The sequence below is a fragment of the Xyrauchen texanus genome, chromosome 39 (genome assembly GCF_025860055.1).
Source record: "Xyrauchen texanus isolate HMW12.3.18 chromosome 39, RBS_HiC_50CHRs, whole genome shotgun sequence".
Classification (NCBI taxonomy): Eukaryota; Metazoa; Chordata; class Actinopteri; order Cypriniformes; family Catostomidae; genus Xyrauchen; species Xyrauchen texanus.
The window spans coordinates 29527647-29651852 of NC_068314.1; the positions used below are offsets into that span (position 1 = coordinate 29527647).

At 38.2% G+C, this 124206-nt stretch overlaps 2 protein-coding genes across 2 annotated transcripts; both read right to left on the bottom strand.

The window, feature by feature from the left end:
• Nucleotides 1-2828: 2828 nt before the first annotated feature.
• On the bottom strand, nucleotides 2829-5747 carry kiss1 (KiSS-1 metastasis suppressor). Its single transcript, XM_052111858.1, has 3 exons — nucleotides 5614-5747; nucleotides 4358-4462; nucleotides 2829-3323 (listed from the first exon to the last, which is right to left on the bottom strand). The coding sequence occupies exons 1-3, from the start codon at nucleotides 5675-5677 to the stop codon at nucleotides 3055-3057; spliced, it is 438 nt and encodes a 145-aa protein (XP_051967818.1). The 5' UTR covers nucleotides 5678-5747; the 3' UTR covers nucleotides 2829-3054.
• Nucleotides 5748-15284: 9537 nt separating this feature from the next.
• LOC127633000 (pleckstrin homology domain-containing family A member 6-like) lies at nucleotides 15285-65293 on the bottom strand. The gene is given in 27 exon segments (XM_052111854.1): nucleotides 15285-15362; nucleotides 15364-15380; nucleotides 16448-16590; nucleotides 17600-17733; nucleotides 18108-18257; nucleotides 18730-18906; nucleotides 19148-19251; nucleotides 19519-19594; nucleotides 21727-21909; nucleotides 24259-24392; nucleotides 25064-25175; nucleotides 25714-25809; nucleotides 26216-26365; nucleotides 27155-27235; nucleotides 27325-27393; nucleotides 28861-28941; nucleotides 31124-31177; nucleotides 31507-31593; nucleotides 32441-32945; nucleotides 33805-34260; nucleotides 34822-35018; nucleotides 48277-48377; nucleotides 58185-58257; nucleotides 58618-58722; nucleotides 59517-59649; nucleotides 62301-62387; nucleotides 65172-65293. Coding segments are annotated over 27 exon segments (3615 nt in total). The 5' UTR covers nucleotides 65204-65293.
• Nucleotides 65294-124206: the final 58913 nt, after the last annotated feature.

Genomic DNA, 124206 nt, shown 5'->3' on the forward strand with positions numbered 1-124206 from the left:
AGGAAAAAAATAAAAAGCGGTAGATTAGCACAATCAGATGGCAAATTTACTCTCAATCTCTCAGCAGCTGCAATAAACAACCCCTCACAGCATTTTTGAATACTAATTCCAGGGTAATATAACACAAAGCATTATGTTATAAACTTACACTCAATATTTAAAAAACTGATCATATAAAAAAGTTTGCTAGATTTACGCTGCTAAATAAGGCGGAAATGCGTCATCACAGTCTGCGAATAAGGTCTATTGTTGCAGTTTAATGAATGACAATGAACAAACACCATCTAGCCAGGTAGATGTCTTACATTCATGTTCACCTCCTCTTCTTTAAAAACATTTCCACCCCCGACTTGTAGGTGCACTTCATGATGACAAAAAACCATTTGAACATGCATGTTCCTGTCACATCTAACTAAAAAGCTCTCCTTGCAGTTACATTCTCCCTTCCCTCTCGGGCCACAAGGGGGCCCCCTATTACTGTCTACTTGAGCTATAACAGCTGCTTGTGTTGTACAGCTTTTAGTGTATTCAAAAAATACTTACTGTATATATATTTAAAAAATTATATAAACAAAAACAACCTTGGTTTGCCGGGCCATCTGGTGGCTCTGGGGTCCTAAGCGGCTGCTTACGCCGCTTATTGCGAGAAACAGCCCTGCATTTACACACAACACCTCATCGAATAGTACAATAAATAGATAATTATATTTTATAATAAAAGTTTTGCCACCGTCTCACCATACCAATCCTGATCATCTCCAGTCTCTGTGAGAGAGGGGGAGGGGATATTGCTTGTGCATGTGTCTATGGTCGTGTTAGAAGGAATAGCTGACAGAACTATGATAAGTCTCTCATCATTTAAGCACCCTTATGTTGCATCAAAATTGTATTACTTTCTTCCGCAGAACACTAACAAAGAAATTTAAAATGAGATATAATATCTGTTTTTACATAAAATACAAGTGAATAGTGACCAAATTGTCAAGCTCCAAAAAAGACAAAGGTTACATAAAGGTAATCCATAACACTCCAGTGGTTTAATCCATGTCTTCTGAAATGATTCAATCGATTTTGGGTGAGAACACACAAAAAATAACTCCTCTTCCACTGTACAACTTGTCATTGCAGTTTCTAGGCACCATCATGATTTCAAACTCGATTACACTTCCTAGTGCTTGACGCATGTGCAGAGTGCTAGGAAATGTAATCAAGCTTGAAATTATGACCACCAAGGAGAATGCTGATGTTGAGATTAACTGTATAGTGAAAAAGAATTTAGGTTTTCTTACCCAAAATCAGTTGGATCATATTAGAAGGCTACTGCATGGAGTTTTATGGATTACCTTTATGCTGCCTTTATGTGCTTTTTGGAGCTAGAAAATTTGGTCACCATTCACTTGCATTTCGCATCATATGTCCATTAAAATATTATCAGTTGTGTTCTGCGGGAGATATACTGTCATACAAGTTTGAGACGACATAAGGGTGAGTAAATTAGAGAATTATAATTTTTGGGTCTTTTTACCAACAATAATTTATCCTTAACAACCTTAAATGGTCCTGAATTGTTTGAAGTCAGAAGGAAAGCACTCCAGCTGTGCTTGCTGCAGAACATTGATCTCAACATCTGGGTGTCGGGCTGCTGCCAGCTGCCACATGAAAGGCTTTAGACCTTGCATTTAATAGCTCACCTGGATTTTTTTCCATGGTTGATGTCATCAGCCAGGTTATTCACAGATTGCACATAGTGTCAGGTGAGGTCTCTTTGAGGTGGCCCACACACCTTACATTTTTAAGAGTCAGACAACTATCATATGAGGATTAATTCTATTTATTAAAGATGATTTGGTGGATGGACAAGTTTAACTCAGTTCTGAAGGCGAATCTGTAGTGTAGTCACTTTTGGGGGTGGGGGGGGGTGGTCTGTGTTCGCCATTGCGTTCGCCACTATGGGGAACAGACTGTTGTTTGTTGACTGTCATTTACATGTGACCCTGCTGTAAGAAAGGCTACACCTACTGTACCTCCTTGTGTTTAGTCTGTGTAGTCTCATGTGGTTCTATGTTTGTCCTATGTTGATTTATGTAGCACCATGGTCCTGGAGGAACTTTGTCTTGTTTCACTGTGTACTGTACTAACTGTATATGGGTGAATGACAATAAAAACCACTTCACTTGACTTGTGTTGATCCTCTGTCCTGAGGTTAACAACTCAGCCATTGCGCATTCAAAAGCATTGCAGAACATTTTAACAGTATTTCTGTGTCCTTAACAGGGCTAGAGTAACACCTAGAGAAAGAAAAACATGCTGTATGGTTGACAGCTCCTTCTCCCACTCCATCCAAGTTTGCAGTAGATCTGTGGGCAAGTGTGAATAATCCCACTTCTTTTTTTTTTTCTTTTTTGTCCCACAGGTGCTGCAAAATGTGCTTGGTAGTATAGGGAATGAGGTAGCTCTCCTTCCAGATTTTGAGTGTTCATTTCTGTCAGTACTGTATCTTTCTTCAAAGTGAATGAAGGTGTAGACAGAAGGTGTAGTGCTGGAGGAATGCTTGTTTGATTACAGTCGCAGCCAATTACATCACATGTTCACAGTGACTCTGGTTCTGACAAGAGTCAGAGCGTTTATGAAGGGATCTCTGCTCAATCAACCAATTGGCGGAGGCTTTTGTAAGGTTGGTTGGTGGTCGTATATTCACCTCCGGTGCATATGATGGAAATTTTCTTAAAAGAGTATCGGTTTGTTCTAAAAAGTGAGATGAATTGCTGACAAATGGCCCTTTCACATAAAAAGCGACACAAAAACTAATTAGGCATGGTTTAATAATTTCCAATGAAATGTGTCACAATTCTTTTCTAAAGATTATGAACTATTCCATTAATGTTCTGTCTAGATAAGTCATAAATATGTCTAACACTTATAGCTATAAAATTATAACTTTTTCACATAGAATACTATAAATGCAAGGGAATTTTTTATTTATGTCAATCCTCAAAGAACGCACTATACAATATGTAAATATAAAAAAAGACTGGATCAGAGGTCAGTGACATCTCATTTTATAGACTGTTCAAAGCTTGCAAGAATTTTCTGCTCTCTCTTTCCATAGCGAAGGCCAAAGGAATTGAGATTGTAGTAAGCCACATTCTGCCTCCTCTTTGTGTAAGAGCTGTCTGGAGACCACCCCCATGCGCTCTGGTGAGATCCTGCACTTAACACTGGATTGGTTATACCCTTCAAGAAGTGTGCTGAGATCTTGGGAGCTATTTGACGAGTATTAGTTCCCCTGAGAACTCGGAGTGCCGTTTCTTCAGGAGTCCCATCTAGACATACAAAGAAAGCTGTGATATGAGACATACTTCAGAAATGAAACTATGAAAATAACAGTATTTCATCTTATGGTTGATATGGAGCTTATTTTGTATGTTATGGCTTACAATTTAACTTTTTATTGGCGTTGTTGACGTTTTATTTATTTATTCTGTTACAGTACATTTATAATATGAAAGACATGGAGATTTGACACAAAAGTTCAGGAAACATTTTTTTTTAAAGCTACAATAAAGTTATCCAATAATTATACCAAAAAAAAAATAAAAAATCATAAGTTACTGAGGAATTTGTTACCTTGTAATTCAGACCGTTTAACACCAAAGTTTGCTCAGAACTATGCAGTTCAATGCAAGTTACTAAGATCAATCTGCAGCATTTGTACATACTGTTGATGACACAAAAAATAGTTTCGACTCATCCCTCCTTTAAAAAAAAATACTTTCAGTGAGGCACTTACAACTGAATTGAATGGGGCCCGTTTTTAGAGGATTTAAAGGCAGAATATGAAGCATTTATAAAAAAAAATTATAAAAGCACTTGCAATAATAATTAACTAGTTTATTATTTGAACTGTTAAATTGTTTAAATTAATGTTTTCACAGTTGTTTTAGAGTTTATAGTATAACAACATCCTCATGAAACGAAGTTGTAAAATTGGACAGAACTTAACACAGAAAATGTTAGTAAGCAATTTTTTCACACATAAATCATGTTTACATGCATATTGTTTACATTTTGGGGCTATACTTTTGAAACAGTGAGTATTTTAATGTTTACAGATTGGCCCCATTCACTTCCATTGTCAGTGCCTCAGCTAACCATGATTGTTCTTATTTTTCTAAAGAAAAATAGAGACAAGTTGAAATACATACTTTTTTGATAATTAACATTTAGCCCCAAATGCTGTTAAATGAGCCGAACGCTCAAATGCTGTATCGAACCCTGGAATAATCCTTTAATCTCATTATTAGTAGCTAGAGCTAAATAATAAAAATAATATTGAACTTAAAAGAATATACAGTACCTTCAAAGTATTGAAAATGCCGTGAGGGGTATGAATCTCCAGTACTGACTGACAACACCAAAATAATAAGTAGCATCATTTTTTGGTTTGTGGCAAAATTCAATTCTGAAAGAAAGCAATTAACTGATGTTAACCAATAGCTGATGTTATTACTGCACATGCTATTTTCTAAATTATGGATATATTCTCAGAGTATCAATTTAGGAGATCATAAGTTGCAATGACTGCATTTATCTATATCTTTATAAGTGCTTCCTGTTAATATGCTCTCTCTCTCTCTCTCTCTCTCTCTCTCTCTCTCTCTCTCTCTCACACACACACACACACACACACACACACACACATATGTAGTGTTTCCATGTTTTATGGGGACTTTCCATAGACATAATGGTTTTTATACTGTACAAACTTTATATTCTATCCCCTAAACCTAACCCTACCCCTAAACTTAACCCTCACAGAAAACTTTCTGCATTTTTACATTTTCAAAAAACATAATTTAGTATGATTTATAAGCTGTTTTCCTCATGGGGACCGACAAAATGTCCCCACAAGGTCAAACATTTCGGGTTTTACTATTCTTATGGGGACATTTGGTCCCCACAAAGTGATAAATACACGCTCTCACACACACACACACACACACACACACACACACACACACACACACACACACACACACACACACACACACACTTCAAAGAGACTTTAAGCCTTCAAAAGCATTAGATATCAGCCCCACACCTATGCTATTCATAGATAGTGCAAATGACTGACACCATGAACTAGAGCAATTTTCATATTGTAATAACGGCGACAAAGGCTGCTGATCTTCCCTTGAAAAATATATATATATATGGAGTGGGACCATTGTATTGAAATTAAATTAAAAAAATATAGAATTTTGCATCATCCAATTGGATCAAATTGAAAAAGTTTTTACATGGCCAAAAAAGTACATTTATCCATTCCATAGAAAAAGCAAAAACACCTAGAAAGAAAGTTATTTGGATCATGTTTAGTGGACTCTCACTCACACCCCGTCTTGACATTCAGTGTGACAACAAAATCCAAACAGACCATCACATGAATCAATACGCAATCACTTATGCATATACTCCAATACACATGTAATAATCAAGACAAACATGACAATCTGACATGACAATAGATGTTCAAGACCCGATGTGTGTCTAAGGGTTGGTATAAGTGCATGCTTTGATAAGAGAACAGAACTATGGGAGAAAATTGCTTACCTTTACATACAGTACACTTGCAGGTATGGAATATGCGTTTGGAAGTGGATACACGGTGGTTCATGCAAACTTCAGGCACAACTCGTGTTTCTTATACAACCACATTACCTGCGTCATAGAACCCTCAGTGGTCTGTAGACCTCCATTACCCACCCCTCTTTCCCTCTGATCTTTTCTCTGTGCCCCGGGGTGGATCCACCACCCATCCACTTCACCGGAAAATTCCAGGACCACAAAGCTTTTATACTTTTCAACTCAATACCAATCATTTGACTTACTATATAAGGGTAGTTCATCGAAGTTGGGGGGTCTGGGGGTGCAGACAGATGATCTAGGACAAACTTTTAAAAAAATTTTTTTATAATAATACATAGGAATAGTCCACCCTAAAGTTTAAGTTTGATAACTTTTTACACACCCTAATGTCTTTTCAAACACATATGACTTTTTTCTCACAGATTTCCAGGATCTCTTGACAGATACTTTTATACCATTGAGGAATTACTTCCAGATAACTTGTTAAAAATCTGCAAGAGATTGAAACAACAGGGGGTATTCAGTCTAAACAACCATTGTCAAGACCTGGAAGACTTTGGAAGACACATTCATAGTGTTTCTCTTTTTCTCAGGTAATCTGTGTGCCTATAAATGTTTAATTATGCAATTGTAAAAAGAAATGTTTTGATCACATTTTTCTTTCCTAAACCAAGTGGAAAAACAGCTTTCGTTCCATACCATAGTTAAAAAGGGTATGTTCAAGACTGTTGCAAGAAATCCAAAAGCCATTGGGAAGAATGACCTGTAAAGACACAGATTTTAATATTTAATATTTAAGTGCAATTGTTTAATATGTATTTAGACTAAAGACTAAAATCTCCAAGTTCCAAAAATGTATTTGAAGTAGGCATCTGCTTACTGTATATAAGGGCTCAATTCTGCCATGAACACATAATTTCAAGATCTGAATCAGAAGTGATACTTACTTAAAAAGAACCCCCATCCCTAGCTTAACCATCAGTGAAGTAAAAATGTAATGTTGGAGGGAGAAATGCAAAAGAATCCTCCTCGTCACTGATTATTACTTTGATTACTTCCTGGTATGGAAGAGGGATCTGAGCCTAGGTGTCGAAATGAGGACTCCTGTGTAGGAGTCCTCATTTCTAATAGATACTGCAAATAAAGAGGTCTGAAATAATCCCTTTAACCTCTGATTGACTTTTTCTTTTAACTTAAGAAATAAAACTGCCTCTTAAAATTACAGTTAAGAGGCATTATAGGCATTCCAGTGCTTCTGTGTTCAGTTTTACCCCAAAGAACTATAATCCATTATGTCTTTAATTGGTGTAAATGAAAGACACTCACTCTTAAAATAGTGTGGGCCTCCACACGTGCCTCCGCGGTAGCATGCTCAACAAGCTACGTGATAAGATGTGCGGTTTAACGGTCTCAGACACGGAGGCAACTGTGTTTCGAAACATAGGATAAATTAATTAAAATAGATTCAAAGTGCATTTATTTTCGCAGACCTAAGCAATTCAATTCACACTGAATGTTAAAAAAGATTGCCGTTGACACGACACATGCTGCATTATAAAAGCTCGATGCAGGCAATGAATGGAACCAAATGCCTCTGGTGTCTTGAGATTTCTTTAAGTTTTAGTTATTTTAACTTGACACAGTGCCATAAAAATGCATTGCTTATGATATGTGATGCTGAAAAAGCAGCAAGACACATTGCAATGGTCACAGATGTCCATCTAGAGCATAAAAAAACTGGTAGAACTGTACTGTTCTACATTTACGTACTATATAATTACAATTACAAGTAACCCCAACCTGAACTATAACCCATATTAAGTATATGTAGTTATCTATTATTACTCAGTACTTTCTAGGGTAAGTACATTGTAAGTATACTGAAAGTACACATACTGTAAAACGAAAGTGCAAAACTATTCCAAAACAGCGCAGACAGATGCTGTGTCAAGTAAGTGATACATAAATACCATTAATCAATATCATCAATATCATCATAATCACAATTATTACTTTTGTAATGTTCATATTCATCTTTTATGGTTATTTGTTTTCAATTCTACATTGAATTTGTATTCTTCATCTTTCTGATGGTCTATTTTTGCATTTCTTTTAAACGTGGATGTGGATGTACAATCACAACTAAAGAAAAGGGATTTGAACAAATTCAGATGTTTTTGTTTTTAAATACATTCATTTATTGCATGAGTGTACTTCTAAAGCAAGCACATTAAGTACTGTTTATTTTTGTTTGATTTGCATAGTTTCTGTACCCTTTCATAGGAACTTGAGCTGTGTATTCACTATGGGACACCGTCTGAGTGTCATGTGGTCTGAAGCCCTTATACAATCACGCCAATTTATTGGCTAATGGCGCTTAAGCTACACCTCTAGGGAGCTACTTCACGGGCTCCATAAAAGTGCTCGCTTTCATGTCATCGAGTCAGATTTTCTATTCTTTGGTGCACAATAGCCTGTTTGTTTCTAATGTTGTTCCAAACATTACAAGGGTCTGATGGGGACAGTGGTGCTTTACTAGGCTTTACTATTTCTCATCACATGGGTTTATCCCTATTTCTTCAGTTCCATGGCCTCCAGATTTGGACCTCCTTGTGTGGGAGCCATTTGGGATTTCGGCTTTGTGTCTGAGAGGATTGGAGAGCAAACAGATATCGGATTCTTCCTTGTCTTTGTCTCCCACCCCCTGAGCGAAAGCGTGAGTCTCGTCAGACATGCTCTGGGCCCTTTTTCACAGTCACTGAAATGTTTTTGACTCTTAAAACGGCCCTGCTAGTGGCATTGGCATCATTTAGAAGAGTTGGTTATTTGCATGCCCCGTCAATCAATCCATTATGTATGGATTTTGTGCCAGGGTGTTCAAGGGGTTAAGCCCTCATTTGGGCTATTTTCCCATGGTTATTTCACTCGCAGACTATTACTTTTCAGCATTTCTATCCATGAGAAGTTGCATATGCTTTGACCAGTTTGGGCACTGCAAGTTTATGTTGATCGTACTAGCCAGTGGCGTAAGTCAGAACAATTGTTTGTGTGCTTTGGTGGCCGCAACAGGGGTGTTTTGGCGTCCAAGCAAAGACTGTCTCATTGGCTTATTGATGCAATTTCAAATGCTTACGAGGTGCGTGGTTTACCCATTCTACGAGGAGCATGGCATCCTCATGGGCTTTGGCTAGACGTGCGTCCTAAGAGGACATTTGTATGGTGGCAGAGTGGTCCTCTCTGCATATATTTGTTCGATTTTATAATGTGAATGAAGGACGAGGTTTAACTCCTGCTTCACAGGTTTTCTCTGTTGGAACAGGAGTAAACTCACAATTTCTTGTTTTTTGTGTGGATGCTTTAGCTCACTTGTGTGCCGCTATATGCTTGCCACACGGGATTAGACAGTGTGTAGCCATTGTTCGCATGTTGCGAATGTTCTCATAGCGAATACGCAGCTCGAGTTCCAACAAAAGGGAATGTCTTGGTTACCTAGAACATAACTCTGGTTCCCTTAGTGGGAACGAGATGCTGCGTAGCTGTCCATACTCTCTAGCAGCTGCATAGGCACGTGGCTTCCTGCAGAAAATCTCGATGGCGGGAAAGCGAGCACCTTTATGGAGCCCGTGAAATAGCTCCCTGGGGGCGTCAGCCAATAAATTGCCGTGATTTTATAAGGGCTTCAGACCACGTGACACTCAGACGGTGTCCCATAGCAAATACGTAGTGTCTCGATCCCATTAAGGGAACCAGTGTTATGTTCCACGAAGCCAAGATGTTTTTTTTGTCTTAAAATAGCATTAGTTACTGTAAATATGAAGATATACTGAATTTTGATATATAAATGTTTACACAGATCAATGTGCTTATTTTGTATTTGTCAATCCCACTTCATATGCTACATGTTTTATCAAATATTAGACATATCCGTTTTGACTGTTCAACTGCAACTTTTACCATTTTGTTCAACTCTTAAAAATTACATTTAAACAACGCCTTCTAAAAGATGCTTTAACGTTTAGATAAAAACAATAATCAATCAGTATTCCCTAAACAAATGCAAAACATTTTTAATCATTTTATAAATTTAACCAATCAAAAATCATTTTATACATCAAATGTTCATGCTCATAGAAAAATATGTGATGCATTTTGATGATCTTCTTTTCATCTTTCTCAAAACCACTAAAAATATATATTTGTCTTCCACTGATTTTGGAAGTAATTATGGGTAATCAGCTTCTCTGAAATTGCATTACCTTTTCCAGACCCCGTAGTGAGTTAATAATAGCTTAATTCAGAGCTTTTATGAAATACAGTGGAAACAACACAATCCTGATAACCATGATAGTGACTTTTTTTGAAGGGAGAATAACAGTTCTGTCAAACAAATTATAACAAAATTTAATTTTATATACAAACAGAGGCCAGTGATTAGTTCAGAGTTAGACCAAAGACAAACTGAGTTTACTTTAAAAAAAAAAAAAAAAAAACAAGCAGAAAGCACAGAATAGGCTAACAACTTGCATGGCATTTAGCATGTTTCGGTATGGGAAAATATCACAGACACTGTAGACTCTCTGATCAGGACTTCAGCCAAAGTACAAAACGTATATGATTTATATGGTTTGGCAAATTGTTCTTTACTTTACAGACAGAGGTAAAAGGTATTACTAGTGATAGAAAAATAATCCAAAATATTGCTCCATTTAATTCCATGTCAAGACTATCTATATTTACTCCAAAAGTGTGCCACAGCAGAAAAAACATAGCCAAATGAATCTCCAAATGGCACAATGATCCACAAATAAGGGCTTTATATTCTGTTGGGGCAACGGGTTACATAATTTAATGTCAGAATATATACAGTCTGTAATGCAAGTTACTGGCCCCGCAACAACACACATTGTGTTTCAACAAGCAGACTTACACCTCTAAGGACACTTCCAATTTTCTGTTCTCTGAAATCTACCATAAAAGATTCTGTCACACACTCACAAGTATTTAGGTACCATTGTCTGGTAACTACTGTCCTAGCAGTAAAAGCACTATGATGAGTCCACATGGCTTTGATGCAAAGATTAAAGTAATAGTCATATGAGATATATATATATATATATATATATATATATATATATATATATATATATATATATGCTTTCTTCATAGATACACACTGCAATTAAAGGCCTAACAATGGTTTGAGAGACTGAAATGCTGACTGGTTGTACTCGACTGGCAAGGAAGAGGGATCTCAAGTCCTATTGAGAGGAGAGAGGAACAGAGGAGCATGGAAAATAATGAGGCCAGGAAGAGTCTCAGTGAGTCTTGCCTTAACTCCCCTACTGTAGTGATGAAGCAGAAATGTCCAACGCCAAGAGCTCCTTCCAGCTTGACAACTTTGCTGTAGACCTTGGTCTGGATTTACGGTCAAAAACTACAATTTCCTTTACCAAGGCCATTTTCCTCCAGTCACATCTTGGTCTTTCCTGGTCTTCTGTACACACCTTTCCTGTCCCAAACACACTTATGTTTTCAGAATCCACCCTGAGCAGTTGTAACCAGCATTTGTAATATGAATTTGCTGTTTATAGTCTCTGTAATGTGACCAAGAGCAGATATGAATCTGTAAACATGTTTCAATTCCTGGCTAGTTTTTGAGCTTTTGTAAATGGCTGCCATCCTCTGTTTCAAAGTCAAAACAGTTGATTGATACAATTATGTACTGTAGCACTGCCATGGGTTACACTCCTTGGGAAGGCCTCAGATGAGAAGTGCATGGAGATAGAGGCGCAGAAAACCTCACTCATGAACAGCCCTCCACAGACTCCACTCCAAACACGCTGTAATATTTCTCTGCATGGTTTTGTGTAAGTAAATAGAAAGAAATACAATGTTTGGTGGAGGCACAACATATTTTGTTGGTTTTCTTTTCCACTCGTCTTTATCCGATGGACACTCAGAAGGGTTCACCGTCAAATTTGACAGCTGCAAGAGCTTGAGCTGGGAATGAAAGAACAAATAAAAATACAACATAAAAAATATCATTGACTGCCATATTTCTTTTGTACAAAGAACAGCTGGAAAACAGGCTTAAAGTGATGCTAAGGCCGAAAACATTCTCTATGGAAGCATGTGAATGCAAACGCTTCAAGCTAGCTGGCTCAATGTGTTGTTGCATTCAATAATGCACGATTAATTAAAGGGGTGCTGCAGTGGACATAAGCGGACAAGCTCTTTTTCTATGGTAGGTTTAAAATTACTGTAATGGCAGAGCAACAGTTTGAAGAGAATCTTGTTGAGAATGTTCATTTAAGTAGTATTCTGGGTTTAAGCTTCATTGACAGCATTTGTGGCATAATGTTGATAAAAAACTATTTGGTCTCATCCCTCCTTTTCTTAAAAAAATAAAAAATTGAGGTTACAGTGAGGCACTTACAAAGGAAGTAAATGGGTCCATTTTAGGAGAATTTAAAGGCAGAAATGTAAAGCTTATAATTTCATAAATGCACTTCCATTAATTATTTTGTTAAAACTTATTAGAGCTGCAAAATTGTGTAAATTGATGATTTTACAAAGTTGTTAAATTTTAAAAGGAAGCAATTTTATCATACAGAAATTATGTTAACACACATACTGTTTACATCTTGAGGCTATGCTTTTAAAACCGTATTTTAACGTTTACAGTAGTGGTCATCAATTAGCGGACCATGATCTGGGACGGACTCCGGCTTTGTTTCATCTGGACCGTGAAGCATCATGACAAAAGATGCCCCATCTTACCATTTCTACAGTTTAAGTGAGCGACGTGTCCAAACTACGGAGCTGTACACACCACACTAATTAATATTTTTTTTTAGAAAAAGCAAATACTGTTGATTGAGCTTAACTTGTATGGAACCCGGAATATTCCTTTAAAGTCAACATGTTAATGGCTAGCTGAGAGAACAAGTTGTTTTCGTTTGTGTAAGAGTATATTACTGGCCTAACATTTAAAGGGATAGTTCAACCAAGAATGAAAATTCTGTCAAAATGTACTCACCCTCATGCCATTTCAAACCTGAATTACTTACTGTCTTTTGAGGAACACAAAAGACATTCAAAATGGCTTGAGCTTAAACCTTGCAAAATCATAAACAGCAAGTTATTGCGTGAACAATCAAAGTCTCACATGAACAAGTTTCTTGCTGTAAAATGACTTACATTTCGGGTTGCTTCTCACTAAAAACTATCATATGTCTTCAGAAGACTTGGAATGTGACAAAGGTGTCGCAGAGTCCCTTAAAAGCGAGTCACTATTAAATGTCATTGTATTGAACTCAGCGATAGAGACATACTTTTAAAGTCTACTGTTTGTGTTCTGCAGATAAAAAGAAATGTATACATGTTTGGAATGGCATAAGGGTGAGTAGATTGTGACAGAATTTTCTTTTTAAGGTGAACTAAGATGAAACCTTATTTCACAAAAACAATTCTTGCCAACATGTTTGCAGCTGGGCATCTAGCAAGTATAGCAAGGTGAAAAATTTTCTTTGACACAGTAACCAAGATTTAAAAACATAATTGTATATTAATCATACAACAAACATTCAACAAGGCGTGAAAGATGTATGGGTGCAGCAGTTTATGTTGGGCCTATTGTTGTTTACTCTCCGATCTAAAAACTTATACAAAGAAAATATATTCATTAAATAGAGGACAAAATGAAAGCCTGTCAGCACATTCGCAGGAGCCTGTTTGTGAAGCTGCCAAATCCCTGTAATAAATATGCAACTAATCAAGATTAACACACAATTATTGTACCAGAACATACACTGATCAGCCACAACATTAAAACCACTGACAGGTGAAGTGAATAACATTGATTATATCGTTACAATGGCACCTGTCAAGTGGTGGAATATATTAGACAGCAAGTAAACAGTCAGTTCTTGAATTTCATGTGCTGGAAGCAGGAAAAATGGGCAAGCGTAAGGATCTGAGGGACTTTGGCAAAGGCCAAATTGTGATGGCTAGACGACTGGATCAGAGCATCTCCAAAATGGCAGGTTTTGTGGGGTGCAGTGATTAGTACCCACCAAAAGTGGTCAAAGGAAGAGCAACTGGTGGACCGGTGACAGGGTCACGGGCCCAAGTCTCATTGATGCATGAAGGGAGCTAAGGCTAGCCCACCTGGTCCGATCCCAGAGAAGAGCTACTGCTGAAAAACGTAATGATGGCCATGATAGCAAGGTGTCAGAACACACAGTACAATGCATTGCAGCTTGCTGCGTATGGGGCTTGCTGACCCCCGTCCACCACCGAAAGTGCCAACAATGGGCATGTGAGCATCTGAACTGGACCATGGATCAATGGAGGAAGGTGGCCTGGTCTGATGAATCACGTTTTTTTTTAGATCATGTGGACGGCCGGGCGTATGTGTGTCATTTCCAAGTGGAAGATATGGCAGCAAGATGCACTATGGGAAGAAGGCTGGCCAGCAGAGGCAGTGTGATACTCTGGGCAATGTTCTGCTGGAAAACCTTGTATCCTGTGGATGTTACTTTGGCACATACCACCTACCTAAATATCATTGCAGACCACGTACACCCTTTCATGGCAACGGTATTACCTGATAATGCAGGATAATGCACCCTGCTACACTGCAAAAATTGTTCAGGAATGGTTTGAAGAACATGACAAAGTGTTCAAGGTGTTGACTTGGCCTCAAAATTCCCCAGATCTCAATCCGATTGAGCATCTATGGGATATGCTTGACCAACAAGTCTGATCCATGGAGGCCCCACCTCACAACCTACAGGACTTAAAGGATCTGCTGCAAACGTCTTGGTGCCAGATACCACAGGACACCTTCAGAGGTCTTGTGGAGTCCATGCCTCGATGGCTTATTACTGTTTTGTTAGCACGAGGGAGACCTACATGCTATTAGGCAGGTGGTTTAAATGTTGTGTCTGATCGGTGTATTGTTTAACACAAACAGCATGGTGTAAAAGCCTTAAAGGAATAGTTCACCCCAAAAAAATCAAAATTATTTTCATAATTTACATCAGTTACATCCATTCTCATCCAAAAACAATTGGATTTCTTCAGAAGACATGGATTAAACCACTGGAGTCATATGGATTACTTTTATGCTGCTTTTATGTACGTTTTTGGAGCTTCAAAGTTTTGCTCACCATTCACTTGCATTGTATGGACCTACAGAGCTGAAATATTCTTCTAAAAATCTGTTTTTGTGTTCTGCAGAAGAAAGAAAACCTATACACATCTACGATGACATGAGGGTGAATAAATGATAAGAGAATTTTGGGTGAACTATTCCTTTAATACTTTGCTAAAGAAAGATGATCAAGCCCATAAAACAATTGAATCATTAAGTACATTCTAACAGCCAGTGCATTTGAAATATTGAAAGGGTATACAAGATGCTTTCTTTACCTAATAGATCAACTGCTGCATACTGCTGCAGAAATACTATTCAAAAATGTTCTCTTTAACTTTCTATCTTAGCATTTGAGAACCCAGCTATATCTAAAGTAAAAGAAAGTGAGGGCAGTAATGTGCAGGACATTTTTTGTAAGAATCCAGAGGTGAAAGGGTAGGGGGTGGGATTGTTGTGTGGTGGGCAGAACTCACCTTTATACCTTCATGATGTGGGAGGAGTCAGAGTGGTCAGCAGAAGGGGGAGGGACCAGGCTGGTTGGGGAGGCAGGGGGGACTGGGGGCACACTGGGCTGCAATGCAGTGGTATCATGAGAGGAAAAAATCAAACAAAAAGTATGCCATGAAGCAAAGAAAAAGGAGTTGTGGATCAGAGAGATGGTTAAGCACTGTTTTCTCACAGAACCACAAGCCAATGGGTAATGGAGAGGTAGGATCCATGCTACTTGTTTTTCGGTCATAAACATATGGAATGAAGTGAAAGAGAACTACAGTATAAAGGAACTATTTGCTAAATAGATCAATGCATGATCCTAAATGTAGCGTTATCTAAAATATTTGCTATGCATTATTACTTATAAGTCTAAAGGCTACCTACATTATTTTTGAACAACTGAGCAAAGGCATGTTCAATACAAATTCAAAGTTGGCTCGGAGTTGCACCAAGAAGTAAAAATAGGCCAAAATGATGAAAGATGGCTCGGTCTGTTCTCTCTGCCAATTCATATTTTACGTGCCAATCTGTGTGTTCTGATGTAGAAAACCTGAATAGATTCATACTCCTTCCTTCAAGTAAATTTATCTCACTCTGGAGCATTCGTTTCCCAGTGAATCAAGATGGTTAACAGTGTGCTTCAGTGCAGAGTTTGCACATCTAAGAGGTTAATGAATAGCTTCACAAAATACTGTGTGTGAATGCTGGAATAGACAGTATTAAACATCTATAGTATAGCATTACAAATACCTCAAATCACACTCCATCATTTACTGTATATTCAAATATCAAAATATTCTTAAATAATCTTTGTGTAGCTTATCTGGTAGATCATGGCACTAGCATGAATGCACTGCAAGTCTCTTTGGATAAAAGCTTCTGCCAAGCGCATAAATATTATGAAATATGAAATTCATTATTTAAATATCATTCATTTGTGTAAATTGCAAATAACAAACCTAGAAAAACTATAATCAAAGTGTAACCTCAGCACTGAAGAGTGGTGAAGTGTGCATTTCAGGACACTGACGAACATGTGACATTAAGAGGGCTTGTGATTGTGGCAGTAGGGTCAAAGGTCAGAAAGTGGTCTGATAATTGGGGTCACAGCTCGCCCAGGCTCCTCCGGGCGGCAGACTTCCTCACCGGAGAGCAGGCGGCTACGGCGGGAGGCCTCAGCGGCCAGTGCGCAGGAAATTTCAATCCGCTTCTCCTGTTCCTGAAGCTGCTGCTCTGGGTTATTGGATCCCTCCACCGGCCCGTCCAGCACCGGCACCATATTCTGCATGCTGAGGCAAGAGAGAAGGACATAGATGTTCCATTAACATAGAAGGAAAATAAACAATATTGCTTTGATCAAAACTGTTGCTTGTTGACTTGCAGTCTACTACCTACATAGGCAGCTGTCTTCTAAGGCAGCATACTAACTGAAATGGATCTCAGTTACTGATTTGGAACACTCTAGATTGGCAGCAGTCTTGACAACAGACATTTGGTTTTTATTGATGTTTGGTGTTAGCATGTTGCTATGCTACCTATTTGACACTCAAGCAAAAGTTCACAGCCACACTATTTTGGGGTAAAATTGTATTTATAATTTTTTTTAATTGTTTTTATCAATTATTGGTATTGAATGAAGTATATTTAAAAAATGTCTCTTGCTTCGTCCGCCATCTGAGCTCATCATAGTGCATTCTCAGATTGCCTTCTCTGTGAAGAATACCTGTAATGCTGTCTTAGTGTATATACAGTATATTCAGTATATGTATATATATACATACACTGTAGATGACATGCACAAAAAAAAGTAACGTGACTTTGTCTTAACAAGCCATGTGAATACATACTTTGCATCATTTTGAAATATTATCAATTTAATCTCCTACACCTCAAATGTAGATCTGGTAAGTTTGAAATGGCCAGAGCCAAAGCCTGTCATCAAAATGATTGGCTACTATTACCTTCCAGAACTGTCTCACACGCTTTCGGTCCTAGATATAAAGGCATTAGCCGCTGAATGTTGGCAAACATGAACTTTGTTGTCTTAAACACATGGGACAGAAACTCGGCTTTATTTGCAAATTGCTTTTGCAATGTGTACATTTTGTGCATAAATTAATTATCCAAAACCTGAGAAAACTCACTAGGTTTTGGAACAAAACTTATATGTCTTCACAGGTAGTTAAAGCAAGCATTTATTTTACATACAATACATTTTTACAAAAGAAAAAATGTATAAAGTTTTTTCAGTGTGTATTATTAGGCTTTGTGGATTAAAGACATGATGTGATGTCATACTTTGATTTGGCAATAAGTGTCTTGATTCTCTCCACTTTCTTTTGTTTTTCCCACACCTCTTCAGGGCTGAGTGGTGTACTGGGCTCAACTTCTAAATATCGCTCAGGGATCAGGACTTTTTCTGGGTTGGACAACTGTAAACAGAGTAAAACAACATTTAGATGTTCAAACCTTTGTCAGTTTTTCAAACACCTGGTATTAAGATCAGATTTAATATTGAATGTTAATAAAAATGGCAAAAAAGAAAAATCTTTCAGTTTTAGATTGCAGTGATGTTATAGTCACTTTACAATGGCTTTGAATGAGGCTCGTCCAATGAGAATTGTGAGTCAAAACAATACATTTTATCATTTAAATTTAGACAGAAGGCTTAAACAGGGTTCAGGGTTGAAATTTCCTTGCATGTCACAACAACCATTATTAAACAACAGTAAAATGCAGTATGTTTCAAGGAAAGAGAAATAGTTTGTAATGCTACATTGCACAGTTCTGCCACATGATCTCTAACCTCTTTGCTGATGTCCAGGTCATAGTGTTGAGGCTCCACTTGTTGCCGCAAGCGAGCGATTTCCTGCCTTGGTGATTCCATGCCTTCTCCCCTCACTGCTGCCTCCAGACCCTTAATATCCACCTCATCCGCCGTCACTCTCCTCCGCACCTGCATAACAGGAGGAACAGCAGGTTGAGTGCTCAGCAAGACTCAAAATAGAATCAAAAGTGAAGTGCCTACAAGCTTAGAATACCGGTAGCATATAATAAATATACAAATATTTACGTCATACTGCCTTTACCCTTATTAATATTAGGGGTACAAACTATAGGAATAGTTCACCCAAAACTGAAAATTATGTAATTATTTACTCACAATTACGTTATTCCAAAAACTGTATGACTTTCTTTGTTTTGTAAAACACACAAGAAATTTTAAAGATTGTTGAGATGCCAATGAAAGTGAATGGTGACCAAGGTGGTCAGTCCATTATATTCTGCTTATCTACTTTTGTGTTCCACGGAAGATAGAAAGTTATACAGGTTTGGAACAACATCAGGGTGAGTTAGTAATGACACATGCAAAAACATATTTCTTTCAGTTCAAGACACAAAATGAGGTTTAAGAGTAAGAAGCTAACCACTCTGTAGTTGCTGGAGGGTTTGAAGCCGTCATTGTGCTGGCTGCTGGAAAGGTGGAGACTGCGTCTTTTGTCTCTTACAGAACTGCTCTGGTTCCTTCGTATCCTCTCATTCTGTTCCTCCACACTCATTTTAGACTTAACCTCTGCGGGGAACACGGCACTCTTTGGCCTCTCCTGTGACACAAATGGAAACAACATCAGATGTTCTAATCCAAACTGAATCTAGACCCTTAATACACCTTTAGTTTGGATCTGTAACTCATTTACATTGACAAAACTAATTGGACTGGTTGTATTTAAATGTGGGTTTTATAGGTAATTGTATTTGTCTAGTAAATCGACATTGTTGAAGAATGGGCAAGATTTTTTACTGAGTACTGCATAAACAATTCACTATAGTACAAATTGAACCTACTCTTGAAATGTGACCATTGGACACTTTCCCGTTTCTTCGTTGGATACCATCAGAATTACTCTTGTCTTCTGATGGCGACATGCTCCTGGGTGAAATGATTCCAACTGCACAGGGAAAAAGTTGATTAATAGATAACTATAATGTGAAAACATGTGTTAGTTAGCAATGGTGCGCTAGTGTTATTGAAAGCACTAAAAATGGTTTTCTGACAATTTGTTTGTTTCTAGCATTGTTTTGAGTGCTTTTCAGTACATAGCTGTCTATACTATAACCATAATATTTCTAATTATTTTAGATGATTTATCCACAACATATGTTTTGAAGATCGGAAGTAATGCTTATTGTGAGAAAAATCGCTCTTTTCCTCTGACCTTTATTCTGGTTGGATTGCCTGTCCTGCTCGATTTCAAGGTCGCAGGTCTTTTCTCCCTGCGAGTTGTAGTTTTGCTGAAACAGAAAATAAAATATGTAAACAATAGTCAAATATTAGTTTGAAACCAACAATCCTGAAGGACCAAAATAGGATCATAGTATCATAAAGGGATCACAAAGGATCATAATTTGGTATCAATCTGAATGGGATTCAATGAGAATCCACTAAGAACCTAACAAAATCCTACTGGATAAAGAGTTTATTTGTTCAGATTTTGTTTATCCAGTAGAATATTATTTGATCCCATTCAGATTATTCTGTTGACTTGGCAAAGTCAGAATAGAGTTATTCTACTGACATGGTTTCCAAAGTCTCTAAACAAAAACAAAATTATAAAGCTTTTAGTTTTTTAAGTTACATCCACCGAATTCAGCACAGACTTTCAGATTTTTCTAACTGATCTGACTTATCGTTTTCCCTAAGAGTGTGATGAACTATCCCAAAAGTTGCACAGACTTACATTGAATGTTAAAAAAGCCCAAAACTATTAAAAAATTCAAATGTAAACAAACCCACACAAGGCTTCTCTGTTGCATGCATCTATCTATCTATCTATCTGTCTGTCTGTCTGTCTGTCTGTCTGTCTGTCATAGAGGTCTGCAACCCGAACTGGGACCGATGGGTTTCGGGCGGGGTTCGGGTCAGTTCATCAAGTAGGACTTGGGGTTTGTAATTAATGACAAAATAAACAGGCCTACCAAACTTATTTCGTGCATGCACTCTCACTCACAGATGCGCAAACTGATGAGTTATGAGCCGTTCACACCAAATGTGTTTTTGTGTGTGTTGGATGTGTTTTCACAATGTGTAAACACATGCTGAACAAATGTCTTTGACTGTTGCACCGTGTCTCGCTGTTTCTTCGGCATCTCGAGCAGGACCGGCACTGGTTAAATACCGTGTCAAGTTAAAAATAACTTTTTAAAAATGCATATCGAGACACCTGCACACTGTTTCATACGTTGCGCTGCATCTGGATTGTTTTTAGCGGAGGTGTCACAAAGATTCAACGTTCTTAACAAGTTCCGGCTGTAAAGAGGGGAATGTTGCATTGTTTCATATTATTCCAGATAGTTCTGCCCCAAGCAAAGTTTCAGTGCATAAACGGTAAGTCAATGCTTTTTTCCCGTTCTGCTCTAGTGTACTGAGTGGCTGCCCTGCCTTGTTAAAACTGTATGTTTACTGTTTCAATCAATCAATCAATCAATCAATCAATCAATCAATCAATCAATCAATCTATCTATCTATCTATCTATCTATCTATCTATCTATCTATCTATCTATCTATCTATCTATCTATCTATCCATCTGACTTGACAAACTTTACCCATGTAGTTTTCAATTTATGATAGAAATTCTGTTAGATACACTCCTACACTTAGAATTTTGTTCTAGGAAACCCTTTCCCACAAACACCATCATTTCACATAGCTTCTAGCAATTCAATATGCCAACATTTTTCTTAGCATACTGAAACAAAACACTCAGCACAGAATGGAGTCAAGGAGGCACAGTGGGGGCTTCCTCAGGTTTCTTTACAGTGTGACGAATTGTGGCCTGCAAGTGTATGAGGCGTCTGGGGTAAATGGGGCTATAAGTCAAAGCAATGGACAGGCTTTTACAATGAGATCAGCTTAAATATACATAGCAGTAGAGCTGGCACAAACAAAACACATTACTATGCACAGGCATGACACAACTAATGTAGACCAGTCTATGAATGGGAGATTTTGAGCTGTCTACAACCACACGTAGATGTTGCAGGGCAAAATGGGAGCTTTCATAGAAGAGACACAAATCTGTCTGTCTAATTTATCTTACAACAGCTTCAGAATTGTTGTAACTATATTGTGATGGCACTTGGCTTGAGATAAAATAAGTAATAAATGACAATAGAACAAAATTAGAAGCAAACAGAATAAGATGTCAAACAAGATGAAGTGAAGCAGATAGAAAAGGATCAAATTTAGATACTGAGGCCGTGAAAGAGAGATGTTGTTGCCGTTACATTAAGGAAAGATGGGGTGAAGGGCCTTTGAAATTATTGTGGACTTGGGTGTGAATATGGACACAGGACATGGTGGAATTGTGATGTGAATTAGAGGTTTTTCCTCATTCTCGCAGTGCTGCTCCCACTCTGATGTACCTTTCTGCTGTGGAATTCTGCATCGTCCTTGTAGACTTCCTGGTGGATGCCTGAATGTGGGCCCAAGCTGCGCAGCCAGGCATTGCTGTCTAAGAGCAGGGGAGGGACGGGTGGGGGAAAGGACTGGGAGGACTCCAGTGGCTGGTAAGATTTAGGAAGTGGAGGTCGCGGAGGGCCAACCTCCTGTGGTAGGACGGGAGAGGGAAAAACAGTGGGCAAGAGAGAGAGAAAAAAAGATAGGGATAGAAAAGATATTGAGCAGAGTCAGGGAGGGGATGGAGAGGTGGAGAGAGAGCTGTGCATCAGGAGTGACTAAGCCAGGTGAAGGGCGTAGAGAATCATGGGAAGCATATAGGCATGGAACCCTCACCACCAACGCTAATAAACACTGACCTGCACACAGTTATGTCATCAACTCACACATTTACTATGCATTTTCCCCCCATCTGCAAATCATTGCTATTTGTGTTAAAAAGGCTTAAACCATTTAATATTTACAAGTGAATTCACCACAATAATCTTTGTGATCAAAATGTTGGGGCAAGTGGTCTGAAGGCTAAAAATGAAATGTGCAGTTCAGTTTGGTGCAGATTTCTCTGAATTAATGGTACATACTAGAATTGAAAAAAGGCAAAAAACTCTGGGTGTAACTTTGGTATACTGCGGGAGTGGGTCACCTATGCATACTAGCAAACACTCACGGTCAAGCGTTCAAGAATCACTAAAGCTAAGTTCAAAAACAGGATCACAGAGCCATTGAGAAGACATGTATTAGACACAAAAAGAGCCTTTGTATCCCAATTCAAGGTATTTAATCGTCATACAGGTGAAAACCCTGATTAAGCTAATTGTGCTTTATCTTTTTATGTTTATAAGGTTTCTCGTGTTCTTTCAAAGTGGAAATCATTATCAAAGACCTATACTTTTTCTGAATGAGCCTTGCAGAGGCAATACGAATTATGGTGAATAAGGGGTATACCAGGAAAATTAAAACTGTTCTGTATGAGCAAAATAGAATCTCTAAATAGAAATGTAAATATGTATCCTTAGGACGAGCCAATTAAACTACCGGTAAGCTAAATAAAATAAAATAGGCAAAAGAAGGTGAAGAGTATAATTTTTGTCCCTCTAGTGCAGTGGTTCTCAACCTTTTTAAATGAACGCCCCCCTGCTTCATTACAACTCACTCCCCTAACGTAGCCTGTTACAAATTTAATAGAGCTGAAGTTGTGATATTATAATATTTATTATCAAATTGTTTCTGCCTAAAGTACAGTTAGTGTTACTGTAATAAATTGAAGAGTGCTGATGTAGAATTCTGCGCCGAATTCAAATGGTTTCAGCTTCTTGTGCCTTGCATCTCACTAATTCTCACAAAGCTGCAAGTTTAAGAGCTTTGCGCTTTGTGCCGTACCCATCTACAGAGCCATACGGGTGCATTATCCAAGGTTATGCCTCCGTCTGTGTATTTGATTCTGCTAAACCAGATACTTCAAATGTGTCGCTAGACTTCAAAATCAGATGAACTGCGGTACAAATGCATACCAACTTGTATAATTGAGAACCAACTGATGTACTCCAAGTCTAGATAAACTTTTTAAAGCAAAGAGGAACTTGATGATAGACTTGATTATTATGAGTGATGAACAACCCCCCCATTTGTAACCTAACCCCTCTCTATTCATTTGCTCTCAGCACCCCCTGGCATCCTTTGAAAGCCCCCTGTTGAGAACCTCTGATCTAGTGAAATTGCTTTCAAATAATTTTTTTAAGCAATATTCTGGGTTTAATCCAAGTTCAGCTCAATCGACAGCATTTGTGGCATAATGTTGATTACCACAAAAGTACATTTCGACTTGTTCCTCGTGTTTAAAAAAAATATAAAAAATCTGGGTAAAAGTAAGATACATAAAATTGAAGTTAATGGGCGAAATCCGTTAACATTAAAATACTCACTGTTTCAAAATTGTAGCCACCAGTTATACATTTATAATTTATAAATCATAATACATAATAATGTGAAGCTTGCATTTTATAAACTTTTCTGCCTTGAAAACTTCCTAAAATTGACCCCATTCACTTCCATTGTAAGTCTCTTACTGTTCCCTTGAATTTTGCTGTTTTTAAAGTAAAGGAGGGACAAGTCAAACTCATTTTCTGATGTAATAATCAACATTATGTCATGAATGCTGTTGATTGAGCTTAACTTGAATTCCTTTAAACAGGTTTCCCTGATCACTTATTTTGTCTACGATTGGTCAAAAAGCTGATAGTCCCGTCTCAAAGAGATGCGTTTGCTTGAGCCAATGTTGCTGTGTCGAACTGGAGGGATTCTCAAACAAAAATATGATATTTTGATATTTCCACAGAGTCAGGAGGATAGGAGGAAGTATTTTAACATAGAAACATTTTACAAAATTCACCTTTAAATAAAAATTCCTTATCTAATCAAGTCCTGTTTGGTAAAACCCTTCTCCAAATAATTGAAATTAGTTGGTATTATATGTGTATTACAGTATATGTGTGAATTACCTCTGTGGCAAACTGTTTAGTGGGTGAGGCCTGAGAGCCAGGGACAGAAGAGTAGGGGCTGAGAGGACTTGTTAGACTCACTGAACTCAATGGGCTTGCAGAACTGTTTGTGCTGAATGAGCCAGCTCCACTAGCTACAGGAGAAAAAGAGAGCAAGACACAGATACAAGAGTTAAAGATGCTGGAGTTAGCCTTCTGAAGCTTTCGTGTGGTTAAGACTTGAATTAGCCACACCCCCTCATCCCAAAACCCCACCCTCCAAAGATAATTTTGGGACCAAAAACAAGCAAAAAAGCAGCATTTTTTGTTCCTGTGGCTGTCAAATTCAACAGTGGCACAATAGCGCCCTCAACTGACAAACATTATGAGTCAAAGCCTCGGTGATCTGCTTCCAATGAGAATGAGCAAAATGATTGACAAGTGAAAAGTATAACATTTTTGCTATTGGTGGACACATTTTCGCAATCTACAGCTCTCACAGAGACCGGTGAGATATCTCAGGACACTTATTTCATTAATATCTTTAAGAGAGCAGGAAGATTTTTTGCATACTTTTCCATGAAAAAATCATTTACGGCACTTTTAAGGCCTACAGACCTTAATACAGTATCTATAAAATGTCAAAAGTAACCTAATGTTCTATACAGTAACATAGCCTACTTTAGTGCTGTTGTATTTTAAAAAGTAATACAATCAAATCATAAAAGTACAAATGACATTACTCTCTCTAATTCTTTTTTATTAATACTTTGAGGGCTGTTTGGGATGCCATGTAGTATAGGAAGAGTGAATTCACTCGTCTGACCTCTGTGCTTGGCCGTGTCCGTGCCACGGGATGGGTTGTTTTTGTGCAGCCCCTCCAAAACATCTTGAACCCTCCAAAACTCCTTCTGAATGTGCCTGTGTACCAGCTCACTCTGAGGAGAAGAAAGGAGGACAGACAAGGCAGGGGGAGACAAAAAGAGATGATGGGACGACACAGAAACATAGAAGGCGTATGCATTATTGAAGAGTGCTGTCAGGATCATTAGAAAAATGAATATTGCCCCTTATTAAAAATTAATGAGCGAACCACATGCTATTCAATTATTGATTGCATATTTCATTTTCACTCAAACAAACTGTCCTCGATACAACATAATTGCTAGAAATTTTGGTCCTAATTTAATATTCCAATTTGTTCCATATCATTAAGGCAAGCTTAGGAAAGTTTTAGTATGATCATGCTCACACCATACCCCCAATGCAGTATTCATGGCAGCTATTATTAAGGGAATACCTATTAAATAAAGTGATCATGTCTGTGTGGACATAATATGCATGAGATCATAATTGTATGTGCTCCTGAATAAATGATTGCTCTAATCAAAGAATGACAGAAGTCATGAAAGGCAGTTTAAGAATGTTTCCTGGTAACTAATAATAGTAATGGTGAAAACACAAATGCCGACATACCTGCCCTCCAGCATTCAGCTGCTCCCACAGGTCACCATGGATGGCGTTCACCTCATCCTCCAAAGCCTCAAACTCCATTCGGGTGGTGGTCAGGGTCTGTTAAGATCAAGAAACTTGTCCAATGACCTCTCAAACCAGCCCCTACATGCAAAGAACTGTCCAATTCAAACTGGGCATCAGAAAATTTGAGAAAATGCCAACCAAAGAATTCACAAGCATATTGGTCTCAGTCACTATTCACTTTTATTGCATCTTTTTTTCCATATAATGGAATTAAATGGTGACTCGGGCTGTCATTCTGCCTAATATCTCCTTTTGTATTCCATGGAAGAAAGAGAGTCATACAGGTTTGGAACTACATGGAGGAGAGTAAATGATGACACAGTTTTTATTTTTGGGTTTCCATTTAGTAATTTATCCCACCAGAAATACTGGATTCATTAAAGCTGATTTGATTATGTGGTAAAGTTCTTGCATCAAACTGTATAACTGATTGTCTTACACTAGAGGCCTGTGACAGCTCTCCCCTGATGTTAATAAGCTTGTTTTGTAGACTCTCTTTTTTCATCTGAAGTTTCTCCATTGCCAGCGGCTGGTTCCTGTACAGCTCCATCTCCTGATGTGTGGCTACCAGCACCCCTTCTAGGCTGTCCTGGAAATTGCAGAACAAATTCAGTTAGCGGGAAAATGTTTTAGGTTGGACTAGATGGTTAAGGCAGAGGTCTTCAGTCTTTTTAGGCCAAGTATGTCTTTGTATATAGAGAGATATAGCAATTATATCATGTATAAAATTAAGTGTTCTACAAAACCACAATACCAAATAAATGTATTAACATTCAATATTATTATGTCTATGTTACAAAGCCATTAAAATAATCTTAAAATAAATCATTTTATTAAATACACTAAATAATCCTTAATCTGAGCGACCCATCCAACTTGACAAAACAGCATTGATTTAAACAATGGCGTGAGTTGGGAGTGGGACTATCTAATTGTTCGACCAACAGCAGAAGAACTAGATTAAGTTAACTTATTTCTTTTTTTAAGGTTGATACATATTTAATTTTTCCTACAAAAATTCGTTTAAGAATGGATGACAGCTTGCAGTTCCACCACAAAGCCCCTAGGGGTCATGGACCCCTGGTCTAAGGTGATTATTTTTCATTTGAATTTGGTATTTTATAAATCTGTTTTGTGTTTAAGCTTATCAGAAAGACAGATGAATAAGACACCGAGGATCTGAATACACAAGGTGCGACAGGGTGCCCCTTAGCTAAAATAGTTTAGCTAGTTTTGTTTGGTGGCTAAACAGCAAGGCCCTGCTGACACAACCTAAACACATCTGACAGATTGACTATAATTCTAATAGTCTTTTATTACTCTAATAGTAGCACTGAGCTCCCCGTCCATTTATTAGAGAACTGAACGTTTTGGGTACCTTTTCCATTCGCAAACGATGAACTACAGCCTCCTGCTCTTTAAGAAGTCGATTCTGCTCACACAGACGACCCAGCAGTTTCTGAACAGAGAAAAAAGAAAAGTCATGAACTTATGTGGTTGACCATTTACATTTTAAACAAAGTTATTTGAACAGACAGAAAGACTTACACTGGTCTCGATCTCATTAAGCTTCAGTGTGGGATGTAGGTCACTGTACATATCATGGAACGGAGGAACCTAGAATTAGACAGGAAGAGGAACACAGTGTTTTGGTACACAGTTCATCAGTTTATATGAAAATGCTTGCTAATGTATTATAAATTTTACCTCCCATAGTTACAATAGTTTACAAAAAAGTAATCACAAAACTTATAAAGAAAGAAAAAAGTTATTTGCAATAATCAGTAAAAAAAAAAAACTTTCCTAAATGCTGTGTCAATGATTAGCCAAACTGTGTGAAGGCTATAAACTGAAAAATGGCTTTCTTACTCTATGATGTGATATGAAAGGGACATTGCAGATGACATGCACACAGAGGACAACAGCAAGACAGCACAATGCACAATTATCACACAATGGAAGGCGTGACACTGGGCAACAGACCACTGGACATGAGGAATTCACAAAAATAAAGCAAAACATAGAAAAAAAATCAATAAATCTTCAACCACACCAAAAACAAAGATATTGAATATTCTGACATCTTAAAGGAATTGTTCACCCTAAAATGAAAATGATATCATCATTTACTCATCCTTATGTTGTTCCAAAACCAAATGGCTTTTCTTCTTCTTCCATGGAACATAAAAGATTTTAGGTAGTATGTTAGTCTCAATCACCATTGAATTTAAAGTAATCTTTTTATCATACGATGAAAGAGAATGGTTACAGAGGCAGTCATTCTGCATAATATCTCCTTTTTGTCTGCCAAAGAAAGTTAAAGGTTTAGTTGACTCATTTTAGAAGAATATCTCAGCTCTGCATGTCCATACAATGCAAGGGAATGGGTGCCAACATTTTTAAGCTCCAAAATCCACATAAGGCCAACATAAAAGAACTCTAGACAACATATCAAGTGATATGATGGGTGTGGGTGAAAAACTTAAATATTTAAGTAATTTTTCCTTTCTACTCCTCTTTCTGTTTTTGGTGATTCACATTCTTTGTGCATATCACCCCCTACTGGGCAGGGAGGAGAATTTATGACAAAACATAACTTATTTATTTGTTTCTCATATCGTGTCTGAAGACATGGCTTTAATCACTGGAATCATATGGATTACTTTTATGCTCCCTTTATGTGGATTTTGGAGCATCAAAGTTTTGGCACCCATTCATTTGCATTGTATGGACCTACAGAGCTGAAATATTCTTCTAAAATTCATACACATCCATGAGAGTGAGTAAATCATGAGAGAATTGCCATAGTCATTTTTGGGTGAACTATTCCTTTAAGTCATAGGGGTTAGTAAATTATAATTTTTTGGGTGAACTATCGCTTTAACTGAAAGGTTACGGTTTTTAAAACTATCACTTAAACCTAAAGCACTATCGAAATGTCTCACATGCCACATCCACCAGGAAGCAAAGATAGAGGCAGGCTCTGTCATAGCCCAAGAAAAGCCTTGTTTATGCTGAATGAATGCTCAGTGATTTAAGGTATGACAGAAGCCTACTTCTCTAGAAAACTCTCATCTCTCTTACTTGTGAGAAAAGCTTTGCTCGAGGAGAGGAACGTTCAACCATTCGGGTTACCATGCCAATTAGATGGCCACCATCTGTCATCTAGAGCAGAACACACCATAATTCGGCTGGTGTATGCCTAGCTATACGGCTGAACTTAATTGTGGGTGACCTTAACGTTAACATGCTTTCTTCTTGTGACATCCACAGAAGGTAGAACAGATACCTTCTTATGCTGTACTATGAATTTCAGCCTGCGCATTTAACTCCACATGCTCAGTTACAAAATTAGGAAACATTTTCAGCTCAGTGTGAGAACTGATAAAAAGAGGAGATAGGGAGGAAAGGACAGTGATGTGATGTGAAAGGACTGCACTGCAAAAAATGATTTTCTAGACAAGTATTTTTGTCTTGTATTCCTGTCAAATTATCTAAACTTTCTTAAAACACGATTTATTTACTTGTCAAGCAAAATGGGATAAGATATTAAGACTTGTTTTAAGATAAATCTGACTAAATTTAGTGAACTTTAGACTCAAAACAAGAAAAGATCTGCCAATGGGGTAAGCAAAATAAACTTAATACAAGTTTATTTTGCTTATCCCATTGGCAGATTTTTTTCTTGTTTTGAGTCTAAAGTTCACTAAATTTAGTCAGATTTATCTTAAAACAAGACTTAATATCTTATCCCATTTTGCTTGACAAGTAAATAAATCGTGTTTTAAGAAAGTTTAGATAATTTGACAGGAATACAAGACAAAAATACTTGTCTAGAAAATCATGTTTTGCAGTGTGTAATTAACTTGGACTCAAGATGGCACCGAGTATGTCTGCTGCGCTGCGAGCTCCAACACAACACTGCAGTTTATTGTTTGTTTTGTTTACAGTTTTTTGTTTTTTTTGTCTTGGATGTTGTCTACCTTATTTTATATGACAGACAAATGCTTTTGGACATCGGTTCTGCAATTACGCACCGAAAACCGGACTTCAAATTCCTCAATGCTGACCCGCTGTTTACAAAAACGCCAGTGGAGCCCTTTGTCTGGGTTGCCCGGCCGCGGAAACGCAGAAGGAAAAGGGGAAAAAGAGCCGGCGTTCTCATCAGAGTAAGACGTCGCACAAATCGACCCCCCCTACCCAGTATACTACTGGCAAATGTTCAGGCTCTGTACAAGTAATTTGGCAAATCCTTGCAACTGACTCCAGTAGTCAGACATTAGCATATTGCTAAGCTAATGACTTTATAGACAAAAAGTATAGCACACAGATATATTGGACACAATTGTGCATTTCTAATTAAATGGAGGCTGTATTTGTTAACATATGTAACAGTATCTGCATCAGTTAAAATGACCTAAAAATGCTAAATACTTTTACATCTTATATTCATTGCAGTTATTAAATTCAGAGTTTAATACAAGTTATGATTAATCAACAGCATTTGTGGTATAAAAAAAAGCAAAAATCTGGGTTCCAAGGAGGAAATTACAATGGAAGTGAAGGGGTCCAATCCTTAAACGTTTCCAAAGTACAGCCACAAGATGTAAACAATATTTGTGTTTACATTATTTTACTGTGATAAAATCACTTACTTATTCTATGTAAATTTATCCCCAATTTTACAACTTCAGTGCCATATAACTAAAAAAACAGCAAAAACCCTGTAATCCAGCAAAAACTTGGATTTAAACAACTTTACAGCTCAAATAATACACAAGTTTCAACAGAAGAATTAATGTAAGTGCTTTCATAAAATTATAAGCTTTACATTTCTACCAATAAACCCTCAAACAATTGTCCCCATTCACTTCAAAAATGTGTTTTTATGGTGATCAACATTATGCCACAAATGCTGTCGATTGAGCTGGACTTGCAATGAACCTGGAAGTTAATGCATTATGAACTAACATGAACTAACAATAAACAATTGTATTTTCGCAAATGAACATTAACCAATATGTATAAATGCTCTAAAACAATACTGTTCATTGTTAGTTCATGATACATAAGACATTTACTAATGGGAACAAATAGAACATTATTATAAAAGTGTTACACTTATTTTCGACATGCCTCGACTTCAACATCTTGTAACAAATTTTTACCATAGCAATGCATTCTGGGATTGCATGCCTTGAGATATTTTATAAGGCAGCATCATTTAAAAAGGTGTTATATCAGGCAGCATAATCTGGAGCCTAGGTGGGCAGCTGACAAGGTTTCTGAGTTTATATGCGCTGTCAGCATCGAAACCCATTTGCTATTGTGGGGTTAAGCCTCCTACCTGCTGATCTAGGTACTCCAGGTTCCTCTGAAGCTGCAGATCTAATATGTCCTCCTGATGTGTGCAGTGAAGAAGCAGCAAAGCCCAGTGGGCAAAACCCAGCATCAGCATACAGCACAAGCATCAGATGCAGAGACGGAGACCGAAACACAGGAGAAGACATACACACATGCTGATCACACCATCACTGATCACATCAAAGCATAATACATCATTCCCATATGCACGAGTACATGCACAGACGAACATGCTCTTAATCATTAAGGCAAGTGCACTTGATCTGTGGTATACAAAAATTAGCAGTATCATATGATTTGCGGATTCTCATTATTGCATTGTGCCAAGATTAATACATGCACAACTGTTGAAAAGCTTCGACTTACCATTTTACTATGGAGAGAGGGGGATACTGGGTAGTTATAATGGTACATTCCGTGGCTGAAGGAGCGGCGATCTCCAGGGAAATCATACTGAAAAGGTATTGATTGCGGTAATTTGACCACACACTCACAATATGAATTACAGAATGTGAGGTGTGTAATGGAATTGCAAAAATAACGTCTGCTTTCGTATAGTTTTCCCAAACACTCCCCCCATCTGCCATTGGTTGTACAAACAGATAGTTCCACCCCAAACTGACACCATTGGAGTCAATGTTGGTTTTAATGCTCAAACAAACAGAGCTATGTTTTGACATCACCACCAACCTGATCTCACATAAAAATCAGCAAGTGTGTGCCGATAGTTCTTCAACCAAAATCAGTATAAATTGACCGAATTTTAAAACACTGTCACCAGAGGCTAAAGTAGTAAGTGTTTTAAAGCATAAAAACAAGTGTGACATTAGTAGAGAAAAAATGCAATGTTAGGGATAAAAAATGCAACTTCCATGATTGTTTATACAAACATGATTACCTCCACGTTTGAATGGGAACTGAACTGTGGTCTCCCGTGCAACTGACGCAATATGCAACCAGTCACGCCACGAGGGAAAATAACTGTTGTGGAGCCGTTGCAAATATGTCAGTTGCCAATCCTAGAGTACCGGAACTTTCGGAAAAAGGATGCCAACTTCATGTGTTAACATGTTGGCGCCACAGTGTTTACACTTTTCGAATGGCTTACTTCTAGTTAATTCTCTGCATAAAAATGTGACAGTTGACATGTATTCTATTACGTATTCATCGTAATTTGTCTTAAAAATTACACATTTCACTTTCAAGTTACAGCACATCAATTAGTTGGGATTCTGTGGCTGTCTGTCAGGCGTGTCGACAATTTCTGTCTCTGTGGATGCTTAATGGCTAAGTGATTTACCTTAGGTGAGCTGAGTGACCTGCGCAGGCCGTAGACTGAGGGATCAGCGTATAAGCCTTCTTCTCTGAGTCGGCCGGGCCCCTGATCAAACCTGACGCTGGGTGATTGAGCAGGTGAGGCGAAGCTGTGTGGAGAATATGGTCCTCCTGACGAGGAGGAAGGCGAGCGGGGAACCGACCGTGATCGTGGCTGTATAGAAAGTAGTCTCATAGAGTTCTGAGCTGAGTCCAGATGGGGAAAGTAAGCAGGATGAGGGCCCTGGGGTCCAATCATCCACTGAGGGTCTCGAGGCTGGCCATACAGGGGTCCGTCTCGCAATGATCGCCTTCTGTCCTCCACAGTCCAGCGAGGGGACGGGCGGTCATAAGCAGCCGACATTGAGCAGATGCTCTCAGGACGGACACCTGGTGGGTAGAGGTGATATTCCTCCACGTACGGATGCCCGCCATAAATGCCGTTGTATTCCGGTGACATACCGCGGTTTAATGTGTAGTACCTAGATGGACTGAGAAAACAGACAAAATGATGAACTTATAACTGCAATAAAGTGCCGACCATCAATTCGTACTCTAGGTGGAATTCTCTATGAATGAATTAAGCCTGTTAATAGTGTTGTTTATTTGCAGATTGTGCTGACATTTAATAATAAGCCTAATATACATACAGTACAAAGGAGGTGTGTTTGTACTGAAAAGAAAGACAATGATCACTGAGAAATGACCAAATTATTATTGTTATATAATTGGAGAGGGAAATATTCAGGGTAATGCATTATTATAATAATAATAATAATAATTAGGTTATGTTATATTATATGTTATATTACTATTGTAAATACAATAATTTTTTATATTATATATATTTTTATAAATGTTATTTTTAGTTAATATTCTAATATGCATTTTAAACTGCATATACGTTTTGTATTTGCACATTTATACATTTAACAGAAGTACACTTATTTACAATACATATTTCCAGTTTGTCACAGCTTTACTTGCCCAAACACTGTGTTGTTCTTTATACGCTGTCTTTCACTTGGATGTTCTGTGTCTCTGTTGTCTGAGTAGTTTTTGTTTTTAAGTAATGTGATTAGTACCAAAATGTGGTTAGTGAATAAAACAGCTTTTTGCATTGAAATACCATGTGCAAAATTGGCGCCCTAATATCCTGTCTACACTGGGCATGTCTGTTAATGCAACGCAATGGCTTGAGGCTGTCTACATGGATGCCTCGAAACTGTCAAACTTTCTAATCTGTTTATTTATTTATGTTGTTGGCAGAAGTGCAACGCAGAATGGAACAGGACACCCATTTACTGTCGGTGCAATGCGAGCGTATCCACATCTCTTTGTTTTTCTCACCTTTGCAGGTCATCCTGAGGTCCCATGGCTCTGCGCTGGTTCACCCACTGCTGCAGCTGAGTCATTGAGCTCTTCCTCTGGGCGAGTCTCTCTGGTGCCGTCCTGGGCACAAAACCCCTTCGCATCACTACGTTCTCATGAAGCTCATGCGGCTCCCGTACGTACCTCGTGTTCTCCTGGGACCGTGAACCGTTGGAAGGACCATAGTGACCCCATCCATTGGGGTGATGGGGTGCCAGTCCCCCTTTCTCTCCCATCCTGCCCTCTATATTAGGGGTAACTGGGGTCACTGGGGTGCTGGGTGTGGTGTTTCTTGTCTCTACCCCATTGAGCTCGTGTTTGACAGACTCATGGGGGTCTGGCCTCTGGCCATTGTTCTCTGTGTGAGAGCTGGGTTCGAGTCTCTTGGCTACTTTGTCGCTTTGGTCTGCTGCATGGATGGGGTCAGATTTATTTCTGCAGGAAACAAGGAAGACTTTAAGACATTACAGACATTACAGCTTCACTATCTGTTACAGCATAATTTTCTGTAAAGCTGCTTTGAAAAGATGTTGTGAAAAGCGCTATAAAATAAAAATAGAGAGACAAAATAAAGCTGTGAGAAATTGTCCTTGAGTACAGTAATTTGCCTTTGATCTATCTTTTAAAGAGTTGCTTTATAAGAATGAACACTCATCCAGTGCAAAATGTGAGTAATCATTAACTAGAGTAAATAAAACGTCCGTTTTTTCAATGGGTCTTTATGCGTTTTCCCACAGAGACAGAGAAAATAGTAAAATAATGACACTGTCACATGGTCAAAAACATTTATTTAATAATAAAAAAAAATGCAAAACACAGTTTCATGGATTGTAAGAAATATTTATGGTCTGTAAATTTTCTCAATTAATCCAGCATTGACAGGTGTGGCAAAAAGTACATTTTGGACCCTCTGTGTGCATGACCATTTCAGAAAATATCAGTGTACCAGTATTAGTGTGTGTATCAGTGTTTATTACAATGCGTGTGTGCTTTTACCCAGGGGTGGATGGGATGTGTACCCTGGCAGCTTCATGCATGGCTTGGATCCACTCCTCCTGCTCTTTCTGGCTATCTGCACTGAAGTAGTATGTACGAGTGCCTGCGTGCTCCACCTGCAAACAGAACGCAATACTGCCCTTAAAATCCTCACTCTCCTCGTCCTCCTCCTCCTTGTCCTCTTTATCACACCACACCTGCAACAGAAACAGAGGAAAAAAGAGAACAAGAGAAAGAATATTATTGGATTGTCTTACAGCCACTCCCATTATGCAACTTAAGTGTAAACTTTGACACCACAAAAACAGAGCATGCAAAACAGACCCAACACAGCACATGCAAAAACAGTGCATTGTAGTTAAATAACAGTCTGTTAGTGAAAGACACTTTAGACAGAAACATGATAAACAACTGACACTTGAAGCCTTTTTGAAATACTGTATATAGTAGTGCATGCAAACATCTTATGCATTTCACATGCAATGAGTCAGACATGCAATGGCACAATCTTCACCTAAAGTCATATCTATACACTCAAAACAAATTTTACTTTTACTATTGTCAGTTTTACTCAAACCTCCCATGTTAATTTTACCAAGGGAACTTAAAATAACTAGACCCACTTTATATTAAGTGGCCTTAACTAGTATGTACTTAATCATTTGTTACATTGTACTTCTTATGTGTTTGCATTGTAACTACATTTAAAGTACTTGCATATAATTTAACTTACATTTGTTTAATAACACTGTTAACTTTACTCCTAACCCTTACCCCAAAATCTAACTCTAACCCCTAATCCTAAACTTAACCCACCCGTACTCCAAAACCTAACCGTACCTCAACCTCACTAGTAGCAAATGTGGGAATTTTGCAGAATAACATGTAGTTACACCGTAAATACAGTCTTGTATGTATTTAATGTTAGTACATAGTAGTTAAGGCCTACTTAATATAAAGTGTGACCAAATAACTGATTGATTCAACTAAAAAAAATGGTCTTGTCAGCTTTACTCAATCCATGACAAAATGAATATTTTTTGTTTGGGTAACTGAAACTGTGCAGAGGATTTCTAGTTCCCAGCATGCTTTGCATGGAACTCGGCAGGGTTAAAATATAATTTCCTGCCACTATCGAGCATTTCACTAGCGACTCTATAGTTATTTTGACATGTTAGAATTGGTTGGGTTTACTTGATTTAGCTACCTGTACGTTTAACTCTAATTGATTTATTTGAGTTAAAACTTCATGATAATTTTAATTTAAGAAAATTGATTTAAAACGTGGAACCACTGTCTATGACTGAATCAGGTTCAGCTAAATAATTGTTTTGGGTTTGTGTAGTGGACTTTTGTCTGCTATAATCAAATGAGACTTTGCCTACAACTGACTTTTGCATATGGTATACTTTTGTTGGATTTAACAAGTAATGACATGCAAAATAACAAGACATGCAAAACCAGACTCGCATGGTTACTGTATTTGAAGAACATTAGCTAACAGGTGAAGTTCTCTATCCAGAAGTCATTTAAAATAATGAGCTTGATATGCTATCACAACTATTTAATTCTTGTAGGAGTATTTTTGCCATTATAAGTCCCAGCTCTCTTACTCATTACCGTCAGCTCATGTTAGGAACAAAACCATGTGAGTCTGATCATGTCACTTTAAGTCATGCGATTTTATGAGCAAAAAGAGGTGCTCTGAAATACCTACTAAAAGGGGCTCATCATTGGAGAACTCACTCGGGATCCTCAGAGATGTTGGGGGCGTGGGGGGCAGAGGAGAAGAGACTACATGAGGATGACTAGATTGGATGTAAAAGTGAACTTTAGGATTACCTAACAGGTTAGATGTGAGCTAAATGTGGTCAATACATCAGATTCAGGGAGTCATCTAAATAGAGTAGTAAATATTGTGCATTACTATTCTGAACTAGATGGTTTTATGCCGTTATTAGGTATTTTAAACACAAAACATCAGCAGTTTGAAATACTAAGACACCCAACGTATACCTGAAAATTTAAAATCTAGATGTGAATATGTAAGGCTAGACCTAGAAACCAAAATTAATAAATGACTAACAAAGAAAACTGATCGTTTACACACTTGTCCAAAACACTGCAGTTCAAGGCTTCACCACATGGTGGCAAGTTTATTGTGGACAAATCCTAAAGTGTCATTGAGACAGCGAGCATGAAATTCTTAAGAAAGACATGTGAAAAACAACAAAATAAACAAATAGTCGAAAAGATAACTGAATATATTACTTTGGTTCAGAATTATCAGGTGCATACAGAATAAACCAGTGTACTATTAAAGGGATAGTTCACCCAAAAATAAATAGTCTCTCATCACTTACTCACCCTCATGCCATCTTAGATGTGAATAACTTACTTTCTTCTGCTGAACAAGAATGAATATTTCAGCTCTGTAGGTCCTCACAATGCAAGTGAATGGGTACCAAATCTGTGAAGCTCCAAAAAGCACATAAATGCAACATAAAAAGTAATCCATAAGACTCCAGTGGTTAAATCCATGTCTTCAGAAAAAAATATGATAAGTGTGGGTGAGAAACAGATATATATTGAAGATATGCTCAAAGAATATGAATCGCCAAAAACAAAAGAATAAGAATGTGAAAGTGGAGATTTACAGTAAAAAGGAGTTAAATATGAATCTGTTTCTCACCCAGACCTATTAAATCGCTTCTGAGGATATGAATTTAACCACTGGATTTGTATGGATTAATCTTATGGTGCTTTTACATGCTTTTGGACCTTAACATTGTTGGTACCCATTCACTTGCATTATGAGGACCTACAAAGCTGCAATATTCTTCAAAAAATCTTTGTTTGTGTTCAGCAGAAAAAAGAAAGACATACACATCTGGGATGGCATGAGGGTGAGTAAATAATGAGAATTTGAAATTTTGGCTGAACTAATCTTTTAATCGTCAACACTGTTTTGGCATAGAAAATAGGGTGAGTGCATGTAAAACGGGGCACTTTCTGTTTTTAAAATATGGCACCAAATGGCTTAACTACTCTATACAGAGGATAAAGGAAGAAATATTTCCACCTTTTCAGTTTGAGTCCCACTACCACTATTTCCTCAACCAAGCTCAGACACAACTCATACAATATAAACCACACCACAGTAAATGGTAATAATACAATGGCATAGAAAATACAGTTTTAGCAACAAAGCTCAGACCCAGTCAGAGTATCTATCTAATGTAATAACTTGACCTCTGACCCTAAATGCAACAGTGCAGAAGGACCATGACATAATATCAGATTTCTAAAGCTGACATGACAGCTTCACATAAAGGCGAGGAAAGGCTGGCCATGCACAGCAGGTTCTACTGAATGGTGAAGGTGTATCATGCATTATGAAACCGGACAATCACTGGAGGCAAAATAATATAACTGAAGTAATATAAAATGTTGATATAATTAAGTAGCTATGTCTGCCGTTGCCATTTCTATCAATTAGTCTCTTGTTAGGCACAACTAATCATCTGATTGTGTGCCAACATTAGTTTAATGTAATCAAATTATTAATAGTTAAAACTGATGTGTGCAATCCCAGCTTAATATGCAGATTCAATTATATGGAAGCCTTTTGTAGGTTGATTTCACCTTAAAGTGTAATACAATGGCTCTGGTGCATTTAAAACATTGTTTTAAATCATTCTTGGAGTCTGTTTATTTAACTCTACAAAAGACCATAAAGGAGCTAATTATATTTCCAATAATAATCTACACACTTGATGAACAGGATTTATTTTAAATATCCAAAAATGTAATTTTCTTGATAAGTTTTTGAAGCATCGATATACAGTATTAACATTAGCCGACATTTAAATTAGAAGCCTATTTTGTGTGCTTTCCGTTTCACAGTCAGTTGGCCTTCCGTTTAATGTAGTCTGGTGTAATAGCTTTGGGAGAACACAAGGGGATGATAGAACATTTACTGTACTTAATACTGAAGATGGTCGAGCTCCAGATGAGAAGCACTGCATCGCAGGTAGGAAAACAAAGCACAGGTATCACACACAGGATGCGTCGATGCGGTGCAGGCGGCAGTTCAAAGTTGTAAATCTTGTCACCATGTAAACAAAAGTTACGAAAGTTTGTGCTCTTCAAAAATGAACAAAGTGAAGTTGATGAGTTTGCAGATTAGTGTATGAAACTGGTGTAACTGTGCAAACTGAACATTTAGAAATGGTGTTGTTTATAATGTAGGGTCTCTGTTTGTAGCCTTGAATGGGTTTTATTCAAGCTGTCAAACCACAAAAAGACATTCTTGTAACTGAGAATACATTGTGTAGGCTATATGAAAGATACTGAACATATACACAATATATTATCTAGTGAGCAGCCTCCAGAGTTGTAGCTGGGCACCACCGACAGATGGCGGGTGGTGGCAGCGGTGTGCATACTGTTTGACATTTTAGAATGCGCTGTTGTCTGCCAGTCACGTTCGGTGTGCAGCCCCCCTTAAGTTACCCTGCTGCTCACAATTTATCAAAGTTGTGTTGAGAAATATGTATGCAAGAACAAAGACTATTGTTCAATGAGCAGCCCTATTTATATATGAAAAAATGCTGATATAGAACAATAATAATCAGAAAAAATCTGATTATTGATGCACGAAAAAGGCATCTAAGATCTATATTAGGCATCCAAGCCTAATATATACATTCGACATAGATCTTTGCTATGTGAAATGTCTAGTAAGGAAAAAGACCTAGAGAGACTCCAGAGCTTCACCTTGTAAGCATATTTAATGAGACTTTGCTGTAAACAAAATTACTCCAATCAACCAGAATAACAAGAATGCATGGATGAAAATAACCTCATCCCTATTTATAACTATTCGTGTTCTTACACTAATTGTTTATTCACTCAAAAAACTGTATGTTGTGTGCATGCTTGAAACTGATACAGAGCATCTGATGTCACAGTAAACAGAGGGTCAAAATAAAGGTTTGCCTGAAGATGTGCTATTTGGTTCCTCAACTTACAGATGGCTGGCATAGAAACCTGCCATGATGTTGCTAGTCCTCGTCTTACCTTGATACCTGCCAAAAGAATGCCTCTTTTCCTTTGATAAAACCTCTCCCTAAGGAAACTGTCAAACACTCCCTCACTACTGATTCATTTCGGGACTTGGCAAATTCTGTGCTTTCTGTTTGCATTCGATTTTACAGATAAGCTGTGGTTCCATGTTTGTTCAAAATGTTTGTTTACATTAAATGTAGCAGGCCCTCTATGAAACCTTAGGTATGAAGAAAATTTGTAGGTATGCATGAGGTATTTGACATTGCTTTGTGAGGACACCTGAATTTAAATTATGCAATCTGTGGAACTCATTTGTCAAGTTGTCAGTAGTACATAGGCTCATAAGGCTCATACAGGCTATTGTTACCTTCAAGGTGCACTCAAAAAAAGACTGAGTGCTCATTTAAAGTGCTATTTCTAACTTATATGACTAAAAAAATGCTTTCATTAGTATAACTTACCAGTAACATTAGTAATGCTTCAATGCCTTGCAAATCACCTCTACAAAAGTGGCTTGACAGAGTAGCCTGAATCCAAGTGCATCTAGCAGACATATTTATGGTCTAGAGGAGACATTTGAGTTTACACTGGCATCACATGTCTGCCTAATTGTCACAAATAAGTCTTCACAAATAAGTGAGCCGAATAAACCAAGAGCCAGTGACTTTGAAAGCTCCCATAATGTTGTACATTAAGTCAGAGCTCATCTATATTTAGACAAGACTTAATTATAACCGTCTGTCACAGTTGGACTATGATGCAGAATTTCTAGCAAGGTCCTCTAGGGAACTTGGCATTTTTCACAAAGAATAATTTTTCTCCTTAGTAATGCCACAGGCAGGAGTCAGAGTGGTGGCTGCTCTCAGGAGACCCAGGTTCAAGTCTGGACTAGATCATGTTCTCATCTCATCCCATTGAATTTCTGTCTCTATACAGTACTGTGACTATCAATCAAATATGGCAAAAAGCCCCTCCAAAAATAAAGGGAAAACTCTTGCTTAAACCATAGCCAGCTAAGAGAGACTATCAACCTCAATCTCACTTGATTGTAGGAAAACGACAAGGCTGGGATGAACAAACCTAAGGGAACATGTGTACAAATGTAGTGTTTCACAATATCCTGCTCTGAGTAGGATCTCATATTTATAATCATATTATTATTTGCTGATGCAAGTGATTGCAACATACTAGATGATCTGATATGCATGATATTCAATTGGCCTTTTTTATTACACATAAAGGAAGGTCAAGCTACGCAGGCCTCGCCGTAATCTTAGTCTGCTTTGTTGTCTTTAACAGTGCCAAGATGTCTCTGTCTCCCATGGAATTGGTATGGAGGTGTGGCTTGGGCAGCATTAGCTACGATAATTTAGCACTTTGTGGTGGAAGACAGCTGTGTTTACGCTGTAGGCAGTCTAAAACAAAGCTCCAAGAGTGATCCATTTATTGTTGATGTGACTACTTTTTAGCATTTATTTCAGCAAGCCACAATGAAAGTCATTGCGGGCTATTTCTCGGCTCTCCTTACTGACCAATGTTTGCACCACGGCACAATCTGTTGCTAAGTTTTAGATGGGATTTCTTTACTATTGTTTTTCTGGCAAATCCCTCAAAGGTATAAGCGACAGAAAAAATCACTTAAGAAATAACTGTATGTTTCTATCTACTGTATAGCTCATCATTTGAATAGTGATATTGTAACCTGTTCCTATCTATTGAGCGATCTAATTGATTTTGATGAAATAGCTTTGCAGTTTGATACATCAGAGAGCTCTCTGTGCAATCTCAGAGGTGAATTTTACAACACATATCAGTGACTTAAACACCACTCAGCAGTTGTCAATTATTGCAAGGCTGTCCCCATATTGCATGTATTTGCTTGCAAAATGCTTAATCATGCTTTTATTCCCCCTGTTTTAAGGGTTAAACTGATATGTCCGATTTGTTCCGAATCTGCACGTGTCCCTTATTTTTCCACATCGAAAGTGGCAACCCAAGTCATGTTACAACTTTGTTGAGGTTTATGCATATTTATCGGTGTGTCTCGTATGTGTCTTGTATTTTCAGGAACATCATTGTGCTGACTTGTTGTGTTTTTGTCTTATAACTGTTAGCTAACAACTGACAGCTAACAACACAAAAAAGGCCCAACAATTGTGCGCTGAATGTAATATTCGCTGTGTAATAGAGCACAATAGAGCTCGCCCACTTTTTCAGCCATTTGGGTCCCGAAAGTATTTTTCAAGAAAAATGTTAATAGGAATTTAATAAAATCCTTCATAAAAGAGTTCTAAGTCCTGAACCACACCAACCAGCTCTGAGATGAATCATGCCATTACAAACTTTGATTTGAAGCTAAAAATGATATTTAAAAAAATTGGTCGAAAAAAAGACTACGTACTTAATGTTGTTCATGAGGGAATGAATAACAATCCCATGAAGCGTTGCGAATGACGAAATCAAATAAAAAACAATGGAAAATAAAACTAGTGATTTGAAGTTGTTGATTTTAAGTATCAAAACAATAGGTTGAATAGATTTTTTTTTTAATTTTCATATATTTATAAAGAAATAAGTAATTTGAGAGAGTAGGAATGCAGACTTAAATGCCGACTCATTCATCATCACGCAAGCGGGCGTTCGCTGCAGCACTTGTTTGGTGCATTTTGTTGGCTGTGATTCTCTGATTGGCAGAGCATTTCTCTTCAGGATTCATGGGTGATGTAGTTCTGCACCAGGAATTCCATTATCTATTACTATATCTAAAAAATTAAGTTGAATTAACATGGACAGGTGGCTTCAGTAGAAGCACATACCTTCGCTTATCAACCTCAGATCTCATGGTAGAAATTTTATTTTAGAATTTATTGTTCAAAATTGTTGTTAAAAATCTATTTGCCAATGCCAATAAGCGGAGCCGGAGCTCTTTAAAGGATACACCCTGGCATTACATCTTAAATGCTATATATGTATTGCGTTATAGCTTTATACAAAATACACTTATATTTGAGAGATATTCTCTTAAAGCAAGTCTAAATATCTTATATGTTGCTTCTCAAGTAAATGTATCTTGTAATAAGGATTTTAAGGATAAACTTAATATAAAGTATTCAGTGAATTACATTTAGAGATTAAAAGATGAGTTTGTCCTCTTTAATGTTAGTAAGCATGTTTAATACCTCAGGGCACAAGCTGAATAATCAGTTAAGAGCTAATGATTAATCATTGCAATAATTGCGGAATAGTCAGATAATTGTTCTAATAATTGTTAGATTAATCTATTATCAACATAATCGTTAGTTACAGCCCTTCTGTACAACACAGCTGGCCAAAAGCAAACAGCTGGGGGAACACAAATGCAACATAGCAGGGAGTGTATAGCCACAGCTGTACCCTGATGCTCTCCAACACGTTGACAAAGCAGTTAATGGCATGAGCAAATACAACTGCAAAAAAATGGCGGAGAGCTACAAAATGAATGATTGCAGTAACCTGTAATTACTAGGCATCATACAGAGCAGGATGGCTCCTTGTGTGTGTGTGTGTGTGTGTGTGTGTGTGTGTGTTCTATCTACCTCTGTACAGTACTTTGCAAACACACATCTGGAGGCGGTGTCTGTCTGTTCCAAGAGTTCTGATTTCTGCTTCAGTCCACATGTGTGATAAGAGAGATGTAACCAGCAAATAAAACAGAAAAAAAACAGTATGGGGCATATAGGAAGAGGGAACTCAGGACTTGGGATGTGCAAAACTAATGTTCAACAACTTGTCGACTAATCTGTCTTAAGGAAGCCATCAGAGCAACTCTGGAGCACACATGTACACAGCATGTAAATTAAAGCAATGCCGCTATAATGTTAAAACTAAACAAAATAAAAAAACAAAAATTATTAATAATTGGTTGGTGGGTGACTAGTGGACCATTGTGATCTATCCCTACCCTCCCAGGCTGCAGGGACTGTAGAGGCAGGTGAGAAATAGGAGGTCTGAGGTACAATCCAAGATTCCATTAACAGCTCTTCCTTATTGGCAAAAACATGTTTCCAATGCCAACCCCGATGCAAGGAGATGTGCCTATCATGAATCCAATACAATCTATCTGAAAGCTGCTGGGTCGCTCTCTGACCTTATCTGCACATCCCACGTGCTTTGAAAGCAGGCCTAGTTCTGCCCATGGATGAGGATTTTTTCCCCTCAGGAAAGGATTCCTCTGCTGGATGATTAATGGTGTGAGTCGGCAGACTCCCCTCATGATCTTTCATGTTTCTGCTGTTCAGCCCGTGGAAAAAGTTTCAAACTCACAGCAGTTACACAACCAGCATTTATTAATATTTCAGCAGTGCTATACTGGGATATAGGAATATGAGAGTGGGAAAGAAAAAAAAAACCTGAGAGCCTAGTAAAAGGGGGTTTGTTAGAGCTTCTAAAGTATAAATGTGCACGTGCACACACCATCCATCATCCATGAGATTATCTAATCAGCCAATCATGTGGCAGCATCGCAGTGCATAAGATATGGGTCAGGAGCTTCAGTTAATGTTCACATCAACCATCAGCATGGGGAAAAACATTTATCTCAGTGATTTGGACCATGGCAAGAGTGTTGGTGCCAGATGGGCTGGTTGAATATTTCTGTAACTGCTGATCTCCTGGGATTTTCACACACAACAGTTTCTAGAATTTAGTCAGAATAGTGCCAAAAACCAAAGACATCCTCTGAGGGGCAGTTCTGTGGACGGAAACATCTTGTTGATGAGAGAGGTCAACAGAGAATGGCCAGACTGGTATATATATATATCCATGTCCATGGGCAACACATGATATGGTGCAATTATAAGATACCGTATGAGCTAAGTCAGGGGTTAATCTTTATTATAATAATAAAAAAAAAATATATAATAACATTTTATTTTTCTCAGTGGAAGTAAAATTCATAAATATTTAAGAGCCAACTCTAATATCTAATGATTTCACCATCTCATACTATTATTACGACTTGTCAGAGGACCGGGTTGTACCTTGGATGTTTTATTAGATTTAGCTAACTTCTGGAGACAATTTTGTACCCAAATTATAGCTAGTTCACACACATTTACCTAGCTATATAAACCTAGCTATCTCTAACCAAATTCTTTCTGGCAAGTCAGTACACTGTCGGCCATCTTTGGAATGCTCTCAGGATTTCCAGTCATGCCAAAGCAGCTCCTGTCTACTTAAATGGGGGAACACCAAAATCTCAAAAACGGTAGGTCAAGATTATGATAAATGAACATATTTCAAAACGGCAATTAGATTTGATAATATTAGAATCACAAATTGTGCTTCTTTACCTCAGATTACGTTAAAACATGTGCACGCACGCACGTTCTTGAGTTGATATACAGGCGATGTCCAGGGCTGGACTGGTAATCTGGCATACCGTGCATTTTCTCGGTGGGCCGACACACTTTGGGGCCAATCAGTGGAGGACTGGCCATCAGGAGAACCAAGCGGGCCGGTGGGTCGCCGCAAAACATTCCGAATGGGCCGCGATAAGCTAAAATGGGCCGCCGTGTTATGCAAAACAGACCACAAAACTGTGCCACGATATGCAGAAAAGGACAGCGAACACCCCACCCCCAACACTAAACTTTTGGGCCTGTTGCTAAGCAAAATCCAGAGCCGATTTCTCTTCCCAGTCCAGCCCTGGCGATGTCTGTATCTACTGTAAAAGGTGATTGGCTCTTTTACCTGTAAAGTGGAACATCCTTTCTAGATCCGTTGATCATTGGGCGCTAGAGCTTCTTGTTTGGGCGTTCCCATTTCTCCCATTCGTTTAAATAGAAGTGGCCCATCGCTGCTAAATAGTCTCTGCTCTAAATCTCTAACAAAATGGAATCCTATCCCCATAACATAAAAAAAAATAAAATAAATAAGTTTGTATTTTAGGATACTAAAAATGAATAATAACCAAAAATGTGATTTACTTGATTTTTTAATTATTTTTTACATTTAAGGACAATTTTGCCCCCAAATGATAGCGAAGTAAACACACGCACACAAACACCCACAGACACAGGTATAAGGCCTAAAGCAATTCTGAGCCAGGGAATATGAGACTTTCTTTGAGTCCCCTGTGTGAAACAGAAGAATGTAATGCTGCCAGAGGCCATACACCAGTCCTGATCATGGCTCACTGAATGAGGATTTCATAAAGGAAGTGGCATTACACCAAGAAAGAGAATATGAATATAGATCCGCAAGGCAAGATGCACTGCATCAGTGTTTCAGGTTCTTTGTGAGGGCAACTTGAAACATGTAACCATTCACTGTAACAGTGCAGGTTATAGAATGCCTGACTAAACACACCTTCTCTCTCAAGTCTCCATTTCAGCTTCTACACAAACACACCATCTCAGAATTTATAGCTTAATCATTAACACCAATTCAGGTGATAAATTCAAAAAATGTACAAAGCTATTTTCTAAGACACGTATGATCATGCCATGATTTTTATTGCGTTTGTCATAAAAACTGCAATGTGCTGACAGTGTAGGGGTCTGTGATATGTAACAGACACATTGTACACCTTTTGCCTCTAGGTTAGGCTACGGGATCCCTGTGACTGATAGTTTGTTTTGTTTTGCAAACATATCTCAATATCTAATACATAATAGCTTGTGTTTTGTAGGAAAGTCCATTGAAGAGCTTTGGATATTTTCAAGAATACGTTGACCGGCATAAATGGGTTTTATTTCTAAGCATCTGTCTAACTTCATTTCCAAGGGGGATGAACATTAGAAGTAGATGCTTGAAAACAAATCAATTTTCAAAAAACAAAAGTCAAACTTTGAGAACTTTAAACTCATTTAGCTTCAAGCTTCAAAATAAACATGATCTCACTGCCAAAAGACTGTCTAGAACAACCCACTTTTTCTTCTTTATTATTTAACATTTTAACATACGTGCTATAAAATGCCAGGAGGGGTCTATTACAATCCAATCCAATCCGATCCTAATAGTAGGGGTAAATATGCTGTGCAAGTAAAAACAAAATATTATAAACGAATATGAATATAAAAATAGTAACTTCATGAATTTATACATACTAAATAATACTAAACATTCAAAACTATGAACATTTTCTTAATATACAGTAACTTCACATTTAAAAATATTAAAGCTCATTTAATAAGAAATTATTATTTACATGACGCTAAAAGAGTCCACCATCCTGATCGGTTTAAATCTAGTGTCAAATGTCATCAACGACTCATCTCTTGCATACTTCTCCCCTATTGATCAGTTTAAAATGCCAGGTGTAAAACTGTTTTACTCAAAACGTACCAAGACCAGCAGAGACACGACAAAATATTCTCGAGCATCTCCAGCCCAGCCCTTAGGGGGCCCGTGGAGTCAGGGGCAAAATAGTCGTGAACACAGTTACTAAACGCATACTGGCCCCACATTCTAAACACGTGGAAAAGCACACATACAACTGCATGTTATAGTTTGAAATACAGTTCAAAACACATGCTCTGTGTGTAATTCAGTTAGTAATCTAATAGAGGCTCATATGCAGTCCAAACATAATCTCAATTTTTAAATTACAGAAAATAACAATCGTCTTTCAGAGTGCAAAAGCAACATGGTACTGCATGGGACCATCTTTCCAGAGGCATGTATTATATTAAGTCATGTTAGAAGCCAAACTTTGAATGGAATACAGTAGATAGATGCTGTTTGCATAGACATGGCTCTGATCTGTAATAAAATGTAGAGAGACTATAGTGGGGTCCAAAAGCCTGACACCACATTTAAAATCTGTGATTGTAGTAATTTAAAACCTGGAAGTTACTTTTAAGGTTTTTAATAAAATGTTTGGATTTTTGGTCACTTATCAAATGTAAGCAAATTTGTGATAATGATAATACTAAAGCTTTTGACAATACTAAAGCTCAGATTTCCTTGCTTTCACTGGTGCACACAAGATGCTCTCTGGAACAAGAATGCAAAATACTGAAGAAGTGTTTTCTGACTTTTGGACCCTGTATACAAGCACAAACTAAAGATCTGTGCGTTCAAACCCAGCCGCCATGGATCATGATAAAAATATAATCTGACATATGTTTGTCCTTCTGGCACATGGTGTATAAACACAGACAAAGATGCAAAGTCCACTGCTTGTGTTCCCACAATCACAGTGAATATCGGTTTGGTGGTTTTGACCTAGTTTAATCATGGTTATTTCAAACACGGAGCTTGAACAGTCCACACGTTACAGGAATCACAAGTTGACTATGATCATATGCCCTATCCTGATACTGAATACCACTTTTACCTATTACTCCTCCCCTCCCCTGTCCCAACAGCAACCTGCACCAAAACAGCCCAGAGATCACTAACCTTAAAGGCAAACTTGCGGCTGATGTTGTCCGATGGCAGGACTGGTCCGATCATAAAGCTGAGGAGAGGAAGACTGCCCAAAACCCCTTCTTCTTTCTCGTCTGCAATGAAAAAACATAGAATATGGAGAAAAACATTACCAGCAAAGTAAACAAGTTTTAAAAACAGAAAGAGAAGATCTGTATCATATCATTCCAACCTAGATGAATAAAGATGATTAAATGTGGTTAAATGTGTCGGTTCATCAAGTCCCAATCAAAGGTGTCCTCCTGTGCGATGCTGTGCTACATTGGATAAGACAAGCACCGGTAATGGAAAAGCAAACTCCAGGTAAACGCAAAGTGAATCCTATAATAGTCATCCGTTGTTTCCCAGCACAAACCAACGCTTATGACGCGCACGCTCTCTGCCAGCAGTGATGCTCAGCTGGGGAGAGGAGCACTCGGGCTGATTAAATAATGGAGCACATCGTTAAATTTTCAGCGATGAAGGCAACGGAGATCCAGTGAGCTCTCGCTCTTGAGCTGCTGCTGGCGAAATGCAGTGAACTTGCCTGCTTGTGCGCTCTGACAGCACTGTGTGTGTGAATGAGAGAGAGACAAGGGAAAGAGAGAAGGGAGGGGTGGAGCAGGTTTGTGCTGTATAGAAGTGGGTATTGCAGAGAGAGAGAGAGAGAGAGAGAGAGAGTTAAAACAGTTAAAAGATAGCTATCAGCCCTTGGTGACTCAGTGCTGCAGGAATTCTCGCTTTCGACCAGCTCTACCTGGACCAAACAACCAATCAGAGAATGTTATTCTGTAAACACAAAGGCAGCACATAGACAAAAACAATCTTAAGTAAGAAGCCTATATTGATACAGAAGCATTTGTCTGTTATCTCCACCATATTCTAACACAAACACATACACAAATGAAAAACTATAATGCACGAATGCAGCTGAACCTCTATTGCCTGGTTATAACTATATATTGAGTGGGGTATGTCCCTCCTAATATTCAGATTAGTGATTGACTAATATGGGTTTTTCTATAGCTGATTCTTAAATTTAATATATTTGGTCCTACCCGGTCATAAATATGTAATTACAGCCTTTTCTGTGAGAAATCAAACTAAAATTAAATGTACTATGCAAAAACCTCATTGTTTTACAAATATAGACAGGCATACACTCTAACTACTAGTATCTGTCACAATGACACTGACAATCATTCACTGTACATGCCAATTAGAGCAGGTACATGTCAATACAAAAGCAGAGGAAATATTTACAATGGGTTGAATATTTAAATTTGTCATGTTACCATTTATACTCGACTTTAAACCAAGTTCTTGGAGTATCCAAATCACAAAGTTCAGACAGGAAACTATATTGGACAAGCTAAACATGTTATTTATTAGCCAATAGGCTCGCTCACAAGTACATTTCAAGCCAATCGGTTAACATGGTGTAAGCTGAAAGGTGTTTTGACATGTATGCGGGTAGCCAATCAACTTGCATTCTTTCACTTTGTTGAATATTTAAACTTGCTCAATTTGTAAGGAAGTCAGCTTCACTGCAGTGCGCTGCTAGAGTTTTTCTCTGAAACCCACCTCCACATGTCTAGATCTGCTACATGGGGATTGTATTTATGTCTAACTGCGAAGCAGAATGTCATACACACTTGATGCAGCTTGTCTACTGTTTGCCTTATCGTGCAGCATCAGCAGCATGTCCACAAGCATGACTCGTGCTGGATCCCCACAAGCACGTGAGTGCAACTTCAAAGTAAATGCGCTTCATGTGTGCTATAATTAAATGTCTTATTCACTATGCACTGTATTGGTTTGATTCTGTATTTTTTGGAGAAAATGCAACTCCTGACGTGGGCATGCATCCATGGTTGCTGGACTAATGTGTGTACTGTTATTTACGTCTTCCTAATATATTAACATTTTCTTCATGTGCAAATAAATTACTAAAATGTATGACTAAACATAAATCAGAAGAAATTGCTATCTACCATTTAAAATACAATACAATTTTAGAGGATTCAACAATATGGAAGTGGGAAGCGGGGTGGCAGTCCAGGTAAATCAAGCTTTAATGGTTTTTCCCAGTCTAACAAACAGTCTTTGGATGCTTTGGAGCATCACAGCAGTGCATTTACTCTTCAGCTTCACAACAAGGTATCTACTTTAGCTTTAGTCATAAGAGACAACATAAACTCATAAATAATTGAGGTTAACAGCTTTGCTGTGTTTAGCTTCACGATCTGGCAGCTCTGTGTGACTGGGACTCTCTCTCCCCCTCATTGAGGTTCTCGGCGGCCTTTTCAAGCCAATCTCCTTCATGACTGTAACTAGACACAGGTGTTATGCATCATTAATCACCAGGTGATGGCCCTTACCGCTTCCTCTCTCCCCAATGACAGACACATGACACATGTCTCGCTCCACAATAATTAAATATTTGGGAAATTTAGTAAATATAGTGCTAAATAAGAGTTTATTATTATTTTAAGCAATTTTTTTTATGTTATGTTATTTACAATATTAAATTGTGTGATATATCAGCATTTTATTGGCCTATCAGCCACCCTGCTCTCTGGATATCAGCATCGGTAAAAAACCCATATTGGTCAACCAATACTTCTGCAATGATAATGAGAGAATTTTCATTTTTGGGTGAACTATTCCTTTAAACATAGTCAGGTGTATTGGAGCTGAAAGTACTACACTCAAATTATACAAAATATAATAATATAATAATGATAACCAATAAATAGTATGAAAAATACAATCAATAATCAAATGCCACATCCACACTAATCTGTTTTCATACGAAAACATACACTACTAATCATTACCAAGAATCTGCTATCATGTTTCACAATCATTGCATCCAAGTTTCATCTTCTCTCATACTTTTTCTATTACCCTCTTCCTCATACTTAGCATACAGCTCAGATGTCTGCAACAGCGAGGCATTTCTCAACATCTTCTCATGTCCAGAATACCAATCGAGGCATTAAATTGCTCTGTCACACGTTCTCCAACTCTTTTGCCAAGCCCAGCTGGGTAGATGGGCGCTGGGTGATGAGGGGTGTTGTATCTCAAAAATATAGAGCATAGAGCACCAAGTTATTGAGGGCAGTCATGGAGACGTATGGAATATGGCCAGTCACTGAGTTTTGCTGATTTTTAAATAAATGAATTTCTCGTCCAAGTAAGCCATTGAGCCGAGGGAGTAAAAAACTTCCTGGAGTGTGTTTGTTTTGCTGCTGACAGCTCATTAATATTGTCAACTTCAGCGGTGTGGCTGAATGTAGATCCATCTGTTGGTATCGTGGTTGGAAAATGTATTACCAGGTAGCATCTACCAGCAGAGGCTAACTGAACTAACCAGCCAAACCCTGACCCCTTACTCTGGATCAACATAGATGTCACTCTGACCCTGAATTGAAATGTGGAGCAGTCTTACTAAGATTCTTAAGATGTTTCAATTAACAATGAGGCAAAAGTCACAGTCCATGGTTTGATGCTACCCTTTCTATAAAAGCTAAATAAAGAGTGAGTGAGGCAGTGTGAAATAATTAGCCAAAAAGATGTGGGCAAAGTCAACAGGGTTGAATCATGTAGCCCCACAGGCCTTGCTACACTCACCAATATAATTAAACCTGCACTGCCGCACCAGGAAAGCTTGATCCAGCCAAGAAACTTTACTGTTGCCCCTGTCCTCAAGGCAGACGGGTACGCAGATATTCTTAAATTGTGTGGTTAAATTACAACACTAGCTGGAAAGATTGTATAAGTTGTTTTGAAATCTAATTTGATAGTGTAATGGAGTTCTAATGGGTGTTAAATTTACTAGCTTTTCCACATTGTGACTTTAACACAACAAATAGGCAAATGAGAGTTTTTGCTCATGTGATCAGCAGGTTAGTCTCATTAACCCTTTGTCACATCTACTAATTGAGAACATTTACCAGCCATAAATCTCTCTTACCTGCCATGAAACTATATTTTTGGTATTTTTTCATTAAACAAATAAAACAAAAAAAATTGGTATTTTTTTATCCATGTTTGAGGAAATAATGCTGATCATTGTGATACTCATAACAACATATACAAGATGAGACAGTCTGAGTCTCTCTGTGAAAAGGTCTGTCACAACAGCAGGAAAATCCATGGAAGTTTTATTCCACATATTGTATGTGTCGCAAGTTTATTAAGTTCTGAAGAAAAAAACAGCAATCTGTAGACGGCATCCTAAATAAAGTTCTGGGGGCGTATTACAGAAAGATCCTAACTTTAGAATCTCATCTTATCTTCTTGGTAACCATGGCAATTTCAGTTTGAATCTCATATAGGACAAAAGCCATTACAGACTAACATTTCCTTGCATCATAACATGCATTATCTCATCTTAACTACAGTTAGGATTTGCTTCTGTAATATGAATTTGTGAAAAATCCTAAAACTTAACAGGTCAGATTTTAACTTAAAACTTAAGACAGAAAGCTTCTGTAATACACCCCCTGATGCTAAATACATATACTTTATACAGTGTTTCCCCTATATGCATTTTGCAGCAGCGTGGAACATCCTGCATGTTCCACATTCATAATGCGTGGAATTCCTGCACTCTTTTATTCACTTTAACATTTAGCAAAGAATCAGTAAACCAATCCATACAGATGAACAATTTAAATCAATAGTCTTGTCTTTGTATCAAACTGTAATTCCAGAACGTGTGCAAATAAATCCGCTCTATCGCATCCATCTCTCCCTCTCTCGTGCACCTCAATGAACGCTTGAGTTTCGTGTAAGCGCACGCAGAGCGGTAGTCACTAGTAAGTTTGTTGCATATTTACTGAACTTAAGATTTGACATGCAAATGGTGTTGTACCGTGTCTCTGTAAGCTAGCGATGTGATTATAGCTCTTATTTATAATCAATAAAGCAAAGCTGTTAACATATGAGCGCGCTACGTCAGAGCCATCTATTTGTTCCGCCTTTCAAATCGCTGCATTTTCATATCACTCCCACATATTACGGCACCTTTGAAAAGAAAAGTAGAAACTTCACAAACGCTTAAATGTAAAATGTGTAAATGCTACCAGAACTACTCTGGGTGAAGAGAACCTTCTGAAGGGAGAAGAGAAACAGTTAAACACCTTTTACATCTGTCATCTCTATCTCTCTGAAGCTCCAGCTGACCTAAACAGCTATTTTCTCTGCCATGTGAATCAGTCAGTTTGGTAAATATAAATATTTTTAATATTTTAAGTATGTAAAAATATGCATAAATAATATAGTAATTTTAATACAATAATATTAATAAAAGACATACAAAATATATTATCCATCCATCCATCCATCCATCCATTCATCCATATATCTATCTATCTATCTATCTATCTATCTATCTATCTATCTATCTATCTATCTATCTATCTATCTATCTATCTATATATAGGGTTAGTCTGTGTTCTGTGACTTTTATCGGGTCCTTGCTTAACGTATAACGTGCGAGTAAGGGCAGTCGGTGGAGTTCCTGGCGCCCCCCTAGGATAAGATGGTGCCCCCCTAGGGAGTTGGTGCCCATATGTGTATAGGGGCAGTGGTACTGTGTGGTTACATTCACAGTACAGTGCACAAACACACAGACAACATCACTGTGTTCACACGGATGACTGGCAGACACAACCTCACAAAACAAGTTTGTTTCTGATATGGAATTTCAGAAGTGTTCCGATACAGAGAAACAAGGATCCAGTGTTTGAGAACTGAGAACATGCTAAGAATAACATTGAGAGCAAATGAAGATTGAATGTAACAGGAAGATCACATGCTTGATACGTTGAGAGACTCTGAGGACACTGTTTCTCATATTCATACCTTAACTATGGCCAGCTACACATACACATAAGCACAAAAACACACAAATACAGTCATTGGATCTGAAACCACAACTAAGTGTCCTGGGAATGAATAGTAGCCTCATAAATGCTGTTTGCTTTTTTAACAATACACAAAGCTTTACTGACAATTGTACTGTATTATCACACGATTATGTAATAAACTGAAAAAATGCTAAAATAATTACATAATAAGTTTGTTTTGATTTATTTTCTATCTAAAAGGTTAAGGAAGGACTATTTACTATATCTTCAGCAAAGATGATGACACATCACTGCAGCACAGAATCAGGATGCAAAGATGAAGAACAGTGTTCCTTCTGGTAATGACACAACTACAGAAGGACACAGAGGGAGATATGCCAATAGAATGACAAAGGGTTTAGTTTGCAAACCCCTAGGGGTATGTGATGGAACTGCAGGAGGTTTGGGATATTTTCATTAGTGTAATAATAGTGCAAAAATACTACATTACAGTATCAAAAAGTACTTTCTATTACTTATTTTAATAAAATCTATTATTTTTTACATTAAAAATATATTTTAATTTTAATATAAATGTAATTTAATATTAATTTGGTAACACTTTGCAATAAGGTTTTATTTGTTAACATTAGTTAACTACATTAGCTAACATGAACTAACAATGAACAATTGTATTATAATAAATAAACATTAACAAATATTAATACATGCTGTAATATATAATGTTGGGAATAATGTTGGGAAACTCTGGAATAACAGAATGGGAAAGAGCAAAAGAGGGAGGGTTAAAAAGGAGGGTAAAAATTCATGCTAAACATGCCTGAGAGAAAGAATGGAAGGAGATATATTGTCAAACTAAGTGACAAGCCAGTGAACTAGTGCATTGCTGTTGGTATGGCCCTTACTGCAGCTACACGGAAGGAGGTGGACATCCAACCCCATGCAAATTGCTGGACATACAACCTGCTGATGCACATCTTTAGCACCAGGAAGGCCTGCTGTCATTTGCCAACATGTCCACTGCAAACCTCCTAATTTTAGGGAGCACACTGTCTAAATGTAACTATGAGAGAGAAAACAGTGTTTGGGTGAAAGAGATGTTTGAAGAGTTCTAGTATCTGTCAAATCCAACATAGAATCATCATCCTCTGAAATTATTACTAGGGTGTTTTTTTCACAGTAACATCTTCTGAACACCATGCATTCTTCAATACACTGACCAGATCTCTCTTGATGACCCTACTTTTGACCTCTGGCATTTTATGGCCAAAGTTTTCACATTCCCAGAGTTTCTTGATGGCTTTAATTTCTTGATGGCTTTAAAACTCCAGATGACAGCAGCTGTAGGTCAAATAGCAGCAGGTCAACAGATGTGACCATTGTGGACAAGATCCTCGGACCATTCCATTTGAAAAAATATAGACTTCTGGGTAGGGTTGAACCAGCTGTGCATAAGGTCTCACTTAATTTGAGGTGTAAATATCACACAAAGGGCTTAGTAACTACTAGTTAGTTTGTAACAAAGTCAGTGAAAATATAGACTAATAAAAGAATTATACATTTTCCTATTTTATATATTTAATTTTATAGTACGTTTTTTCATAATGATTTCTCCAGTAAATGTAAACGAGTGTAATTCCCAACATCATTATATTTGTCTAAAGGACTGAAATTTGTCTCGCGAAACATGAGCTCATTGATGTAATTTAATCAGTCTGCTTTTTTATTAAATCCGTTACTCCTGGTCGGAGGCTTCCGTAAATATTTAGTTTATACGTACGGTTACATCCTACCTAAGTTTAATGGTGCAGCGCTCACATATTTAGTAGTGCATAAATTGTGACTTAGTGCCCATTTACACCTCAACTAGACTAAGCTGTAACTTACGTATAGCTGGTGCAACAGACAATTTAAGTTTGATGCAAAGCTAATTTGCATTCGAAAATATTCAGTGGCAAATTTGCCATGAACTCTCAATTTTTGTAAGGGATCTTCAGCCTCTGCTGGGATTGGAATGACAGAGGAATATTGGGGACCATCTCCGGTAGAACACAGCGGGTGCATACCAATTATTATAACATCCTCCTCTATGCCTTTGGATATTGTTAATTCTCCATGCTTGAGCGGTGACTGACCTTAACGGCTGCTCTACGAGAGACAGAAAGAGGTCCCCCCATAGCACAGACCACAGATGCCGTTTTCAGAGAGGGTGTGAAGGATGTGTGTGCACAGGTGTAGACAAATTATTTACTAATTCACTTCACACTTAAAGGAATATTCCGGGTTCAGTTTTAGTGTGATAAAACCACTTACTAACCTTTTCTGTGTTAAGTTATAGCCAATATTACAACTTTGTTGCCGTGACGATATAATATGGGGTGGTGGTGGCGTAGTGGGCTAAGTGCATAACTTGTAATCAGAAGGTTGCTGGTTCAATCCCCACAGCCACCACCATTGTGTCCTTGAGCAAGGCACTTAACTCCAGGTTGCTCCGGGGGGATTGTCCCTGTAATAAGGGCTCTGTAAGTTGCTTTGGATAAAAGCGTCTGCCAAATGCATAAATGTAAATGTATATAATGTCAACAAACTCTAAACAAGGACTATTTAGCAGAGATGGGCCACTTGTATTAAAATTAATGGGAAAAATTGTTACACCCAACCAAGAAGCTCTCAGCCAACGGTCAATGGGTATAGATAGGATGTCCCACATTACAGGTAAAAGAGCCAATAACCTTTTGTATACAGACACTGCCTGTCAATCAACTTGAGAATGTGCATGTGCATTAGCAAAACAAGCAGTTAAAATTGCGTTTTTCAGCATAATATGACGTAAACAAGGATCATTTATGATACTGGTGTTGTTTGATTTTACTGCTGATTTGAAATATGTAATTTAAGCATAAGCTTGGCAAACAGTTTTTGAGATTTATGTGTTCCCCCATTCAAGTAGATAGGAGCTGCACTGTCATGACTGGAAATAGACTCCCGGTAGCATTCCATATATGTCCGCCAGTGGACTGACTTGCTAGAAAAACTTTGCCCTAAAACCTTAGGTTTCAGGTGCTCAAACAAACAGCACAATGTTTTGATAGTGCCACAGTGTTTAGACTTTTCGTGGAAATCAACCTGCAAATTGCTTCCTTAGACAGTAGAAGTCTCTGTACATTAAAATAAATAATTATGTACATTCAGCACTAATATCTCAAACACACTTTCATACATCTACAATGTTTTTATGCCAACATTTAAAATAATCCTAGGTCTCAAATTTTTCATTACAGCATACAGTATCTCCAACATGACACACTCTTTAGGAATTCGGCTAAGCTTCATTAATTTCTTTCCAATATGGCAGACTAGCAGAATATACAGTATATGCTAATTGAAATGTAATGTAATAACATGCATTTAGCTCAAAGCAAATTAAATGCAATTACTGCCATCTTATATATCTCTCAGTTGGAAGGCAAACCACATGATGAATTCTTCAGTTTTAGATAAAACTATTATGTGCTACCATGACAACCTCAACTTCAGTGGACACCATCAGACAACATCACAGAGTTCATGAGAAATGAGATGCGACAAAACAAATACATGTCCAAACGTGCCTTCTGAGCGATGAACATAAACAAACTGGGCTATATAACACTTACAAAAAAGTACTGTGGTGGTAACATGGTAATAATACTAATATGGTAATAGTGAAGAAACATGGATAATACAGATATTTTTATGCCCTGAGAAGGAAAACAGGCTCTTTTTTTCACAAAAGTTCTCACGGTACACTGTGATCATAGCTTTGTTCACTATTAGTAGCACAGGAATTTTGGTAAAACAATGCCAAGGGTTATATTCAAATGAGTGTTTTATAGGACAAACTGCTTTTGAAAAAATACAGTCAAATAATTTAACTCGAGCTGTGGGTAACTCATTGGAGTGATCAGTTTAACCAAATCCACAAAAGCCTGTACTTATGCATAAAATCAACATTTAGATACACAATCGTCTATCTCAACCTACCTTTATAGTAGAAAAGGCATCTATCTGTCAACACGAACCAGCGTTTGTTCCACTTTTTCACACCACTGCTTGCCTACATCATAGAAAACAAGAGAAGTAAAAAATCAAGCCATTGCAACTACTTTTACAGTGCAGCCATCGTTTCTTCACCCTCATATTGTTCCAAACCCAAATAACTTTCTTTCTTCTATGAAATACAAAGAAAATCATATGGTTTGGAACTAAATTAGGGTGAGTAATTTGCAGAGAAAATTAAAATTTTTGGGAGAACTATCCCTTTAAATGCCCAGACATTATTAAAAGTGTCAAAAATGCACTTTACAGAGCACTTTTACAAAAAAGTGCAGATTACAGAGTTGTAGCTCTTGGTGGAGAGAGTATTTTTGTTTGCGTATGTGTGTGTATGGATGATAATAATGATGAGTAACAGTACCTGTTTGTGGAGCCAGCCCTGCCGGGTCACCACAGCGTTGGGGTTGCGCCGCATGGAGTTGGAGCGCTTCCCAAACGTGGCAGTTCTCTTGGGTGTGCACGTACCCTGGTGGGAAATTCACAGAGGAGTGTTTACAATGTAAAACCAATGGTAAACACACTGGGTAATAAATGTCAGTGCGAATGAATCACAGTGCAAAGACATCCATTACAGCAAGTCAACAAGACTGTGGAATGATTAAGTAGCAATCTTACAGGTGAAATGTGTAATTTCTGCACAACTAGTGTCACAAAACGTAATTGCAAAAATAATTACTGTTTTAAAACAGGTTTCAGTAGGGATACTGAATCGATTAATCGAGTACTCGTTCATCTTGAAATATTTGACTAGTAAAAACACTACTCGAATTTTGTAATTTGATTTTCCTTTGTGCCTTTGCCTGCCGTAGGTTACAATGAATCTGCTTCTCTCACCTAAATATTGCCGTTACAATCTTGCAAAATGTTGTTTGAACAATAGTTGACCCAAAAATAATAATTCTGCCATTATTTAAAGTGATTGCCTCAATCTCACGGCATTTGTTGAACCAGTGTTGATGTGTCTAGCTTGTCGAGATGCTCAAACAAATAGAGCAAAGTTTTGATAGTGCCACAGAGCCACATTGTCAGAATCAATCTACGGATGGTTTACTTGTCTTTGCACATTAAGACTGGATAGGAAATGTTTTTGGAAAAATTACACACATAACTTTTAAATCCTATAAACATGCAATTGCAAAACTATAAGGTACTATACAGAGTATATTCCATTTTCACAATAAAACTATCCAATATCTTCTAGTTTTTCTTGCTGGGCTCATCGCCTGATTCTAGTTCATCCCTTCCAGCAGTAATACTGACCCGTGCGTGGTCCTTGGCATCCGGGGGCATCTCAGAAACCATGCTGAGGTTTTTTCCGTTGCTGTGTGCTTCGTTGGCATTGCTCAAGTGCCTCCTGTCACCCACTTTGGCGTTCATTTCCGAATCTGAGCTCCTGTGAAAACACACACAGAGCCAGTGAGCCATTCCTGCTTCTGCCACCATAACAGACACTTTTCATTGCTCTGCACCAATGCAGAGAAATCATTTTCTAACCAATACACAGAGCAACTCTGCTAAGGGAAAAACTAAGGAATTATGGGAAGGAAGCATACAGGCACACAGGGAGCAGCTATTTTTATTCCCAACTGGCACATTTGCAAGGCCGCACCCCTGAGGTTGCAATTTAAAACAGGCAATGGTTCAGAAAGAATGTGATTGGAGTGGCGAATGAGAGAGAGACAGTTGTTGTTTGATGCAGGCCTGCAGTCCTAGGTCAATTGTATTGATCTCCTTACTGGGCAGCCTAGGTCCAGTCCTACATCTTTCAATCCAATGACCAGCAAGACAAATATATTTACAACTAATTCCCAAGGAACTAAAGCTACCAGCTTTGAAAGCACACTATAGTAAACACAACCCTCCATAGTCATAGTTTATACAGCCATGCGTAAGTCATTATCAATCTCCCTTGAGAGATAAAAACATCACACCGACAATATGGAACAAAGCGTGCACACTCAGATCAGATGAGGACACTACAAATGCTCAGTTATTAGCGCTTCGTGGGAACACACACACACAGAAGTTGTGTTCTAGTGGCTTCCTGTATTGTTGTAGGAAATTAATACAATTAAACCCTTCAAGGATATCTTCTTTAATGGCATGAGCCCTTATTAATGTGCTATTGGCTCTTGACTCAATATTGTATTGATCTTAAAGAGAGCAGGATCTTGGAAGAGATAAGTGCATTCTCTTTGTCAAGGAGAACCATTTAAAAAAATTATAGAGGAAATCAAGGAAACCCTAACACATTTATCCTCCACCTAGGATATCTGATTCAGTCCAAGTCTAATTAATGAAATGCTCTAAGTGTAATTTGCCCTGACAGCGCTGTTTGTTTGTATATACTGTACATGTTTTAGCAAGTGAATAATAATTATGGCTTTTACACAAAAAGCCCATAACATTGGACTGGTCTGACAAATAACTGATTCTTACTTTGTGTGTCAGCTGTTTCTTAGACCTAGGATAACATCAACAAATTACAGTGGTGTGTACTCTGATTATTTCCTCATACTTGTACTTCTCAATTGAACGTGTATGCAACTCTTAAAGGAACAGTTCACCCAATAATAATTAAAATAATAATAATCATACTGATAATTCGCACCCTCATGTAGTTTCAAATTCATATGACTTATTTCCTCTGTGGAACACATTCAACAAAAGCATTCAGTCACCAGGGTGTGTCAAGCTCTCAAAAGGTTCCAAAAAGCACCATACTTTTCTATATTCCAAGCCTTCTGAACCCATATGATAGCTTTGTATGAGGAACATATTGAATGTTTGCTGCAAATTATCCCTGTAGCTTTCAAATGTAATTTGCGCTTCTGCGTATTTAAACTTGGCACATTGTGATTGGTTACAAGACATTTGGCATTTAGAGTCACTGATGTCAAACCTGGCGTGATGTGCATTAAAGGGACAGTTCACCCAAAAATGAAAATTCTTTAATCTTTTACTCACCCTCATGCCATCACAGATGTGTTATCACAAATTATGATTTTTAGAAGAATATTTCAGATCTGTTGTTCCATATAATGCAAGTGAATGGGTGCCAAAAATGTTACGCTCCAAAAAGCACATAAAGGCATCATAAAAGTAATCCATATGACTCCAGTGTTTTAATCCATATCTTCAGAAGTGATATGATAGGTTTGAGTGAGAAAAATATCAATATTGAAGTCATTTTTATGTTATAAATTCTAATCCCTCCCCAGTAGGTGGGGATTTACATGAAGGATGTAAATGTGAAAGTTAAAGTAGACTGAGCAGGTAGGATAATTTATAGTACAAATTTTCTAAAATATTGATCAGTTTCTGAAGACATTGATTTAACCCCTGGAGGCTTATGGATTATTTTTATGCGGAATTATGTGATTTTTGGAGCTTAAAAATTGTGGCACCCATTCACTTGAATTTAATCGACCTACACAGCTGAAATATTCTTCTAAAAATCTTAATTTGAGTTCAGCAGATAAAAGAAAGTCATACACATCTGGGATAGCATGAGGGTGAGTAAATGATGGGAGCATTTCCATTTTTAACTATTCCTTTAACGTGTTAAGTTTGAACATGGATAGTTTTAGTGACTAACGACTTAAATTTCTGTCTGTTCCTCACACAAAGCTATTGTAATGCTGTGGAAGACAAGCAATACACGTTGAGTACCTTTTTTGGTACTTTATAGTGCTCTTTTTTTTAGAGATTAGCGTAACAGGACCTGCACAGAACATTAACAAATCTAAAAATGTCCTTCACAACTATTGCTGCACTACCAACCAAAAACCAAGTGCAGATTTTTCTTAAAACTTTGTCCATTCTCTTTCACCCCTGGTAAAGTCTGCACGTCACTGATTATTGTGATCTTTTTTGCTAGAAGACACTTAGGATTGTGTTGTCTAGGTGTCAGAAATAATTATGTGTGTCCAAGCTGTGTCTAATAGTTTAATAGCTCTTAGCAAACATGTTGTAGATTCAGCAAAGACAGCATAATAAAAAAAAACTGCATATTTACAAATGAATAAACAAAAGAATACTCACAGCAAGGCTTTCTGGATCTGCCCGTTCTCTTCCAGGTGGGTCTGGATCACTTGCTGGAGTTCAGCTGTTCCGTTAGGGTCATTTTGACTGAAACAAAAAAGAAACACAGAACTTTAGATTTCAGGACAATTAACAAACACATTAGTTTAATCCTTTACAAAGTATTTCTGGTAGAATCATAGTCAAAAACAGCTGTTCTTATATTTCCATTTGTTAAAGATGTTTCGCAACTCATTTGAGTGGCTTCAAACCAGTACCACAACAGGCACAGCCCTACTTTATTACTAATTCAACGTTACAACATCAGGTCCAATCAATACACGGCCACTTTCTTTGTAAGTCCATGTGAGACAATTATTGTGGAAATTAATGGCTGTCAGCACTTGAGGGAGAATGTGTTAAATGTGGAAGAGTTGGAGCTTACAGTCAAAATATTTGCGTTAAATGGGAGCAGTTCTAGATGAATGGCTTGTCTGAGTTAATACAAGGCCATTCTAATCAGTCAATATTCAGAATTGACATGTATTTTTGATCATATAAAAAGCAGTTTTGTGTATGACTTAGTCAGTCTTATTTCAACTTCCTGCCACACTTGATTTGCCCTCAGCTTGTGTACTAGTTGTACACGGGCAATTGTATCTTTTCTCTTGGGGGTAAATCCTACAAGTGTTTTCATTGCTGTGTGCATTTGTGACATTTATATGGCTATTGATTTTACAATTGTTGAAGAGGGAGCAAGCAAATACATTTTCCCCGTTTTCTGTAGGGGTTTGATAACTGGGTAGCTCAGCAAGTAAAGACGCTCACTACCAAGTTCAAATCCAGGGCATGCTGAATGACTCCAATCAGGCTTCCTAAGCAACCAATTGGCCCTGTTGTTTGGGTGGGTAGAGTCACATTCTGTTAACCTCCTCTTGGTCGCTATAATTTGGTTCTCGTTCTCGGTGGAGTGCGTGGTGAGTTGTGTGTGGATGCCGTGGAGAATAGCGTGAAGCCTCCACACATTAGATGCGTGGATTGACGGTCTCAGATGCAGAGGCAACAGAGTCGTCCTCCACCACCCTGATTGAGTTGAGTCACTACGCCACCACGAGGACTTAGAGCGCATTGGGAATTGAGCATGCCAAATTGGGGAGAAAAGTAAAATTCACATTAAGTTTCATTTCACATATGGGTTATTAGTTTGTCTTCAGTTTGACACTAAGATAAAAAATTTTTATAGGGCTATCTATCTTAATATAGAGAATATTTTGTTAGCCAATACTTGTTTTAAAGTCTTATATCTAATCCTAACACCATATTCCAAGTCCGAACCCTAAACCTAACCATCAGTGGAGTCAAAATTTTATTCTAGAGTGAAAATGCACCCTCTGAATCTCACGCACCATTGTTTGTGAACGCGATTACTTCCTGAGCTGTGTCCCAAATGACACACTATACACTACGTACTTACAAAATATGCTATGCACTCAGCCAGTTGTGTATGAATTTTCAAAGTGTATTTTCATCCCAAATGGAACACTTAACGTTTTTTACTACACGGAAGCATTCGCTGTTTAACAGCTGATGGAAGTGACATTTTAAGCGCACCTCTGGTTCCCACGGGACCAACACCTCAGTACAGAGAAATATGTTCATATTGGAATTGATGCCAAAAGGTCTGTTAGGGGATAGTGCAAGTCAGCAATTTGGCTGAATGGGGTTGATTTCAGGGTACAGGATCTTTTGGAAGCGAAATGTCGATATCCAGTGTGATCGTGTTGTGACCACAGGTGTACAAGTTGCACGATGTATTTGTCCAGTCAATGTTACTGACCTCGTAATTATGTAGATAAGAACATTCACCCACACTTTATAAAAGTACTGTGTTAATTCAACAAACTTACCAAGGATTATTAAGTATTAACTAAGGGCAAAGTATGAACAGCAGCAAGAAACATATGTTTAGGCTAAAAATGGCCACAAGTGCAAAAGTTAATTTCTTGTCTTTCAGTTTTTTATGGGACTAAAAATATGGATGCAAAGCCCCGTTTGAAGACTTTAAAATAATTTTGACAGTTCATTTGAACTGCACATAGTAGCCAGAGCTCTTCAATGTTATTTGGGCTGTTGAAGTGCAGGCCAGAGACATGCCAAATTCTTGGTATCAACTGTTTAAGGATAACACAAGCAGAACTCAGAGTCTGTGTGTACAGACACACAACATGCACACATACACGCAACCTGATTGAGGACAAGGAACACAAGCCAAGAATACACTCATACTGAAGGCATCTACCTCTTAACACCAAAGGTACACACACTATGGCTCAAATTTAGACAAATCTAGAACAACAACCTGGCCATTGAAATAAGGCTGCGGTGCATGCGCGCACGTGTACGTTCTCCGACGTGGTCCTTCAGAGTCTTGCAACTGAGCATGCTCGCTCGTGCTTAACCTATAAACCTACATCAATGCACAAGACACATGGCAGTTCATAAACAATGATTATGATTGCTTATCAATTGAAAAGCATCTGCCAAATGCATAAATGGAAATGGAAACAGCCTGACAACACAGCACAATACACAGGTCTACAGAACGGAGTCACCACGCTAGATATCTCAGCCAACACCGGGAGTGACATTCAAATACACAACAGAGGTGGCAATGTAAATGCAGGCAATAAGACACAAACTAGCCTCAGAGACACAATCTACCATAAAGATGGTCCAGGAGAAACCCAGATGTCTTCTTAGAACACTGCATTGCAGTCCTGCCTGACCTCCAACTCATAGTTTCCCATCATACTGCTGCAGCTCTCCCTACCTGACAACACTGATGCTATAAACTCCCCCCTTCCTTCGCTCCCAACATCCTCCCTTACCTACCTCACTCGCCTGTCCGCACGGAACTTCAGCATTTTCCCCCGGATCAATCATATAAGCGATGAGGTGAGGCCAGGTGGAGAAACAGACAGAGTAAGAGGGAGACAATGGCAGGTTTGTAATGCCAGAGAGCAGAAAGCCTTTATTGCTGGAGCTGTAGGGTGTTGGATACAATAATTGCAGTCCTCCTTTCTCTCCTTGAGCATGTGTGCTGTTGCCAGCCAGCTTCGCACTCACTCTCTTTCTCTCTCACTGTCCCTTGCTCAACCTCATGTCTCATACTGGCTCTCTTGCCTTCTAGATCTGCTCAGCTCAGCTTATTTGGTTACTGGGTTCCTCCGACTCTCTCTCTCTCTCTCTCTTTCTTTTGCTCACACACGTGGGGCCTCCTATCAGGGATCAGACTGCGATGTAGATGCTACCCCCCCCCCAAGCCTTACCGAGGAGTAGACATGACCAGAATTCCTCCAGGAGAACCACGACAGCCATGACCCTATCAAGGCCAAAACAAAAGGCGTTACCCACTCAGGTGGATGATTTTGTATCTGTGCCCACTCTTTTCCAAACCTTTCCCCAGATATACACACTAATAATAAGGTCTATACCTCACACAGAGACAAGCACAGCATTAAAAAACACTGAGCCAGGGCCCAGGCACTGACAGGCATATTAAGATGTCACTTATATTCATGTCACGTAGACTTTAATCACGTCTACAGATATATAACTAGCAATTTCACCCTGCTCTAATGGCCGTATCATTTATCTGTGCGTAAATCAGGATTTCTGTCCATTCTCGGGAAGGAGCAGGACATAGCAGCAGAAAGTGATTTGATTGGACATAAAGGTAGTTGGTTTTAATTTGTAAGGTCAGAGTACACAATATTAGTGCTTCATTATTATTAGTGCTATAGTAAGCATCACTATTACTATTGCTCTTATGTAGAGTTAAAGATTTGAACAAACACAATCCTAAGTACCGTTTAAAGTTTGGCAAGTAACTTGTCCCATTTGTGCTATGGACATGAAGGATATCTGAAGTCATTCATCTTCCGTGGAAGAGGTGTGCTGATGTAACTTTTTGAAGCAATCAGGCGATTTTCGCCTTGCAGGTGATAAACGGATTTAAATTTTAGGGGTGCACCGATACGATATCTAATTACTTTTAACATCTGCCAATATCAGCAGTTTGGTGGTTATGCTTTTACTTGTACTACCTTGTATCAAATCACTGATAATTAATTACAAAACTTAGAAATATTTAAATAACTTCTTTGTCTTTGTCTTCCATGTTTCAGAGTAACTGGACTCAGCAATAAACAAAGCACTGAAACAAAAATCACATTATTAACTCACATTAAAATTCTGAACTCACATTAACTTGATTCTGAATAGCCTCTTGTCAGGCTCACGTTAAATTTGTAAGATTTCTTAATTGTTTTCAATGTTCTTAAACAGAATAAACTGAATTCTGAATGATGAGCTTGTTCCTTTTTGCAGAAGCAGCATCCACTTTAGCTTTAACAAACTCATATTGCTTGCAGTGTCAAGCTCAAGGTGTTTAATCAAATTACTTACGTAAATGTTTTTTTTAACTGTAATTCCACCTCCTGAAATTCTAGCAGTGCACAGCTTACAAATTTAAACTCTGCTGTCATTGTCACCCAAATCAAAGTAATTCTACATAAGAGGCGGGGCCGAGTGGCTTCAGAGCGAGGCCGGGACGATAAGTGGTGAATGAGTTCCACTTGTGTGCCACACCAGTCTCATGTTCCATTGAGGGGCGGCGGGAGTATTTAAGGAGAGGAGACAGCGGCAGATGAGAGACACACTAAGCTATCTGAGTGTGTGTGTTAATGTGTCTGCTGAAAATCAGAGTGTGTGTAAGGGACTACTGAAAAGCAAACCCTTTGTGTATGACACTAAAAAGTGTTTTATAGTTACTAAATGTCTACGTGTATTGTCAAGCCGGTACCAGCTTCCTCTTTTCCCATCCTTGAATTGTTACACTCAGATAGATTAAGGCATTTCAGCACAACACCAATATCACACTCTGGAACATTCTGCTCCGAGTAGCTCTCTCTCCCTCAGTGGCGTCTGGCTCACTCTTAAAAGCCCGTCTCCACTCTCACTGCAATGACAAACAGCTGTTAGAGGCCTCACCGTTCTCATCTCCTGATCTCGCTCTCCATTCACAAACTGGCCCATAACCACGCCACACAGACATATTTTCATTCACACACAGCACAAGTTGTAGGCTAATTGTCCAATGTATTTTACACCCCCTTTTGACAGAAAATGATCTGCCCTGAATCAGATAATCTGCTGTTCTCAGATGTGCTTTTATCGGTCAATACAGATGTTTGGCTGACACATTAGTGCATCTCTAGAAAAAAATTCCATTCACTTACAATGAAGGAAAGACCTGAGCCATATATAGGGACCACATTATCAAAAACAGACTTTGGAGTGGGCTATTTTACTTGGGCCAGTATGTATCCACCTAGAAACCATCCAGAACACCCTACCAACCACATAGCCACCACTCACATTTTCTCCCAAAATTGAAAATCTAGTTTGTCTTGAAATGAACTACTAATAACAAATGAATTGCATCCACACAGGTCTGAAAATAATTCAGAGTCATCAGCTGGGGTTAGTTTTAAGCTTTGCCCCTCTGAGGTGTCAGCTGTCAAGTCCACTGAAAACACATAAATAACACTCATTCCAGTTCTTCTATCGGTGGGCTTCCATTATGGAACAGGTCTCACCAGATGGTCCCCGCACATGGTACCCCACTGTGGGACGGATATGAGAAGGACACACACAAACACATGAAGGCAGCTTACCTGCCCCCCTTAGGGGATTAACAATACCCCCTTCCCAAAAGAACGACAACAGCACAGTGTATTTCCAATATTGTTTCGTATTAAAACCTTGTATTGTTCCTATTTTATCTCTTGCTGTATTTAAATTTAAAGGGATAGTTCATCCAAAAATGACAATTCTGTCATCATCATCTCACCCTCGAGTTGTTCCAAACTCATTTGACTTTCTTCAGAGCTGGTGCAGGACAAATTCCATCCTGGCTTTCTTCCAAGGAACATAAAAGGAGAATTCAGCCACCTCATTTTAGCCTCAGTCACCATTCAATTGGGGGGACTATCCCTTTAACCATATAATCATAACCCTGTTGAACTGAGCTCTTTCAACTAAACCCTAAAGATGTCTTACATTTGTGATTGTTTGCATAAAGATTGTAGTTGGCAGATGCTAGTCAATGTGGTGTGCTGAAAGAGCTCAGCATTCGTTTATCACCCATGATCCCTCAGTAAACCCTGACTATAAAGAGCAAGCATTTATCCAACACTAAGGCACAGAGCTGGTATGGAATATACCACACAAGACTGTAATGTGTCTCATTTTTGCTGTTCACGATGACACGTGGCATGCCGAGCCTAAACAGTATATCCATTTGGTAACAATTTAACTGCTGTGCTTGTGCTGTTAAAACTGTCCTTCAGTGCTACGCTTAGAACTGTGAGCTACACACTCAAATTAAAATCGTCCTTGCGGTTAGAGAGTGAAGGTCAGCCAGAGAGTCAGTTTGTCATCTGCGCTTGTGGGAACAAAATGATTCGTATCAGTGCTGTCTCAAAGAATAGCACCCACTCAAACGTCACCTGGGAAAGCCACAGACGATATGCGGTTTATGTAATATGCGAGGGTGGAATTATGATTACGGTTATGAATTATGAGGTCTACTCATTTAGATTGTAAGGATATTTTTGTAAATTGTAGTCATCACAGAATCTTCACCATCAATACATATGTTTGAAAATGTAAAAGATGGCAAAAGCAGTGGTTCTCAGTTGGGTTGGGCATCAAATGGCAACCCAACACTGTACCAAAATTTTGTCAAGCAAAACAAAAATCTTTTTGTCCTTGAAATCAAACATGAAATCTAAAATACCACACAGCTAAATATTGTTGGGAAATTTGACACTGTGAGTGATAAAATGAACACGTCCATCTTTGATAGTATTCAATTAACACTGACCAATGTGTTCCTTATATGAACACTCTTAGTGTACAATTTAAACACTACAGGTGTTGAAAATGTAATACTTAAAGGTGTTACCATAAACACTCAATGGTGTTGCATCCCAAACAAGGCTACACAGGGAACTGAAACTTGTTTTAATACTGATATTTTATATTTGATGTTAAAACAGCAACATTACAATTATGATTAATTCATATTTCAAATGTAAACTAAGTGTATTATCAAAAAAGGAAAAAAAACTGACAAATCAGAATGGGAGATATGCATTTACTGAAACAATACAACTTGTCTTCCTTAAAATCTCCAATAACATCCTCAAATTAAAAAAAAAAATATATATATATACTCATACTAAGACTTGCCTTTAGTGACGGACTCAATGAAGCATGTCTCTAAATTTTCTTGTATTGTATATTGTATTAAGTTCTTCACAGTCCAATTAGTTAATAAAACTTGAATGGCAATAAACTACAGAAAAAACATAGTGATTACTTTTCTTAGAGAGTTTGTAGGCTTGCTTAATTTTTTTGGTATATATTGTATTATTAAAATTATTATTTTATTATATATACTTAATATAATACTTATAATTATTATTAAAATTCAATATATCTTAGAGATTCAGGGCGCCTTCACGCTAGAAATTAAACTGCGTCACAGATCGCCACCTAGGCAATACCTATGTGTGACGGAGAGGGAAAACGCAAGGATTTGTGATAGTGACACTTTGTCATGCAACCAAAATTTTTTTACATTTCCACACCATCCAAAAACATTTTCCTATCTGTCAAACGCTCCGCCAGAAACTTCTCCAAATGCACCACCCTACTGAAATCAATGCATTCGGAGAGTTCTCTGGCTTTCCGGGGTGACAAATGAACACATCGAAGTGTCATTACATTCACAGAATTGCATTATTTAAAATAATCATTAAAATTAGCAGCGTGCAAAAAGGGTGCCGTTGTTAATTATAAAAGTTCCTAATTTTAAATACTTAAATCAAGGTTAATGTAATGTGGACTGTATTTCTTTAATAATTTTTGAAAAACAGGAATATTTCTTCTCCTAATTAACCAATCGGGTTAAATTTTTTTTATTTATTTAGCTCACATTATCCAACATTATGCCCTTTCATGAATTCACACATTAACTGTTCTATATTAATATATAATATACAGGCTACACAAAAAGTGTGTTTTAGTGAGAGATCGTTTACTGGCATGTCCGTCATGTGTGTGGAGTGGTGGTGGCATAGTGGGCTAAAGCCCATAACTGTTAATCAGAAGGTCGCTGGTTCGAGCCCCACAGCCACCACCATTGTGTCTTTGAGCAAGGCACTTAACTCCAGGTTGCTCCAGGGGATTGTCCCTGTAATAAGTGCACTGTAAGTCGCTTTGGATAAAAGCGTCTGCCAAATGCATAAATATAAATGTAATGTAAATGTTTGTGTCTTTTGTTTAAGTTTATCATTAAAACTATTATTTATATTGTCAATCCGGTCTCGCCTCCTCCTTTCCCTTAAATCCCTTTACAGTGAAATAATGGAGTTAATACTATACCTTGAAATGTGGTGGACGTACAACCACCAGCCAGTCATGGTTGTACGTGAAAAAGGGGAGGGAAAAATTACAAATGCTTTGCACATGTGCAGAAGTTGATTTCATGCGAACACCCACAAGCAACACTATGCAGTTAACACTTTACAACTATTGTAGTGTAAAATCTTTCAAAATGAACACCAGATTTGCTTAACACTGTGTTTTTAACACTTGCACTGAGCCGGCTTAACAATTTTGCACAATTATTGAAATGACATTCAGAAAAAGAGGTAAAATAGACGGATCTATTTCTACTTGATCTAACCATAAAATTACTTTTGTTGTTGTAACATAATGTATTCAGGTTGATTTAATGATATAAAAGATAATTTTTACTTGAATAAAACCAGTTAATTTTGACTACTATATGAAGCACATGTTTAGGGTACCTGACATTATTTTTCCAGTATGGGCTGAAAAGGAAAATTGTCAGTTTTGTAAATGCATAAACAACTGCAGCAAGTGTGCTTTTCCAGCCTAACACATGGAGAGGGGGGAAAAAACTCTGTGTTAAATATTGTATTAGTATTAGCCATATTACAAGTGACAAATGTATTTGTGGCATTGGATGGATGGATGGATGGATGGATGGATGGATGGATGGATGGATGGATGGATGGATGGATGGAAGGATGGATGGAGGGATGGAGGGTTGGATGGATGGATGGATGGATGGATGGATGGATGGATGGATGGATGGATGGATGGATGGATGGATGGATGGATGGATGGATGGATGGATGGGACAGGCAGACAGATATAAATTCATATATGGTACATATAAATATATAGATCACAGACAATAGGTTTCGTGTGCTCCTGTAAAGGGAACTATCATGTTCTTGCTGCTACTGCTCAGTACACTGACAGGTATTCAGGTTTCAGCTGAAAGTAAATCCAGCATTAGACCTGACAGTCTCTCGCTCCCCAGGCGTATATAGAGGAATGAGTTGCCTGGCACAGCAGTCGTAAGTTTCTCATCTTCCCTGTCATAGCACCAGACAGGTCTGATAAAGCATCCACATAAGAAAGGAATGGAGAGAACTTTCTACACTGAGCTGGTGGAATCACATTGGCTCACAGACCCTCATTAACCCTCAAAGACCCACTGTAGCAAAACTGCTCCACATGTTTAAAACAATTAATATTACTTCAACTAAATAATAAATAACTAAAAATATTTAAAAAATAAAAACTGGCAGGAAAATTGTTAAAATTTGTATCTCCCTTTGCAATAATACATTAATGTTATTCAAACAAAAGAGCCAATTCAGCCAATTTTAATATTATAAATGATTTTTTTGTAGCCTAATGAAGCTTTAGAGTATGTCAGAGATGTTTGGGATCAACATATCCAAATTTCAGCCACCCAGCTTGCTGGAAATGATTCTCAAAGTTAAAAAGATTCATGTTGTGCTTAAGAACAGCCCTTAACTGGGGTATAATCACTGTAACACATATATTTGAGTAGCTTAATGCTCTTGTAAAATGGCAGCAACAGCAATATGAAAAAAGACACCAATGCTCAAGAAACAGTTACATTTTATTTTAAATATAGTTAGAATAAGCAATTATTCCACCAAGTAAAATAGTTAATTATCCTGCACAAGCTGTATGGAACATTGCCGCATTAATATGTGACAGATACTGTGACAGAAAGTGCGGTCACAGGTGTAAGTTAATAGTCATTGTACAGCAGCTTCAAACATGGCTCATCTTTTCAGGATTTAAGAGTCAAATCTATGCATTTTATAAACTTAAAAAAATTGTGAGAATTTGTAATCCCAATGTTGCAATCGTTTATCCAAAATTCCAGAAATTCCTGAAAAATCCCAAATTTTAAGGGTGAAAAAACTGAATACATAACCACTATCAATGCTTGAGTCTGTGAGGGTTAAACTAGAAAACCAATCCGGAGGAAAAATTATGCTGATGTCATTGTCCACTTTATAAAAAAGCAGGAAGCAAAACTATGATGAATGCAATTTATGTATACAGTACATGCTTGTGCATATTAATCTATATTAATCTATCCATGTGTTTTATTAAACTTTCTCTCATAACAAGAGATTATGCAATTATAAGCCCCTCCACTGACCTCAGCATCACCAAAATGGTGGCGGTGTGCAGCCTCACAATTGCCACAACACAACGACCACATACTCAAAGGCAGCCCGCCCACTTGCCAGATCATGAGTGTGAAGAAAGAGGAGAGGGGGATGGAGGGCTGAAAGGAAGAATGGAGGGATGGCAGATGAATAATTAGATTCGAGCGCCGCCTCCAGTGAACTTACAGCTGCAGTATAATACAGTGAACCAAAAAGTGATCTGCTGCAACGTGATCATTGTTATCTGAGCTCACAACAGCAGTCTATTTCAACAGCAGCGATGGAGCCAATGGCTTTCTAACACGTTCATTTGCATAGAACACTGTATGTCACCGCACATACATACAGATATATTGCGTGTGAAATGACTTCAAAGATACTGTTGTCAAGATAAACCATGAATAATAATGACACAAAACTGTACACCGTCGCTTTAAATAACTCATTTTATTCTTGTCTACTGTAGAAGAAGTGAGAAAGAGCAACCCAGCATTTCAGAATTTTTCCTAGCAACAGCAATCCTGAGATTGCACATGCATGTTCACGCTCACATGCAATGACTCATCTCGCTTTGAGGATGTCAGAGATGGAGCTATTAATGGAGGTATGACACACACACACACACACACACACACACACAGATCATACATGCACAATCTGTGATGTGTGAATCAGTGCATGTTGACCAAAAATGTTTCCTTTACAGGATGTTTTTCTGACAAGTATGTTTAAATATCTGCATGTCTCGCGACTATTGAGAGTAATCTTTGTCACCTAGGAGAGTAAGTTAGGCAAGTTCACCCAAATAAAAATAAATAATAATTACCACATGTTGTTTAAACCTGTATGATTTTATTTTCTCCATGGAACACAAAAGGATAATTTTGCAATAATGTTGATGTTGATTAAATACAGTACATTAACTTTTGGACTCTTATTAGCAATAAAACTCAAAATACAAATATTATTCATTCATCTTTATTGACGCGTTATGCAATAATGTACTCCCTTACTTGTCTCTCTTAGTTTGCATGCAAAAGGGTATAGTTTGGCTAGCAGATTTGCTTTCTGCTAGCTGTCCTCAGGGTGAAGCATCATGGAACTGATACAGGGAATTTCCCACCACCTCTCTTCATGTTCTTCAAAGCTAGAGTTACATAATGAATTGCCAAAAGATGCCCAGGGCTCCCTACTGTATCTTCAATGAGTGTCATAGCAGCAGAGATGGACTGGGACATAAAACACACTCACTTTCCTATTGAAACTATATATATATTAAAAAAGGGCAATTATAATAATTGACATTAGCAGTACAGATTTCACTGTCTTTTGCCTTTCAACTCACCACTTGTACTTATAACTAAATTTTCAAGTTTATAATGGGACTTGAGCATGTTAAGCAGATGCTTTAATCCTGTGATCTCGACGACTGAGTATGGTCACATATCTACAGCAATAAATACTCCTATGGCTTTCGTTACCGCTTTAGCTCTGTCTGAGCTTGCAGCGAGAGGCTGCTTGAATGCTGTGGCGAGACTAACTTCTCCAGGCTGTTTATGCTTTGCTCCCTTAAACTCAAGAGACATATGGGAATGATTTTACCACGAATGAGTCATCATGTTAGATGTGCTCATTGAGACATACCCGACTTCGGTGAAACAGAGCTGACACACAGCCTTCATCCTGTTCACTACTCGTTGCCCAGTATTACTGTAGTTTCTGCGAAACCGTAATGCGCCCAAACAACATATTTTAGAGACACCAATGGGTCTTTAATCTCTGGCTTATTTAAATCTGACATATTTATATTTTGTTTAGTTCCATCAGAGTTGGGAAAAATAGCGAGCTAGCAAGTATAAACTTCACATGCATTTATCTGACCCGCAGTTTCTAGTTACGTTTTGGTTACATGCAGTCCCGTAATGCTCCACAATCTTTTTTCATTTTAGTTTTATGCGGTTTGTGTTGTTTGTTATATGTTCTTTTAATATTGCTTTTAATATTAATCATGTGACTGCGTGTACCGTACTGAAGGCCCTGTAATGGTTCGGCGCAGATACATGTATCGCTGCAGCCCTACTATATATATATATATACACTCACCTAAAGGATTATTAGGAACACCTGTTCAATTTCTCATTAATGCAATTATCTAATCAACCATTCACATGGCAGTTGCTTCAATGCATTTAGGGGTGTGGTCCTGGTCAAGACAATCTCCTGAACTCCAAACTGAATGTCAGAATGGGAAAGAAAGGTGATTTAAGCAATTTTGAGCATGGCATGGTTGTTGGTGCCAGACGGGCCGGACTGAGTATTTCACAATCTGCTCAGTTACTGGGATTTTCACGCACAACCATTTCTAGGGTTTACAAAGAATGGTGTGAAAAGGAAAAACATCCAGTATGCGGCAGTCCTGTGGGCAAAAATGCCTTGTTGATGCTAGAGGTCAGAGGAGAATGGGCCAACTGATTCAAGCTGATAGAAGAGCAACTTTGCCTGAAATAACCACTCGTTACAACCGAGGTATGCAGCAAAGCATTTGTGAAGCCACAACATGCACAACCTTGAGGCGGATGGGCTACAACAGCAGAAGACCCCACCGGGTACCACTCATCTCCACTACAAATAGGAAAAAGAGGCTACAATTTGCAAGAGCTCACCAAAATTGGACAGTTGAAGACTGGAAATATGTTGCCTGGTCTGATGAGTCTCGATTTCTGTTGAGACATTCAGATGGTAGAGTCAGAATTTGGCTTAAACAGAATGAGAACATGGATCCATCATGCCTTGTTACCACTGTGCAGGCTGGTGGTGGTGGTGTAATGTGTGGGGATGTTTTCTTGGCACACTTTAGGCCCCTTAGTGCCAATTGGGCATCGTTTAAATGCCACGGCCTACCTGAGCATTGTTTCTGACCATGTCCATCCCTTTATGGCCACCATGTACCCATCCTCTGATGGCTACTTCCAGCAGGATAATGCACCATGTCACAAAGCTTGAATCATTTCAAATTGGTTTCTTGAACATGACAATGAGTTCACTGTACTAAAATGGCCCCCACAGTCACCAGATCTCAACCCAATAGAGCATCTTTGGGATGTGGTGGAACGGGAGCTTCGTACCCTGGATGTGCATCCCACAAATCTCCATCAACTGCAAGATGCTATCCTATCAATATGGGCCAACATTTCTAAAGAAAGCTTTCAGCACCTTGTTGAATCAATGCCATGTAGAATTAAGGCAGTTCTGAAGGCAAAAGGGGGTCAAACACAGTATTAGTATGGTGTTCCTAATAATCCTTTAGGTGAGTGTATAAACATACAGTGCATTCATAAGTATTTAGATCTCTTCATTTTTTGGAATGTTGCAGCCTTATGCTAAAATGCTTTTAATACATCATTACATCATTACAATACATTTTTGCATCAATCTACACTCCATACTCCATAATGACAAAGCAAAAACCAGATTGTTTATAATTTTGCAAATTTATATATATATAAAAAACTAAAATATCACATTGACAGAAGTATTCAGCCCTTTGCTATAACACTTTAAATTAAACTCAGGTGCATCCCATTTCTCTGGATAATTTTTTACATGTTACTACACTTGTTAGTCCACTAGTGGCAAATCACTTGATTGGACATGATTTGGAAAGGTACACACCAGGTCTCACAGCTGAAAATGCATATCAGAGCAAAAACCAAGCCACGAGTTCAAAGGAACTGCCTGCAGAGCTCAGAGACAGGATTGTGTCAAGGAACAGATCTGGGGAATGCTACAAAATTGTTTAGGCTGCATTAAAGGTTCACAAGAGCATGGTGGCCTCCATAATTCTTAAATAGAAGAAAGAAATCTAGGACACTTCCTAGAGCTAGCCGCCTGGTCAAACTGAGCAATCATGGGAGAAAGGCCTTGGTAAGATAGGTGACCAAGAACCCGATGGTCACTCTGGTTGAGCTCCAGAGATCATGTGTGGAGGTGGGAGAAACTTGCCGAAGGACAACCATCCCTGCAACACTCCACTGATCTGGGCTTTATAACAGAGTGGCCAGATGGAAGCCTCTCCTCAGTGCAAGATAGGGTTGCTCTGATCCCAAAATGTTGGCTTCGGTACGATACCAGCCCTTGTGCCTCAGTAGCGAAACTAACTTGATAATTATGCAACAAAAATAAATTAATATATAAATATATACGATTTTTGATGAAATTACAAAGAAAATTACTTGACTAAAAGAACTGCATTAAGTCTTATGGATACAAATTATGCCTTTTCCCTTTAATTTCTCTGGATTCCATGTTAAATGTTTTAATTAAATGTTATGGTCAAACTGTATTTAATAAAATGCATACCGTACAGCTATAATCAAATGAAAATATAATGATTTTCAACAACAAAAATATATCTATTTTATTTTTGGTAAAACATCAAAAGATGCACATCAGAGCTTGTTGATATGCAGTACACTTGCTTTTGTGATATTGAGTACAGATAATAATACTAACAATATAACCATTTAAAATTATGAGTATTATTGTGACTACTTTGTATATTACACAAAAAGTTTCTGCCGTTATGTCTTCAATTTCACGTATCCAGCTGAATTGAGCTCTCATTTCAGCGGGACTTTTATTTTAAAAGACCTTTGAAGTTCTTCCTGTTTTTGAAGGGTTCATTATATCAAGCTTCCCACGATTGTGAGCTGAAATCTCCAAGCTACAATGGTGAAAAGGGTCATTTGAGAGTTCACAGCCATTTATACACTAAACACACTGCTCTACAGATGGATAATATTGGACACACTGCATGAAAATCAAGCATTAGTATTGTGTGTGCTTGTGTGTGTGTGTGTGTGTGTGTGTGTGTGTGTGTGTGTGTGTGTGTGTGTGTGTGTGTGTGTTTGTGCATGCCTGTGTGCCTTTTTGTGCAAAGGAGATGACAGAGCAGAGCTTCTTATTCATTCTGTGGTGTGCATGTGACTGTATACTGTTTAACTGAATGACATCCTTCTGCTGTTTAATGAACACATTTGGCCGTATCGAGACTTTTTTTATTATTTTCAAATTGTCTTTGATTTCATCTCAAAACTATCACATTACATTACATTTAGCTAATTGCAGCATATTTTAATATGGTACCAAAATAAACAACAAGATGATATAGTACCATTTTAAACCTCAGACTGGGCCAAAGATTCAACTTCCAACAGGACAATGACCCTAAGCATACATCCAAGACAACAAAAGGGAGGCTTTGGGACAACTCTGTGAATGTCCTTGAGTGGCCAGCGAGAGCCCGGACTTGAACCCAATCGAACATCTTTAGAGAGACCTGAAAATCCCAAAATCCAGGTGTGCAAAGCTTGTCGCATCATAAAAATACTTATAAATACTATAAAAACACTGAGTTAAGGGTCTGAATACCTGTCAATGTGATATAGTATTTCAGTTTTCTCTTTTTAATAAATTTGCAAAGTTATCAAAAAATCTTTTTATGGGGTATGGAGTGTAGTTTGATGTAAAAAAAAAATTATAAAAAAGCATTTTTGCATAAGGCTGCAACATAACAAAATGTAAAAGAAAAACTAAAGGGGTCTGAATACTTCACGAATGTGCTGTATATACATATATATAGGCGGCAAAAGTTATTTTATGGAAAGAATTTGGTACTTTTATTCTCCAAAGTGGCATTCAACTGATCACTATGTATAATCAGGACATTAATAATGTGAAAAATGACTATTGTAAAAAATATTCAGAACTTCTTAAAATACCTCAAAGAGTACTCATCAAAAAATCCTCCACATGCAGCAATGACAGCTTTGCAGATCCTTGGCTTTCTTGCTGTTAGTTTGTCCAGATACTCAGGTAACATTCCACCCCACGCTTCCTTTAGCACTTACCATAGATGTGGCTGTCTTGTTGGGAACTTCTCACGCACCTTACAGTCTAGCTGATCACAAAAAAGCTCAATGGGGTTAAGATCCATAACACTCTTTTCCAATTATCTGTTGTCCAATGTCTGTGTTTCTTTCCCCACTCTAACTTTTCCTTTTTGTTTTTCTATTTCAAAAGTGGCTTTTTCTTTGCAATTCTTCCCATAAGGCATCCCTGAGTATCTCTTGTACATTAAACTGTTGTTGCGTGGGTAGAATTCAATGAAGCTGTCAGCTGAGGACATGTGAGGCATCTTTTTCTCAAACTAGAGACTCTGATGTACTTATCCTCTTGTTTAGCTGTACATCTGGCCTTCCCCATCTCTTTCTGTCCTTGTTAGAGCCAGTTGTCCTTTGTCTTTGAAGACTGTAGTGAAAACCTTTGTATGAAAACTTCACCTCATACAGCTCATTCCTCAAAACAATGATTGACTGACAAGTTTCTAGAGAAAGCTGTTTATTGCCATTTTTTACCTAATATTGAACTTAAGACATGTCTATTGCATACTGTGGCAACTCAAAACAAACACAAAGACAATGTTAAGATTCATTTAACAAACCAAATTGCTTTCAACTGAGTTTGATATAATGTGATTTTCTAGTACCAAATTAGCAATTTATCATGATTACTCAAGGATAAGGTGTTGGAGTGATGGCTGCCGGAAATAGGGCCTGTCTAGATTTTATCATATCTTTTTTCAAATAGTGATGGTGCTGTTTTTACATCAGTAATATCCTGACTATACTTTGATCAGTTGAATGCTACTTTGGTAAATTAAAGTACCAATTTCCTTCCGAAAATGCAAAATCTTTAAATTATTCCAAACTTTTAGCTGCCAATATATATATACTGTATATATACACTGTATAAAAATAACACATTTCGTCTGACCTATTCATTAATTTTTAGTTCTCTATTAACTAAAATGGTAACACTTCATACACAGCCTGGCCAAAAGTTGTCATTTGGATTTAAATAAACAGATATGTAAGAGCCTATGATTGGATCATTATTGCAGTGATTAATATGTTTCAGGTGGCAACAATTATTTTAACCGCAACTGATGCAGTGTGTAACTTCTTTCTTAAACAATCATGTCGGAATACGTATCCCATGGTTGTGGAAAGGATGATACTGTGTTTCAGAAGGGGCAAATTATTTGCCAGCATCAAGCAAAGAAAACAATTTAGGAGATTGCTGAAATCACTGGAATTGGGTTAAGAACTGTCCAACACATTATTAAAACCTGGAAGTATTGTGGTGAACAGTCAGCTTCGTAGAAGAAATGTGGTCAGAATAAATCTTGGATGATTGTGATCCGAGATTACTAAAACACTTGGTGAAGTCACATTGTTTAAAATCAACAGTAGAACTCACAGCTATGTTAAATAGTGAAAGTAAGAGCATTTCCATATGCACAATCTGACAAGAACTTACAGGATTGGACCTAAACCGCTGTGTGAGCATGCTCCCCGGAAGAACATTTTAAAATTAAATGCATCAGTCTGGTGCACTTTGAGAGCAAAATGAAGAGGCTAGATCTATGAAGAACTTTGTGCTCTTGAAATAAATTTGTTCTCTAGTAGTAATTTAATCATAACACATTGGTTGTATGGATATGAATGGTGATGATACGACAAAAAAGTCACACCCACAAAGCATGGTAAAAGAGAAGGAGTTTAACACAGTTAAAAAACTGAACTGAAACTACTGACCTACTGCCCCTTTCTCTGCTGTCAAAATCACCTGCTGTCCCTCCCTCAGGGGAGGCGGTCTCCCCTGCTGCCCCTATGGGAAGTACCTGCCCTACTGCCCCTCTCGGAATGTCTGTCCCACTATTAGAGTCAGCTGAGGCTTTCTCTCCTGCTGCCCCTTCTGTCTCTTCTGCTAAAAAGACACAAATAACATAAAAATTATATTGTTACTCCAGTTTATTTCTTGACAAAAGCCTAATAATCTGTTTGACTTTTGACTTGCCATCTATCCTAGCTAGCTACTTCTGTATCTGTCTCTTCCTCATCTGGTGGTGGAATTCACTCTCTCTTCTTGAAATAATTAAAAATGCTCATGATCTGAAAATCAATGGTACAAACATTAAGCTTAAAACAGCAGCGTTGCTTTAACTTGATTAGATAACATTACAAATAGCCTAACAGAACATGATGAGCCAACTTGCTCCTCACATGCTCACATACCGGGTAAAGTCCCATTGCTTCTTATGGCCAATCCAGCTCGGGATAGCAGAAAAAGACAGGAAGAAAGAGAGAGAAAAAGCAGCAGCAATAAAAAAAGAGCAGAGGTGGGGAAATATACCTGTGTCTAATTAACAATTGTTGGGGGGGAGTGGGAGTGAGGGGTAGCGGTAAATATTGATTGTTAAGACTCACCCAAATGGATCAATACACTCTGTTGGAAAAGGCTGCATACAGGGCTTTCTCCCAAGGCTTATTTCCAAAAATATCCCATTGAGTATTGTGCTTAGTGTAGTATGAGGTCGTATATTAAACTGCCTTTCACTTAGTCCAACAGCATTTGATAACAAACTTAAATGCTCAGTTAGCCAAGTTGCAATAAGGAAGTTTAAGTTGCAAGCATTGAAGTAATGATATACCATATCTATTAAATTCTACTGTAAATAAGCTTATCACTCAAAATGTATCACATTGAATTTGTGTTTATTACTTTGTGTAATTAGTTTCATACAGCGCTGTCATAAATTGTTTTCAGAACAATTCATGAAACATTAAGCACACCCACCCACACAATGGATAAATAACATGGTTGAAACTGGCTCCTGGCCATGGAAACACATAGCTTGCAAACTTATACTGAAAAAGTGGTTAACAGGTACCCATTTTTGCAGGATGGCACAAATACTTTTCCTGCAGTCCAGCAGATGGTAAATCTGTCCAACACGCCTTGATGACATCACGGTTTTGTTGAAAGTGATTAGTGCCCACTGTCAGGTTTTGCTAGCCGAAGCTCAAAGCCATCCACCATTCCCTCCGCCTCTTTCTCTCTTACCCTTTCTCAATTGGAGATATCAACACAGAGGGGTTCTGTGCTTTCCTGCCCAAGTCAAAGAACATACCTTCCAGAACATTGCTGATCAATGCTTTCTTTCGTAACTATGAGATTCATTGCTCAACAGGGCTTACGATCAAGGCCGGCACTAGGATGCAATCTTTGGTGGGACACTTCTACTGTATATTTAGGGAGGACAATGTTAATTGTTAATTTCCCCATCAGTACGGGGGGCAGAGTGCCCCTTGACCATTTCACTGTCAGTCAGGGTGAGGGTATCAGAACCTTTTAGGGAGGCAATGCCCTACCCTTAAACCCGGCCATGCTTACAATATTCCTGTAATTTCAGGTGGTGCCCAGATGGCAAAGATTTGGCTGGTTATCAACAGCAGTTAGCCCCTACTGGTAAATGTTGAAACTACATTATTTTGCAAGCCACATTATTTTTCTCAACCACTTTAAAGTAGCTGTGTATTCTGACAAATAATAATCTTTTTTTGCCTTTTTTAAAAAAGCTAATATTTCATTAAATCATAGTTCTTCAAGTTCTTGAAATTCTCCTGCATCTCCAGAGTAATATAACCTGCAATGGCATTTAAGCTCAGGGGATTGACTTAAAAAGATGTATGCAGTACATTTTGTATACGTGCAGGTTGGCATGCGCCATCCGAGCAACTGCCATTGGGATGAAATGGAATGGTGACGACTAGCTCTCTCCAGGTATTATAGATTACCTTAGGTGGAACTGTGCATGTTTATCCAAGAAGAGATCTGGCGAATGTCCAGACTTTCTTCAAAATATGTGCGCTAATATAAATGCAGTCATTATTCCAATCAAACATCAACAGTAATAAAACACACTGCTTTATGATAACATTCATCATTGTGTCATTTATGATTCCAACCAAACAGCTTTGTCTAGGAGGGAGCACACACACATCAAAATGGCCTGTGATTGCAGTTACAATTGTCAAAAAGAATAAAGCGGATTAGCAGCCTTGCCTGAAACACAAATCAATGTAAAGTGTTGATGGATTGGCAGGTGCTGCAGTGACATCAGATCAAGGATGATATGGGTAATCTACTCCCTCGGTTGGCAAAAAATCACAAGCCTATATTATTCCAGCAGCATCAAATGGCAACAAATCTACACGTCAACTGAATTGCACTGACAATAATAATCTGCCCTTCACTCTTAAAGCTGAAGTTTGCACTGTAATATGTAAAAATATCAAATCTTTTTTAAAACTTCAGATACGTCATGAGGGTCTAAAGTGATATTCTCTGTTCTCTGAATGCCTGTTCGAGGCCTGTTCGGAGCGGGGCGACCAGGATCGGTTACAATGGTGCCGTGACCCGGATGGGAGTAAGGTTTAAGGGGGTAAATGTAACAGGAGCCAGTTGGTAGATAGCTGTGCTGTGTGTAAAACTCACTCTCCTCACCTCAAGAGCCTCCTTGTTAGCGCACCCGCTTCCCACGCCGGAGACACCGGTTCGAGCCCCGTTCGGAGTGGGCCGACCAGGACCGGTTACACAAGCAGCATTAGTTCTTGATGTGTCTCGAAACTAAACATGACATTTCAAAGTTGGAATATGAGGAAGCAATGACTGAGGTCAAGATATTCAGTGAATAACAACATGAATTTTAGTCTCTTCCTCACAAAAAGCTATAATATGACTTTATATGACACAGAATATAATGCTCAAATTGGACTAATATGGCTACTTTTATGGTAATGCTTTTGGGAGCTTGAAAGCCCTTGAGTGTGTTAGTTGAATGAAAAAACAGCGTAAACTTTATTCAAAGTTTCTCCTTTTTGTTACATGGGATGCAACAACATCTCATGGTTTTGGAACAAACTAAGCTTTTCATTTTTTGGTCAACTATTCCATTAAATTATAGCAAGGTTAATATTATTGTGTGCAATTACTTCAATTGGTGGCAACAAACGCCACCAGAACTGAAACAAAAAGCAACATTTTTTAGATGTGATTTCTGAAGATACAGTATATTGGCATGGTAATACCTTACAGCAGTATACCTTATATCAATAGATTTCTGTAAATTATAGCTTTTGGTAAAACAACTATAGGATTAGAGAAATAGTTTATCAAGGGACAATAAGACTAAACTAATGTAACAGATTTGTTTAGGTAAGCTGTTAATGTGGTCTTTGGTCTCTTTGTATCCTTTCATCAACTTAGCCAGTGTCCGTCAAGGACCTTTTATACTCTTGAGACAAGCACAGATTAAGCATGAGGCAAGATCCTTCTAGGAACACAAGGGAGTTAACAAATCCCCAACCACGAGACATGGCTTAAGAAAGAGTCTGGGGTTAAGGCATAGAATATAAGTACACACAAGCCACCAGCACATTTATAAAGAAGGTGTCCTCTGACCTGCCTCTCTGATAGACAAACAACATTACATACAAGAGATCTTGATTTCATAATCACACACCTTCTGCCTGCTGAAAACAACTTAAACACTGCATGTAGTCCAAAGTGCACTATTTCTCAGTTCAACAAGCTAATAAATACCAGGCTTAAATTACAGTAGACCTGAAACATATTGCCACAAAGAAAAGCAAATAAAACTAATTTGATAAAACAATACTGTTAAGAAGCTCATGGTTAAATGGAAGGAGTTCCCCAAGGTGACAGCAAAGTGGTTGAGTGCAGTTTTAACTATACATTTGAGACTGAATGTAGTAAAGCAAAAGTTTATTAGGTTTATAAAATGCCCTTTCCTTCAACACTCTTATTGAAAGTAAGATATCATAGGCAGAATGTTTAGTCTTTCGCATTTCCTGTATAGAAAAAAACAACAACCTAGTCTCATAGAAAGAATGTAACTATAAGTACATGTTTGCAAATTGACTTTTATGTGCCACGTTCTATGTTTCATTGCGGTTTCCCGGTGAAATGAACACTTTCACACAAATCATGAGTACAGTGGCTAATTATGACTTTATAAACACATATTTACTAACACACTGCTATGATATGACTTCAAAACACTTACTCTAGCACATTATTTTAAAAACGTTACATTTTAACGCTTGTATTACAAACTGAACTACATTTACACACTTATTCCAGTGTTTTTAGCTTCTACGGTAGTTCAAAATATACAGTTTTGTAATTTAAACTCTGAAGACTGTTGTTTGAAACCAGTCAAGCGTGAAAGCCGACATGTGAGACAAGAGTGTCGTAGAAGCGATAGAAGCTAGCTTCATAAAATGTGCTTTTCATTTCTCATTTTGTTTTTGGATACTATCGGTTAGATTAAGGTGTTAATTTAGGCTAAGGGTGTCTGTTTTGTGTCTACCTCTTCATTTGATTTTAGATCACTATCAGTGATGACATAATTTTGGCAGGTGGCAGAATGATGACATAATTTTCATTTTGGAGTAAATTATCCCTTTAATCTAGAACACACACACACACACACACACACACACACACAAGTTGGTCTACCTATCATTATGAGGACTTTCAATAGACATAATGACTTTTATACTGTATAAACTATAGATTCTATCCTCTAAACCTAACACAACCCCTAAACCTAACCCTCACAGAAAACCTTCTGCATTTTTACATTTTCAATAAAACATTGTTTAGTATGATTTTTAAGCGATTTGAATTATGGGGACACTAGAAATGTCCTCATAAATCACATTTATAGCATAATACCCTTGTAATTACTAATTTGTAACTTACAAAATTGTCCTCGTAAATCACAAAAACACGCACACACACACACACACACACACACACACACACACACACACACACACACACACACACACACACACACACACACACACTCCTCTAAATGTTTCCACAGCTCTTAAAGTTACAGTGAGATTTATGTAAACACATCTATAATAACACAGATAAGTATAGGAATCTGGCCTTCAGTTAAAAGGGATTCAAATACACCCACAGCCTCAATAATTATTTCATGTAATATCCTCCTTGCGCTAACACAAAGCATTCTTACTGTAGAGCCCAGGCCAAATAGAAACTGCTGATAACATTCGAATATAAATCTCATTGTGAAGAAACAGTACAGAAACAAAGTCAACACAACTCAACAACACAAATGAATCAGACTTACTAAAAATTACAACACTGCAATTTAACTTTAAAGGTTTTTGAGAGAATTTGCCTTTGAAAAAGCCCACTAAGCTCAATGAATCATGTGAATACTGGCAGACAAGACACCCCTACCAAATATTTACTTTGGTAACCATAGTTTATGCCAATATCCAGGGCTGGACTGGGAAACCATAATACATTTACACTTTAAGAGTGTATGCCATTTCAGAATCCGTCATTTAATTTAGTTCTTTATTTGATGACAACTGTGGCTGTCAGGCATATGCTATCATGATGTGACAGGGCAGAGGGCGGGGCCGGGTCATGATTCCACACACCGGCCCCTAATCAGGCTAATGAAGCCTCAGAGAAGGATAAAGAAAGGAGGCGGCGAGAACTGCCTTGACAAAATAAATAATAGTTTTAACATAAAACTGAAACAAAAAGACAAACACACAAAAGTGTCGGACAGCTGTCCGTGAATCTCTCTCTCTGTCCCACTGCAGTCTCCAGTCGGCCTTTATACCTCTCTGAGGCTTGATTAGCCTGATTAGGGGCCGGGTGTGTGGAATCACGACCCGGCCCCGCCCTTCGCCCAGTCACACATGTATGTATACAATGTATATAAATCAGACTGTGAGAGGACATCTTGAATTGAGGTAATTCTGGAAACAATTTAATTAAAAATGTTCTATCTCCTGAGCATGAATTACTAACATTTTCATTCAATTATTTTCAATTGGGAGATTAAGAACGTTCTGGATACAGTGTTGTGCTAATTAGCATGCTCTATGTTATCAATATCAAATGTTGACAAAATAAGAATTATTTCGGCTCTCTGATGAGGCCTGTTGTGCCTTTAGAGAGGCGTCATAAGTGCTTCTTTGAGGAGAACACATTAATCCAGCAATAAAATCTCAATTGGTTTGTCTGCCATCTGTAGGGCTTAAAACTGTCGATGAGATTTATCCTTTATTGCAGATCTGAGATCAGCACTGTAATTTACTAAACCACAGACGTGCTTTAAAACTGCATGGGGAACTCTGTAAAAGGACAAACTACTCTTGGAGATTGGACATGGATGTGACACGGCAACATAAATTTCTCGAAGACCAATCAGACTGGTCTTGGGACATTTAGGAGAAGTCCTATTTGTGCATCTGTTCCTTTGTCAGGTCAGGCCACAGAAGAACAAGGCCAAGATAAAGCAGCGGCAACAGATGGCACTCTCTGATAACCCATTTACAGAATGATTTCAATGGAACATGTGAGATGCTGATGATAGACTTCTGGAGAACTTGACTGTGGCAGCGGGGGCATGGTCGAGCATCCGTCCGGAGAGAGAGAAAGTGGTAAGGGTGCACACACCTGAGTCTTATAATGTCTAACACTTGTTTCTAGTTGCAGTAAGCAGTCGGGAGAGCGAGAAATAGTGATCACACCAGAAACAGAAGAGAGAGTTCCAGACTGACAGACTGAAAAGTGTTAAGCTGCAGAGCCATTTTGAGTTTATTGAAATTAAAGTCTTAACTTGAGTAACATGTAACCCCACGTTTCCCGTGTCCTCCTGTTCCCTGTCTACAAACTTCCTTACATTGACAAACAGCTGTTACCATTGTTTCAGACTGGGTTAAGGCCTGCCTGCCCACATTTCATGTGAGATATACTGATAAGTGCTGAGATGACATTCAAATAAGAGGAATAGGTGTACTAAAATGATATATTCCTTTTTCTACTTCAAAGGTCCTTTCCGTGACCGAACTAATGACAGTACCAGTACCAAATTCCACACTCCTGACAACCTCAGACACCTCTTAAAACCATCTCAACATGCACTTGCCTTTCTACCTCAAAATCCAGTCCTAGTCAACACACATGCACGCTCACACCAGCTGGAGAGCAGCATTCCCAGAACATTCCTGAGCATAATACTACCTCCAACAGGCATGAACGTTTCTTTTCTCGCAAGATGTGTGGTGAGCGTGCAGGACAGAAAATGGACTGGCAAGTTGTCAGCCTAAAACAAATCGGATGTCTCATGACAACACCAGAGCACTTCAAATTAACAAAAATTAGAATCAACAGATTTCACCTTTCAATACATCTGGTGGCATGCTCTGTGCACTAAGCCTGAAGGAATGTTGGTAAATGGTCTGCACTTATATAGTGCCTTTTTAACCTTAACAGTATTGAAAGTGCTTTACACTGTGACACATTCACCCATTCATACACACATTCATACACCAATGGCGATAGAGCTGCCATGCAAGGTGCTAGCCTTGACTTGGGGTTCAGTGTCTTGCCCAAGGACACTTCGGCATGTGGAGTCGTGTGGGCCAAGATTCAAACCACCAATCCTGCAATTAGTGGCCGACCCACTCTACCAACTGAGCCACAGCCGCCCCCTATTGTCTTGCCTAAATCGGCACCATGATAAGCTTGTCAGCGCACATTTATTTTGGTGTAAGAGGCCGGCCACCTGCGCAGGTGACAAGAGATTAGTTCTACTCATGGCACGATAGGACAAACAAAAGGTTTAGCAGATAAAGGTACCTCAGGTTAGGTGGGCTTATGAGTTATAACTCAATGTAATTCAAAATATTAACATTTAAATTTAACATCTTATTGAATAACAGCCATAACATTTTAAATTATTATTGAAAGTTGGCCATTGAGAATTATTATAAATAAGATTGTTGTGAAATCTAATTCACATAAAGTGAGGGATCAAATTACATCCAAATGGTGATTAATCTAAACAAGAGGGAACACAAACCCCAAAGTGTAGCTATAAACTGCTTAAATCACTTGGACTCATTCAGTTTTGGTGAATAGAATGTATGCTTGTGTACCTGTCACTTCATGTTAAGTCTGCATCAAGCCCAGCAGATCTTGTTTCAAACAATAGGCGAGTGGTTTCTCAGTATTTCATGTTGCTTCATTAAAGACTTTCTTGCAAATGATTATATGGTAAAATGGGTTTGTAGTGCATTTTCGCTGTATGTTTTACTGCGTTCAGTGAGCAATGTTAAAAAAACAAACAGACAATGCACTGTTGCACTTGGAACATTCCTGCTATGTTGCACTGCACGGCTGAAGCGCCCAGTGTGAATACTCTAACTTGTTAATGTAGGCGGCAAAAAATATGCACTGCTTACGTGCTGATTTACCTTATGGTGTGAAACCAAAAAGCACCCTTATTCTTAATACTTGGCTTAAAGGGATAATTCATCCTAAAATGAAAATTAGCTCATCATTTACTCACCCTCATGCCATCCCAGATGTGTTTGACTTTCTTCTGCAGAACATATATGAAGAAATTTAGAAGAATATTTCAGCTCCTTAGGTCCATACAATGTAAGTGAATGGTGATCAGACCTTTGTAGCTCCAAAAATCACATAAAGGAAACATAGAAGCAATCCATATGACGTCAGTGATTGAATCCAGACAAATGATATAATAGGTATGGGTGAGAAACAGATATATTTCTTTTACTCTAAATCTCCACTTTCACTTTCACAACTGAATGTCACATGTGGTGCCTCTTTAGTTTGACTTTCATAACTGAAAGTGAAAGTTAAAGTGGAGACTAAAAGGAAGAAAAGTACTTAAATATTTTTCAGTTTCTCCCCCAAATCTATTATATTGCTTCTGAAGATATGGATTTAAACACTTAAGTTGTTAGGATTACTTTTATGTTTCCTTTATGTGATTTTTGGAGCTACAAATGTCTGATCACCATTCATTTCCATTGTATGGACCTACAGAGCTGAGATATTCTCCTAAAAATCTTTGTTTTCGTTCATCAGAAGAAAGAAAGTCATACACGTGGGATGGCATGAGGGTAAGAATTTTCATTTTTGGGAGAACTATCCCTTTAAAGGATATTCTGGGTTAAATACAAGTTAAGCTCAAATGACAGCATCTGTGGCATAATGATGATTATCAAAAAAAAAATAATTACGACAAGCCTAACTTGCATTGAACCCTGAATATTCCTTTAACTTTTGCACCGCTAGCATTTTTGTTCAACACTGCAAATGGTTGTTCTTGTCTGACTGCACTCTTAAGCTTAGAAATGTATTGCAAGTGAATTGTGTTTAAGTGTGAGAAATTCTTCCAGTCAAAATACTCCAGACTGCACTTTGTTCACTAATCTCTGCAAGCAGGTATTTTTATTGAGAATATATCTTTAATAAACACACAGGGTGAACCATTATTGATAATGTTTAACAAGCAGGGTAAGGGATGTGGGGTGAGTCTTGAACTTGATACCCTTCTCTTGTCATGGAATACAAGAAACTAATTTTGAATGTTCAACTTGCTCCAGACAACTTGCACTTTGAAACCAAAATTATCCTAGGTGACCACAATCTTTACATAAAGCATTAGATGGTTACTACGTGCCAGACTGCTGGATCATACAGAAGCTCCACGCCCCCATTTATCAGTCGATCTCACGCACACACACTTGGTCTCCCCTTGCTTCCTATCCAGACATACTATAAACAGCCCAGCACAAAGTGCCACCTCTGAATCTAAGCCGGCATTCATCCAAAAACAAAGCCAAAACTTTCGATGACCTACCTCAATACGCCCTCCTCTTTTAAGTCCTCTGTTTCTGTCATTTTGTTCTCTATTGTTCGCATTTGCTTTCTCTCTCTCTAACTTTCTTCTTGCTATACCTCACTTTCTGTGTTGGCTCTTGACAGAGCCAAAGTCCAGGCGTCAGTATGAGTGGAATTCAAACAAGAAAAGCAGAGACAATCGCTTCTTTTGCGGGTAATATCTTTCTCCTGCAGCTGAACTCGTGCGCACATATGGACTACATTCCCAGCGAGGCGGCCAGCTAGATTTAAGCACAGTGGCTTCTCTCTCCCTTTCTCTCACTCTCTCCCCTATAAATCCCCCCACGTTCAACCTCTGCCTGCTCCCTCACTTCTGCGGTCCTGTTTCGACTCTAATCATTAACTCTGATTGGGGTGGCAGCCCATCCTTTAACCCTTTCATTGGCCTTCTGCCTCTCAGTCCTCATGGGTTATCAAACAAAGACTGTTCTTACCCCTCCATTAATTTTTACCACTGATTCAGTGGTAATGGGCTGCAGAACGTTACATGGTGAAGTAGAGCAATTCATCTGCGGTTTGGATGGACTATGTTAGCCATTCTTTGTCATGGGTTTGTGGGAGCTTAATCATGCCCTGTCCAAACTCTTTATGCATGGTTTGTTTGCTGTAAGTTGAAGGAAAACTGGTGATTATATATGATAGCTTTACTCAGAACAGTTTCAAGGTGCAGGTCAAAGTTAAGACATTCATCTTTAATTAGGTCTTATTTGCTTAATTAAGCTTTTAGCCCCATTCATGGCTTCTGTAATTTTCGTGTGCATGGATAACTTTGTAGTCAGAATAGAAGGTAAATTATAATTATAGAGAAAAATGTATCTAGAATGACAACCCCAAACTACCTCAGACCAGCCTAAGATAGTTTTCTGGTCTCCCAGTCCAGTTAAGGTGGTCCGTTTGCTGATTTTAGATGGGGTTTGGGTCTTTGTTAGTTGTTTGGGCTAGGAGACCAGCTGGCCGACCAGATAAGCAACAGCTTGGCCAAGCTGGAAGACCAGAAAACCAGCTCAGGCTGGTTTAAGCTGTTTTTATTTAGTAATGTTAGGCTACACACCTTATAATTATGGCAATAAGTTGTATTCTGTTTCTTGGCCTCAGATGTTCAGGTTTTAAGTTATTCATTTGAAATGTTCCCGAGGACTGCTCCATAACTAAAACATCTCATTACCAACAACAGTTTATAAGCTAATGAGTCTGCGTGGTTTTTTTTTTCTCACAAAAATGCAGATTGCTACATTATTTGGCATTACCATTATTTCAGTCCTCTAGAGATTTGCCAGCTGTGTACAAAACAGTGGGAACCAGTTCTACAATGTTTCTCTTCAATCCTATGCATGTGTACTCTGACTTAGTTAAAGGTGAAGTGTTTAATTCTGTGCCACTAGTGGCACCAAATGGAACTGCAAGTTTTCAAGCAGGTTTCCCAAACACTACTTACTTCTACTTCTGCCATTGGTCCAGCCTAAAAAAAATACAATTAAGCGATTGGTTGAGCTATGAGTGTTTACTGTACATGGACACCAATTTAATTTCTTCTGCAGAACACAAATTATGATGATAAGAAGAATATTTCAGCTCTGTTGGTCCTCACAAGGTAAGTGAATGGGTGCCAAAATATTGATGCTCAAAAAAGCACATAACGACAGCATAAAAGTAATCCATATGACTCCAGTGTTTTACTCCATATCTTCAGAAGTGATATGATAGGTGTGGGTAAGAAACAGATCAATATTGGAGTATTTTTGCTAAAAATTCTTCTCACTGCCCAATAAGTGGCAGTGTGCATGAATAATGTGAATCAACAATAACACAAGAAGAATGTGAAAGTGATCTGTTTAAAACCCACACCTATCCCACATCTATCATAATATTGTCTCTTAAGATATATATTCCACTGTATGCAAACTGTAACCCATCTGATTTAAGTTTATAATAATATTTACATTGAAATGTAAAAAAAAGCAGATATTGTACAAAAACAAGTGTCTGTCTTTCTGTATAGTAATAAATAAGAAGCCTTTTCTATTTATTCATATTTGTAATATATTGGTGTCATATATTTACACGATTAAAGTATTATTAAAATTGGAAAAATATTTCCTGAGGCTGATCACATATTAAATCTACCTTTATGCCCATGGGGTTGTCTGATAGCTTTTCAGTAAGATATTGTGCATTCACTCCAAACCCCTTTGAAATCTCAGTAATATGTCAAGTGGCAACATGTGGCATTACCAAGCAAGGTCATATACATTTCCTGTTCAGTTACCACATCAGTCACATATCTCTGTAAACCAGATTGGTAGTACACAAATGGACTCATGGGTAAAGAGTGCACTAGATTTCTGGCTCAAACACCTTTGTGTACATGCAGAATGGAAGCAAAAGCATTCATGAATGTGCCAGATGGTTATACTTTCCGTTGAAATGGCCAGACTGTTCTCAGAGCGAAATCAGAAACAGTATGTTGACTTTTATTTAGCTAAAATTCTTACCGAAATGTGAAACACTGCCCCCCAGTGGCCAAAGTGTTAAGTGTTTTTGGGCATATGGCACATGTGAGCACCATTTTTACAGGGGCACCAAAAGCAAGTTGTTAAGGGAGTTGTTTTCAGCTGTACAGGCTGTCCTACAGTGAATAGGAATGCTTATTTTATAAACTGTACCCCCCAACCCAAACCCCAAACCTAAACCAAACAATCAGTGCAGAAAATATGTTATGTTAGAGGGGAAAATGCAACCTTCGAATCATTTACATTTATGCAGTTGGCAGATGCTTTTATCCAAAGCGACTTACAGTGCATTTATTACAGGGACAATACCCCCAGTGCAAATTAAGTGCCTTGCTCAAGGACACAACGGTGGTGGCTGTGGGTATTGAACCATTGACCTTTCTGATTAACAGTTATGTGCTTTAGCCCCCTACGTCACCACCACTCATTGCGGTTGTTAAACTGATTATTACCTACTGGTTCAAAGTGGGATCTAAACCAAGGTCTCCCACATTACTGATGCAACGCTCTTCCGGCCACACCACAGGAGAAGGTAAACACCCTGGAGCTGATGCAAACTTGACTGACAGGAGATGGCACTTGTCAGTGATTCAACACAATGTGACAGATCCTAGGGTACTGAAAGTTTCGGAAACAACATGCCGAAGTGATCATGTTGAAATGATATGACAAAATAAATGATTTTCAAATTTACAGGTCTTCACAATTAATGTAACAGTTCAAATGGTGGTTTACAATGGCAACAATAATGGATGCCCAAATGGAACCATAATGACACACAGAATTGATGCAACAAGAACCTCATTTTTAAAAGTGTGCTAACCAGTGTTGAGGAAGCTACTTTGAAACTGTCGGTTGTCAAGCTGCAAGCCACACATTATTTTAAGTAGTTTAACTGCAGTCAAGCTTTACTCTTTTGAAACAGTAGATAGATTAGCTACAAACAACAATGAGTTAACCAATTTGTTTCCTACTTAATGTCTTTTTAAATATACAGTAAAACTCTCATTTTTTTTATTTAATAAGAGTAAATAAATTTGTATGGTTGAAAATTGATAGCAATAAGGGTGACACAATTAAACAGGCAGTAATTTAACAGTAAATTCTACTAGAAAAAACTAGAATACACTTTATATAACAGAGTCAAAAATATAGATTTCCATGAGACTTGGTATCTTGGTATTATATTCTCTGCTTTTGACATCAAAACGTAAACAGGCATGAACATGAACGGTAAGAATGCCAGTTAAGGTGTTCGAGGTAATGAGTAAACATCTACGTGTACTGATCGGTGTTTTCACAAAGACTTCCTTTAATGTGTGTGCTTTGCCACCAGCGCTACAGAGCTTTTAGACAGGTGGCATATTTATGCTTCGCTGGTCACCATGGAGTTAGTGCCATCTCTCTAGCCTTGCACAAACACACATTTATTGGAAATAGGATGGTGTGTGTATGTATGTGTGTGTGTGTGTGTGTGTGTGTGTGTGTGTGTGAGAGAGAGAGAGAGAGGTAGATGGACAGAACAACCGAGTGAGGACACTTTGTTTGCTCTGGTTACATAAGTTTGACCACATGCAAATGTCCATGAGCACACACACACAATAAGCATGCAATCTGAGGAGAAAAGTAGCTGCACAGGAAACAAATACTAAACATGTGACATGGATGTAGTAGAACATCCTTCTACAGTACAACCAGAAGCAAATATCTGAATACAGCAGTGGATTTTTCTTAGAATCCATGTGGTCATTCATTCCAGTCCATTTATTTCTGTGATGTCTCAAAACGAGGAGTTTGTTGTTGTAACGTGTAGGTGCTGGACAGAATGATCCAGGAGCAGAGGTAACAGTTACAAAATATTTATTCACAAAGTTAATAATGTGCCACCGCACAGAGTAGAGAGTAGTGTGTTCGTCAGTGGAGTGTGTGCGAGTCGTGGCAGTCAGGAGAAACATGTCAGAATCCTTCATAGAAGCAGGGCGACGAGAGAGATGTCCAGCAGACAACGCGAGCAACAGCAGAAGTGTAGATCCCAGGCATGCAGGCATAGACTGGAATTCCTTCGTGGACTGCCATGCTGAACTCAGATAAGATTGGAAAGCAAACCACAACCCGAACAACACGGGCAACCAACAGAGTGACAAGACAGGACTATCTTAACAAAGAGAGCGAGGTTAGTACTCAACTGGCATAGAACCAGAGAAACATGAGGGCATATGTAGGGAGTGTAATAAGGCTGGAACAGGTGTTGCTCGTCAAGCTAATCAGTGGCATGATCAGTGCCGCCCTGAGAACAATGAACGTTCCCATAGAAACACCAATCATGCCAGTGGAGCATGCCTGCGAAACACAAGGGAGAGAAAATTAAAAAGCAAACTAAACAAACCTCTGGGCTTACCAGAACCGTGACAGTTGTGCTTTCACCTCTAATACTTGCCATCTGCACTAGTCAAGATCAGGCTTAAACCTGGCATGGCTCTTGGCCTTAGAATTCAGTGCCTTTATCAAAGTTGAGACAAAAATGATGGGCAGTCTCTTTGGACACACAAACAATTGCACACATACACATACGATGAGCCCTTTCAACAAACCAAGATAATCTGAGGCACACGCGGACTCAGGCGTGGTCCACTGGGGAATGTTATTTATTGCAACTGGTCTGACCACACAGCAGCTTGATTCATTGCCTGGGGTCCAATGTCTAATAAAACCCATAAACCTCCCCTTTCTTGGGCCAATTAAAACATTCCACCACCACATAGCCTTTGTTTTAATTCAAGACCAATTTTTTATTTAACACTAATCTGTAAACCAACATGACCACAACCATCTCTTCTCAGAGTGTAGGGTACAAAGACATAAGCAACACCTGTTCTTTCTCAGGTACCATTATACAAACAGCAAAAATGAACAGCTGATTGTATTAACGTTTCAATTTAGTATTCTCACATGATAAATACAGTGTTGGGGAGTAGTTAACTAAAAGTAGAGATGCTCCTAGATTAACTACTTTTTGAAGTAGCGTACACAATAGTGTAGCTTTTCCAGTAACGGCTATATTTTATATTTTTCCAATGAGCAGCGGCATAGTGCCACATAACTACATTTGTCCCTTTGTATTGCGAACACAGCAAAAAAAAGCTGAGGGAGTAATCAAACACGCTTCATTGAACCATCCTCACTGTCATGTCAATGTAACATTGGGAAAACAAAAAGATTTACAGTAAGTGAATCGGTTCTTTTGGACTGTTCGTGTAAATTAAACGGTTAAAATGAACGATTCCCTTATATTTAGCATTGAGAACTTCGATTCGTTTTGGTCGAGTCGGTTCTTTAGGATGGTTCACATAAATTAACTAGTTCACATAAATGATTTACTGATTCAGTTGAGGCCTGTGCTGACTTAACAGGACTTTGCCATCCTTTTTGAAGCTAAATAATTACTTTACTGCTGCTTTTTATTAATATTTACATTCAGTTATATAAAAGCATGTTCTATATATAGGTTTAGCATGGCACGATTACCAAATGTTCTCTGTCCGGCTTACTGTACTTAACCGTACTCAGTCATGCTGATGGAATGGCTATAGTACGTGTCAACGGCAAGGTAACTAAATTGTTTCCAAGTAGCTGGAAAAGTTTGCTATAGTGAGGTTAAAAAATAGGGTGTTTAGTTCATCTTCATGATTTTATGATGATGGTCTAACTAGAAAAGTATATAATTTTTCTACACAACTTATTTGTCAGGAAGGTAGATTATGCCAGCTAGCTCATTAAAACTTGTATAATATACTTGTCAATTACTTGTCAATAAATGTCCTTTTTAGCTAGTCTGGGAACTTTTACCTTTATTCGTGGTTGTGTCCTCTTTTATGCACAGCCACTCTGTAACTGACGGTGTACCTTTTGGCAACATGGGATGTGTCTTTTCTGTGCTTAACAGAGTAAATATAAGGGGGAAAATCAATCCTAAAAACTGAAATATGCAATCATCCTCCATAGCACACCTGCTTAAATGTTTACCTCTCACGCCATTGCCAACTGACGTACTTGATGCTTAAATTCATGCCTCTTAAATGTGCCAACTGGCCTGGATGGGCACGATTTTGCAACAGGAACCGTTCGGTCCGATGGTGGTAAAGCGGCTTATGGTTTTACTATTGTAAAATTGTAGTAACCATGACTATATAGTAACATGCATGTATTTTCGGCGTAAACCAAGTTCTTCATACAATTAACCATAGTTTTACTACTTTAGTGTCCATTTAGAAACCATAGTTTTACTATAGTAATGTTGGACTAACCATGGTTAATTATGTGTTTACAATGGTTTTATAGCAAATATTATGGTTAAACTATGGTTACTGTGGTAAAACTATGGTTAATTTTCACAAGGAAATGCCACCCTAATTAATTTACAAAATGATGACATAATGTTCATTAAATTATTTACATATTTGGTTTTCATAAGCCATCAGAGAGTAGAATGAACCACAAGGCTGTCCAATCCCAGGTAGCACATGTGCATGTACAAGCATCACAATCTAATTAACATCTGCTTAACATCTTAAAACTAGCAGATTTACAAACATTCTGAATCATAAACATCTCAAACACATCTGCTGAAGGTCTTATTGATATCTGAGAGGAAATGTCTTATTAAAAATATGTCTTCCAGATTTAAACACACATATTCCTAGCCTTAGTGAGACTAAATTGGAACAGGTACGGGCAGGTTCCTTGAACAAGAGGAATTAGGTTATTTGTGGCTGCATGCCACTTACCCTGAGTGGACTAACCAACTGGGCAAAGAGCACTAACCCTTTTATCTTATCGCCAGTGACGCTAATTTTAGAATCCCTAGAGAGGTGTGAGCTTGCGCTTAAACAGATTACCAGACAGGGACTTCAAGTACAGGAGAGAAAAGAATGTTACTCATTTACACTCAAATTTCATTTTAATTATACCTCAAAAAGAGACAAATTGGTTTTTAAACAACACTTAGTTGGGATTATTTTATTTACGGATTCTTTGAATCATTAATTGTCCTCAAGGAACATGAAATAAGATCTAATTCCTTTATAAAAATATTAGAAAATAACAAATTGTGACAGCCAATGCAGATAATAATATTTATAGTGCAGAAATGCAGTATATTGTAAGATTATAAGTTTATACATTTCTTGAAACTGATTAAGGAACTGTGTGAAACATACACACTTTCTTCAATTTGCTTAACATTGACACCCAGTGGCCATATCGCAAGTCCACTCAGTCTCTTGACAAATAGACTGCATTAATTACTCTCTGTTTTCGAGAGGGAAACCATTCCTTGGCAACAATTCAGTAACAACATGTGCAGAGAATGAGAATAATGAGCTCCCAGTCATTTTTCATCTAGGACTCCAGTGACCAGGTCAGGTTAGTAGCAGTTCAAAGGAAATGATTAAAAGGTTTTCTCCCTGGAATGGCAAATGATTACAAACTGTTATGTCCAGATGGAATGGGTTCTGAAAGACCATCTTGTTGTAGGTTTGTCTTGTAAAGCATACAAATATGTGTGTTTGTGTGTATTTGTGGCTTGTATGAGTCTAATATGCCAGGTAAAAATGTCAACAACTCTCTTCTGATGACATCCGGCCATGTTTAGACAAAGGTGCATTCTATCTTTCTCATGTCTCATCAGACAGGTATTTAACTCTGGACTTGTTCCTCCCCTTGCCTGAGGCAATATACTGGGGGGTGATAAGCACGTCTCTACAAGCACCACATGTCTTATCTCACTACAGAAGGATGTTACCATTATTGTACTTTTATTTTTTAAGAGACCAGTAGCAATGAGAAATCCATTATAAAGCAAAAAAAATTTAAATTAGAATGCAAATACGCAAAATACATGTCATCAATAGTAGTTTCTCTCCACGATTTAACATGGATTGCATTCATACCAACAGCGAAGCGTACAAGAGTTCACAAGAACCATATCCCAGACCACCTTTTTAAGTGGACTAGGGTGTGGTTCACATATGTGCACGTCGCACTGCTTTTACACCAACCAAAAGAACAAAAGTCTGACTTCAAAAAGACTCGGGTGCTTACCAAAAGTGTAAAAGTTTTGCTTGAGAACAAAATGGCTGGTTCACCAGCTAGACCAGCACTAACATGCATAAACCAGCCTAGACCAGCATGGGAATTGCATGCTGGTTTAGATGCTCTTTTCAGCAGGGCTGGCCAGACCAGTGTTAAGGGATGCTACTTTGATACTGTAGTTTGCAAAGCTACAACATACTCATCTTGGAGTGGTGGTGGTGTAGTGGGCTAAAGCACATAACTGGTAATCAGAAGGTCGCTGGTTCGATCCCACATCCACCACCATTGTGTCCTTGAGCAAGGCACTTAACTCCAGGGTGCTCCAGCGGAATTGTCCCTGTAATAAATGCACTTTAAGTTGCTTTGGATAAAAGCGTCTGCCAAATGCATAAATGTAAAATGTAAATGTTTTAAAGTAGTTCAACATTCAAGATAATCTTTTAAAATAGAAGTTAAATTTGCAACAAACAAAAAGTACTTAAATATGTTGAAGCTACTTTAGAAGCCAATAACTTTTACTATATAATTCATATTTTAATCAGAGTCGAATCTGTCTGGCACAAAACATTGTAGTATTTAAAATGAACAATTTCAATTGTTTGAACAGATAAATGTACATAAAATACAACAAAAAACAAGAACACTAGCTGACTAAAACTTTTCTGAACATCACCATTTAACGAAATATTTCACTATGAAAAATAGACCGAACGAATAAATCTGGCTGTATATTTAGCATTAGAAAGTTTGATACAGTTTTGTGAATCTGCTTTCATATACATTCCGTCACAACAATTACTTTCCACATTGGAGACAGGATATTTTAGGAGGAACCGATTCACTTAAACAATTCAGACTTTGCAATGGTACATTTGAAAGAGGACAGTTTAGGAGAGCGCTCTTGCAAAAATGTGACATTAATATAGCATTTGTTTGCACTAGACCGCTAGGCCTAGCCTACTTGTTGGAAAAACAAGCTTGGAAAAGCTACACTATTTTAAAAACAGCTGAACTACTGTCAGGCTACTGAAAAATTTAGCTAAAGGAATATTCTGGGTTCAGTGCAAGTTAAGATGAATCGACAGCATGGTTTGGCATAATGTTAAGCACTTACATTAATTCTTCTTTTAAAACTTGTTTATTATAATTGAGCTCTAAAGTCATTTTAGGGTTTATGGCAGGGGTCTTCAACAACTCTCAGACCAAGCACCCCTTGGTTGGTAGAGATGGAGCCGGGAACCCTGCTAAATATTGGATAATATTGAGTGTTGCATGTGCATACTTTAAGATGTTTATATTGTAAAGCTTTTAAAATAATCATTAAATAGGGCCAGAGAACCTGACTTCCAGTCACTGGTTTAGGGTCATGGGTTTCCAGTCATGGGTTTTTTTTCCCTGGATGGTCTTTAGGGAAAAGAAAACAATACAGTTGCATCCGGCTGGAGTCTCTGAATGAGTATGAACCACCACGCATGTACAGCAAGTCTCTGTGTAGCATAATAGTCATAACAGCTCCCCCGCTGGACACCAGCCAATAATATCTCCATGCCAGGAGAGCAGCCCAGCAGAAACAGAGAGTGGGACCACTGAAACAGCAGTTAAAATGGCATAAGCGGTTCACAGAACAAAGACCCATATCACTAAACCACCATAAGTCAAACAACTCTTCTGAATCCCTGTCTGATTTTACTTCCTGTGCCCCACCTCTGCTGTTTTCCTGACTCTCTTTAATATTAGCCATCTAAATGATGCTCCAGAGACAGTGGTGTGAGTAAGTGACTTGTAAAGACAGTGAACAGACAAGCTGAAGGCTTTAATTTACACTGTGTGTGTCGGCTATGAGGGAATAAGCCTATGGATACTGGTTTAAGCTAATAATGCTGGGTCTAATTAGACCCCAGACAGCCTTGCACAGAAAATCAAGGACACACAATACAAGTTGCCATTTCATCACACAAAGTCAGCATTTTATCAGGCCAGTGTCCTCTGTAAAACAACAGTCTTTTCCCTATTATTTAGCTCTGGATTCTGTTTAGAATCTTAGCTTACAACCTTTATAAAACAGCACTGTAGCACTACCATGGTACAGTGGTGGTGTCTGTGGGTAATATTATGGTACTATGATATATACCACAGTCACGGGCGCCATAATGAAGATTGCCCTTACTCGATAATAAAAGATAATCTAGAGTGTGGGATCCCCCTTAAGACGTTAAGTGGTTTGTCCCAAAAGCGACTTTAAGCGCTAAATGCATTTGTACAGATCAGCAACTCTGTAGAGTTCTGTACAGTTGCCTCCGCATCTGAGACAGTCAATCCGTGCATTTTATCACATGGCTTGTTGAGCGCGTTACCTCAGAGACCTAGCGCGTGTGGAGACTCACGCTATTCTCCACGGCATTCACGCACAGCTCACCAAATGCCCCACCATCTGACCAGCTTTATATACAGGATGTATTGATTCAATACTAGACGAGACTTTTCATCCTTAAATAAGGGATGATCACGTATTTTACAGGATGTGTGACAAACTATTTACTTGAAATAAAAATAAAAAACATGGTAATGCCAAAGTTATTTTCGTTAGTGTGCTGTATTTTTCAAAACTATAACCTATTTCCAGTTTAAGCTTATTAAAGTACATAAGTCTTCTAAAGCTAAATAATTTAGATGAATCTCTTGAAGAAATATTTCGGCCATATTTCATCCCAAAATTTGTATTCATAGTTAGCCTACATTATTAAAATTAAGCCCATTTATGGAACTTATACGATTTTTGCCTTATTACAATTTCATGCCAGATTAAATTATAATAGTAAATTATATATACAAAATAACAAATATTATATAAAATAATTATAAATCTCAAACTCCCACACAAAGACACAGAAAAGTGGCGTAGTCTTCCTCTCTCGCGTTTGTCATATTCAAGCTTTTTGTTTACCTCTCCCAAACCATTGGACATTGCCAAGTCTGTGCATCTAGACACAGTCAACTATTCACCCTGTGGTAGTCACGTCGAGGGACCAATCCAGAGAGCAGCCAATCTGATGATTGCCACTGCCAAGCCAACTTCTGCCTACTTACTTTACCCTTTTTAGGCCTTAGCAACAGTGATACAAGCATCATATAATTGAATTTAGCATAATCGTGCAATTGTAGCAAAGAACTTTGACAATGTTTTGTTTCCAGGGTGAATAGGTTGGCTATTATAATCCAAAGTTTGCTAGCACTGCTTTGCAAGTGTCTTGAACTGGATGTTTTGTAACGTTTTTGCACAACTCTCGAAGTTTAATCCACATTCTTTCTGCAGATGATGGCAGCCAGTCAATCACAAATTAGCATCTTTGCATTTCCCCTAAAATCCAAATGTAGCATATAAATTATCAAGTCTAAAATTTGCATCAGGACCACAGCTCCACCACTCGCCACTAAGCTCTTGCTTTTAAGATAGATAAAATTAAGCTCAGGAGTCTATGGTCTCCCATTTACATATTAAAGATGCCTTTTGGCTTATGCAAAACAGAGGTTTAAACCCATAATGGCATGATGTGTATCATCAACCTTCCTTTAGCCATTACCTCATTTAGCCAGTCTTTAAAATGTTCGTTTTGCAGATTTTGGCATTGGTTTTACGACTCTCAAAAAAACAGGTACACTCTCCCTGCCACAAAAGAGTAGGGAAAGACGGTGAAGCACCATCCAGGAATGACAGTCTTGGCTCCATGTCTGTAATTATTGTTTTTCCTCAGTTTAAGGTGATGAGGACTGTTGAGTACTGTACACCTGGGCATTTGTGTGACCTCAGAAAACATCTGTCCTAGCCTGTTCTTCATCTGTTCTTGCTGCCTTGAAGCCCACCTGAAGATGAGTCATAACTTCAGTCAGTGGCTGTACCTGTTCATGTCTTTATTTGGTCTTTCAGATCACTCCTAAAACAAGGATCACTGCCAGAAGAAGTCTGTTCCTTATGCATTCCCATTTGCTCCCAAAAGCTGCACATACCTTTAATTAAAGAGCAACATGCAGGTTGGACACCCCTATATAGCATAGTGTATGTTGATGATAAAACAACTAGATTTTCTGAACTGGAGTAATATATATTTAGCCATTAACGATATTTTGAGATAAATTGTGATAAAATAACTTCCGCGTCTATAAAGCACTAACCGAAGTGACGATGGGCTAGGAGTCTGGTCAAGTTCAAGCTCAGGTTACAATGGATGCGAATGAAGAAACCAAGTTCTCCAGTGTGGACTGAACATGCCTATGATGGCCCACAGGCCTATAATTATGAGCAAATTAAGAGTTAAAATAATTAAAAGTAAGACTTACTCTGCTAAGTCCTCGTTTTTGTTGCACAGAATGTCTGCTAACGTTAGCACTTTGTCCTCCAGTCCAGCCCGCGCCAAAATCCGGTGTACACTTTGACGGTGGACTTGATTCCATCGAATGCACCGAGGGAACAGCATCAGTAATCAGCCTCACGTGGTCCTTACTCCGAAATCCCATCCGAGACTCCAACAAATCTCCAGGTCGATAATTCTCCGGAGTGAAATGTGCGCCACAAACGACCGAGTGTGTGGTAACAGACGCGGCAGTGAAGTCTGCTCTCTTCACCTGCACAAAACGCACTCAAGACCGAAAAGCCTTGTTTTTTCTAGAAGGAAAATGATGGACACGATGTCCTGACAGGCTGGAATTCGTGCAACCAGCACAAACACAATAATTTACCATTATGGCTTCTCTAAAACTTTCTGTACTGCTATAACTACATCAACACCCACAATGAGAGCTGACCGCTGAGCTCTTTTGTTTGCCTCGCCCTACGTCATATGACGCGTTGATAGCGGGAAAGGCGTATTCCAGAGCCTAGCACATTTTCATCAAAATCTCTACATCAAATGAGATTTCATTAGTAATTTCTACATATGTGTTTTTAAAAGACCTCTGCAGACAATATAAAGTATTAATTCAGTTATAAATTCAACCTGCATGTTGCTCTTTAATGCTGATCAGTCTTAGAACAATGATGAAGACTCACTGCCAAATACGCCTTGCTTGCAATATTACCCTTTACTTGCAAGATATCTCTAATCTCTAAAATTGAATACATTTTGACCTAGTCTCTTCTGATCTCCAGAAAATGCATCAAAACAATCTAGAGAATGCATCTCTGTTTAGACACCTTGTATCACATTTCCTTTATCGGACACACACATGCACCCATTCATTACCTCACAACTGTGCTGTAGCTAGCAACGGAGAAATCATAAACCAGAAAGCAAGGGATGTACGAGGAAAGGCAAGACTCTAAAGTGTTTAAACAAGCAAGAAACAAGAATTCCCATCTCTTTGTCCACTCAACTGGAGATCTGACAAAGAAATAGGATCACCTACCTTGCTGGGAGATTTTGTTGCAGAAAATCCTCTCTGTTCAGCCCTCACGGTGCGCTCCCTTCACTGCCTCCCTCTCCTCTTCCCGTTAGTATGCTCTGTTTCTGAAGTGTGGTGTGGTATGAAGGGGGTAGCTGGCAGAGGAGGAGAGAGAGGAAGAAAGAGAGAGGGTGAGTAAGAGAGAGAGAGCAAAGAATCAAAACTCCAGGGTAAAGAAGGCGAAACCTGAAACCACTGGTGGCCCTAAGAGAATAATCTCCCCCTTTCCCTCTCCATTCTCTCTCTCTCTCTTCCACTCATCAACCTCCAAGTAAATCCCTTCCGGGTTCTGAGGGAGGGTATAATGTAAGAAAAGCAAATTTTCCCTCCAATCCAGATTCAATGAGGAACATGAATAGGAGAAATATGTACCCAGCAAAAATAAAATCTGTTTTGCTGTTCTTCGCAGGTTTAAGACAGACAGCCAGACTGGTATCCAAGCTAAAAAAGAAAAGGTGCTCAAAACCCCCCTAAAACTAGCAACCAGACAAGCTTGACCAACTAGAAAGTGTCTAAAAACTCTCAAAAAATTATTTAAAAGACCATCTTGCCCAGATGAAAGTTGTTCAAAACCCCTTTAAAACCAGTAAAAAAATAAACGGCCTTACCAGCTGAAAGGTGCCCAAAACCCCACTTAAACCAGCAAACTGAACAGCCTGACCAGATAAAAGTGGCCAAAACCTCTCTAAAACTAGCAAACAGGCCAGCTTGACCAGCTGAAAGGTGCTCTAAACTAAACCATCAAAATGACCAACTTGATCAGCTGAAAAGTGTCCAAAACCCCTTTAAAACCAGCAAACAGAACAACCTGACCTAATGAGGGGGCTAACCCTCCTCTAAAACCAAAAAAAAGATAATCCTGAACAACTGAAACATGTCTAAATCCCTTCTAAAACCAGAATACAGACCAGACCAATCAGTTGAAAGGTCTCCCAAACCTCTCTAAAACCAGCAAACAGACCAGCCTAACCACATGAAAGTGGCCAAAACCCTACTAAAACCAGCAAACTGAACAGGCTAATCAGATAAATGTGTCCAAAACACTTTTATTTTCCCAGACTTGGATTCTAACAGAAATAGCATCTAGAGAAGTAGCCATGGCAACATTTTCTAAAGGGCTGAGGTCAGGTGCACTGTGGCCAGCCATGAGAGACTGCCTGTCTGAGCATTTGGGGAAAGCTAAAAGCCATAATATAGACACCGGTCTCTAGAGAGACATGTTGACTGTGTGAGATATGAGTGGCTGCCTTTCTTTTCATTGTTTGATCATCTTCTCTCACTCCGTGAGTGGTTTGCCTCCTCACATGCACAAAAAGACACAAACTGATTCATGAACTCTTCCCAAATATCCCAACTGAACTGTTAGGGGCTTTTCACCTCAACTGTGTCCTCATGCTAAAACAAGCTAGATGCAGCGTCACGAAAGTAGCAGACGTTTTTTGAACACTGAGCTTTTTTGAGCTCCTGTACAAGATAACAAGATGCGGCGCAATGGTCCAAGACGTCTGTGTAGCGCATTTTACATAGAACAACAATTAAAAAACAGAGACAATAGATTTAGCTGCAATAATGCATTAGCATTTTGTTAAAAACAAAACAAAATAGGCCAACATGGACATACACAATGCACATGTATTGCTTAATATTCTGATGTATAAAATAAGATTATCAGTAGCCTTCCTACTTGTTTCTGTGAAAACCACAGAAATATCCCTTAAAAACTCAGCACATATGCCAGTGTGTCTGTGAGTAATTATTGGAGTGCTGTGAGCCTTGATATTCCTTGGCTAAGCCACCTGAGACCTCCCGGCGCTCTCCATGCTCGTGTTTAGAGTTACGCTTTTCGCCAGGGTCGGAGGTTAAGTGTTGTCAGATCCACTACTGTAGAGTCAACTGTGTTGGTGGGAAAGAACAAATGACTGTGGCACTAATGGCCAGCATCCATGCAGTGCTAATGCTGGCCTTTTAGGAGTGTGGTTATACATTTTCATATTTAATGCCTTTTTTTCCAGTACAAGCATGGCAAATGACACAATATCCAGAGCTACAACAAAAAACATCTCTGCTTTTTCTCTGTTGCAATAAACTGGGCTTTCTATTTTGTGTATGTTTTTGGCATAGAGGTGTGAAACTTCACAGATTTGATTATGATTCAAAGGTCTTGTCCTAATTTTTATTTATCAAAACACATACTCTGTATTAAATAATATCAAATCATTCATTTAGAATGAATCAATCCCTAGCCTATAACTATAACCACAACAATCGGTTGCTGGTCCAGGATGGCTACATGAGATATCAGCTTCTGTGAGAATGCAGATGTCAGCTTCTCCTTTTCACACCACAGGTTTAAAAAAAAAATAAAAAATCAAGCATCTCGTATGTGCACTGGTCCGACGAGTGAGATGAGCAGCAGCCAAAGAAATATAGAGAGCACAAAAGGACAGTAAAGAATTTGGAAGCAGAAGACAAATAATTACAAAATAAAACATCGCCCATGTCTCCCTAACCGCTGTCTCATCATTATTTTCAGATGTTTTTTCCCTCTCAGAGCAAATCAGTGCAATGGGTGTGATCCTGTATTTCATGTTGTTAGTTAATATGTTATCACGCTACTCTCTTGTAGCTATGTGCTTGAGTTTATGAATGAATTTCGAGATCATAGTTTCACTCTGGGGCGATGGTCATGTAGTTGACATGTCCAGTCAGTTATCAATTCTTTAGTACGCTTGGCTTTAGTATATGTACGTCAGTCCATTTGTTTCAAATATCTCACTCAGTCTCTAGTGCGCACATACTGTATGCTACACTGCACTGCCCCAGTTTCAATTGAACTCTTAATTTTTGAGAATCGATTCAAAATTTAGAAAGAATCTCGATGCATTTGAGAATAGATTTTTTTCCTCCTACCCCATTTTGGCCTAATATAATATAATATAATATAATATATAATATAATACCTGTAATAGTGTGTCTGTCAGTGTGTAAAAAGGGTATTGCTGTTCCATTCCAGTGCTATGAATAAAGTTGGCTATTGGCTATCACTTGAAACATATAAATTCTCACCAACACAGCACATCTGTGTGTGATAATACTCTCCTTTGTAACTAAATCAGAGTGCTCTGCCCCAGAGAGAATGGAGGGAAAATGTCATGACACCTTCTTTGTTCAAGTAAAACAAGTCTATTGTTACTGGATCTGCACAGCTCTACGGAGATTGTGTGCTCTCCCAGTTGCGTCTTACTTCTCTCTTAACCAGTCCTGCATGATCAGGTCTAACTGGTCTTTCCTTATTTTAACAGAACACAAAAAAATACTTTATCACACTGCAGGTGACCAGGTCAACCACAGATTGGTGATGGTGTTGTATAGCACCCTTTTAAGGGCGTGTAGAACATCCCATGCAAATTATTGCTCTAGCTGGAGACAGAGAATGAGGGAGAGAGATAAGGGATTCCTACATTTTGACAGAATTATGACCCATAAAGTTCACTTACAGCACACGCGATCCAGAGAGGTTAGAAAACTGACCTTTTGGATTGTCCAGTGATCATTGTCAAGGCCATGCAGGGAACACACAGTACATGGCCACAGATGTGATGTAGTTTATTATCCGACCTGTAAACTATTTGCATTGACAACGCAGTAACCGGACAGGTTGTTTTTTAATGTGTGGTCACAGGTGTGCGTTTACACTCATTTTACAACAGCTTTGATAACTAATCAATCAATCAGAATTTAGTGTCTTAAGATGGACTTAGAATGGAATCAGTGAAAAGCTAAATAAAAAGATTCAGCATTTAAATGAAAAGAGTCCTATTTCAATCTGATACATCATGTATGGTTCAATCTCCATTGACAAAGATAACCTCTTATTAAGGCCAGGCAATACCATAGAAATATATAACATGCATAACCTCAGAAAATGTTATCTTTTAATTTTTGCATTCAACCAGATCTCAAGAGTCGGGTATGGCAATGATGGCATAAAGACGTAGACTAATTTAAGAACTGAGGGTGACACATATGCCGTAAATATTGACAGGAAGTGCAGTTCTATGATCGATTACATTATTGGCTATATGTCATTGAGTACTTAGAGCTGAGGATGTCATCGGAATGACAGAGCCCATACATACAGCCAACAGCGGGAACACTGGGAAGACCATTATCTATTATCTATTCTATTCAATATCTATCAAGCTAGTCTCTCTATGTGACACATCCTTATGACAACAACACCATTACATAATGAACCAGGGTTCCACGGTGACATTCAAAACATAACAGATCCAAACTAGATATCATTTATACACTCAATGCTGCATTTAGAGCCAAATACTAGCCTTGAAGAAATTATTTTATAGTTGGCTATTTAGCTTATAATTAAAGAAACTAACAAAAAATTCTAGAACGTTCAGTATCATTGTGTTACTATGTTTTTCTGACCCTATGGTATTCTTTGAAGTACCTGGTCGATAACCACGAAACCAATCAAGAAAATGTCCTGGTAATTTTTAACCCTAAATAAAAAAGACATATCTGTCTGTCTGTTAAACCTTCAAACCTCAATCTTTTAAAACATTTTCAAACTTCCAGGCCAGGCTTTGCCAGGTCAACATCAAAGTTTGTCTTGACCAACATTACCTATCTTTTTTATGTATTACAGTTAATGTGCTAAGTATGTTGATCTAGACAACAGACACTGTGGTTTTGTTGGAAGATATGGAGGTGGTACCATTATGTTGGAAATATATAAATTCAAGGGAAGTAATCCTTTGACTTTAATGGCTCTAAAGACATGAGATCAGGCTGTTTACCCATGCCCTATGAGAGAAGCTGTGGTAAATCAGGATAGATGAGCAGAGACCATTTAGGTCCTAAGAGTTTATAAGGGAAAAGGACATGGGCTCTAGGGCATGTGATAACTGAATGCTAATAATGTTGACCATTCAGTAGCCCAGCTTCCGTTACTGGACAACATTGGGATGCCTTCTGCTGGAGGCAGCTATGAGGGCCAAGTCAAGTACAAGTGAGACCTTTAAGGGGACAGAAAATACTGACATTCTAAAAATACTAACCAAGGAACGAATGGATGATGGCCAAAACAGAGCCATGGGGTGATCCAGAATGTATTAACAGTTTAAACCAGTCTACTGAAAGATGCTTTTCTCGTCATAGCTGATTTTAGATGGTCTCCCAGCTAGCTGAAAAGTGCCCCAACCCCCTCTAAAACCAGCCATCAGACCAGCCTGACCAGGCTGAGACCAGCTAAGACCACTAACAAGTTTAGGCTGGTTTAAGCTATTTTTTCAGCATGCACGTATCGGATAGCTAATTTCTCCAAGTAGCATACACATCCCATTTCAACGCAACTGGAAGCCATATTAGCTATGTCATATACTGTGAGCCATGGAAGAAGTGAAACATTTAGCAAAAGAGGACAGATGCATCTGGAGGGCAGAGCAAAGGACCCTGTGTTGTGATTCATGGATTAAGCAAATTAGCTCTTGAAACAGTTCTTCCACTCTCTGCCAACTCTTAGTTTTGGATAGTCTGGTTAAATCTAGTTATAGAGACAATTTTGACAGAGACCATGACCCATTCCATCCCCAGAGGATGATGTCGCAATGGGAGGTTATTTGGCTGTGGGTGTGCCCAATGGGATGAAACTCCAGTGGTTCTATTTTTATAGTAAGCAATGACTCGCTGCTTCTCTTCTTCCGCTCTGGGCTTGATTAGCATCCTCTCCCATTCTGTGCATTGGCTTCTCTCCCTGAGGAGTGAGTATGCTTTCATTCCCCAGAGAACATTTCCCAGAATCCTCCCCAAATCTATGATCACCCCCCATGACAACATTTAGACACAGGGACTTGTGACTTATGACTTAGCACTTTTCATCTGTTTTATTTTCTTTAGTTCAGAAATGAACCTCTAACCCACTCCAGAATGCAGAAAACTTCTATTAAAATGGTAAATGACAGTGAGGGCAGATTATCCTGGAGCAGAGTTAAGAGTTAAGCACGCTATCAAAGTAGGGCAGCAGTAATACTGTACATGGAAGACACTTGTCCTCTTTTCCGTTCAAGTCCATCTAATGTCTTAAATCCTTCTTAGGCTGCCACTGAATTCTGAAACTTGCAGGAGTACTGAAGGAAAAATGTTTAAGGCTTTGTCTGACTGATAAAAGAGGAAGGAAAGAAGAGAAAGAGGTTATTACGTGCCATTTCAGACATGTGTCAGTTCTTTTCTTAAAACTTCAAAATGATATGCTAGGTCAGAACTGAAAAGCTATGTTCAAAATGGAATTCTAGTGCACTTATTTCTGCTTATTGTACCATATATATGTATACTGCCACATTTTTCTTTAAAAAAAAATACCGTAATTACCGGACTATAAGCCGCAACTTTTTTCCCCACGCTTTGAACCTCGCGGCTTATACAATGACGCGGCTAATATATGGATTTTTCCCGCTTTCAAATTTTATAAAAAAAAATTAAAAAAAACATTCTGTGACGTGCTCAGTTTTTTGCCGGCTTGAAGCTTTCATTAGACCAATGAAATTGCCGAACGGGTTAAGGTCAAAACAACTTTTTTGTTTACTGTTTAGATTAAATCGAAGGCTCAAACTTCCCATCATTCTGATTACGGTAGTAATTTTGTCAACCTCACCATGGCAAAGACATGGAGAAACGAATATGATGCTGCTTTCAAGTTGAAGACGATTGATCTGGCTGCTGCACGGGAGCTTGGTCTTAATGAGTCGATGATAAGACGTTGGAAACAGCAGCGTGATGAATTGACTCAGTGCAAAAAGACAACTAAATCTGAGGCTATTCAACTCCAACACTGAAGGAGATGACTTCAGTGGTTTCATGTGCACAAGAGGAGGAAGATAGTGACCAATGACTTTCTTGGTAGGCTACTATTTACTGCAAATATTTTATTACAAGCCGTGTGTGGCAGCGGGGGCGTGGTCAAGCGCCTGTCCGTGAGAGAAAAGCTGTAAGGGCACATACACCTGCGCTAAATTATGTCTAACACCGGTGTCTAATTTCAAGTGCCCTGCTTCACGTGTCCTTCTTGGGAAAACTGTCACATGGGCACCAGTGTGACAGTTTTCAGCAGGGCACTTGACGTTCCAGGTAAGGCTTTTAATGGCCACTGCAATGTTTACAATCAATTTTATAAATTTTCTCAATTCTTCTATGTGCCAACACTAGACTGACGTGTGTCACTTTCTCAGCTCTGTGGCTGCTGCCTTTTTATGCCGCTCTCCCCATGCTTACTGAAATTAGACACTGGTGTTAGACATAATTTAGCTCAGGTGTAAGCACCCTTACCACTTTTCTCTCCCAGACGGGCGCTTGACTACATCCCCGCTGCCACACCGTGTTTCGTTAAAGCCTATTTATTTTTGTTACAAGCCGTGTTTCGTTAAAGCCTGAGTAAAGTTAACTTGTTTCAATGTACCGGTAGGCACCTGCGGCTTATAGACAGGTGCGGCTTATTTATGTTCAAAATAATATTTTATTTAAAAATCAGTGGGTGCGGCTTATATTCAGGTGCGCTCAATAGTCCGGAAATTACGGTAAAAACAGTACGGTTTATGCATTGTGTTTCATAGGCTACAGTACATTGCTGTCATGACCTCATTACATTGCATATTTAAAGGAATATTCTGTGAACAATACACGTTAGGATTTAATTGACAGTATTTGTGGCAAAATGTTAATTACCACCAAAAATTATTCTCGTCCTCCTTTTCTTTAACAAATAAGCAAAGATTTAGGTTATAGTAAGGCACTCACAATGGAAGTGAATGGGGCCTATTTTAGTAGTGGTTAAAGGCTAAAAGGTAATGCTTATAATTTCATAAATATATAAATCTTCTGATAAAACTTGAGTATTATTTGAGCTGTAAAGTTATTCATTGCATTGTTTTTAACTGTCATTTTAAGAATCTAGGGCTACAGTGTTATGTCGTCATGGCAATGAAGTTGTACAATTGGATATATTTACCCAGAAAATGTAAGTGATTTTATCACATTAACATGCATTTTGTTTGTCTTGTGTCTGTACTTTTGAAACAAAATATTTTACCATGTACGAATTGGCCCCATTCACTTCGATAGTAAACTTGCTGTAACCTTGATTTTTTTCTTTTTTTTTCTTTTTTTTAAAGAAAAGGAGGGAAGAGTCTAAATGAATTTTTGTGGTAATCAACATTATGCCACAAATGCTGTCGAATGAGCTTAGCTTGGTTTGAACCCAGAATATTCCTTTAATTCAGTGAGTGGCGTCCATCCATCTCACAAATAAATGTCTATTTTTAATTGTTTATTGCATTTGCATACAATTTTTTTTTCTTTTGGCAGTGCTAAAATAATGAGTAAATAAAGCGATGTTCAAAACTACTGAAATGGAAGGTCGAGAAAAATAGTATGTAGTATGTCATATGAGTATTCTACCAGAAAATTCAGACACTTTGCACAATATGTACATAAACTGCTTACCGCTGAATTATGACAAGTAGAATCTTAGTATTTTATTGTAAACACAGCCTGAATCTATACTTTAGACACTGACAGTGAGAAACTTGCCCTCTGGGAAAGATAACTAGAGAGCAACCTCCAAAACCTTATCAAAAGCAAAAATCACAGGCAGCACTGGAGACAGTATCTACAACAGAATCATTGTTTAGGGAGCTGCAATTATATAACAGTTCCACAGTGAGGATGGACAGCAAAAAAGGACTGTGTCAAACAGCATATTAAGGAGTTTGGGAGCAAGGGCACACAATTTCACAACCTTAAGCACAGAAATCTGATACAAACCAGTCATTCATCCTCCTCTATGTCCATAGTTTGAAATTAACCTTGGCTGCTATATGCATTTTCCATTTCCCTTCTTAATCTGTAACAAGTAGCACCTAATAAACAAATATGAACAAATAATTTTAAAAAATCTAGAGCAAATAGTTTTCCTAAAAACTGATGTCCACATATTTGGACAGCGGGACTATGTTGTGAAATTTTAAATAATTGTGTTTCCAGGAATGTTGGTTATTCATGTTTTTGAGATTTTACTGACATAACAGCTGGTTTGCTGTAAAGCTGCTTTGGAACAATGTGTATTTGGAAAAGCTAAAATAAAAACCTTAACAAATAAAAATAATTTGAATTTATTTTATTTTTATGTAACTTTTTTCTACTTTGACAATAAAATCTTGATGTTCTCTCTTTGCACTGCCAAACAAACAAGTGGTAGTCAGTGTAATCACAAATTAGCATAAATAATTCTGATTCAAAGTAATGGCCAGCATAATCCAATCACTGTCAACCATGTTCAATTCTGAATCTATGAACTGATTAACATTGCGCCATGTCTGCCAAACATGTTGAGTGGTCCAAGTGTGAGTGGTCTGCAAACTGAAATGAAACTGATCTTTCGGTTGGATTTTAGGAGTGACTGCACTTAGCCGCATAGGAAATCTATGCTCCCTTGCTCCCTATTTAGTGAATGACTTAACCTCCAGGGTGCTGTCTGTCTGCACTGGTCTCAGAACAGTTGGAAATGCACCTTATTTAAACTCCATATAAAGCCTTTGAAAGCATTTTGTTTTCTCTCAATGTGAAAACGCACAGTAAATATAGGATTTCTACTGAAAATGAAGCGCTACAGTCCACTATAGTGGTCAATGTGTTTAACAGCGTGCCGTTTCGCGATAAATCACTCAAATTTTAAAACTGGATGAAACTGGAGACACTAATCTTTTACCTCAAACAGGTTTCAATGTAAAAACGTAATTAGGTTTCTTACCAGATTTAGAGCGAAGCCAAAACACAATATCCGTGCAAAAGGAGGAAGGGTCACTCAGCAGCCTTCTCAGCATTCAAGATCAAACCTCTCTCCTATAGCTATCCTGTAAACATTTTATGGTTCTTTACAATTGTTGCTTGTCAGACTTCATGACTACATGAGATCTTGGGTAAAAGCAAAAGCACACCTTAGTAATTACTAAGTCCTTATTGGCATGATTGACCACGTTTACATGCACCTATGAAAGCGGTTTATTCCAGGGTTTTTGCAGAAAGCAGCATTCTGAAACGTCATGTAAACGAGAATGCTGATTTCCTTACGCCGTTTAAGCTGTGGCGATTTCTCAGGGCCAGCAAAGCCTTCTCTGCTGGCCTAACATGCCAAATTAATACATATATTTCATCCTTTTATTCTCAATCACCTTTTTGCCAATGTATTTTTAATCGCTTCCACTCTTAATTAATCTACAAACAAATAGAGAAAAACAAAAAGTTTATCCAGTCAGAATTTATTCCTTGATGCTTACAAGCAAAGTGTGACAACCGTTTCACAAATCGCATGCCCGAAGCCAAGTTCCTTAGCCAAAGCAGCATGTGAGTTTGAGCTCCACCTCCTCAGGCCTTCAGAATTTCCACAGAATCCCTCAACAGTGTAAGTGAATGAGCAACTAAAGTCAGATTGTCAGATTCATCAGCCAATCAGATTCTTGGTGGGTGTGATCTAGCAACACCAAGAGTTTAATAAGTGTAAATTAGGCAGCTTGAGCATTCAGTGTCAGATCAAGATTTGAAAAGAAATGCTGCATTCCATTACACTTGGAAAGTTAGATATGACAACTTCCTACTAAGAAAAGTGCAATGGAATGCATCTTGAAGTCAGAATTACAACTTGTAGACTCGTGCAGAAATTCTCAACTCTGATTTCGAAGCAGGACATGATGTCACACAAACATGTACTGTAGACACTGTTTATATACAAAGTTATAAACATTCACTTTCCACATTACATGATATTAAAACTTGTTTAACATATAAAACATAGTAAATTATAATTTTAATAGTCTTTGATAATCATACACCTGAAGCACAAATGCTAGCATGCAGCATTGTTTATCAGCTGGGTTGCTAGGAGACATCTCTAATGAGAGTCAAACCCCTGCTAAGCTAACGGGAGCCTTGCAGTTACGAATATCGGGGAATGCAAATTCAGAAACGCAAATATGTGCTTCCCCCAGCGTGCCTGATACACTCTGTCATATGCAAAGTCCGAGAGGACTCTAAGGAAATGATTCTATAGGTTGCGCCAAAATGGCCCAACCAGCCATGGTTTCTGGAAATGATAGAGATGCTGTACAGCTCGCCATGGGAAATACCGCTGAGGAGGGATCTCACTCTCAGGCGTAAGACATAATCTGGCATCCCCAGCTGTGGAACCTGGATGTGAGGCCTTGAACGGAGCGTGCTAAATGCGCCAGAACTGACACATTCAGTCATGAACACCCTTTTACAGGCTAGAGAGCCATCCACGAGACGCCTCTATTCACTAAAATAGAATGTGTTCACCGATAGGTGTTTCTCACATGGCAAAGACCCAGTAAACTGCCCCTTACATGAAATTGACATTTTTCTTTAAGAGCGATTAGACGCAGGACATAATCGGTTAACGCTCAAAGTGTATGTGGCAACTATATCTGTGTATCACGGCACATACTGTGATGATGATGATGAAATTTGCATCATGTACACTGTGTCAGGCATACCGACACTTAAAAAACTCTACATTAAGCGATCAAAGATTGGTAATTTTGCCCTATGAAAAGATCAATTTTACCATAACCGAAATTTGTATCAGAGGGCAAATGTGACCAAAATCACACAGTATGAAAGCCTCAAGGTGGAATAGACACATTCAAGCAGCATCAGTTTTCAGCTGTCCTACAAGATCATCTAGGCAACAGATTTAGAAATAAGCCTTTTCTTGCTTTCTTTTCACAGTTTCATCAGTGTAGACAGGCAACTGTTTTGTGCAATGCTTAAAAATGCTTGCACATTTAAAGTGTGGATTTATTCTAATCCAATTAGTGAGTGTGTTATTTGGGATCTTTAATGATTAGACCTCATGCTGGCCCTTATCAAAGAGCTTTTCTAAATTCATTAGCGAGGACCAGAACAAATGCACACCCTCTCTATTGACTCAAAATGTCCTTGCTGTGAGCACCGTCTTAGTTATGGATCAAAATAACATTGAACTCTCACCTGGTTTCAAAGCTATTCCAAAGTCACTACATGCCAGTCATGTCAAGGAAGCACAACAGAGATAAGAGAAGATTGTGGCAGACATCTGGCGTAACGAAAACAGTTGGCACGTGGCAAGGATGGTGCCAAAGGGAAAACAGAGCTTAACAAAAGGAGGCACTCACAGCATGGGGCTTTATTTAGAAGTGGAGGAAGGGTAAGTGATCCTATTCAAGTCAATTATATATCAGCTGCTGCTAATGGTCCTGCCCATTAATGACAGCCCCTCCCACCTCTCACTTTGCTCCACCCATTTTTAATCACCCAAACACAAGAAGGGAAAGACAAAGTGGACAAATTATTTACCCAAGCATAACAACCTCAGAACACTCATTTTGCAATGCTTGCCATTGCTAAAAGCCTTGAATCACAAACCAAAATAATTCTAGTGGTTTGTGCACATGCATTGTCACATTGAGCTGTAGTGGTCATTTCACATAATTTCACGATCACGTTCCCCCCTTCTACCCTTTATTTTCTGATCACTTTATAGGCCAACTTTTCCCAATAATAAAGGCCAAAATAACATTTAAATCAAGTCAAATGCTTTATAGAGTATATATTTCATAAAATTAATTAAAATGTATTTGGCCTTATCGCAATCCAAGATCTTAGTCTACAAATCAAATCAAGCAGCGACAAGCAGTATCTGATTGTATCTGAATGACTCTCTATTTCATCATCGTTACAGAAAGACCAGCTGTACTGGTTCTGTACCACAGTGAATAGATTGTACAGTTTAATGCTGCTTTAATGTGCATCTGAGAGGCTGCTGCATCCTGTAACTCACAGACTCTTGACATCACGAAAGCGCACCCAGCTACGTCGTGCCCTGTCTGCATCATTTATTGTGGGAAGCGGATTAAATGGCTCCAGCTCAACTACTGTAACAGGACACCATAAAATCAGATCGCATTTCACAGTGCATCGCACCCTCATGAGAATATTTTACAGGCTGTCTGTTGTTTGTATGGCAAATGCTGCTTTTCAAATGGACAGCTTTGGGACATGACTATCATTTCCAAAGGATGTAAATGAGAAAGATGGCTAGATAAACCAATGTTAAATTATAAATTTTAACACTGCTTTGGAATTTTGTTCTTCTAACCAACTTTTGGTAACACTTTATTTTACAGTACTGTTCTACAATTGCTTACTATATAATTACAACAACTATAGTAATTACTACTAACCCGAAACCTAACCCAAAACCCAACCCTAACCTTAACCCATATTAAGTACATGTAGTATATTTCTCTGTACTTTCTTGGGTAAGCACATTGCAAATATGCTAACTACACGTACTGTAGAATAAAGTGCAACCCAACTTTTTTACAATTTCTCTCTTAGCCATCTGATAGCAGAATCAACCGATATTAATGATCAGGTCCAGAAACACCAGAGACTATATATAAAGGGGACATGTCAATATTCAGATTAGCAGTTGACAGATATTGTTTTTTTAGTTGTTCATTTCAGAAAACTTCAAATAATCCTGAATCAAAGGTTACATACTTATATTACAGTACTTATACTGAATATTTGCTGTGCCACCATATGGCTATGGATCAACAAAAAAAATTAAAAATCAGACCAACATTTTAAATGCTGACTGGTTTATATATAATATTGAACATGTTTAAATATCAATATATACAGTAAAAAAAAAAAAAATGTTTTATGCCTTGGGCTTTCTAAACTATATTTAAAGTCAAAACAAAGCATCGTTCGCAACCCATTTTACTTCCATAATGTGATCAGAGTGAAATAGGATATTCAATGAGAAAAAAAAAAGTAGAATGAGACTTAATTTTATTCATCGATAATCAAAACAACGGAATTGTGAAGAGTGCACATTACATACAGTATATCAGAATAAAGTCAGACCGAATGTAAGTTCGCTAAAACTATGCTTAAATATTTATGGCTATTGAATGATTTATGGGGGTTAAAATTGATTCTGTGCATTTATTGCTTCCTTTTCGGTTTCGTTTGTTAGAATCAATAAAAAGTGGTTAATCGGAAAAAGAATACACGTTCCCTGTATTGTGACCCTTTCTCGCTGACTGCTGTGGCTTCAAGCCATCAACAGAGCTGACTGGACTGAGATCATTTCAACTCACAAATTTGCAGCAAAAATGTATAGCGGACATGGTTACATGTTTGTTATTACCTCTATTCATTATAGTAATTGTATTGCCAATAATATGTTTGTATTTATAATGGTTTTGTGTCATAATTTCAATTAATCATCTAATCTGTCAAATCTAACACAACAACCACCACTTACTGCGCATGCGCTGACATTTTTGTACATTATTCACATTAGCGCCATGTTTGATTTTTAATGGAAATGGCTGAATCTTCAATGGCATGCATGGTAAAAAGCTGTTAAAAGCTACTAGATCCCATCTGAGTTTTTACAACTCATGTTTGTTGTCAACTGGGTGTCCTTGAAAATATATTTTTCCAATGTTTTGTCTGCGGAATGATCCATAAACACTTTAAATTGCAGTACGGATCATTGAAGAGACTGTATGTCTATCCCTCACAGCCTCGGTAAAATTTTAAATAGTGCTGCTATGAATAAACTGTAATATATAAATAACATTTATATATTATGTCTTGACAGATTACTTTAACAAATACTTTAACCGGTAGTTTAAGGGCAGTCATCACTGCTCACCCTTGAGTCTGTATGAACTTTTCTGTGCCATGGAACAAAAAAGATGTTAAGCACAACGTTTAGTCTCAGTCACCATTTACTGTCACTGCATCTTGTTTTTCATTCAATGTATGCTGACCGAAACTCCTAATATTTGATATCTACTGAAATAAGAAAGTCATACAGGTTTGTAACAGCATGAAGGTAAGTGATGACAATTTTTATTTTTGTGTGAAATAAGTAAAACTCAAAACTTGTCAGTTACCTTAAAAATGGCCATTTAAAGTTGACAATATGTATTGAAAATGTTAACAGATTAAATTATGAAAGAGAATTGTTCTGCAGAATTAGTTATGATGTATATTGAAAACATATTATATACTAAATATTAATAGATATGTTTTCATATTATGTATATTATTTATATTATAATTTTACATAATTATATTATGATTGTTTTGTATATACTTGTATATGTCATATCCAGAGAGATGGAGATGAGAGATGTAACAGGTGAAACGCTGCAGCTGAGTTGTTCCATTAGCTTTACAATAATTGTCAAAGGTAATGTAAAATAAGGAAGTGCCACGATTTGAAAAGTGTCAAAAGACCGCTCCAACCTCACGCACTTGCAAATTGCAACGTTAACAGCTTTGTCGATCATAAGCAGGAGCAAAAGCGCATCGCTCGCTTACAGAGACACAGAATAACGCCATTTGCATTTTTGATTAACGGGTTTATGAAGGTTTATACAAGCGTAATATCATAATTTCAGTAAAAATGCGCTTCCTAGTGCGCGCTGATGGATGCACGAATGAGAGAGAGAGCATGCGAGAGAGAGATGATTATGACTTTAAGCGCCTCTATTCACAATCCAAAATTGAAGACCTCAACAAACGAAATGTAAGACTTCTTGGAATTTATATAAGATACACTCACCTAAAGGATTATTAGGAACACCAGTTCAATTTCTCATTAATGCAATTATCTAATCAACCAATCACATGGCAGTTGCTTCAATGCATTTAGGGGTGTGGTCCTGGTCAAGACAATCTCCTGAACTCCAAACTGAATGTCAGAATGGGAAAGAAAGGTGATTTAAGCAATTTTGAGCGTGGCATGGTTATTGGTGCCAGACGGGCCGGTCTGAGTATTTCACAATCTGCTCAGTTACTGGGATTTTCACGCACAACCGTTTCTAGGGTTTACAAAGAATGGTGTGAAAAGGGAAAAACATCCAGTATGCGGCAGTCCTGTGGGCGAAAATGCCTTGTTGATGCTAGAGGTCAGAGGAGAATGGGCCGACTGATTCAAGATAGAAGAGCAACTTTGCCTGAAATAACCACTCGTTACAACCGAGGTATGCAGCAAAGAATTTGTGAAGCCACAACACGCACAACATTGAGGCGGATGGGCTACAACAGCAGAGGACCCCACCGGGTACCACTCATCTCCAATACAAATAGGAAAAAGAGGCTACAATTTGCAAGAGCTCACCAAAATTGGACAGTTGAAGACTGTAAAAATGTTGCCTGGTCTGATGAGTCTCGAGTTCTGTTGAGACATTCAGATGGTAGAGTCAGAATTTGGCATAAACAGAATGAGAACATGGATCCATCATGCCTTGTTACCACTGTGCAGGCTGGTGGTGGTGGTGTAATGGTGTGGGGATGTTTTCTTGGCACACTTTAGGCCCCTTAGTGCCAATTGGGCATCGTTTAAATGCCACGGCCTACCTGAGCATTGTTTCTGACCATGTCCATCCCTTTATGGCCACCATGTACCCATCCTCTGATGGCTAATTCCAGCAGGATAATGCACCATGTCACAAAGCTCGAATCATTTCAAATTGGTTTCTTGAACATGACAATGAGTTCACTGTACTAAAATGGCCCCCACAATCACCAGATCTCAACCCAATAGAGCATCTTTGGGATGTGGTGGAACGGAGCTCACGCCCTGGATGTGCATCCCACAAATCTCCATCAACTGCAAGAGGCTATCCTATCAATATGGGCCAACATTTCTAAAGAATGCTTTCAGCACCTTGTTGAATCAATGCCACGTAGAATTAAGGCAGTTCTGAAGGCGAAAGTGGGTCAAACACAGTATTAGTATGGTGTTCCTAATAATCCTTTAGGTGAGTGTATTTAAGACTTTTTATGGCCTTAAATTTTTAAAAGTAAATTTAAGACTTTTTAAAGACCCGTGGGTACCCTGTAGAGTGATACAGCCAATTCATATATGGGGATTATTAGGAGCCCATGATTGAAAAGGGCCAATGGGGGAATTTTTCCAAGACACCGGGGTTAACCCCCTACTCTTTACAAGAAGTGCCCTTGGATTTTTAATGACCACAGAGAGTCAGGACCTCGGTTTAACATCTCATCTGAAGGACGGTGCCTTTTTACAGTAAAGTGTCCCCTTCACTATAACGGGGCATTACCAACCACACTGACCTCAGGGTGAGCACCCAATGCTGGCCTCACTAACACCTCTTCCAGCATCAACCTTGGTTTTCCCAGGTGGTCTCCCATCCAGGTACTGACCCTGCTTACAGTAGCTTCCATGTGTAACCAGGCATGAGCTGCAGGATGATATGGCTGCTGGCAGGTCTGGATGGTTACCATAATTCAATAGCCTATGCACTCTAATTCATTTCAAAGGAAAAGTTATTTTACTGTTTGTTTTAAGATTACACATTTTTGGGGGGATAACATGTACAGTTGAATTGTGCATAATAAGAATTAGACACCTTTTTTTAATATTTGCATAAATACATACACTTTCAGAAAACAATGGTGCAGATGACGGTACAAAGCCATCACTTTGGTGTTAACCTTGTTTTGGGTACAAATTTGTACCCTTAATAAGACAAAAACAAACATATATTGGTTTGTTCCCAAAAAAACATTCTGTATTAATGTACCTTTAAAAGGTAAACAATAGGTCTTCAGGGAACAATTATGTACCCAAAATGAGTTATAAATTATAACTAATGGTACAAAAAAGGTGATGGCCCTTGTACAGTCAATGGAACCTTTTTTCTGAAGGTGATAAAATGAATGGAAAATAAAAAATGTAAAACTGAAAGGAATGAAATTACAGGAAATTACTTACCTTGTACACATAAATCCTTTAATTAAAAATTATGTTGTTATACAGTATGAGTCAGAATTATCCAGTAGGATGAAGCGTGTCGCTAAATATAATGAAATAATCTGTTTACAGCCTTACTGGAGATAAGTGATAACAGCATTAGTCAGTGTATTGCATCAGGAAGTTATCAGTTAGTTCTTATCCTGGTCAGCTGTACATCAAATATGCACAGAATGGTTAAAACGCAGGTACGTCATCTCTAAGGTTTATGTCCTTTTTCTTCTATTTCCTTAATAATATTTTTTCCTTTATCTTTCCATACATTGCACACACACACACACACACACACACACACACACACACACACACACACACACACACACACACACACACACACACACACACACACGCGCGACACACACACACACACACACACACACACACATCTTCTGTCTTGTCCTATGAATGAGCAAGGAAGATCTTTAGAGCAAGAATATTTGTTTCAGAGTGTTATGACTCTTTTGTGTCTTGTCAAAAGTGTTATATCATTTGACAACCATTGAGTCATATTGTTCATTCAGGTTAGCCTGAGACCTTCACTACATACTCTTTAAAACATAATGTCAAATTGGTTTTCACACTTATTTAAAGGTGAAGTGTACGAATTTTCTAAAAAAATTTGAAAAGTAAATCAACACATTGCTTTCGAAAGTTCATGTACATTGAAATCAACCCCATTCTGCCAAACTACTGACAAGTGACATCTCCCATCAGGCATTTCTGCATCAATTCAAGCATAATCACATAACCCACTAGAGCTACTTACAGCACATTGTGTGAGCAACCTCTTAGACGTGGGTTATGGTGCCATGGGAACCTGGAAGTAATCATGATCACTTAAACAGTGGTGTGTGATTCGGAGCTTGCATTGTTTTTTATCAAAAATTACATTTTAACTCTACTGACAGTTAGGTTTATGATTGGGGTTTGGGTTAGGGGTTGGAGTTAATAAAACATGCATTCCTGTTTAATGCATTACATAATTTAAACTTAGAATACAACTCACGTTTGGCGCCACTCTGTGGACATCTCATCTAAACACTGGAGCTTACACATGTCAATACGTTCAACAACACTTCCAGCTTTGGCCAATTTTTGAGAGATCCTTGAGATCTGAATTTTAAAAAGCACTGCCGGCAGGACGAATGAAAAAAAACAACACTTGCTTAAAAAGGAAAAGAAAATTCTCGAATTTACACTGCAGTCTGAATTTGCAAGTCAACGAAAAAGGTGGAACAAGTGACGGTTATTGGCGTAAAGGTGTAATGCTCATGCAGTCCGTTAAACCATCTGGTCAGGTTTTAGAGCAATTCATAGACAGTAGAGAGAGTCAGCTCTTGAAGGCACTACAGAGGCTATTGGCTGCCATTTTAAGTCTTTTACACCATCCTAATTCCCTCAGACTTGGTACCGTGGCATGATTTGTGTCTGTGCAGATTGTAGGGATTAGGATTAAATGATATAAAAGGGATTTGGGGAGGCTTTGTGTTCTACTGTATTGGTGAAAGGAGTCCACAAGTATGTCTAGCATAAGAGACCCCGTCCTGATCTGTGCAGTCATTGTCCACGGATGTGATTTAGCCTTA

Excerpts from the sequence above, each read along its gene's own strand:
- kiss1 (XM_052111858.1), bottom strand. The coding sequence starts at position 5,677 with ATGAACCACCGTGTATCCACTTCCAAACGCATATTCCATACCTGCAAG. Across the intron at positions 4,463-5,613 it reads CAAGTGTACTGTATGTAAAG|AATTGAATTTTGCCACAAAC; the intron begins GTAAGCAATTTT and ends GCTTTCTTTCAG. Across the intron at positions 3,324-4,357 it reads GCATTTTCAATACTTTGAAG|ATGGGACTCCTGAAGAAACG; the intron begins GTACTGTATATT and ends TTGTATGTCTAG.